General features: G+C 37.0%; 6 protein-coding genes across 18 annotated transcripts; 4 read left to right on the top strand and 2 right to left on the bottom strand.

Annotated features, from left to right (window-relative positions):
* Positions 1-33,087: 33,087 nt before the first annotated feature.
* On the top strand, positions 33,088-34,664 carry trim63a (tripartite motif containing 63a). Its single transcript, XM_047813068.1, has one exon. It carries the CDS (start codon positions 33,191-33,193, stop codon positions 34,238-34,240), a length of 1,050 nt encoding a protein of 349 aa, XP_047669024.1. The 5' UTR covers positions 33,088-33,190; the 3' UTR covers positions 34,241-34,664.
* A 5,412-nt stretch (positions 34,665-40,076) lies between these two features.
* mlpha (melanophilin a) lies at positions 40,077-50,820 on the top strand. Its single transcript, XM_027133399.2, has 13 exons — positions 40,077-40,235; positions 41,019-41,240; positions 41,331-41,443; positions 42,275-42,316; positions 42,457-42,518; positions 43,698-43,787; positions 43,882-43,993; positions 45,490-45,683; positions 46,683-46,766; positions 47,228-47,452; positions 49,191-49,355; positions 49,508-49,579; positions 49,766-50,820. Exons 1-13 carry the CDS (start codon positions 40,126-40,128, stop codon positions 49,826-49,828), a joined length of 1,554 nt encoding a protein of 517 aa, XP_026989200.2. The 5' UTR covers positions 40,077-40,125; the 3' UTR covers positions 49,829-50,820.
* Positions 50,821-53,955: 3,135 nt separating this feature from the next.
* lrrfip1b (leucine rich repeat (in FLII) interacting protein 1b) lies at positions 53,956-99,706 on the top strand. Of its 8 annotated transcripts, XM_047813573.1 has the most exons (19): positions 53,960-54,577; positions 74,644-74,730; positions 76,675-76,692; positions 77,214-77,261; positions 78,175-78,219; positions 79,269-79,319; positions 83,471-83,548; positions 83,835-83,864; positions 83,963-84,088; positions 84,634-84,804; positions 86,041-86,133; positions 87,494-87,586; positions 88,932-89,024; positions 89,110-89,236; positions 94,115-94,164; positions 94,335-94,452; positions 95,604-95,683; positions 95,774-95,878; positions 96,648-99,706. In XM_047813573.1, the coding sequence occupies exons 1-19, from the start codon at positions 54,488-54,490 to the stop codon at positions 96,756-96,758; spliced, it is 1,614 nt and encodes a 537-aa protein (XP_047669529.1). In that variant the 5' UTR covers positions 53,960-54,487; the 3' UTR covers positions 96,759-99,706. The 8 variants fall into 8 exon arrangements, with proteins under 8 accessions (XP_026989264.2, XP_026989265.2, XP_047669527.1 ...); XM_027133463.2 differs by lacking the exons at positions 94,115-94,164; positions 94,335-94,452; positions 95,604-95,683; positions 95,774-95,878; positions 96,648-99,706 and adding an exon at positions 89,714-92,788 and having other exon boundaries at positions 53,956-54,577; XM_027133464.2 differs by lacking the exons at positions 83,471-83,548; positions 94,115-94,164; positions 94,335-94,452; ... (1 more) ...; positions 95,774-95,878; positions 96,648-99,706 and adding an exon at positions 89,714-92,788 and having other exon boundaries at positions 53,956-54,577.
* Positions 99,707-103,368: 3,662 nt separating this feature from the next.
* st6gal2b (ST6 beta-galactosamide alpha-2,6-sialyltranferase 2b) lies at positions 103,369-111,055 on the top strand. Of its 5 annotated transcripts, XM_027133647.2 has the most exons (8): positions 103,384-103,589; positions 105,383-105,452; positions 105,533-105,745; positions 105,836-106,495; positions 107,327-107,424; positions 107,546-107,647; positions 108,024-108,198; positions 109,700-111,055. In XM_027133647.2, the coding sequence occupies exons 3-8, from the start codon at positions 105,715-105,717 to the stop codon at positions 109,957-109,959; spliced, it is 1,326 nt and encodes a 441-aa protein (XP_026989448.2). In that variant the 5' UTR covers positions 103,384-103,589; positions 105,383-105,452; positions 105,533-105,714; the 3' UTR covers positions 109,960-111,055. The 5 variants fall into 5 exon arrangements, with proteins under 5 accessions (XP_026989451.2, XP_026989448.2, XP_026989443.2 ...); XM_027133650.2 differs by lacking the exon at positions 105,383-105,452 and having other exon boundaries at positions 103,369-103,483; XM_027133642.2 differs by having other exon boundaries at positions 105,383-105,745.
* Positions 111,056-111,112: 57 nt separating this feature from the next.
* On the bottom strand, positions 111,113-114,327 carry ecrg4b (ECRG4 augurin precursor b). The gene is made up of 4 exons (XM_047814272.1): positions 114,156-114,327; positions 112,979-113,017; positions 111,669-111,826; positions 111,113-111,399 (listed from the first exon to the last, which is right to left on the bottom strand). Exons 1-4 carry the CDS (start codon positions 114,223-114,225, stop codon positions 111,250-111,252), a joined length of 417 nt encoding a protein of 138 aa, XP_047670228.1. The 5' UTR covers positions 114,226-114,327; the 3' UTR covers positions 111,113-111,249.
* Positions 114,328-115,119: 792 nt separating this feature from the next.
* On the bottom strand, positions 115,120-118,548 carry otos2 (otospiralin 2). 2 transcript variants are annotated; one of them, XM_047814097.1, is made up of 3 exons: positions 117,655-118,548; positions 115,930-115,947; positions 115,120-115,526 (listed from the first exon to the last, which is right to left on the bottom strand). In XM_047814097.1, the coding sequence occupies exons 1-3, from the start codon at positions 117,710-117,712 to the stop codon at positions 115,342-115,344; spliced, it is 261 nt and encodes an 86-aa protein (XP_047670053.1). In that variant the 5' UTR covers positions 117,713-118,548; the 3' UTR covers positions 115,120-115,341. The 2 variants fall into 2 exon arrangements, 1 of the variants encoding a protein (XP_047670053.1); XR_007140639.1 differs by lacking the exon at positions 117,655-118,548 and adding an exon at positions 116,632-116,912 and having other exon boundaries at positions 115,406-115,526.
* Positions 118,549-121,121: the final 2,573 nt, after the last annotated feature.

Consider the following 121,121-nt stretch of genomic DNA (forward strand, 5'->3'; position numbering starts at 1 on the left):
TTTGTAGAGCACTTTACAAAGGACCTATCTGCTTTACAGGAGGATAAAAATTCAGGATAAAAATGTTAAAGTTAAAAATGTATATTTATCCTTATGAGCAAGCCAAGCCACTGCCATGTCTCAGAGTGTCACTATCCAAAGCAATCCCAAGTAGTACCTCCAGGCTGCCCAGGTGGGTCCATCCTCAGCAACAGCAGCAGAGAGAAAAAAGAGAGAGAGTATTAGATATGCTCGAGATAGCATAATGATTACGGACAATGGACATTTTTTGGAGAGTGCAAGCAGGGACTCCGGCAAGACTAGGTATGACAGTGTAACTAAAACAAGTACTTTACTGTGTCAGTATGTAAGTATTCTACTGTGATTTATTTAATAAATGACAGCATGATACTAGTTTTCAGTCCAAAGCTGAATCTATAATCCATTCCATATATATCGCATTGTACAGTATATATAGCATCAGAGTGTATAACCTGTACTCAGGAGAGTGGCTCAGCAGCTAGTGTTGTTGCTCCAAAACTCCAGGGTCCCCAGTTTGATTCTAAGCTCAGGTTACTGTCTGTGTGGAGTTTCAGATGTTCCAACTGTGTCTGTCTTTCAGTTTGCCTCAATTTCCTCTCAGTTTCTTTCCATTTCCCAAAAACTCCCAGGTGTTAATATGTGTGCATGTTTTCCTGCAGTGGGCTGGCAATAGACTATGAATACATCCAGGATATTTACACATAGTGATCACTCATATTCTTATTGTAGTTCAAAATAATTTTGGTTATGTACACTGGGCACTAATCTATTTGAATGCTATCGATACAGTTTTGTGCTATATAACTGTGCTATATATACACTGTTTCTTTTCTCTCTCTTTTAAATAGCATTTTACATTGAAGAATCCTACATTGTCAGAAAGACGAATACGATATTTGCATTTGATTAGTCCATGAACAGGACAGGTCTAGTCACTGAAACCCATGCTCGCTATCATGACAGTTGTGGTATGCAGATTTATGTAGGTACTGATGGAGCTTTGGACTTGAGCTTGTGTGACCATGCACTAGAGACCAGTCCTATGCAGGGCTTCTATTCACTGTCCACAGTGAGAACAGATCAGGTGCTGAAACTTTGCAATAAAAAACCTGAGTGCCTCCAAGCAGTTAGTGGATACCTAACACCAAACCCCCACACCTGTCAACAGATCACCTAGTGCACCTATCCCCCTACTCGTTTTCTTAACGTTTTTTACTAACGGTGGCACAATGCAAAATATTTTCCCAAATATTTCAATAGTCTTTTTGCTGTATCATCTGTTTAAATGTATTTTCCACTGTCTTTATTCAAGTGCAACAACCCTGCCAAATGTCTTTAGCCCATTAGAAAATGTTTACCAATGAAAGTAGCAGCTATCAGTAACCAAATAATCCTTTCTCTAGTATAAGAAAAGTACAAAGTACTTTAAGTAAGGAGGCAAGTTACACCAGTCATGTTACTCTGAATGTGGTGTTAAATAGCTTCTAAACACCATGTGAAACAAACTGTATGCTTCTGGGCTTGACAGAACTTTCAGCAAGCATAAACATACCATGGTCCTAGTCAGAGCATCGTATCTGAGGTCCCATGAGGACCTATCTGCATAGAACCTCTGAATAGGCATCCTGCAATGTGATGTAACACGTTGTTTTTAGTGATTGGTTGTTGGAACACATTGGTGTTCAGTGAATCAAATGTTGGGAACAATGGTGTTCCCAACATTTGAATCACTGATTCACTGAACACCAATGTGTTCCAAAAACCAATCACTAAAAACAACGTGTTCCCAACAACTAATCACTAAAAACAATGTGTTCCCAACAACTAATCACTAACAACCAATGTGTTCCCAACAACTAATCACTAAAAACCAATGTGTTCCCAAAAACCAATCACCAAAAACCAATGTTCCCAATGACCAATCACTGATCAACAATGAATCAACAATGATCCTATTGACCAATCACTGATCACCAATGATCCCATTGACCAATCACTACTCACCAAAGTTCCCAATGACCAATCACTGCTCACCAATGTTTCCAACATCCAATTACTGAATTCCATTGGTCCCAACATCCAATCACTGATCACTGTTGGGCCAAAAGATGAGTCACTGATGTGTTTTTTGGAACTAATTTTTAGGAATATATTGGCCTTAGGTAAAAACAGAAATACTCATGTCACCCCCAAAAACAGGCCTTTTTGGCCTCTCCTAATCAGAGTTAATAAAGTACACTTTTCCTATACAATCTGCGGTTCTACTCAACTTCTATTTTGTCCAATTTAGCTTAAAAATTTGTTTGTTGTGTACTGTTGTAATGTCTTTCCTCAGCGGTCAGGTTCGAAAGCATTATGGGAGCTGAATTATCTTTTTTAAGCAGGGTTCTGTAAGCCAGATAGAATGCAGTTTAACAATTTGTGGTAATGTCCATAATACTTTTTTATTTGCTACATAAACTGTGTGTAATGTTCGTACACAACATTTTGTAATTAGTCCCAGCTCAGTGCAGTTAAAACATCTGGAGATACATAACCTACTTTTATCTTGCTTTGTCTGACAGGCTGTGGAAGTCTATTAGTTTATTAAATAACATTTAGTAATACCTACAGGAATCTGGTTGTTACTCAGTTTTATGAGTTGTGCTAACTTTGTGTTTGTACTGAACCCAATAAGAACTAGACTGGGGTAGTTTCATAAGCATCACTGTGGCTCCGTAAGGGATGTGGAAACACAATCTCATAAGTAATTGGCTTAATATAACCAGGACTTCAAGATGTAACCCAAAAACTCTGCAGGAGATGGGACGCCCTACAAATAAGTTAATCATGGCTGCACATAACTCAGAATAATGAATGCAAGTCCACAAATATTGGCTAGGATAACATTTGGTTAAACTTTGTCCAAAGGTAATTCAAACAATTCTTGCTGTTCTACTAAATCTTTAAAGAACCTGAAAAAGCTGCCAGGGGACACAGCAGGTATTGCACTAATGCCACACCGATCAAGCTGCACCAAAGCAACAAAAACACGAGCCCAGAGTTGGTATATGTTACCAAAACAGGCATAAATGTTGAAGAAAAACATGTGTTATATGATATGTTTGCTTTAATTTGGAATTTACAGCTTTTAGAACATTTGCTTATAATAAATAACATTAATACATGATTGATATCTTTTAATCCTTAAAGCATATTTTCAAATAATTTTCGAGTTGTAGCACAGACCACAGAACCAACCCCCAAAATAATGTTAACACATGAAACACAGTTTAAAGCATGTTATCTTAGCTTCAGGTCAACAATAATGGACTAACAAGATTTGATCATCACTAAAGCTGTAAATGGGTTGATTGACAATTAAAAAAAACATTTTTTAAGAACTGTCACTCACATTTTGCAACATTGTGGTGAGAGACAGAATACGTGTGTCTTTACTCAGCTTGATTATTATTTTATTGTTTATTTTCTAATTATTTCTAATGCTCATGGAAAAGTTCATGAAACGGGGAAAAAAACCATTAAGGTGTGAGTCAAAAGCAGGAAGTGCAACATGAAAGCTGGCACGAGAAACACAGGATACAACGGCTCAGAATTGATTAAAAAAAAAATCATGATAAGACTTAACAATGAGAGAAAGAAACCACGAGGATTAAATAGAAAAACTTATCAAAGGCTGATCTCAGTTCTGCTAAACGAGCACTTTTCCAAAAGAGTAATTTTCCAAAAACCATTTAAGAATCTTTTAATATAAGCAAACTTCTCTCTCAGTTAAACTGAAATGAATCTGATAAAAAAAGTCACTATTTGCATTTATATAAGTTTAAAAAAGTGAAGAACTAAAACAACAGTTGTTAGGATTCGGAAGTATGCATTTAATAGTTAATCCCTTGGTATGCCAGTGCAGAGAGAGCACACAGAGGTAAGATTTATTTGTCCCTCACTGGCTTTAAGAGAAGCTTAAAAGCTAACCAGAGGGTTAGGAGTTACTCTGGAGAGCTGTGGTCAGGTTCAGACTGTGTTTAGTGAAAGCAGGTGTAGAAGCCATGCTGTGAATACAGGCATCCCTCCAGCCAGAATGAGCCCATGATTTATCAGCCTCTGCTCTCCTTCAGACTAAACGTCTCCATGAAGTGGGTTTTAAGATGTCTGTCTCGCTCACACATGGACACAAACACCTACAAATACAGCATCAATGAATATTGTCTTTCAGTCTTCTCATAAATTCTCATGAATGCTGCTCTTCCAGTGCTTCCTTGCTGCCTCTGCTGTTCAAACATACCATGCTTCCTGTTTCTTTTATTGTATCCCGTGGCAAGCCCTCCATCACTCATGCCAAGGTTAATAGCGCTAAAGAAAGTTTAAAAGCGTACAAGTGGGACAGTGTTTGTGTTATATTTACGTAATAACGCATCAGCTCACCATAAATTGCATGTAAAACTTTGCCAGCCTTTATCCCTAAGCCTAATTCCACATGATATATCATTAAAGTGAAAAGGAAAAGCCCATGTTATGTACACAGAGATGTGAGTCAGCCATGATGGATGATGGAATCGGGAGGAGTGAGAGTGTAGCTAACTGCTGGCAAACACACACCCTGCAGCAGTGTGACAGCTACACAAAAGATCCGGCCAGAGGTGACGATGTGGCTCGCCGCTTCCCTTTTAGTCTTTCCCCCTCGAGTGTGAGGCTCCAGTGTAGCACAAGCTCATCTATCATGATAAAAGTACAGGAAGAAAATGGGGAACTCTCTCCCGGGGCTCTAACTCTGCAACAGAGTGTGAAAAGACCTTTATGAGAGAATCTACATAAATGCCAGATACCTGTTTCCTCATTGAACTTATCACAGGAATGTATTACGGGTAAACGTTTTTTGCACCAAAATTGTGCAAAAAAAAAAAATTGTTTGCACGAGGTATTTTATTTTGAGTAAGACCAACGGCAAAAATCAGTGCCAAAGAGAAGCTGATTGAGAAAATTGTGGGATTTTCTTTTTCATGTCAAGCACAAAAACAGGTTTTCAGACTTCTGAGCGATGAACATCACGTTTTCAGTGTTTCAGGGTTATGTTTCACTTTTATTAGTACTAAAAGTGGAACAAGAACATTTCTCTAAGGAGCATGACAAAAAACAATATAAAACTGAAAATACAGTGAATAGAAAAAGTCAAAAAATTAAAACCAAGATCAGAACTTTTTCATCCTTTAATGTAACATAAGAAGCAAGAAAATTCCATTGAAAAAACAAAAGCCAAAGGAAAAAAAAAAACCTTGTTAATATAAAACACCCTTATAAATGGAGCATGTGACATATATAGCATGTTGGGGAAAAAATCGGGCATGCTTTATCTTGGTTTTATTGTTTCACTTCAATAGCATAGTTTCATAGCATTTAATAGCAAAGTGTAGATTTTTGAATATACAGTATAATCGAGATTATTTCCACCAAAAAAATGGAATTCAAACATTTGAAAAAACAAAAACAATTTCACTGAAATTGAAAACACTGTTGATTTTAGTCTTGAGACATTACCTCCTTTTCATGTGTGTACATCTATTATCACAAGAGAGTTGTGCAAGTGTTGAAAAGCTGTTGCAGTGTGGAACAAAAGTGCCACTATCTAGAAACTGCATCATGTGTGACATATCACATTTCAGCCTAAAGTCAGGAAAAAGCCGTAACAAGTTGTGGCATGTACGACGCTAGAAATTGGGTTAGGACTGCATGCGTAAGACTACGCAATTACACAGAATGTTTCCATCTAGAATACTGAAGCGTTTCGTAATTTGTTAATCTGAGAAATGAACAGTCTAATTTGTCTTGTTCCACTGTCTGAGTCTCACGTTGTCATTCCACAGATATAACACATGTACTGTATACGTGTATATAAATACACGTATACATGTACTGTATACAGTACATGTATATAAATACACCTCTAGCATACAGTATGTACATTTTATCTTCTATTATTTTTATTCATTCTTTTTTTTATTCATTCTTTTTTTTAAAGATTGTATAGGTTTTTTTTTGTTGTTACTTCTGTTGCTGTGTCACTTCTTTCATCTCAATGCTGCAGAAAGTTTAAGTTGCAAATTAAAAGTAAAAATTAAAAATGTAAATGAACCTTTAGAGACCCGTTCCACATTTTTTTAAATGTGTATAAAGGAGACTTTCCTTCCCGAGAATTCCCAGCGTTATTGACTTTTCTGTCTATTTTCTGCCAAAAGGAGGCTTGGTCTGTCGTTTGTGCAGCAGGGTCTCTGAAGTTGGTCACAGATGGCAGACTGACGGTCTCTGAGGCAAACAGTTTCATCAGCTGCCATCATCCTGGCCATTTTTCTCAGTGTGTGTTTGTGAACGGCTATTTCTGGGAGACACGGGTGCAGGAGCAGACATACGCACACACACATTTGACAGATAGAGAAAGAGAAAAAAGGGTAATAAATGTCTGGGTGTTTGTGCCTGTGTGTGATGAGAGAAAGAGATTGATGCATGGGAGGTCTGAAGCTTGTCACTCTTCACTCGTCTCTAACAGGGATCTGTACGCTGGGACTTAACCCCGGGCCTTAGGCTTTTGAGCCGCTGTCACACACAAACAAACGCTCAAATGTGATGTGCAATCACAGACACCACCGGCAAACAAAATGCGTGTTTACTAAGCTGACTCCGTGTTGTTCGTGCACCTTTAGGATCTGCAGTTTACTTATATGAATGAAAGCAGGTTTCTGGCTACACTACATTCCAGTATTCCGAGTTTGACAAACAAATGACAACAGGAAGCCTTGTTAACACACACACACACACACACACACACACACACACACACACACACACACACACACACACACACACACACACACACACACACACACACACACATACACACACACACACACACACAGACAGACAAACGTCTTATTACACTCACACATTCATGCATGCACTATTTTTTTGCTTTGTGTATCAAGCCCATATTCACAAACCCATATAAGTTTGCCTAAACATTTTAATAAACTGTCATTTCATAGTACAGGTACATGTCATTACATACATTATCCAAAGCACAAGTGTGGGTGCAGATTTTCAATCCAATCTGTTTAATCAGTTGATTAGTCGGACAATGGACAATGTATGTAATATTGTGGATATATACGTATGTAATGTTGAATAAAGCTCTAGTTCTGTGCTGAAAGAAATTACCTGATAACTTATAACGCGTTTTAATGCAAATGTCGGTGTAACGTCACGTCACAACAAGTCAAGAAGTTTTTATTGTCATTTCAACAACATATAGGTGGTAAAATACTCTAAGTACACTAAATACAAAGTAGACTAAACAATACTTGATAAAGTGCATGTGTCCAAAGGTGTGCAAGACATTGCAAGACAGAAGACAGGGCAAGACACAGTACAGTACAGTACAATACAATACCATACAGTACACCCGTACATTTTCTGTAGTTGAGAAAAATGCAAATATATATGCTATGGATGTAAATACAAAGGACAATTAATAGCAGGTTGTAGTAGTATTAAAAATGAATGCCAGTTAATGTCAGTTCTTTGTCTGGAAATTAAGGAGTCTGTTGGCTTGAAGGCCTGAATGCTTCAGTCCCTTTATCCAGACGGCAGAAGGCTGAACAACTTGTGTGAGTGTTGTGTAGGGTCATGCACAATGCTGTTGGCTTTCTAGATACAATGTGTGGAGTAAATATCTGTCCTGTACATGTGTATATACGTGTAACTAACTAACTAACTAACTAACTAACTAACTAACTAACTAACTAACTAACTAACTAACTAACTATGACATGTGATTATAAAATTATATGTTATAACCCAACTGCTTACAAAAACATCATAAACATTTAAAATGTCATCATTGAGTGCTTTATGTGAAGTGCATATATTTACTTAATCTTCTGTATAGGAAGTTGTAAGGAAAATATATTTTTTAATGTATTAGAGAAACATTTACATTTTCAGAATTTACAATGTTGCCAAACATTCATATATGTAGTACTTATGTAAACTTGGAAGGACAAAAAGGTCAAATTTTCAGTAACATGCCTCTATGTGTCTTTATTATTGTTCTGGTATAATGCATTTCTATTGTAGTTTAATGTTTATAATTGTTTAAAACAGGGGTGTCTAATTTTATCTGGAAAGAGACGGTTTTCATTTCAACCAAGCAGAAGCCACAGCTGAGTCCATTGTCCGACTGATCAACTGATTAAACAGATGGAATCAGGTGTGACTCCTGCTTGATTGGATTGAAAACCTGCACCCACACTTGTGCTTTGGGGATAAGATTGGAAACTGGTTTTAAATATAATGTTTAAAGTAGTTTTTAAACTAATTGATATCATGGATTTCAAGGATGTAGTACAGAAAATGGCACTATTATTAAGCAATATTTCACAGGCAAGTGTGAGTTTATACTGAATGTTGGCATGGTTGTGAACCCACCCATATTCACTAAGTAAAAGTTCTGACAAAATATTGTCAAATGCTCTGTTTATTTTTTGCTAGCAGAAACAGATCCCAAAGAGGCCACACTCACTTTATAGCTCATCGGCTAGCTCACCACCAAGCTCACATGGATCTCTATTTTTATTTTAAATATTGGCATCCTTTCATACTTTTCATCTTCATCTGAGGTGCTTTCATATTTTAAGTCAGTTATAATCCAAGCTATATAAAAGCATTTTGTTTGCACATCTGCCGATGATGTCATTAACTTAATTGATGAAATTTTATGTGGCAAACACAGAGCAACACAGTGATATCACAGTGAAACACCCTGGTGTGGTTATAGGAAATAGAGGTGCTCTTGAAATGCCACTCACCGGAACAAACTCTTGCATAATATACAATATTAATATACTGTATGTTCATGATGATAATAATAATAATAATAATAATAATAATAATAATAATAATAATAATAATAATAATAATAATAATATATGTGTACAATACAGATGCTTGTGTTACAGCATGATTATAAGTTTCAACTAATTACTTATAGTATATTTTTAGAGCTGTATTTGGCATTATTAGAGTTTCTTAAAAAGAATTATTAGTTACAATTAAATTGTTTCATGAACAGACAGTGTTACTGTATATTTTTTCTCAAGGAAGTAATTTCTGCACATCAGGAATTTTCCTATGTCATTCATCTCCAAAAGAGAATCTGAATACACACACACACACACACACACACACACACACACACACACACACACACACACACACACACACACACACACACACACACACACACCTAGCAAAGAATGTCTTTGCCAGCTACACCCTGCCAAAACATCATATGCATGATTAGCTCTCTGCCTTGCTGTTCCTTTATGCCCCCGAGTGCTAATCCATTACTGCCTTTCACGGTCTAAATATATTACTCCATTTAGATAGGCCAGATTAAATGTGATTAGAATAGCCTCCCACATGCCCCTATTCAGGCTAAAGCTTATAGACACTAGGAGATCAAAGTTATGATGGATTCAGAAAGCCAAGAAAGTGCCAAAAATGAGATGAGAGAAAGCCCCAAGTCTGCACTGAACTGACAGAGAGAGCATGACCTGCCTTTAGTCTCCGTCTGGACCCTGAATGCACAGAAAGGCGGCGAGTCATGGACTGATTGGTTAAAAACAGAGGCAGCCTATATCTAGCAGGAAAAATCAGTTCTTTTTAACTTTTTTGTTCAAAAAGGGTCGCGGATGAACTGGGCTTTGATTTTGTGTCACTCCTCCCACAGTAAATCAACAGTTTTCATATGACCACAAAGAGCTTGAAAGTATTTAAGCTTTCAGCATGTGGGTTACACTTGGCTCATCAATCAGTATAATAAATAACTTTATAAAACAACCCGATTTTAGGAAAATAGGAAAATATCCTCATTTGGATAATTTATTAAAAAGTTCCAAGAATGACTTAGATGAAGGAAAACCCCTTTTCTTCCTTTGTCTCAGACTTCAGAAAGTGAGACACTCGGCACAACACTGATCTCATACACAGCAACAGAGACGTAAAAGCTAGATTTGAAGTAAAGCCCTGTTTGCAGTGTAACCAAACACCACAATAGATATAGTCTCAGCCTAATCCTGCTAAGAGTCTTACATTTGTACAGTGAAGAGCATGATTGGCTTTTTCATCACTGCAACTTTCATTTCAATTATTCATGCAGAAGAACAACGTAACTAATGTTAGTAACTAACAATGTAATTAGGCTCAGGCGATCGATCAACTGGCAGAATACAACCTACAGTATTACTGCAGTATTGTGTACAGTATGTTAGCAGAAACATTAAAATTTTGAGTTTCAAAATGTTATTTTATATAAATTATGAAAGAAAGAAAAAAGAAAGAAAGAAAGAAAGAAAGAAAGAAAGAAAGAAAGAAAGAAAGAAAGAGTTTGTTCTTGGTTGGTTCACATTACATTTACTGTTTATTGTATTTATATTGAAAGGCATATACATCTACAAAAGACGTGAAAACTGTGGTTCATGCCCTAATTACAACCCAGTTGGTCTACTGTAATACTGTATTCTGGCCTTCCTCCTGCTGTCTCATCAGACTTCATCAGCTTGTGCAAAATACAGGAGCTAGATTTTAAGAGGGACCAAAATGAAGGATCATATTTCTCCTTTTTTGAAGAAAAAAAAACAACAAATCCAGAAAAATTCCAGAACTGATTTTAAAATCTTTATTTATGTATATAATAAAGTTCTTTCTGGCATTGCTCCACCCTGTAAGAATGCAGAGATCTTCCAACTCACCAAATTCTTCTAGACAAAAAAAAGAGAAAGAGAAAAAACAAACTCTCATTTCCAAGCTGTCTTTAGCCATATTTAATCTTTGTCTTATGATGTTTTTGATCTAATGTGATATTATATAATGTTATGTACAGTTATTTGGATCAGCCATTGCTGGCTTTATATGTGAAATCAAATGATCAGTTTTGAATGTTTATTCAGTTCCTTTGCAACACTTTCCTGGCACACCACCAGAACTGACAACCAGTACAAGCAAATTAAATAACAATAAACATACCAAGTAAAATTCACAGTATACAGAAATAATGTGTAACAATACTTGTTGACTGAAATATAAAATTTGGCAGGAAAAGTGGCAGTGCTCTTGTCCAATTAAACTACACTACTTTATACCCAATATAGATATAGTGTTGTGTAATTTCTTGGGCAGTAAGGTGTTGCATGTTGTTATTGGCACACAGTTCCAGGATACTTGGTTCCACCCAAAAATACACCGGGAGGTGAACTGCCAACTCGCAATTGCCCCAGGTGAGAATATGTTTGTGCACTGTGTGTTGTGATGGATTGGCATCCCATTCAAATCCCATTCAAATATTAAGATTTGCCCAAAAAGGATTCTTAAAATTTTTCATTGCATCACTGGTACATTTATTTTAGTGGACATGAAGTATATACCGAAATATATAATAAAAACTTATGAATTATGAGTCAGCACAAATCTTTTGTTCTCACTTCTACATGGAAGAAAAGTAAATATCATTGCTTTGTAGGTCTGAAGGTATGAGAAATTGTGAAAAATTGTGAATATGTGAAATTGTGAAAATGTCAGACGTCTAATGTCAAAGTCTAATGTCATATTATGACATTAGACTTTGACATTAGACGTCTGACATTTTCAATCAGTACAAACAAATTCATTATTTTATTTACACCAAGTCAGGGCACTGCTAGGTTAACCTTACACAGAATTTTAGTGACTGTATGTAATCAAGTTTTATATGCTTATAAACAAGTACTTAAGGCATCTCAGCCAACAGGAATGGGTTTGATATTTACTTACTGTAGATATAAACATGTGCGAAATCTTTTGTGTGGGATCTTGTCTATGAATATATTTTCCCAAGTGTCTGCTTTTATATGAGCCACTAACCACTACTGTGGAGTGTTACATGACAAAAATGTATTGCTAAAAATTGGCACCTCCAAAACAGGTGGAAATTCCATACCTCTGGTAAAAAAAATGACTTTACAAACATTTACATTTAGAGACAAATTTAATCGGAGTGACTTTGTATTAGTTATTTAAAAAAATATCCTCATGCTAGCACTGTACAAATAGGTCTGGATGCAAGAGCAGGTTTGAACGATAACCCTATGTATGTGGAGTTGATAGTTTAAATATGAAAAACATTTTTTTTTCTTAAAAATCAAATTAAAGATAATTTAAATGGTTGATGAAAAGCAGATTTTCAGTTATTTGTGTTTTTTTTGAAGACAGATAGTGACTCAGCTGTTCCGACAGCGAGGGGAAGTTCATCAACTGAGGAGCAGAGGAATCTTGATACACATTTTCCTGGTTCTTGGAGAGACAGCTAGTCTGTGAATAACCAGGTGTGAGCAACCAGACAGCCTGAGTAAAACAAAACCCTCTGTTGTTAAGTCTAATAGACCAGGGCTGAATACTTTGGTGCAACTTGCCAGATGGTTTATGAGACACACAATTATTTCACACAAGCAAATACAATCCACGGAATTAAGGACCAATGATCATTGAAAAGTCTCAGCATTGCATCTCATTTGAGCTGTAATACATACTTCTTGAATATTATTTCATGGTAATTATATAGGCTGTAAAGTCCAGATGTGCAATCACAATTCAAACACTGAATTACTGCAATGATTTATTAATTCCTCCTCATGTTTGTGGAAAGAAAGTGAGAGCAAAGACAACATCTGAGCTGTGACTGGTGTAATTGTGTACACATCATTCATCCCACTGAATCATTCACCAAGAACTTTCCCAAATCCCTAAACATGAGAAACTCAACCTTCTGGTATGTAGGGGAGAAACACCAGAATTAATTCTGTAAATATTATTTGCCTCAGCTTGAAAGAGACAAGAAATATCGATTTAATCTTCGTTTTAGAGGGTTCGTGTCGTTATTTTAATGCTTTTGTATTTTAATCGATTGTAGCATGTCACAGGGAGCATGTGAATCAAATTACAGTCTTATCAGGGACTGATGAGATCTTAATGCATTACATTCCTCGGTGACAACTTCAGTTAGGTTTTTGTTCAATTCCCTTGTGCAGTCTGGCAGTCAGACTGGAAAACAGAATGATAACAGATCACGAGGTACTGAATCAGAAAGTCTCCGCTTTTGTTTTTACTTTATTGAAAAAGTCTAGTTTCTAGCTCTCAATGTTTAGTAGATCATGTATTACAATAACTATTACATATTTATTGTCTCTTTTCTCTTCACTTCAGATTAATGATTAATATAAATTTATAATTGTATAATTATTATGCAGTATTTTTCAATGTAAAAAATGTAACTTCTCATGATACATATGAATACAGTTTGAGCAAACTGCATTGTTTTTTTTTTTATCTATCACATGCTGTTTGGACTCTACCGAAAACATATCTGAAACAAGCTGCTTTGGTTTATACATATTCTTAAATTTTCTCACTGCCTAACCTGTGGTTCAAACATTTTCTGGTCGAGAAGAAGAAGAAACATGGTTATTTTTCTCCAGCTCTATGCTAAATGAGCCTTGCTCATCTGTTATCGTTAAACATAATGAATAACTTGACTCTAATAGGGTTTTGTTCATCCTCATTCATAACTGTCATGGCACACAGCACCTATTAAAAGCCCCCAACTCTGAGCCATGCAAACTCCATTAATCTTTGCACACACCTACACACAGATTCCTCATTACTCAAACCCTCGAAACTAAGAAATAAACCTGATCCAGTGACGCCAACCCTGCACTGACATACTACCCAAGTGTGAGAGCTCTGCTCATTCCATGAGGCCTAACCACACTCTTATTCAGGTGACAGGTTTTTTTTTTTTTTTAAGTGTCACCTTAATGCAAAACCCATATTTTTCACACACATTCATCCATCAGTTTCAGGAAGAACCGGTTTAGTTTGACTATTTGAATTTGGTTTTGGGAACCAAATGTGGTGCATTTTATTTGAATATCATTATGAAAGCATTATGCACCATTTTAATTCCATGAGCTAAAACAATTTTTCCTGGTTTCTGTGCTTATGTTTAGTATCGTAAACTTTGAGCCTGCTACCAAGAACCATTTTCACTTAATCTTCATGACAACAAAGTAATATTTTATTCAGCTGATGCTTTTTTATTAAACCAATCCAAACCTGGTTGCTCAAATTGGTGAAGATGTCGACAGACATTTCTATAACCGCAGCTCTGACAGTTCTGCCTGCAAGGTTTATATATATTTATGCAATTAAATTCTGATACGTTATCATTTAAGGACAAGGACACAGTAACTTGTGTGGCCACATCAAGGTTTAAAACATGTATAATCGCTGATAATGTGAAGCTTTGAGGAAATGTTTATTCAGTGTCACTGCTTTATAACAGTCAGTGGTTTAAATCTGTAACTTTAAGGGTACTGACACAGGAAAGGGGTTTGCATTTCACAGTTTCTGGGTAAGATGACAAGTTGTTCCCTTTCTTATAAATTTTTTTTGTATTTCAATGCGTTGAATGTAACTGATAAAAAGAATAAACCACTTTCTGACATGCAAATAAAGAAAAATGTAATCTTCTTATCTCTTAACGACAAACACAAATGCATGTCCAGTAGTGTATTTCTCTACCTATAATTCACCTCTGGTTTCTTATTGAAGAACAAGGGAATCTTATTTTTACAGAATTTTTGGACCCTGTTGTACCCTAATATGAAAAGAAAATACTAATATAAGACTGTGTGTTTGTATTTCAGGTCAAAAAATAGTTGTGACATTTATGAAGCTTGCTAGGCTTCCAAAGTAACTTTCATTTGAGCCACCCCTTCTTTGTCTTTTGTTCGGAAACTCTGGGTAAATATTAGATTGCTAGGATAAGGTGAGCCAGGGGCCATAGTCCTGCACAAAGAGAGAAACCACAGCTGTCAGTCTACTGTATTTAATCCGGACCAGACCTCAGGCTGCGTGTCGATAGTGGGGTCCATTTCAATTCTGCTCTATAGGTGCTCTCTTATATCAAACGGACCGGAGACACTAAATTGTCAATCACTGTCATTCACTGCTTTATCTTGAGTCTTGCTAAAGACCATGTACACACCGACCAACTTTTGAGATTCTCCCAGGAGCTTCTTGATTTTCCCAGAGGGACATCAGAGAAATTTTAGCAGCTCTGTCAACAAAAGAAACCTGCTTTATGTTGCACGTTCATGTTTAAACTCAACATACTATATTTAATATGTAGGTGACAAGGCTTTTTCTTTGACAGTGACCAAGGCAATAAAGTCAACAAGAGACTTTTAGACCGATTGAAATTATATCTTGATGATACCTTGCTCAATATTAAAATGTTTAAAACACAAAAACCGTTTATTACTGTGTGATTCTAATGAATAAACTTATTTACTTTAAATTATTATTTGACTTTTAAAAAATAAAACTAATGCACATGTTACTGCATTATGTTAGTTACCATTTGTCATTATGATCCCATGTAACCTAAACATCAACCTGCAGCACTTTAGAGCTTTTACTTTACTGATGATTAGCTAATAAATGTACAATTTGTTCACTCTTGTTTAAATAAATGCATTTAGGATCCTGTAGGATCCCAAGGCTTCCCACCTGGCTTTTGAACATATCTCAATTTTTGGCAAGGATCTCCTCGTTCAGGTTCAGCTGCAGAGCATCAACATTAGCTAAGACGCTAAAAAAAACATGCAGCAGTGTGTTTGTTTTCTTCTTCATGATCTGACTCGATTGAAATCCAAAATATTTGTACAGGTAAGCTCCTGATGAGCATGACTCAAATCCACACCCAACTAAAATCAGAGAGGGAGATAATTACATTTAATCTAAATTAGCTTATGGGGTTGTTACAGAGTGAATAGATTTAACACTACTTGTATAATCACCTGTATTAAATACCTATTTTGGGTAGCAACAATAATGTTTGCTTTGGTATAAAGCATGAATGTTTCTGACAAATTCAAACCATGTGAGAGTAGAATCTGGGACAGTTCTGTTACTAGTTCAACCGGTCCTTTAAATCACACAATAGTTTTTGTCTATGGTAAAGCACATTATTCTGATGAATAAAAAACAGCAGATATCAAATCTGTAAATGATTACAGAAACATTCTTTAGTCTTCTGGATTTTGTAAATATTGTATCGTGTTATTTTATAAGTCACAAATAGTGTAAATAGACAGTTCCAGTTCTGCACTGTTTATTATCTCAGCTACTATCTGTATCATTAAACTGCTTGGGATTAAAATGTCAAGGGCTTTTATGGCCAAATCTGGTGCTGTGGCTAAAACCGCAAAAGTAAATGTGAGCATTTTTGACACCTCACATATAAAAAAAAATAAATTTTTAAACCAAATCTGTCACTGTGTTATTTATCAGCAGTCTATCATTGAGCTCAGTGAAATTTGAGCCATACAATGATGAGATGTGATGAGTATTGTAACACATAATGCTCATTCTTGAATGTCTTGCTCCATGTTTCTACATCCTTTACATCCCTTTTGATTTGCAGGAATTTAGAGTAAAGACATGATTTAATCCTGCAGGACTACTGAAGTGCATACAGGATACACGGCACTATATTCCATATCTATAATCTTTGATTGTATCTTGGCTTTAAGCCTATGGAGGATTATATACAAGCTAGAATATACTCTTGAGAGCATTAAAGATGTAGTGATGTATGGACACACAAGGTTTCATGCACATGACCCTTCTAAAGATTGAACTTAAATTAATGACAAATTATTATTCACTAGTCAATTTAGTGGCACTATTTTTATATTTCTCTCACTGAGTACTCCTAATACACTTAATTTGGCATTCCTATATTGTAGAAACATGTTGCCAAGTGACCAGATCATGCTTGAGGGCTCGATAAATGAATAGAAGGTCACTGCTCTTATTTCCTCCAATTCATTAAGCGCTTGATTGCGTTCTAACGTACGTGACTGCAGACTGCACTTAAAATTAACACTGAATGACCTGGCTTTGTTTCAGTCCCAGCATGAATCCCTCACCTGGTAATAAATCCCACCCGTTTAACTGCTGCTTTGTTTGTCAAAGATCATTATCCATGGGACCCAGATCCATAATTTAGATTTAATTAACCGGATGACTGAAGCTGTGTCAGTATATGTTGCAAGAATTTCCTTGCCATATTCAGGAAATAACCAGCGATTTGTGTGTAAAAAACTGCCTTAATTAAATTCTTTAATTTGTTGTGAGAGCATAGTTCAAGGTGAAACAAATAAAAAAGTCAAAGGAAAACATTCCTTTCTCCAAGAAAATGTCCAGTGGTGTCCAGTGTCTCTATAGTCCTCTAAACAGTAATGTCCTGCATAAATCTCAGGCTCTCAGGGTATTTAAGTAAAGCCTGCATACCATTAGTGCTATAAACCAGCAACACAAGTAAATATCAAAACAAAATTTCACATTTAAATCTGTTGTTGTAGTTTGTAAATCTACCAAAAGTTGCAAACAAGCAAATTCAGACATGACAGTTAAACTGCAGTTAGGTGTTTGGGATGCGAATTGATGCTCTGGCATCAGGAGAGGAAACTCTGTGTGCTCCTCCTGTGGTGTGTATGCTGAGCCAAACTGCAGGCCTCAAAGACCAGGAAGGGAGAGGACAGTGAAAACACACGCCTGTCTCACTCCCCTGCCGCCCAGACAACCTGACCTGCATTGTGGATGAGATTGCAATCAGCAAACAAGCAACCTCCAAGTCAATCAGAGACAATAAAGCTTTTCCTCCCTATTACATTTTTGCCTTCGTTTTTAGCTCACTTCAAAGCAAAGCTTTGTAACACAAGTAAATGCTTCTAAGAAAAGCGTTTTTAAGGAACAATTATGAGGGGTCACATAGCAGCAATATATCCTTAAAGTAAGCTTTTTCTCTTCCATTTCCAACATTCTGCCCAACTAAAAGATTTAATTGCAGTGCTGTTGACCTGGCAATGACCTGCAATCCCACACAGGATGAAACAGACCCCAATTAAAAGCACTTCAGCTCTGAACTAATCTAGGGTATTGGCTAAGAACCAAATTTGTAGCTTTGGCTCATGAATCTGCTTGTTTGCTCAAAAAAAAAAAAATTATTTTTCATGATTTTGTTACAAGGATTTCCCACTAATATGGTTATATTTTAATTGACAAAATATTTTCTTGAATTTCTTGATTTAGCATTTGCATTTTTTGAATTTCTCCACAGACAGAGCATGTTTCATCGTTCTGAATTTGTCTATTAATTGTGGGGAGCATTTCCCCCAGATCGTTTTCCATACACCATCAATAAACTCAAGCCAGGTCAAGGAAATGCTGCAGATATTTTTAGTCACTCATTCAGGCAGTAAGTCTGGTGGCCTTCCACTCACGCCCTTTGATCTCTTGACTTTGCTAATGAAAATTCCTTGTGAGCGGCTCAATGAACACAAGCCAACCGAGCTGGTAGATCTTATCGTCCCGATGAGGTCATCCTTGGCACAGACATTCCATAAAACAATATCTTGCCGACATGAGATCGGAGACAGGAGTCCTGGAAAAGCATAGCAGGCAAGCATGAAGAAACATAAAGCAAATAGATGTGGAGATAAAGAAGCAGGAATAACGAAGGAATAACCGTCGCATGCATGTTTTGACCTGCATTGTAGCAAGCTGGATACGCTCCAGATTTAATTAGAAAGTTGCTGGGATCTCTGGTTCTCAGTCTGAGAGAGTGAAATGACCAGGGTAAAGCAACACAAGGAGCTGGGTACCACTTGGGGTAATTTCATGGGTATTTCCAGAATCTCTGACTCCCCAGCTGTTCTGTCAGAGCACAGTCTGAGGCATGACACTCATGGGATAGCCTTGGGAAAAACGTGCAATTGCAAATCTGATTCACATAATGCATTTGGCTCACAAATAGGTGTCAAAAGAAGAGAAAAGGTACTCTGGGACAACATATTGGAGAAAACGTTTTTTGGAACAGAAAGAGTTTCTGATCTTATGCATAGTTAAAGCGATACCAGCACCTGCTAATGTGTTACCCATATGGCTATATCCACATGAGCTACAGTAATAATATCCTCACAGGTGTAGATGAAATGTTGGAAGGGGGGGAGCTGGGGGATTTAATTGCTTTTGGTTTTAAATTTACCAACCGTAAAATGACAATTAATGCATACATTCACAAGTCACATAAGGCACAGAACCTTAAGGTACAGGATTCAGTACTAACTGCATGCATGCTGTAAAAATTCTGAAACTGTGAAATCGCACAGTGACTAACGTAGTTCCAGCTACTCAGGCTAGTTGACATGCACATTAACACTCCTAGGTAATATTACTTAAGGTTAATAATTGACTGAAAAACACAAACTAATAAGATTTGGGTTTTTGTGTGTGTATGTCATAGCTTAGTGGCTATGGCATTGACTTACCCAGCAAATGGTTGTGAGTTTGAATCCCATGTCCACCAAGTTAAAACTGCTGGGCCCCTGAGCAAGGCCCTTAACCTTCAATTGTACAAAATGAAATAAAAATGTAAGTCACTCTGAATAAGGACGTCTGCCAAATGCTGTAAACCCAGCACTTAATTTTTTTTTACTGCAGTGTATTATGCATTTTATTTATGGATTTTTTGTTGTTTTATTTATTTAAAATGATCTTTGTGTTTTACAATTGCACTATGAGGAGCCAGTGTATGTGTCCTCTTTTCAGATGCAGGTACTTCAGAGATAGGGGAAAGTGTTTGCTATGGTTGCTATGGAAGTTCCAGTATCTCTTGCAGACTACAAGTGACCTTGAACACTCAGTAGAAGGGAAAGTTTTTACATTAAATGTGAGAAGTCACAGTCAGTTAGACTCAGAGCTTTAATAAAAGCCATATACAATTCTGCTCTTTATTGTAGTCGATTTTCATTTACTGACCTTACTACAGTAACTGATCTATCCTGATGGACACAGAGCTTGTTCCAAGAGTGCATTATACTGTATGTATAAATAATGTACAAATGCCAGGCATAACACTTTTTATGCATACATTTGATCATCAACAGAGCATCATCTCTTCCTGCAGCCCATCCATCACTTCTAATGAGGGTTAATATGACATAAAGTATCATTCAATTTCATTAGTTTAAAGGAAGGCAAAATGTTTGAGTTTAACATGTTTGAATACACATGTGGGTAAGCTTAATATAGTATATTTATAGTAGATATAATTGTTTACTCTGAGTATTTGGAAAGCTCTAATACCAAATATTTATTGTAGGTCATGTGACCCAAGAGAGCAAGAAAATAGAATTGGCTTTGAACTGCTGTTACTGTGGTGGGTTTGCTCTCGAGACTCCATCATTGAACATTTGATGGCTTCAGCAAGAAGGAATTTATCTTCAATCTATCATGAATTAATAAATTGTGCTAATGCTCATATGTTGCTCAAAAGTGCCTGGTGAAACAAATTGTGCTTGACTATAGTGTACTGTAGGTAATTATTTATAATCACACTCTCCAGTGTTACCCAGATGAGGATGAGTTGCTTTATTGAGTCTGATTCCCCTCAAGGTTTAATCCTAATATCATCTCATGGAGTTTTTCCTTTCCACTTGCTTATTCATGATAAATATAGAATAAAATTTAAACTTTTTTTTAATTTTTTTTACCATTTTTATTCAGAATTTTTATATTCCTGTAAAGCTCTTTTGGGACATTGTCTGTTGTTAAAAATACTATACGCATAAAATTCAAATGAAATGAATTGAATGTTATCATATTATTCATGTTTAATTTACTTTTTAACTACATATTTAAATGGCTTGTAAATAGAATATGGAAACTGATCTGAGATCTGTGGTCATTTTTCTGACAACAGGTTCTGGACTATCCTGACCAACCCCTGAGAGAACAAAGTTAAAGACCTCACATTCATTCTGTGATGACCCCCAGCCACTTTTAAAGTGACACCATAAAACAACCATGGAGGCTGTCACTTTTAGCTACCATGCTGGCTTAACAATAGATCTAAACATGCAAAAGAAAAAAAAACATAAATAACTATGTGGCACCAGCACTTAAATGTCAACCGGAACTTCAGCCGCAACTTTACGAGCTGCAACTGGACCTGAAAACCCCTGCAAGGTTTCTGTAATCCTTCCACCAAATAAATCTTGAATGACAATACTGAAATTCAAAGAGCCAAGCAGATAGTATACAAGATCCTTCTGTATAACCCTGAGAACCCACTTTAGGCCTAACATAGGCAAACAGCACTATTATTTACAGGTCTATCCTGCTGAGTGACTAATACCCGTAACCCAGAATATACTTGGCCAGTAATCGGTTTATTCTACTCCAGAATTCTTTAGATGAGAAGAGTGCAGATATTTTGTTAAACTCCTTTTAATCTGCCAGGCTTTATGCTTATGCTTGATCCATTACTCTCAGTGAATAAGATGCTGATGGATATGATCTCCTTCCCACCATGTAAGTTTATCTTCCTCCAGAACTCAAAGCAATGTTTGGGATGTGGTCATTGAGGATATTGTGCAGATAAAATTCCAGGACCACACCATTATGAAAACCGTGAAGCAGAAAGATACCCAGTCACATTTTTTCAACTCCTTTAAAGGCTAGGATTAAAATTGAGGAACCCATAACAAATTAGAATTTAATAATTTATCACTTCAGAGGTAACCATCATTACAATCTGGTAGACCATCATTTCTTAGAAAGTGATATATTTGTTGGAATGTCTGACTTGGTACTGTATACACTTTGGTTTAATGGAGTATTGTTTCACGTTGATTGTTTATGCTATGTTCCAGTTGCATTTGCTTGCTTTCCCTAGAGTATTATTTCACGCATTGGACAGAAATGGTACCCCATGCTTAGAAATGGAGTAGCAACAAGAAAATTACAAACCGATGTGCCACATTCAGACTGTTAAATATATTTGGCAGCTTCCTAGATTATAACAAACAATTGGCATAAAATATAATATATTTCAATGCTTAAAAGGGGCATGAGAGAACAATGGCATATTAGGCATGCCAATAGACTATTGTAAAGTATATCATCATATTGATTATTCATTCGTTCATTCATACGTTCATTCATTTATTTTCTGTGCTGCTTATTCTACACAGGACTGAAGGGGCTGCTGTCGATGGGGTGCAAGCCACAGGGCACGATTGTGCTCACACTCACACACATTTTAGAAGTCCTCGGACTGGGGAGGAAACTTTGCCACTGTGCCCCCTGTATGCAGTTGAAGTAAATACAAAGATGACGTAGAAAGAGAAACATTACACTTGAAAGCATTCTGGATGTAATTCATGTCTGGATTATCATATTAAAGCAGCCAGTACTATTCTTTTTTCACAAGGTTAAAAGTTATCTTACTGGTAGCAAAGTATGTTACAGATATGGTTAGAAATCACAACACATCATTAAACATGTCAGTTTGAGTATCTACATGTATTGATTTTTTTCTATTTACTTATGGAGCTGCCTGAATTTTCATTTTAAGGCAAAGTTTTCACAAAAAAGGAACTGTGCATGTTGTACGTGCAAACTGAGTTCACACAAGTGCATTAAAATTCTCTAGAGATAATTGTGTTTTCAGTGAAATAGTTTTGCTGGTCATCAAAATAAGTAAAAATTTCATTGGTCTGTTGGTTGATTTGTTTCCCCTCAAAATGATGCCTTACAGCCACTCTTTGTTGAAGAATAGCTTTAACACTGAATGAATACAAATTTATCCTTTATACTTTGTGTTCCATCATAAACCAAGCACAGCTAGTAAATATATAATTTTATAAAGTATGTTGAAAGTACCAGATAGATATTTACTCTCTGATATAGAAAGACTAAGAAAAGAGTGTTGCCGGGTTCTACACAGCCTTGAGTGTTGTAAATATAACCCTTTTGAAAAGATTCTTTGTATTGTTGGAAAAGAATAATAACATACTGTCATCAAGTATAATCCAAAACACCCCTGAATTAAAGCTAACATTCTGTTTTTTAACCTCAGACAATTCTCCCTACATATCTACATATGGGTGCCAAATTAAAAACAGGTGGTTGTGTTGTGCTATAGGGAGCATTTTGCTTTTGTGCCTTGAGTCCACTTATTTTTTGATATTTTAAAGAGAAAGGGCATTGCTTTATTTCATTTGCCGTTTAGACTGGTAATCCTATCCTAAAAGTACTGATAACACTTTACATTAATGGTACATGAATAATCCTGCACTAATACCTGATATAATATTTACTTAAGTATGAACTAATGATGATCACTAACAAATGAAGAGCTCACCTTGACTATGATGTGAGTATACCTTAAATATGCCCGTGCAGTTAGTAAGTTTATGTTTTAATTAACATATAGGGGGAACTAAATCAATTCTGATGAAACTATTTGTGTATCATTCTACATTCAATAAGGATGATAAGTGTAAATTTTGGAAGCAGCCACAATGTCCAGTGATGTTTGTGCTTACAACTGCATAAGGAAGATTATATAAACAATTTGAAATGATGCATGTTTGATTCATATTTACTGAGCACATTTGATTTATTTTACCCCTTGATGTTAATTAATGTACTGAATTTATGTAAGGTGGTCATTATTCATGCATGAATTAACACCGCTAATTAAAGCTAGCTCTTCATTATCAGTGATTACTGTAGTACATGCCTTAACTCATTATTAATTCATATTTAAGTAAGGATTAATTCAGGTATCAATATATGATTATTAATATACTATTATTGTAGAGTGTTACCAAACATTCCTGTCTTGAAGGGACTGGTCTCTAAGATGACTCAATGGTTAGATGAGTATAAATATGGCATACGTATGATGAGTATGTCATAAATCACAAGCTATGGCCTTCATAATCCCAAATTTCAAGCCAATTGAACACATATGGCAGATTTTGGAGCAAAAGTGCTCTGTGTTCCCTACCACCAGCATCAAAGCAACAATCGAAGGAATATATCATTTGGATATATGGCCTTTGAGAACCTATGCCAAGCCATATGGAAGATATTCTGCCAATTTGCTGTGGCATGGCACCTTAGTATATTTTTTTGTCTCCCTTCTGTGTAAATCCAGAGGTACAGAACAGTAACAACAAGAAAAAAATGAGTCACCAATAACTGCTTTCTGTATACAAATAAAATGTTGATTCAGTGTTTAATAAAAAACAGTAACCTCCGACTTTATGCTTTTGGATATTTGTGCCGGATGGCTGTTTTTTTCACAAAGGGTTACAGCATTTGTACTGACGCCAGCCCTTATTCAAACCCATGGGTGCCACCCATCTGCCCTTTGTGGGCAATGCCATATCTAAAGGGGCATTGGGAGTTTCAAAAGCGGAGGTGAAAGATCAAACGCTGAGCGCCATGGGAGGGAACAATACCATACAACTCCCACATTTTCTCACACATTCAACTGTGTCACGCAATGGCTCAAGTTGCCAGATTCCTGCCTCATTGTCCCTAGTGATCCATTCAGTCTCGAGACCTATCACATAAATAAACACATAAGCTCTATCCAGATCAACATTTGTCAAGAATATGAACAGAAATGTATGCAACATGGTTCTTTGTTGCATTCTTTACTCGGTTATGTTGTTCCTCTGTAAACCAATCATTGGCATCTGTTAACTGTTGTAACCATAATGATCTGATAGAGTTCTTTAAACCATTTGCTTTTGAACCACATATTTCCTGTTATATACTATGGTTGTCAGAAAATTTTAAATAATAATGGCATGACTCCACTGGGATAGCTTCTTTTTTGTTAGATGATGTGCTGACAGTAAAGTGGATAAAATATTCAGTTTGAATCATGGGACTTCAGAAAAATGGTTAATACTGACAAAGATAATGCTGATTTGATGCATTTGAGAAGGCCTTGCAGAGAAGAAGATTTTTTTTCCTTTTATATATATATATATATATATATATATATATATATATATATATATATATATATATATATATATATATATATATAAAAATTTTGCTAACTAAAAATTGTGGGCTTCTGAGATGACTTTTCAGTTTTGGATGAAACTCTTATATACCTTTTTGACTGTGTTGTTGTTCAAGATCAAAAGCACAAATGTTTATGATATGAGCAATTGAGAGCTTCTAGAAATGTCTTTTTATGAAATTCTAGTGCCATAGTGCCACATACAGAGGTGGAACAAACACAAATCCAAAACTAATACAGCTTGATTGTTTTGTCTTGGTATTTCATTGTGTCTTTCATTAGGTACAGATAAATTCAAACAACATGATTTCACTGGGACAGATTTATTTCATGGCCAGATGTTAGATGAGAGGAGAGTGGAAAGTAAATCTTCAGTTTGCCTCATGGGGCTTTAAGAACAATGATTTGCCCTGACAGAGATGTATATAATATGAGGCCATGGTTATTTTTAAAAGTCTCCCCCTATACTTTTTTCTGCTGGATGTATATGATGCTGAACTTATGTGAAAAGGACAGACTCCTTCATTAATTTTTTGACATATTCATCCTCAAGAGGATAAATGGAGATGGTGGCGAGTGGTCCGACTGTGCAGCTTGACATGGGGCGTAATTTACTCACCACTTAACTCTGGGGGAAACACTTCCAGTTCTGCAAGCTTTGTGATGACTTTTATCTTAGAAAATTTGTAGTCTTAACTGACCTCCATGTCAAAGAGTACAATTTAGCATGGCCCATATATTTTCATGGCTACCTTGACATTTAAAACATATTGAATCAAATGAAACAGGCTTCATTCATGACATGAATGTAAACAATACAGCTATTAATGTCACATGAGCTAATCCACATAACCTTAGTCTGATTTCCAGGATTGTTTTTTTTTTGTGTGTGATTTTTGATTTTTCACTACACGTCCATGTGCTAGCTAACGTTACTAACACCTTCAACTCTATTTGTCATTAAAAGTTTGATTCTCTTAAATCTAAAGGGCATCCTAAAACCACAATCTTGAAAGAAATGTTACAGAAATTGCATAATAAAGCTTGTAGCCATCATATTATTATTTATTTCTTTGTGAGTTAACACTAAGCTTAGCAAGGCTGCTATTAGTTTAGATTTCATAGCTGTTTGTATGCCTTGTGATAACAGGAGATAGCTAATATGGTTATTTGATTCAGAAGCACTGTTAGCTTTTTGAGTTTGCAACAAGCTTTGTGTCAAGCACAGTTAGCTATTTTAGCTAGCAATACATTCTTTATAAGTTTTGTTGGCAGGATTAACTAAACAAGTTCCGCAAACATGGTAAAGCCCATATTAAACCAGTCGTGGTTGTCACGCAGGTAAGATTTTTTTTGATTCCTCATGTATATTTTGCTTGTCATTTCTGACCTGAAATCCTCTCATCAGATAGAAAGAATTCATTTGATTGAATAGAGCAGTAATGTATGTTTATCCACCATTATACTGCTGTCACTTAGCATTGCAAACAGCCCATGACGTGAAGCCAGAGATGTCATCATCTACATGCCTTTACATGTCACATTTTTTGTGATACAGGATATAGACACAAAAAAATACAAAGTACACTTTTATGCTATTTAAGTTTAATCAGACCAAATGTGAGTCTTTGTGGTGCAAAAGTCAATACTCTAACAAAGAAAATATTTCTTTTTCTAGATTTATTTGACATTATTTAACCATTTCCTTTCAGTATGTTGCTTATCATAATAGTTCATATTTGGACAGTGTTTGATATTTTCTTTTCATGTCAATGATAAAAGTGTAAATTAAAAAGTTAAAAGAATATACTGAATTGATGCAAAGCTCTACAAATAAATCACAAAGTTGTTTTCTTTCTTTATTTACAAATTAATATATTTATTAATTAGTGGGCAGCTTATAATTACATCTAACCTATTATGGACTTACTAACTGACATCTGTTTATAATTTTGTACCTGGTTATTATATATTTTTAATAGCAGTTTGATCAACAATATTTAGATTATTATTATGCTCTTAGCATTAAACACTTTTCTCCATCAACATATTCTAGGTCTTTTTTAATATATAAGATATATATTTTTCTGTATGTCTTTTTTGTAACAGTATGCTGATCTTTATTCAATGAACACAACAGTTCAAAAATGTACCTGTAATTTGGCAGCCAGCAGAAGTATCTGGTAAAAGTATTCGGTGACATTAGAAATTTAGCAATGTATTGCACCATGTATTTGTTCTTCTGAGCACTAAATATAGGATGGAGTGAAAAGTGAGTGCCTGAGGGCATGTGCATGGAAAGACTGACAGGAGGGACATAGAAAAACACAACCGATGAGGCTGTAACAAATCTCCACTTTTTCCAGGTGTTTTCCTCAGGCATGCGATGCACTTGCTTTGATCACACATATAACTTCAAAATATATTTTCACACTTTAAAATAGTAAAACAAAAATATGAAGTATTTCTAATTAGCAACTTTCCAGCATGCTTCAACCTGAAACTGAAATAGACTGAATTGGGATAACACCCTTATCAGCCACAATTATAGGACCTGTACCACTGTTCGTTCATACAATTCTCCAATTTAACAAACATTCAATTCAATTCAAATATATTTTGTACGGTGATTTTGTTGGCATGGACAGCTTTACAGGACATGAGAAACATAATACAAATATTATATTATATATATACAAAGATTTATACAAAATCTCAAGATTAATATATTAATATCAGACATATTAAATGTGTTTGTATTTATCCCCAATGATCAAGCCTGAGGTAACTGTGGCAAGGAGAAACTACTTTTAATGGAAGAAATCTTGAGAGGAACCAGACTAGAATAATGTTCTTTCTACAGTCTGGCAATTGTGTATTGATTAGAAGGTTCTTGTCCTTGAAGACCACATGTAGTTGGTATCTCCTCTTTGAATGTTTGAAATCTTCATGAAGCAGAAACAAATATATAGAGGTTTAGTGGAAGCTGATATTAAGAGGAGAAAAAGACCAGGCAGTGTTTGAGTTTAGGAGAGTTTGTGCCCAATGTAGACTCAGATTCCTGTTCCTGGCTGAAAGAACCCGATGTGGTCTCCTGCTGTTGGAGCTCATCGACTTCAATGTGCCCATTCTGATATACTTTTCACCTCACCACAGCTGTATAGAGTGGGTGTAAAGATAGCTGATATTCAGTTAGCTTAAACTAAGCTGTCCCTTATCCTCTGATACTCTTTCCTTTGCAAGGCATTTCAACACAGTCTTACAGCTTACTGGATGTTTTTGCATCATTATATGCAAACTCTAGAGACTGTTACAGTATGTCTCAACCATGGTCAGAGTCACTGAGATCATATTTTTCATCCATTCTAATATATATTATTTGAACTTAAGGTTTTAAACATGAATAATTTTATGCACTGAGCTGCTCCCATATGATTGGTGTAATGTGTAATTGCATTAATGAAAGCAAGTAAATTGTCTATTTTGTGTAGATTTATGATATAGAAGTTCATTTCATTTCCAGGTTCCAACAATACAGAATGAAAACAGAACAAAAAAGAAATAGATTCATAATAATTTATATTTATTTACATTGCTTAAATATAGAGGGGCAGGGTGGCTCACACCTCCAGGTTTGGGGGTTCGATTCCCGCCTCCGCCTTGTGTGTGTGGAGTTTGCATGTTCTCCCCGTGCCTCGGGGGTTTCCTCCAGGTACTCCGGTTTCCTCCCCTGGTCCAAAGACATGCGTGGTAGGTTGATTGGCATCTCTGGAACATTGTCCGTAGTGCGTGAGTGAATGAGAGTGTGTGTGCCCTGCGATGGGTTGGCACTCCGTCCAGGATGTATCCTGCCTGATGTCCGAATGACGCCTGAGATAGGCACAGGCTCCCCGTGACCCGCGAAGTTCGGATAAGCAGTAGAAAATGAATGAATGCTTAAATATATGGGAAAATTCAGATGAATAGTGCAATGGTGTTATCTTTATATTCATCAGTGTTGTTATGCCTGATTTATTCAGGCCTGTTTTCTTTCCATTTTAGTGTTTTATAATAAATTATTTTCTAAATTTCATATTTCCTGTTGAAAACGGTTCCATATACGCATCATCACAGAGTTCACCGCCGGACAAGCTATAATGTGCCAGGAAGTTTTAGTAAATATAATCTAGTAACCGGAATCTTGTCTGCACAGCCTGCTAAGTCTGTCACAAGAAACAAAACCAGCTCCTTGTACTATTTCTGCTTAATGCAGTCACACCATTGTGCCTCATTCACTTAAGCATAATAAACTGGTATTGTAGGCGCACTTGGGAGCTGAGATCTTTCTGCTGATAGTAACTTGACTTCCAACAGACAGGAAGCACATTCATGAGTGTGTTAAGAACACAAATCAGATTGTCACCCTGATGAAAGGCCACTGGGTATTTCAATAAATTAGTTTTGCAAACAAAGCCAGGCGATCTTTCTCTAGAACAGACCAAAATGACTGCAAGATTGTTTCAGATCTGAATGATGTAATTTAACACAAAACTGAGAAGTTTTTACTTTTTTCTATGTTTGAATCTATAGCCCTTTAACTATTTGCATTTCAGCCCATAGTTGCATTGTTTTCTTATGCATTTTGTATTCTATACACAAGACATCCACACTAACACCTTGGTAATTACATGATTATAGTTTGTTTGAATGACATTGCTGAAAGTCTGTAGAACTGCTTTATATCTGATTGTATTATAATGCAATATATACACATCAGTATACAATCCAATAATCAAGCCATTTCACCTATGAGCAATCTTGTATATTTTTACAGCATACTCTGTTCTTTTATTCTTAGTCCATTCATAGTTTTATGTTAAAATGAACTTCTTGCTGTCTGCAAGTTGCCAAACAAAGTTTTTTGTATTGTATACAATGACAATAACATACTTTTTTCAGTTCTTGGACAACTATGATCTCTAATTTCTGTGCCATTTTCATTTCAGGCACTTTTGTACCTTAAAATTGTATATTGATCTACTAAGCCCATACTATGAAAGCAGCATGTGTTTGGATGATGGTAGATTTTCTAAAATAGGCTCTGATACGCCATCTGGTGGTCTTTTTTCATTGTTACACTTTTCAGTCATCTTTGTGCAAGAAGTTAAACATAAAGAAGTAAATAACTGGATTATTGACGTACTTCAAATAAATTAAAAAAACAGTAAGAAGGCTTGTTGGAATTCCTTTTAGATACAGAAAAGGGGGGAGGTGAAGTAATTTTAGTTACCTTAATTGTTAAATGTAGATTTTAAAAAAGAGATTTAACGCTGACGTAGCAAATCAAGTATAAAATAATTTGGTTATATGCACTACTAGAGATTATCTTTACAAATATACTTTTAAATGGTTTGTGCTTTAGTTTTAATAGCTTAGTAGTTTTTTAGTTTGTCTGTCTTGTACTTCTTCCCCCTTCTGAATCTATAAATAATTATAATAATATTTCTCAATGAATTTCCAAGCAACACCTTTACAACATAAAATAAACAAATTCAACATTAGAACAACAGAAAAATCAGATTAGCCAATTCCTGGCCCTAGCATATCCCTGGTGCTTAGAAGATTGGTGCTGGTTCTGTTTATCATCTTGAGTCTGAAATGTGTGCCCCAAAATAGAACGCCAGTATTTGTATGTTTTCAGGGTTTCTTAGTAAGTGTGCTGATGCGATTTGATCTATACTCTGACATTTAATCTCACCTCATGACCAGACAACATGCCCCCAGAACACAGTGCAGCGTGAAAAAACAGCGATTCTGACACCAGGAGACACACAGGTGTTTGATGTCATATATTCATACACCACTATCTAGCAACCAGATGAAAGGTCAGAAGCCTTGGCAGATGATTGCATTCTTAGGATCTTTTGAGCAGCATGTGATCTCAGAGTCCTTGGAACCAGCTTCACCTTCACCTTTTTAAGGCACTGCTTTTTATCTATCCTGCTCTAAATTTTAGATTTATTCAAAACCTCAGCACTGAAATGTAGTGTTGATTAAACCAAGCTTAAGGCAAAGAGGATTTTTTTTTGCTTATAAAATAAAAGATACCAAACTAATACTCTGGACAGTGACATCATGGTCATGGTTACACTGGAAAGTGTTTCATAATCAAAGTGTCATGTACCAGTTGGATCACATGCTTGTTTATGTTTACATGGATGAAGAAGGAGGGAGTGTTCTGTCTCTCTGTGTGTTTCTGTGGAAACTGACTGTCTGTATTAGAATTACATAATAAATGACTTCTAAGGAAATACATTGTAGACCAAGAATTGATTATTTAGAAATCACAGCTAACTAGGATATGGAGATACCTAAAAAAACAAAATCAAAAGTGTGAGCTGGGATCTTAAAAAAACATAGAAATTAATTTTTACTTAAGACATAAAAAGGTTGAACTATAAAAGTTAAATAGATGTTGTTGAATAGAATCCATCGATGCAACAAACCTTTGATTACAGATGAACAAGTCAAGGAAATGATCATAAGAATGACTAGTGATAGCAGCTGTTTCTAAATCCTTCTTAATACTTATTTTAAAATATTGTCTGTCAAGAATGTATTGATTTTAGTTATAGATGTACATTTATCTATTACTGTTCTGTACTAATCCTGCAAAAGGTTGAGGGGAGCCTGGAGCCTATACCAGGGTACTCAGGGCACAAGATGGTGGACACTCAGGATGGGATGTCAAGCACATCACAGAGCGCAATCACTCTCACACTAGTACAGTACACACATACATTCACAAACTACAGACAATTTAAAGACAACAATCAGCCTACAAAGTACTATACAAATAAAATAAATTGAAATAAATCAATGCATGTCTTTGGAACCAGAGTATCTGGAGGAAACCCCTAAAGCACAGAGATAAAATGCTAACCACACATATGCACACACACGCACACACACATGCACACACACTCAAAAGATACAAAAGAGCCAATCTGCGAGACGAGCGCATCACATATACAAATATACATTCACTGTCTCATTCACAACCAGGGCAATTTGGCATAGCCATTCCACACACTGGCATGTTTTTGGAATATTGTAGGAAATGCAGGAATCTGAAGGTCATACACAAAAACCACACAGCTTAATATCCTTTATAAAGAAAAAAATGTAACATCATATAATTTAACAAACATTTTTCATGATAGATAAACAGAGCAATGAAAAGTAGACTAAATAAAAATACATATTGATGATACATATACTGCATGAAAAAATGTCTCTCCATGAAGTATTTTCATCTTGCAGAAAGGTGTGACATCCAGAAGCATGTTCCAGCCTGTTAGCTTGATGCCATCGTGGACAACACCTGTTATTTTGAAAGTCTTTACAATGAGTGCTTTCCGTTCAGAGGAAAATTGCACAAGCCGTTTCCAGGGGCAGTTAGGTGTAAGTGGTACACGTCTGTTTACAAAGAGGCAGTGGTGATATTGTGCAATAGTTTTTTCACAACAGAGGGATATCTAGAAGCATTACTAGAATCATCCAAAGAAACGTTATAAAAGTAGAAACCAATTGTGAGAACATTTGAAGCTCATTTTTGGATACAGATTTGGACAGGACTGTACGTTTCATCCTGTCATTCATAAGTTTTGGAACAGTATGTGATCATTTGATATGATGAAGCAATAATAGAGCTTTATGAAACAGTGCATGATAAGTAGTAAACAAACATTGAGGTATGTACAGCTTCACCTGACATGTTGTTGAGCAACCATTGGAGCTCTGTATGAGTGTCTCATCGGTCACATGGGGCTTGTTTGGCCAGAGCTGTTTCAGTGGTCCCACAGATGGAGTGTGCTTGGGGGGGTTGAGCTGCTAAGTTTAGCATGTGACTACCCAAGCGGGTTATGTCAAGAGGCTGCATGTCTTCTCCGAATCAAGCTTCACAAACAAGTAGAGGATGGAATCTTAAAACAGCCATCCCTGGATCAAATTACACAACGGCTGGCTGGTATATAAGTGAAGAGGGTTGCCTATTGGACCAGTAGATCAAAATAAACCTTGACAAGAACAGAAACACTCAGGAGAGCTTTTCAACATACAGAAGCAAGGAACCAGTGAAAATCTATACACATGGACATTCAGAAAGGCCAACTGGTAATGCCCGTAGGTCCTATGGAGAGCCTGGAGAAGCAGCTGAGCTGCCCCATCTGCCTGGAAATGTTCACCAAGCCGGTGGTCATCCTGCCCTGCCAGCATAATCTCTGCCGTGGCTGTGCTAATGACCTCTATGACTCTCGCAATCCCTACCACTACTCCGGAGGAATCTTCCGCTGCCCAACCTGCCGTTTTGAGGTGGTGCTGGACCGCCATGGTGTCTATGGGCTTCAGAGGAATCTCCTTGTGGAAAACATAATTGACATCTATAAGCAACAACTGGAGAACAGTGGTGGTGGTGGTGGTCTGGAGCCTCCTTTGAAGGCCAAGGATACAAAGGAGCCAATGTGTGAAGAGCATGCAGATGAGCGCATCAACATTTATTGTATTTCCTGCCAGGTCCCTACATGCTCCATGTGCAAGGTTTTTGGCCAGCACAAGGACTGCAAAGTATCCACCCTGAAGAGCGTTTATGAAACCCAGAAAGCTGAGCTCCAAAATGCAACTGAGTTGCTTGCAACTAGCAACAGCTGCGTGCAGGCTATGCTAGTGCAACTAGAAGAGACCAGCAAGACTGTGGAGGAGAACAGTCAACTACAGAAGCAGAGACTGGGAGAGAAGTTTGACTTACTCTATGCAATTCTGGAAGATCGTAAGGCCCACCTGCTGGAGCAGATCACACAGGAGCAGGATGAGAAGGTAGCAGTGGTGCGATCGCTAATTCAGCAGTACAAAGAACGATTGGAGGCTAACAGTAAGCTGATGGACCAAGCCACGCAGAGTTTGGACAACAGCAACATTGCTGACTTTCTTATCAATGCCAAGAAGCTCATTGCAGAAGCCAAAGACACAGCCAAAAACTCCCAATTACAAAGGCCAGAGCCTTTCTTTGAGAAGATGGACCACCTCAGCCTGTTTACTGAAGAAGTAGAAGACATCCTCGCAAAAATGGACTTTGGTGCAAATGATGATGATGAGGAGGAAGAGGAGGAATATGAAGAGGCAGAAGAGGAAGAAGAGGAGTAATCAATGAAAATCTTTGTTTGATACAGAGACTTTTTATGGAGTAAGAATAGATGAAGAAATTATAACAGCTTTGGTTAGCACAGGAACACAAAATAGCTGCTTTTGAAAACTGTGATGTGTGTGTGCAATCTTAAAAGCAGTTTTTTACATGACAAATTGCACCATTTCCACTTTCCACTTGACTTTTATACTTTTTTTCTATTTATACAAATGTTCATATTTAAATATTTCTGTTAATATTCGGGTTTACACCTAAATATTACATTTGTTAAGATTGTTAACTGAAAATATTTTTTAGCTGTAGAATACAGCTGTTAGAATTTAGTTGTAGTGTGTCTGTCAAAATTGTTGAATACTTGAAATGATGCAGTTAACTCATGAACTACTGTAAAAGTTTATTGTCATTGGATAATTCAATGGGAATAAAGTGTTTACAAAAAAACATGTTTTGAAGCTTAAAATAAATCTCTTATACTCAAATATCCACACACAGTATTTCATGTAGTTGTTGGTACAGTATGAACAAATGCAACAGCAATAACAAATTTTCCTAACTTTGGTGAGGCAGACTATTCAAAAGGCAGACTATTCAATAGGGCAGACTATTTTTGCAGGGTGAGAATGAGAGAAGCCATGTAAGTCCAGGAATAGACGACAGCACGCCTCATGTTTCCATCCACGACAATTACAGCTGCCGACTCACATGCCTGCCAGTGCTATGTGGCCAGGGGTCAACACTGATTCCATCAGCTACAGATAGTTGCTAGGGTACAGATTTAAAACAATAGCTGTACAGTACAGCACAAAAAAAGAAAAGAACATAATAGTAAAGACAATGAATTTGTAGTGAAAAATGTGTTGATTTGTAATTTTTATTTTATGTTAATTTATTTTATTTTCATTTACAACCTGATACAGTACATTACGATATTGACTCTACAAGACCAGTAAGGAGCAAAGGTCCTTGTGTTTTCAGCATGTCCCTCAGATGCTCTATTGGATTGAGATCTACGGAATTTGGAGGCCCCTTATTTTTTGTCATGTTTTGTCAACTATTTCTGAACAATTTTTGCAGCACAGCAGGGAGTATTATCCTTTTAGAAAGATGGCACTTCCTCTGTACTTGGCATACAACGATGTTGAAGTATGCGTCAAATAAAATGAATATGAATTCAGGACCCCGGATTTCCAAGCAGAACATTGCCCCGAACATCACACTGCCTCCATTGGTGACTTACATGTAACCAGCAATCCTCATGATGTAAAATGAATATGATTTGCCAGAACAGGTGACCTTCTTCCAGTTTTGATGCGCACATGCCCATTGAATATGCTTTTGGTGGTGTACAGGAGTCAGCATGGTCACTGTGACTGGTTTGCCTCTATGCAGCCACATGCACAGAAAACTATGATGCACTGTATGTTCGAACACCTTACTATCACAGCCAGCATGAACATTTTCAGCGATTTGTTTTACTATAGCTCTTCTGTAGGCTAGTCTTCCTTATGTGCACCAATGAGAATTTGGCACCCATGAAACTTTTGCTGGTTCACCAATTGTCTTCCTTCCTAAAAAAAAAACAGTAAACAAACAAACAAACAAACAAACAAATAAAATAAATAACAATTTATTATTAATAATATAATAATAATTTATTAATAACAAACTATTAAAATGATCATACAAAAAATTTCTAAAAATACCACTGATTAAAAAAATCCAAAGACACACAAGAAAGAAAGTCTGTTATATGAAATTTTTCTTAAAAGCCATGTCACTTTGTTGTGTTGCATAGCAGAACATTCCTTTTTCTCTCTGTGACAGCTAACCATTCATGCTCCAAGGTTCTTAACTTACTCAGTAACTTGGTGCCTCATGGATCAAATGCCCATAACCAGGCAGCTACAGTATGAAGCTATAAGATTTCCTACTCTATCAGTGACTGTTTAAATGGAAACGGACATACCGTGGTGAATTTATACAAATGATACAGACCCCTGAAAATGCTTCTACTAGACACCCAAAGTTTAGTTTGGGGTTAAAAGATGAATAAATGACATATAAGAATTTCAGCTTGCATTTCCTGATATTTCCCCCTAGATGTGGTTTAACAGCTTAGAACATGACCTCTTTTGTTTGAAACAAAATACTCTTCGAGTGATCAAAAACATTGGAAAAGATTGTTTAAACTTTTAATAGCTCTCAATGTCTACTCTTGGTTTGAGCCCTTTGTTTTATCATCGAATACTGCATTTGTTATTAAAACTGATACACCCACATGAAGACCAGAGAGCTGTCTTTTAGAGAAAAGCAAAAAGAAAATTCTGATCTATGGAATCACATTTATCTTTTGATCTCAAACCTAATTGTCTTCATAGCAAGAGTTTAGCAAAAACAAAATAAATGAGCCTTTAAGAAACTTAATGGTCCAATATTTTCGGAGGGAATTGAAGGATAGAAGTCATATTTTCAGCCTTAAAGCCAAAGCAAATAACTTTAAAATTGTTTATAACATTTCCTATTAAGATGATTCTTAATGTTGAATTCTACAATTGCTATACAATTATATCTGGTTAAACAATACATCCATTACAGATTTATTCATGCAAAGTAGTTTTTTACTTCAGCTGCTGTCTCAATGGCTGACTTGATGAAAACCCTGAAACTCCACACCTCTGTAAAGCCCAGATGCTTGGAATAGTATTTTACATTCTGGTGGTATATGTATACTGTGTGGCATAAACAGCAGGTATCATGTTTCCAACATGTTGATGATGCTTTAGTACCAAGTACATTTGGCCAAGTCATGCAATCAGTGTTAAAGTGTATCAAAAATAGTGGCTCACACATAGTTTTGGTGTTGTCATGATAGATTTATTTGTATATTAACCTAACCTGATCTCTATTTGTGGGTGATCACCCAATGGAATAACCCTATAACTCATGCTAACACATTCACCAGCACTTAACAAACTGTTCATTTGTGTATAGTTACACCAGAAAGTGGGAAAAAATGGGGGAAGAATTTAGGGGACTTGACACAGTTCACTGGACAGTTTTATTTAGGGTGTGATAAACTTCATTACTTTTGTGCCACTAGAGATGATTAATTATTATTGGTTTAAATGGTTGATACCAATAAGCCAAACATGATTATATATTCAGGGTTACTAAGAAATTACGTTCTCCTTTTATTGAACAACAAGTCTCTGATGTCTACAGTACCAAATAAAGTATTAATGTCATTTTAATGGATGGATCTTTGAAGTCTTTCTTCTGTAAAGGCTGTAATTTTCCTTTGAGTCAAGGTCACACCAATTCCCCATGAACAAACTACTGATTCTCATCCACTCTGTTTTCAATAATTTTGAAAAGATGTCTAGCTTTTTCCTTTATTACTTAGCTGCAGTTCTAATCAGCATATCTAGTCTGCTCCAGAAACGGCACATTGCAAAATAGGGCTTGAAGCTCAAAGCTGCTTCTCTAAATAAGAACAGGACTTCCCCTGGATGGCGAACATGGACCAGTATATTGCAACTAAATTTAGACTTGTGAATCAGCTCGCCTTTAGCCTCTGCTGTATCTCACTGAAGGACAACTCAGATAGCTTACAAAAAGCAGAATCAGAACTCCTACTCCTGCTATAACCAGCAAAATAGGATTGTGTGTCAGAAATAGTATCAAAATGCAACAGTATTATATTTCATTAACTTCTCATGCATTGGCCTTTGTTCTTTGTTTAATAAACTATTTGAATGGATGACAAATTTCATTTGAGAAAGATGGTATATCTTTTTATATGCAAGTATTTTCCATACTCATACTTTTATGAGGTGTTAGATATGGGTGCAAAACAAGGACACAATGAACAAGGTGACCTGAAAAACATGACCTGGGTTTCTGCAGAGTGTGCATCTAAGAGCCTTGCTGTGTAAAAATATCCACAGTTCATTTTCAGACACGGCAATCGCTGCCTGTACATGGTCGCACAGTAAAGAGACTCTTTCTCTCTGTCACCTTGCCATGTGTCTTGCTGGCAGAAAGTGTACAATCAGGTCCAGACAACCGTGCTTGTGCCCAATACAAAGACACTAATGCAAATAGTTATCTTTGGTGGGGGAAAAATGAATCAGTTAAAGCCTGGGAAAGCCTTGCTCTAAGTAAGGAATTAAACAAGACAGGACATAAAGTTATGGTAAAATAATTAATAACAAGATGGTGCCATGAAATGATGTGCCATGGTTTCCAAGGGGTACTATCCACAGCAGTCCCTTATATCTCCAGGTAGTCCACATGGGGCCATCCTCAACAGCTGTGATCACTTCTAAGTGCTGTCTATTTGAAATGTCTATATATTTGGAAAATGCTTCTTTCTATTTTTGGGTTTTCCAAATGTAAAAATAATTGGAACTGCTTTAGAAAGTGGAAGTCACATTTTGAAGTATGTATAATATATTATATCACAGAAAGGGTCTGGATTTGGTTATTTGCTCTTCAGCCATGTACTAGGTCCAACGGAACCATACTCTGGGTTCAATATTATAGTTTTATAAACAATAGTTAGCAATGGCCAGTGATAACATTATGGTTATATACATTTGACTGCAGGCGGCTTTTGTTCTGGATTCATGAGCAGAGGTTTTTTTTTCATAAATGTTGGAACCAATTTATTGCACTATTGCATTATTGTCTGTGTTTCCTTTGGGTTCTCCAGTTTCATTTCAACACCCAAAAAATGCCACAGGGTGGACTGGATGTTCTAAATTGCCCTTAAGTGTGAATGTGTGTATGCATGGTGCCTTGTGATGGACAGGTTTCACACTGACCCTGTTCAGAATAAAATTATTTTTGAAATCAAATGAAAGCATGACCTTAAAATTAGATTAGTCTAAGTATTTGTATCCACATGAAGAAGCTGACACACAAGGCATACTTTTCTTTTACATTTATATTTATAAATGCAGCAGGATACAGGATTTTATAAGTAAAGTTTTGAAAATCAGTATGTATCACAATAGCTTCTTGTCTATAGACGGTAGAGGAATGATGCTTTCCTTGAGCTATTTTAAATGAAAAAGCACTCCATTCACTGGAAACACTAAGCCTGTCTGTCTCTCCTTTTTTTATTTGAAAATGTAAGCATGTGATCAGCACAGGAGAAATATTTCAGCCTGCTTTAGTTCACTTCATTTTCAGTGGCGTCAACAACAGCAGCTGATCTGTGTTTAACACGAGGGCGAGAGAGGTAAATACTCTCAGATCTACTTTAAATATTGTAATATTGATTTTGCAATGTATTATTAAAGTGATAGTATAGCAATAGAACATGCAAAAATTAATGTCTCTTTAAATGCCTTAGATGCCTGCCATGCATGATTAATCCGCCTGAGCTCAGTTAGTCCAGTTCTAATCTTTAAATCATCACCATATGCACAGGTCTACAGATGGACATCAGATCAATACAATACAGATTAGGATTCAAAGCATTGACATGCCCCCTAGACTGTAGTTTTGCAGTTCTTCTTCTTCATCGTCAGTTCAATTTATACATTATGTTAATCAATAATTAATACTGAACACATCATCACTGCAAACTGTAAATGATTAAACTATGATGCCTAAGTTCAACTTAAGAAGAAGAAGAAGAAGACTAGCTGCTTTCAATCCCAATCAATATTGTATTGAATTTATGTTCTTATTTATGCTGTGAGAAATTCATGTTTAGGAAAATATTACAAATTTGATTTTAAAAACTGTTATAGATATTTAACTTAATTTGGAATAAATTCCTTACAGACTCACTGTTTTAATTCTATGCAAAATCCAGGTCTTTTTTTTCTAAGGCTACAGTAAAAAACAACAACAACAACAACAACGTTGTAGCATGGATAAGAAACTGGACCTATCCAGACTCACAGATGAGGAGGCCAAGCATGTGTGGGAGGTGATCCAGAGAGACTTAGAACTTAGGAAGAAAGAGGAGACGAGACTCGGGTGCGTTCGTCAATTTGTAAATTTGTATTTAGTATTTAATTCCTCAGACATTCCTTCCCTTTATCTTGATATTTTGATATCTTTATATTGTTATCTTGATTGATGCAGTTATGTTCACTTATCAACGGGCTTTAGAGCATTTCAGGGTAAGGCAGTAAAGCTCATGTACAAGCAGGTCACTCCTTTCTGTGAAATAGTGTGAGCAGCTCTGTGCTGAACCCATTCCCATGATGATAATCACAGCAAAGTCACAAGGTCAGATTGCTCCACAACTCTGCCTGGGAAAACAAGGTGGTTTGAGAACTTGTCTTTTCTGTCAATTTAATACAAAGAGTTTTTCAACCAGAGATTTTTTGAGAAATGTGTTATCCTACTCATTAGAGATAGAATCCAAATTTAGTTTAACCCAGACTAGAAAGGTTGTATAGAGAAATAGAGTTATTTCTATATTCAGCTTAGGCCTGTGATTGGAATATACTGGTAGGCATTGTTGTATACCAGTATATTCCAATCACAGGATATATATATATATATATAATACTAATACGAATACAAAGTGCACTATTGTTTTTTTTGTTTGTTTATCTGTTTAAGTCTAGAGAGCCCATGGGCATGTTTGAAGCAGTAATTAGATACATTTACATTTCATTAGTAAATGTCTGTTTATTTCCGGGAAACAATGCTGTTTCATATTTTAATTAAAAAAAACACAATTTTCAGTTAAGGCCTTGCCCATGTTAGAAATATCTGACACCCCTACTCTGTTGTTTCTGTGTTCACCAGTGGTTTAAGGACAATAATTGAGAAAGAGGCCACAAAGCGAGAGCTCCTGACCTCTCAGTCCAACCTCACTGATTCCCACTGCATTCGCTGCCTGCAGCCCTTCAAGTTCCTGGTGAACAGCAAACGGCAATGTCTGGACTGCTGTCTCTACACCTGCAAGACTTGCAGCCGCTACAGTACGAAGGATCATGGATGGGTGTGCGATCCATGCCGAATGTCCCGGTCAGATTCATCCCTTTAGGGGAGAAAAGCTGGCATGTTTGAAATGAGTAAGGACTTTTGACATTTACTATTGACTTTTTACTCATACAGGATCCTAAATATTGGAACTCTGGGCTGGTATCACGACAACATACGCTCTCGCTTCAAGCGTTTCGGCAGCGCCAAAGTGATGAGGTCCCTTTACAAGAGATTAAACGAAGAGGGTGAGTGCTAAAAAAAGCATACTGATAGCCTGGGATGTGTTAAAATGACCTCTCACATTACTGTACTGCATTATCATACTTTTCCATGCATGCCCTAAGCCTATTGTATTGAGGGGCCTCAAGTGTTTTGTTACACAATGTTAGAGTAAAGGATATTTCAAACACACACGTGTCATTGCCATGAGAGTCATATGACATGGGGAAAGTCTTGTGAATTCCTATGCATTCACCTTCAGAATAATGTCCTACTCATTAAGCCAGACAGCTCCGACAGTTCATCATAAGCATTCATTGTCAGTGTGTGTATGAAGTAGATCAGTGACTTGTTGTTTAGTGTCAGAGCCAGAGGGTGTATCCAACAAAGATCACATGTTGTGCTGGTGTCTGAGCACGTTCTGTTGAGGTTATTTATGACTATCCTGCATGATCAGACAAGGTAAATAGAGAAATGGAAAACATACCTAGAATGCATAGCAGGCAGGAGGATTACTGAGCATGACCCGAGCTGGTTTAAATCACTGGGCTTTGAAATGTTTGAGATCTTTACAAGCATATATCTCTCTATTTTTTTAGGTTTAAAATTTCTTTTTTAAATTGAAACACTTCATTAGCACACCCTATACTTTAGATTTTTTCACAATCATGATACTGATAGTCGATATAATTAACTGCCATTTAGGAATAACCGATTTAATAAACTGCATGGAAAAAACACAAAGTTTATTCTTCAGATCATTAATGTCATATAAATGAGTAATACGACCAGCTGGGTTCCATAAAAAGCCTAAACTAATGTTGATATTCCAGCATTAATCCTCTTTGTTTGTCCAGGTCGCCGTGACGATGACGTGCAATCCGTGCCTGACGTCCACAGTGAGTGGTGCTTGAACAATGCATTGCTTGGAACAAGAGCAGCTGTTCATCCCTTATAGTCACACAAGTAGAAAGGAATGAATCCAATGTATCATTTTATTTAACATGATGATTGACTGATTGTATAATATTTAATTTAGATGTATACAATGGACATGATGATGAGCATATGGATGCAATGGAAGCACAGCGTTATAAACAGGTAAACCATTTCCACTGAAACCATTTTCTCCACGTTAATTAATAACATGTCATTTAATTGTTCTTTTAAACAATTTTAAGCCCAATTACATCTCAAAAATTACATTCTTGAATTACAAGTCTTGAATTTAGCCCCAAAAAAACACCAATAGTAAAAGCAGACTCACGTTTCTTTTCACGTCTTTAGATGGTGAAGCAAGACCACTGTAGCGCACACACATCTCTGATATACTGATATACAAATATTCTCCACTCTCTTATCCCCTTTAACCCTTTCCCAATCTTTTCAATATACTCTGTATTCATGTTAGAAACACTGTTGTCCTGTCCACACTTAAACTTTACTTTTACTTGTTTGTTTATAATAGTGTAATGTATATAGATTTACTTCTGATCATTTACTACTGTATCAAAGAAGATCGTAATGGCCACATAATATTTATATCCAATTTGCAAAAAAAGAAAAAATGTGACTCTGGCAACCCTCTTATTTAAAGTCCTATCTGCTGCTGTTCCTACACTGAAAATATTTATAGAGCGAGCATGAGGCAGTATGATGCCTGCCTCACTGGGCCTCCATATTTGACCACTAGGTTCAGTTATAACTCTATGGAGCCAAATGGGGAAGTGAGCACACAGGCCCATGATTACAACTAAAAATCTTGAAAGTTTAGGAAACATTGTCTTACATCTGTAAAAAAAAAAAAAAGAAAAATAATTTTTTAAAAAGCATTGTTTAAATCATTCAAATGAGATTTAAACAATGAGATTATTCAAATGAGATCATTTGTATTTCAACGTGATAAAAAATAAAGTACAATTTGTAAATTATACCGTATATATAACAGGATTATAGTAAACGTATAGATTTATCTCTTTTTATGTTTTCTTCTGTTTTTCATTTTACAAATGAGGACATATAGTTTCATAGTACTTTGTTGGTGACAATGTGTCATAGTGAAGCTGGATTGAATGTTGAAGAATGTTTTTTTACACTCTATTTTGGAAGGCTTTATGCTTGGACTTATCTTTTCTATCATCTTGTAGGATTAGATAAACTCTCTGTTTCATTCCATCTCAGTTGTTGTGATTTTATAACAGTGATTTCTAAAGTGCATCTTTTTTATTGCCCAAATACTGTACATTAAATACTTTGTGCTTCATTCCCCAACCCAATGAGATACGAAAGACAAAACGTTTACTCTCTGTCCACCCTATGGACCTGGAAATAGATGACTATGGCAGCCATTCCCGCCGACATTCTGTGCAGGCAAGAGTGCTCTTTAATTCATACTTACTTCAAACTTCAAACATGGACATTTCCATAATTTATTTTTTCAAACATTTATTTTTTGATCTTTCAGTATGTACAAGATGAACGTGGAATACCGAGGAATGATTTGGAATACAACGCTGACCATCACCATCATCACCGCATAAATCGGAGGAAGAGCCTGGATCGTGTCTCACGACCAGGTCTATAAGAAGTCTCACACACACACACACACACACACACACACACACACACACACACACACACACACACACACACACACACACACACACACACACACACACACACACACACACAAACACACACACTCATCAATTCTCAAATAATTATAAAATAATGAATGATAAGCAGTTCTTATATAACAAATTAGGTCAGTAATAAAACATGATTGGGAATAATTATTTGTCATTACCAGCCTGAAGTTTGGTATTTTTTATATGATTATTTTACAGAAAATGTCCATTATACCACACCACTTTCCCACTATTTTCCATTTGATATTAACTAAACAACGATTCAACTATACGTAACTTTTTCTCTCTTTCTATCAAAATGATCAAATTAAGTACTTGTTATTTAAGAGTATTTAATGTTAGCAGCTTTAAGAATTCTACAAATACCAAACCTATAAAAGAGCCATTGTTGGGCCCCATGATAAGGCCCTTAAAATACTCCTAACTTGTATATATAATTGTAGCCAATGACATATTATATGAAGGACACTCATAAAACTGTTTAATTATTTATAGGCCAATGACCAACCTGCCATCCCAAACAGTTAGTCAGCAAACAGCTTAAATTGGCCATGAGACGGATCACAGTATCAGAGAGTAGATTGCATTATTTCAGTGCTTATTTTAACAATATTATATCTTCTGAAAAATATGTTAGTGAAAACTACTACACTGTCCTCTAATGAACAGTCATATTGAGTCCTGTTGGTCACTGCTACAGGATTTTTTATGGGACCCATTTGGGTTCCTGTTCAGGTCTATATTAGAATTCAGTGTGATATCTGTAAGAATCCTATAGTTTAATATAAAACATATTCCTATACACTTTATTAGTAATAGGATAAAATACAAATTAAAATCAATTAAAATATACTCATTTTATACCAAATAATTTTACATTTAATAATCAGAAAGCATTATTTCCAATTAAAATAAAGTAATAATAAGAGTAAAGAAAATAGAGTTTACTTAATAACCTAAATATCAGAGAAAATTCTAATAAGACAAACAGAAACCTGTTTAGAAAAATAGCAAAATCCAGTAAGATTCGAAAAATCAAATAAGATCCTAGATGATCATCTGAAAAGTGTACATTTAACCAGAAATCCATCCATTCAGCCATCCATGAAGAGTTTAAAAAACAATAACAACCAGGTTTAATAGCTACATCCTTGAAGGAACTTTGGCTTAGATTATTTTCAGTGCACTGCCTTGTACTAACATATTTGTCGAATGATTAGAAATAAATCTACATCTAGATTTCTCTAAAACTGCTTTGTGATCGTGCCTACTAGTAAAATGCTCTACAGATCAATGCAATTGAACTGAATAAAGGAACTCAGCTTGCAAAATAGTGAAAAGTCTTTTTCTAACATTGTTCCTCCATTAGTAGAACATAAGAAGCATAAACAATAATTAACATCTATCACTTTACCCCTGTTTAGATGATGGCTTGTACTCTGAGCACAAGATGGTCCGTGCTCGCTCTCTATCCAAGATCCCTGCCTTACCACAGCGCTCTTACTATCTGGACACCTCAGAGGAGGAGGAGGCTTATTGTTTCCCAGTCTATCAACTCCCATCACGCCGACGCAGTCGTGCCTCCTCTCAGGAAAACATCACTCACAGCACTCCTCCAGTATGCATCTGTATAAAAAAAGAATTACGTTCATAATTTAGAGAATAGTAGTAGTAGCCTTTATTGTCACTGGACTGTACCGTGAAATTAGCCGTCAACCTGTCCATACATACAATACATACAATATGACAAGGGGGGGAACTGGACAGGAAGACAGGGAATTTGAAAAAGAATACAGCATAACAGGGAATACGACTTGAATCCTGAGGACACATTTAACAGAATGAAGCTTTATACAGCACAGTTTATGCTAATTATCATGCTATCAGCAGGATAACAGCACCACCAGAGGCACCATATTCATTGTCAAGCTACTTATAGATCTTTTAAATACCATTAGCTAGCTACCATTAGCAATTAGCCTTGCTGCCTAACCAGTTATGTAGCTACTGAAATGAATGATAGACTAAGCTACCATTAGAGAAAAAGTAAATAAATGTAGCTAAATCCACTGTAGCCAGTTAATGTTAGCAGATTATCTAAATTTACCTCAACATGCTTTTTCAAACTAGACGCCATCTAGTGGGTTAAGAAGAAACTTCATTTTATAGCTTCTTTGCTTAATCCAGCACATTTTAATTTAATTAATTCATTCATTCATTTTATGAAGGCGTTCAATGGTGAAGTCTTGTGCTTATCCATATTCAGGTTCACACAGCTACCTATAGCACTTGCTACAAAGTGTAGCATAAGAAGATCACCATAGGTAAAGAACTGGTAGGATTACTGATAAGGTGTATTCTTCATTGATGAATTTGTAATTGGAATGAATGGGTTCTAAATTAAAATGCTTAAAGGCTAATCTGAAATAATTGGATGCTAGATCATAGTTAATTAAGTCTCAATTTGACCATGACCCTGACCGCTAAATGTGATATCACTAAACTCCCAAGCTTGCAGATTTCTGTTATCAGACATGAGCATGGCTTGTATTTTTGACACTTATTTGCATCTCTCTTTCTTTTTCTCCCACCACCAACAACCAATACTTGAATGCAGATTAATGAACTGAACAAGAGAATGTTTGCCATTGAGAGTCTCCTGAATCGACTGGAGGTGAAGATGGCTTTGCCTAATGATCAGGTAGAAATAATGGGAAGAAAAGAATACTTTCTAACAGTCTAAACAGAATTCCATGCTATGTGATTGCTTGTAAAAACATTTTTTTTATAATACACTACACGACCAAAGGTATTTGTATTTTTGGGAAATGCTCAGTGAAAGTCAAAATCAGATATTCTTTATACCAAATCAAGATATCAAGCACAGTGTGTGGTTACATGTAATTAATTCTGCCTTTAGCCATTTTTAATTATTTGAACTAGATATATCCAGCAGAAATAAATCAAGGCAAGTGAGCCTGAGTCAGTTATTAGGTAATCAGTTCCGGCAACAAGTTTTATTAGTTTTACTGAACCAATAGAAGACCCAGTGAGAGGGGGCTTCATCCATTTGAAATAATAAGTTCCTTTACTTGCCTTGACGTACTTCTCTGCAATCAATTGTTGAAGGCAGAAAAGTGAACAGTTTATGTGTCCCTGTAGCAGGCGCAAGTCTCAGCAAGCCAGCTGGAGGAGGAGAAGCTGAAAAAGAAGTTGGATGAGCTGATGAGTGACAGAGCACTGTCTTCAGAAGAGGATGAACCTAAGAAACCCACTCAATTCAAGGGGTCTGGTGTGAAAGGTGTCCAACACACTGAACAAGCATCAACAAGACAGGAAGCAGCCTTGAGCTCGTCTAGTGATGAGATGCCTACTGAGACTCAGAAGGTGAATATAGTACACGCACATGTCTTGGTATAAACAAAGAAGTATTAATACTGAGTAACACACCATACTTTTAATAAGATTCATTGTATGAGTTTATCAGATGATATCTAGCTATTAAAGGAAAAACAAATCCTGATCATGTTACTTTGTGATTGTTAAAGTAATGAAATTCAGAGTTGATGTCTTTTAGTTGAAACTTCATTAATTTACAGCACTATGTCACACGTCCTTGTCCAGAGCGACTTTCGTTTATCTAATTTATATAACTGGGCAGCCGAAGCTTAGGGGCCTCGCTCAGGGGCCCAGCAGTGGCAGCTTGGTGGTTTTGGAATTCAAGCTCAGAACCTTCTGATCAGCAGTCCAACGTCTTAGCTACCTCTGAACTGTTTATTGACATGCTGCTCTATATTCCGTGGTGTCCCACGTCCACACAGTGCCACTGAACACCCATATGATTATTTATCTGTAACTAAAAATAGTGATGCAGCAGTGTTTTAACCAACTAACAAAATAGCACCACAATTGTAGATATATTTACATAGTCTCCTCTCAGCTAATTGCTATTCCCTCTACATGGCTTTCAGAGATCCACCGCTGCGGCTCTGTGCGACATCACAACTGAGGTTCTAAGAACTATTAATGCCACAGAAAATGCTATGAGTGAGTTGGCCCCCTCAAACCCTAATGACAGACCTCAGTTAGAGGTCACAGACGTAAAGCAAGCTGATGCTGCTTTCAGGGAACTTGAGAAAAATGTAAGCCCACAGATATTTTGCATACATACAGTCATGGCATAAAATGGCATCATGCAGTCTGTATTCATCTATATTCTGGCATTTATAATCAATATCATTCACTGTCACATAGCTAGCTAGTGAATGATTCATTGATTCGGTGAGTGAACATTAGTTAAAAGGTCCATGGAGAACAATTCTAAACTTCGGTTTGTGCTGAGTTTTGTACCCTGGGGTGAAAAAATATTTTGAGTAATTATACTTCAATTATATAAGAAAAAGTATTGATAACATGACAAAAATCTGAACAGAAAATTTCAACTGTTGTCAGGTGAAAGAAAAAAATAGTATTTTAATAGTATCATAAATATACGAAAATATCCCATAACTTACCAATATTTACAGTAAGCTAGCTTTTATTAGCATCTTGTTATTGGTCTTGTTGCCTAGCCAGTTGTGTTAGCTTCTGGAATAAATGCTAGGCTAATATGGCATTAGAGAAAAGGAAAGCAAATTAGCAGATCATGCTTTTTCTAAACCAATGTCCTCTAGTGGGTAAAGAAGACAATGTATTTTATACGAGTCTTTGATTAATCCAGCATATTGAATTATTTTTGTTATTCTAAATTTCGAAGTTTGAAAGTGAAACCTTTATACAGGTGCACAAGGCGAGCATTAGCACTAGCTATAGTGTGTAGCATGAGATGGTCTTCACTAATGAGGAACTAGTATTATTCTTGATAGGTTTTTTTTACATTGATGAATTTAAATTGAATTGATTGGGTGCTAAACTAAATGCTCGAAATCAAACCTGCTTAGGAATTTGCTTGCTTTATAGTATAGTGATTGCTATACAGCCAAGGCTAAATAAAATATGTCCTTTATTATTTCTACCAAGTATTTTTAAGGTCTCAGCAAAAAACATAAGGAATAAGAGATTTTATTGTCTCTAATTACTCAACCATTTTTCACGCCAGTCCGCAACACTGTCTGCTCTCTCTTAGGTATATCTGACAGCCGGGAATTCATTTGACATGGAGAGGAAGCTGAGGCAGATTGAACGGAGTGCTATGAACCAATATACAGGCCCTCTCACTGACTCTGAACTCTCTGAGCTGGAGGATCAGCTTGCAGCAGCTGCTGCTAAAGTGCACAACACAGAGAGCGAGGTAAAACGTTTAAAATAAACACTTATACACTATAACACTTACACACCTGACACTTATACACTATATGTGATCTATTCCACTCTGCATTGTTGACATACTGTCAGTTATTGTCTAATATACTATTATGTAATGAAGTACATTTTTCTTATCAGGTGTCAGACATCGAGAATAAAATTGCTGTTCTTAATGCGTCAGGATTATCAATAGATAAAGCCAAGAAAAAGGTAAATTGTTCAGTTTAGTCAGCAAATTGTAAAATGCAACTTTATTCAATTGGATTGCTGTAATTGAATGAATTAAATACCCACAAATGAAATTCACTCGTCTAATGTGAGGGAGCTTTTCTTTAATGTGTCATCATGTTTTCTTCTAAAAGATTTAACCTAAATGTTTTTTTTCTTTATATGTAGGCATCAAGCATGCAAAAAAGAAGAAAGTCCCAAGACATCCCTATAAATAGAGTACATTTTTGAACCTGAACATGAAGGAAGCGCTGATTTAACAATAATTTTCTACAGCTTTAATTCACACTACTGATTTAACAACATTACTTTACTTTGTTCTGTTGCTCTACTTTTCTTTATACCCAGAGGAAGTATTGTAATCTAGCACAAGGACCTTTTTCCTGTCCTTTCCACAAATTTGCTGTGACATATAAAAATACATGAGACATGCTTCTATAAATCTTTCCTCTAGCTATGACTTATCAGTTATGAACTGTTATGAATGCTTAAATGTTTCTTTCTTTGGAGTAAAAGAAACATGTAAAAACAAATTCCCATGAAAACCTTATTTGGCCCTTTTTCAATTACTGGTTAGATATGATCTAATATTCAACACTGTGGCATTATTAGCAGCATGCAGTGTTCAATTTGCTTTAGCATGTTAAATATTATGATTAAATGTATATATAAAAGACCTCTCAGTGGACTGCTGCTCCAAAGCACATGTTCCTTGCTTAAGGACTACACAAATAACATCATGTCCCTTCACCCAACCCAGATTACACCCTCTTTCACTCAGTAAATGTAGCTTCACCGACAAAACACACAGTAGTTTATTATTTTATCAGTTTTATTAGTTTAATAGTTTATTGATCATTTTAGGACTTATTAGACAGACAGACAGCCAGACAGACAGACAGGCAGGCAGACAGACAGACAGATAGATAGATAGATAGATAGATAGATAGATAGATAGATAGATAGATAGATAGATAGATAGATAGATAGATAGATAGATAGATAGATAGATAGATAGATAGATAGATAGATGATTTTGATTCCAAAGGTAATTCGAGCAAACAGTAGCAACATATAAAGGAATAAGATGATCACAAACATCCACCATATATACTGTACATGTCATATACAAATGTAAATGTCCAGCAACAGCAAGTAAAGACAAATAAATACAGATTAAAAACTAAGAAACTGAGTCACTCCACAGTTTGTATGTTTCCACCCTGACATACCTGAGAGATGTTGTACAGTACAGTCTAATGGGCAGGGAGACAGAAGGTTTTCTCAGTCTTGTACTGGTGCATGACTGAGACAGCAGTCTGCCACTGCTAATATTTACAGTTATTCAAAAGTGTTAGTTGTCCCCTGGTTGTCCAGTGGCAGGATCCTGTGCACTCATCGCTACAGCCTGTGTTGATTCCTGAGCAAGGAACTAAACCAGCTACTGAAGGGTAAACTCTCAGTACCAGTCCCGAGACTGAAATATATAGGAGGGGTGTGTCAGGAAGTACATCTGGCATATAACCTGTGCCAAATCAAATATGTGGACCAGATGATTTGCTGTGGTGACCCTGAACAGGGAGCAGCTGAATGAACAACAACATTCAAAGGTGCTAGTTGTTTGCTGGTAGCATTCCATTTTACAAAATAGAAACTAACCAATATTTAAGGTACAATTAATTACAAATATGTACTGTATGCATACTGAATGCATAGTGTAGGATATTAATTATATCCATGTATGAATACATTGTGACCTAATGTAAAATATATTAATCAATCAAAAATGGAGGACACGTAAAAAAATTTCATTGCAAACTTATAGCAACTTGTAAAATTATTCAGCATACAAATGCTAATAAATTCTGGTTAATACATACAACAGGACCTGGGATGTGCATATCTGAGATTTGTGTATAATCATCTTTCTGTACCGCTTAGCCTATAAAGGGTCATGGGGAACCCAACCTATCCCACTGGCCAACTCTCTCTTTCACACGCACACAAACACACACACACACACACACACACACACACACACACACACACACACACACACACACACACACACACACACACACACACACACACACACACACACAGATCCATATATGAGCTAATTGTTATCTTGTACATTAGGTTGTTATCTTGTACATTAGGTTATTTATTGCATTATATTTCCTTTATTATTGGCTGGCTGATTTAACTACATTGAACTACACTATGATCAGATAAAATTTTTTTCTTTAACACACAAGACTCTGCATAAGGTTCCTATTAATGAGTCAAATTGAGAGGAACTAGTATTATTAATTGTTATAGGCAATAATTAATGACTAAATGACTAACTAGGAATGTGTAACAGTAAGCTGCTTAGCACATTGAGACTGATATACAGTAAACCAGAAGCTCTTTATAAATATATAAAGGTAGGGTTACATAAAGGTAGCAGGGGATGGCTGGAAAGTGTTTATTTTAAACAAGCTTATAAAATACTCCCCCTACTGGCGACATGATATAACAAAATAAACGCTGATTTGGAAAAAAGTATATATAGTCACCAGGTGTACTGCTGATTAGATATCTGCCAAGAACAAATACAAAAAAGATACATTTTTTATTTTTACCATTTTACCTTAAGACCCGCTGAAGTAAACTATTCCAGTGGTCACTTTACACAACACAATACTCCACTTGTTGTAGTTGTCCAATAAAAACACAAGAGGGCGCCAAAGCACCATTTAGACATCCAGGCGTTTTAAAGCTTCAAATGTGACTGCTAATTCATTTAAGTAAATATTAAATTATAAATTCTATATAAAATCCTGTTTTTTTTAACCTCTACTATTACTGAACAATTATGTTCTGGCCTTAATATTGAAAGCTTAGTAACTAAAGCCTATTCTTTTCCTAGTGCTTAATAGAAATGACCTAATATTATATGCTAATATTTATTCAGGGTTATAACATTGGGAAGTGTAGTCCAACTACTTAACATGCAGATATTTTTATTCACTGCATTGCGATCATTTCATTTTAGATGCTGATGGTGATGTTTATTATTTAAAAACCTGTGTTATGCTGCTACAGCAAGAAATAAAATGTAAAATCTTACTTGTGTTTAAAGCCATTTGATCTATTACTATTACATAAGATGTCAATGGTCAGTTTTAGAAATGATTGTTTTGAATAGGAGAGCCACAAGGATGTTGCCAGTGATGCTCTTTGCAGTCCATAAGAGTTCTTACACTTGTCCTGGACCTCATATTGATGCACTTCTTCATGCTGGAATAGATCACTAGTGCTAGGGATCTTGTTGTAAGCCAGATTAGTGCTCACTTTGGTTCCTTGTACCTTCGGGAGAGCTAATGATTTTTAAAACAGAAAGTCAAATTTATGTACAAAATGAGGTAAGTAATGCCAGAAGATCACAAACAATCTGTGTTCATGAAGCCATCTATCCAAAACAATAAACACAATAAAGGTTAATTTATTAAATGTAGTCAGTTTGTATGATGCTGATGTATGGTGCTGAAGTATTTAGCTAGGATTTAAGTAAGAATTGTTAGGCTAACAAAAGGTGTAGGTGTATGGGCTGTTTTTATGGCGCTATAAGGAAGTAATTGAACATATCTTGACATTAGATAAGTAACATTTCTCTTCAGATCTCTATCAGATTTTTTTTTTACTTAATGAAAGTCAGCAGTTTCTTCATACTGAGTTTTTCAAAAATTTGGCTATGAATTTGAAAATGATAAACTCTGTGATAGTTGTGATTGTAGTAAGAAATTGATTATAGGATGTTGCTCAGTCTAGCATCTTAATCTAGTCAATGTATTCTACTCTGTTTTCACATCTTACTATTAATAATTAATCTACTGATGCTATGAATAATTTATTCGTTCATCTAGTTTTATCAAGTTCAGCTCTTTTTTTTTCGATTGCATATTAAAATGTATTCCCTCTTCTAAATCACTCTGTATTCATTCTGCTCATTGTTTCCTATAAAATAATATGATGAGGTGAATAAGTTGTGGTTTAGTGAATGGACTTGGGATCCAGTTTGAGTCCCTTCTGTAAAGTGAAGGGAAATTTTAATGATACAACATACAAAGTCATGCTAGACAATTCTGTGCTTCAGTTTCACATATTTGTTGTGATACTCAGGTGTCCACAAACACAACATTTGGCTTTGATTTATTTGCATTGTCATATTTCACTGCTATGAGTTTTGGTTTTATAGATCAGCAAATTATCCAAAGGAAAGCCATTGGTTATGTTCTGTGTATCCCCGCCCACACCCAGGAGCACAGGCTGAAACGCCATTGGTTCAGAAACATCCAGCAGCTGGAACTGAAACCCGATTGGTTCCGAATCCCGGAACGAGCAGATCACCTCCTTCGGCTCTGATGTCCTTCGGGCTTTTGGCGTGTCGTAAAAATAAATGCAAACTTTTTTTTTCATTTGCAGTTTCTAGTTATTTGTTTGCATTTGGACGCCGTCGAACGGATGCACGTTTACGTCGTGTTCCAGGACATTTGCACGGTTGTGATGTTATATTCTGAGCTGTCATCAGTGTGTTGTCTGTTATCGCAGTGGATTAAGGAATTGTCATGATCCTATGTGAATTTTCTGACACAACCGAGGCGTAGTTGAAGGAGCAACAAGCTCCTGTAGGATCTGTACACGTGCTGTGGGGCTGCTATGTGGGATCCACTGGGAGATCCGTCACTCTGTTGTCATCGCATGGGAACGGATCCAGTTCAGCTGGACACTTCTGTTTAAATAGAGATCCAGTTGATTACATCCGACAGCGCGTTTTGTGTTTGTATTCGCTGGACACTTGTTTGTTTAATCTTTAGCTGGACGTGATATCATATCGTAGCATCGATGGGAACTCAGGTGACTGGGAGGAAAAGAATCCCGAATCGGGAGAAAGTGTCGGCGGAGGATGATGCTCTGAGCCAAATAGCTCGAGAGGTAAGTGTTGATCGTGTATAGAAACGACACGTAGGCTGATCTGATACTGGGATCTGATGGGATCTGCTGTGCTGGGATGTTGAGCAGCGTCATACTGCGCAAAAACCTCCGAAGCTCGCTGAGATGTTCAGTACTATCGGCTCTACTAAACACATTGCTGATGAAGACACGATTTATTAGAAGCCCAGAGCATTTTGTTCGCTCTCAGCCTCCGTAGTGCACAGAGAATCATCTCAAAGCGTCTTTACGCCTTCTTTTTTCTTTTAAATAGCCCTTTGATGAGTGAGTATGAAGATCTATATGGTGCCGGATGACAAAAGACGCTCTTATTCGCAATAGGAATCAAAGGGCGCTGTTGTTGCCGTGACCCACATGACACGACGCGCGCGCGCATGGGAGATTTCCCTATTAAATCCCATGAAGCGGTTCAGCTGTCAGTCTGTTTGAGTCAACAAATCAAAATGTACATATAAGGTTACTGAAGCTGTTTGAAAACGTCTGGAATTGAAACGATTCCAGCCAAATTGAAAGCCAAGAGAAGCTGCGAGACTGCTGACGTCAGACGCCTGTGCGTCACACCCGGTCCGTGACGTCAGCAGTTCACTAATGTGTTCATGTGGGCTAATCAACACGGCTATGTTGTGCAATTGCTACTGTGGAAATGGAAGCTGGAAAAAAGATTTCGTGTACTGTTACGTAAATTAAATATGACATCCCTTTAGAAACATGGATTCATATCCCCAAATATTCAGTTCTTAAATCAGCGGTGTCCAATCTTATCAACAAAGGGCTGGTGAGGGTGCAGGTTTTCATTCCAACCAAGCAGAAGCCACAACTGATTCCACCTGTTTAATCAGTTGTCCTTGGCTTTTAGTAGACTCTGGTGTGGCTTCTGCTTGGTTGGAATGAAAACCTGCACCCACACCGGCCCTTTCCAGATAAGATTGGACACCGCTGTCTTAAACATATGACTAAATTACAGTATGTGTGTAATAGCTGCTCCCTGTAGCTTTCTTTCTGTACACTACATATAAGTGGTGTGATCACATTTCATATCAGTATTATACAGATAACGCTGACATCCTGTTAGTTATGGTGGCACAGTAAGTAACATTTCCACGTCATAGCTCTAGAGTTTTCCGGCCAAAGTCAAATCCTCCTATGTCTAAGAGATCTCTACAGCTTCCCATTTTCGGTGATCCTGTACCCACTGTGGCCTTAGGTTCCTGTTCTTGGCTTACAGAGGTGAAGTAAGATGTAGTTGAAGAGCTGTTGTAGCCTCAAGGTTTGACATGCATTCTGAGATGCCTTTTTGCTGACCACGGTTGTAAAGAGTGATCACTTGAGTTACTGTACCTTAGTACTCTTGTCAGCTGGAACCACTGTGGCCGTTTTCCTCTGACCATCCTCATCAACGAGGCATTTCCGCCTGCAGGGCTGCTGCTGAACGCTTTGAAGTTTTAGCACCGTTCTATGTAGATGTAAGATTCCCAAGAGATCAGTATGATCTGAAATACTCAAACAAGCCCATCTGGCAAAAACAACCATGCTACCACCTGACTAGCTGAATGGATAATTGCATAAATAAGCAGTGCTAGTGATTCAATAAAGTGACTCGTGACTATGGTATTGTAACATCGCTCAATTCCATAAAGTGTAAGCATCTCTGTTTTTATAGAACATATCAAATGGAACGTACTACAATACAAGTGCATGGTATGAATTAAAATATTTTTAAATTACTGGCTTCTTTCATGTATGTTATCTCAAACCTACTCTAATATGGGAAAATGCTGATGTTGCCCATGGTCCTCTTGACATGCTGTGACCTTTAAAGTTAATGCTCTACATCTGGAAATCATTTCCTCAGTGCCAAACCAACACAGGGATTTTTTCACCCAAGACAACACTCTCTTGAAACTTGTCTGCTACACTATGACTTAAATTTATGTTCACTTAGCTTTAACAGGCTACATGGAGAAAAAAATATCTCAACATAGAAGAAAGTTTAAGAACATTATAAAAAGAATTAACAGTGACTTCAGGGCCTCTGGTGTTGTGTGTCCTCATAAAACTCTAAATCCCTGCTTCTCATGGCCGTTCTCAGAGGAAACGTTTGAATGAAGAATGCTTTAAGGTATTCACTGAAGTTGTGCAAAAATCTGTGTTGCTTTCTTCACTTGTGTTTCAGGACAGTATTTAAAGTCCTGAGCTGTACTACAGGTTCAACTATGAATTTCTGGAATTCAGGCTATGACTGATTAACAGAGAATGTTTTTGTCTCAACAACACACAACATGATGATAACTAGAAAAACAGGAAAAATGATGACAGTGTTAATAACTGGTTGAACTGGAAACATGACCAATGATGAGAACATACAAATTAATATCAGTTAATATATTACTCATCATATTTTCAACTGTTATCTTTCGTTCAACTGTCATCACTCTGTGGAGATCTTTACACAAACCTCTTTGAGTTACTTTGAATTACATTTATTAATCACTTTGAATTTCTTCATTCCTTCATTACAATTCCACTCAACTACCTGCTGTCCATAGCTGTAACTCTATATCTACCAAAAACTGTAACGAAGGAGATTTTTATTTATTTATTTTTCCAGATCTCTCACCTCTCGCTCCTCATTTTGCAGATTACTGACTTTCTGAGACGATTCTTTGCTATAATCATATAATAGAAATAATAATAGAATTTTTCCACATGAATTTCTGATTAATATGGTGTTGAACATGAGGGGGGGAGTGAAAACCTGAAGGTTATGCAGTATTTATCTCAGTAAACATCATTGTAAATGTGCTAGTGACTCAGCACACAGACACGAACACACAACACACAGACACTGACCTCTCTCACAATAAGGAAAATTCAGCACCAGCCCACATTTTTACACCTTAATTACTAAGCACATCATTAACACTTAAATAGGGTGGAGTTTCTCTGTGTAAGTAGTGACACAAAACAAAACCATGAATCTATAGCTGAATGTTGTAGCTTTTTCTTTCTTTCTTTCTTTCTTTCTTTCTTTCTTTCTTTCTTTCTTTCTTTCTTTCTTTCTTTCTTTCTTTCTTTCTTTCTTTCTTTCTTCATGCCTTTATTTAACCATGGAAAAGCAAATTTACATTAAAAATCTCTGTTACAAGAGCATCCTGGCCAGAATATGCACAACATCCAAACAAACATCACACAAATGACTAAAATTACAATATAATAAAATGTATAATGAGAAGAGACCAACAGATCACTTAAATCACTTAAAAAGCATCCAAAGAGATCAGCTTCTTTATGAGCAAGCAAAAACTCTCTGACATGATATGTGGAAGAGACATTGAGAGAACCCAGACTCAGAAGGGAACCTCATCCTCATTTGGGTGACACTGAAAAATAAATAATATAAATGAAAATAATGTGATTTCTACAACAGTTTATAATTGTGCAATCAAAAGGCTCCCAAGAAAAAGTTCAGCGTTCAATACAGGGGGAAGTCGTGGCCTAATGGTTGGAGAGTCTGACTCCTCACCCTAAGGTTGTGGGTTCGAGTCTCGGGTCGGCCACGACTGAGGTGCTCTTGAGCAAGGAACCGAACCCCCCCAACTGCTCCCTGGGCGCCGCAGCATAAATGGCACAAATTATGAGTATGGGTCGCCGTACGTCACGTCACGTCACTTACTTACTTAACACTAATTCCTTTATCCTTCAATCGTTTGCTGATGAAGACCCGAGCACAAAGCTGATCTATACAATAGCAGTTCAGAGATGGTGTGATATTCTCCAAATTGTTCTTTCGACAGCAATCCCATGGGTCATGGGATGTCTAAGCAAATCTATCCCAGCAGAGTGCACCACCAAAATTATTATCATAGCTTATTGCAGGACTAGAATCACTTCTTTCCTTGGAAGTCATTTCCAGTCTCCTAAAGATTTAATGCAGAACTTTACCTTGTATTAAAAAAAAATAAGATGAATCATATACTGGGCTATGTGATTGTGACATGCATCTTTATATCACACTGAGGGCAGCTAAGGGACTCGGGCATCAACTGTTACAAAAGATGGAATAATTTATGATACATGGGTGTGTAAACTTTTGAACAGAGTTATCAGTGTAAATTGTTATTATTTTGTCAGTTGCGAAACATGTACATGTCTAATATGGCTTCTGAAAGGCAGTACTAAATGAAAAAAAAAAATAACAGTTTAAACTAACATCCTGTTCAAAAGTTTACACCCCCTTAGATCTCATATTGTCATCAGTGAATGTTTGCAGCTTTCATAATTGTTCCGCATGAGTCCCTAGTTGTGCAATTATGTAGCTTCTGTTGAAAAAAGGCTGTAAATGATCTCAGCTGTATTCACATGACATGCCTTTTAACGTACATTATATAAAAAGTCACTGGCAGTCATATCCCCAAAACGTAATAGTAGTATTAAGTATGTGCAGTGTAGCTACTCTCTGGAGCTTTCTATCTTCTTTCTGTATACATGCTCTGTGCTATACATCAGAGTGGTGTGGTGGCATTTCTTTTTAGTGTTATTCAGATGACTCTTGAATCTTTGCATTGCTGAAACAAGTCAGACTCAATTGTACAGCAACATCAAAAGTAAGTATAAATGGATGACAATAAAGTTCTATCTATCTATCTATCTATCTATCTATCTATCTATCTATCTATCTATCTATCTATCTATCTATCTATCTATCTATCTATCTATCTATCTATCGTACTTTATATTATAAAAATGACAAACACTTTAGCATGGACTCTTTTAAGAAAATAATGCCTGACCCATGGGGGTGTAATGCAGTCTGACAGGAAGCTTGGTGTGTTTGGTGTCCTTGAGTCACATCTGGTTGCATTACTGTTATCTTTAGTTCTTTCATTACCCCAACTATGTAAAAATTGATTTATTTTTATTTCAAGTGAAAGGATTCCAAGATGTGTATGCTAGGCATACTATATGTCTCGGTTAGGCTCGCAGCTGCTTGGGTTTGCAGTTCTTTATAATGTCATACACTATTTATTCAATTCCATATTATTTGTACTTTTATCAAAACTTTAGTTTTTGTTTTAAAATTTATTTTTAGTTTTTGAATACAATTTCTAAATCATATTTATCCCTAATGAGCAAGCCTAAAAGTTAACAAGGAAAAACTCCCTGAGATGATATAAGGATGAAACCTTAAGATGAACCAGACTCAAGAGTGTGTAATAATAATAATCATTTCTTTATAAAATGCTCATACTTATAAGAAAATAATTGTTTTCTATAGCTGTACATAGTCAAGTGCAATTGTGTAACAGTGAGCTTTTTAGCAACTCGAATGAGCATTAGCATAAGCACTGCCACTGATGGGCCCTTGAGCAAGGCCCTTAACCCTCTCTGCTCCAGTGGTGCTGTATCATGGCCGACCCTGCTCTCTGACCATAAAAGGTAGGATATGTGAAGAAAGAATTTCACTCTGCTGTAATGTATATGTGAAAAATAAAGGCTTCTATTCTGTCGCAGTCCCATATATCTCCAGGTAGTCCATGTGAGGCCGTCCCCAGTATTTCTCCCATATATTTCTTCTCCTCTGTTCTATTGTCGCTGCCTCTTGAGCGCAGTCTGGTCATTCAGAATTGGTCTGAGGTGTAAACAGAGAGACTTTCACTGTACTTTGTTTATACTGGACTTGGCTCCTTGGCATATGCAGCAGATCCAAAACATGGCTGGAGCTAGTTGGAAATTTTCAGTAGTTTATAACCCCCTTCAGCCATGTTTACTGCATCGCAGACAGATGAGACAAGCTGTAGGATTTCTTCCAAAAGTTTGTATTTAGTTTCAAGAGATGAGCCATGTATGTGGAAACAGTTTACAAGTGACCAGATATTTCTTTCCATATTTATACATCTATAGATATTGATTTATAGGCAACCTTTGTCATAAGAACATTTTAACATTGGAGTACAACATTGCAGATCTGTTGAAAGCTGCATAGATATTAACTGACAAACTGAAAGCCACTCCTCCTTGTCTAATGTTAGGAATTTTTATGGCATTTGACAGAAACACTTATCCAATGTGACTTACATCGTATCTCCTTTTATACAACTGAGCAATTGAGGGTTAAGAGACTTGCTTAGTCAGTTTGGTGGACCTAAGATTCAAACTCACAGCCTTCTGATCACTAGTTCAAGACGTTAACTACTAGGCTATCACATGGCCACACAGTACTGTTTAGTCTTATTGAATTTCCTGCTTTAAATATGCTCTGATGTGGCCCCTGAGTTGTGATTCAAACATGTTAACCACTAAACCACCATGCCTCCTAATTTAGAAATGGCGAATTTTGTACAATTCACATGATATTCTTTACCAACTCTGACTTGATTTTGCTGTAACAAATACAAAATATTTGTTTTTTACCAAAACCTCTGGTTCATACAACATTCTGCCAGTGCCACATAGAGTTTTGAGTATGATCTTATATGGCTTATAATGTGCAATGCATGGGACCGATGAATATACTTTTATCGAGCATTTGAACAAATAGTGAAAATATTATTACCTCAAGATCACATTTTTTGTGGCCCTAAATCTTAAACCGAACCCAGATTGTGCTGGCTAATGACGTAAGCGCAATAAGTTAATTGTTGTAGGTTTGTCTTCGTTGTATTAGCTGACGCAGAGAACATTGAATTCAGCGAGGATCATCTTGGCACAAGTAATAAAATTAAAAGTTTGCCGAAATTACACAGTGAAAAAAATTGGTGCCTTTTTTCCTCTTTGACATATTTATTACCATAGCTGCACATACAGCAAGGCTAAAGAAGAAATTGAGACGACTCTCCTGTTAAATTTGATGCGTCTGAATTAAGGGCATTGTGAACTGGTTAAATGAACCCACTTAAACACACTGCTTATACAGTGTCCCTGTAAACCTGATAAATACAAATGACCTCTACTCTCTATTCTGATTAACTGTTCTCTTTACATGTAAAATGAGACACAGCAAAAGCTCTGACTGGTTTATGTGTGGCATGGTAAAGAATAATATCTCCACAATTAGACCCAGATGAACAGTATTCTAACCATGTGTATTTCATTCTCCTGTCCCTTAAGTGACACTCATTACTAAATTAAAGACCTCCTAACTATAGTAATGCAGATATAATGGCATCTTCTGAGGTGCAGTGGAACCGCACCAATGCCTGGTGTCCCTTCAGAATGGGAAAAGTATGGTGATTAGAATGGTTTTTAGGGAACATCAGGTTTAGGAAACGTACATCGCAACTGTACATAATTATATGTTTGGAGAACTGTAATTAAACGTGAATTTTTCATTAATTAACATTTATGTTAATGTTGCCATAACAACAAAATAAAACAACAACAAAAAAGGATTTGACGGCAAATGCCGGTCTTCTCAAAGACAATTGAACACAGCTGTGTGCCGTTTTATTTGACCTTGCAGACGTTGAGTGAATATGATTTTTAACCGATTTCAAAAATTGAAAGCCTCTGGTCAGCAGAAAAATAGATACTGAGATTTGTAGCAAGTAGTTTCAGGTCAAAGTTGGTCAGAATGAAGATGTAAGGAGTGAAAAGTATGTGTTTCTTCCTCTCATAAATTTATTTTAGTATTTCAATTCAAGATTTAAGTCACAAACAAATCTTCCAAAATAGTACTTCATACTATAGATGACATACTAAAGTCATGTACAGTATGTACTAGTAATAATAGTACATCATACTTCATACTATGCAAGTACAAGTGTTTTTCAGCTTCTTTTAAAATAAAAGGTTTTTTTTATGTTAAATGTTAAATGTTAAAAACAGCACCATGTTTCACTGACGCTATGCCTTTAACAATAGATGATTAGTCAGAGTTACTGTTCACCACGAAGATCCTGTGTGAATGTATTTAAAAATTTCTCTAGGAATTATAAATGAAGTGCCTGAGAATGTACATTTCCCAGCAAACTGGCTCATGCGAATTACAACTTTGCAGTTGTTTGACCACACCGTGGCTGTACAGGAACAGAAAAGGGAGTGTGTCATTTTCTAAATTTAACATTTGTCTTAGTCACACATGTTGAGCTCAGTGGAACATTTGACCAAATTCACATTCATTACTTGTTCCACCTCATGGCTCTCTCATTTTATGACTCGTGTGGCAGAAAACACACAGCCAAAATAGAGCAAGGCATTATGGGATATAGTATGGTAGAGACATGCTGAGAAATAGGCGTGGTGGTTTTGGCTGGCAAATGGGAAAAGGTCAGACAGGTCAACACTGGGCACAGAATAAATGCCAGAGGGAGGGAAAGAAAATACACATAATCCTGGCTTCACTGCAGCAGAAGAAGACTGCCAAGTCTCTACTTACTGACCTGGATCATTAAGCCTCTAGACAGCGTTAACATCCGATGATGACAGTCCAGTAAACATTTTAACGTCCAGTGGGTAAATGGCAGGGCGGTCTTTTATCTGACGCATTATATATATCCTAATGTATTTCTCCTTGAGGGTGTTACAGATAGAACAGTGTAACCTATAATGAAATATTTTTGAACAGTGTTTTCTGTATAGTCTTATATGGTCATGCATCCATCTGAATGTTCTCATAGAGTAATTTGTTGTGTGTGTGTGTGTGTGTGTGTGAGTAAGAATGGGGGCTGGTAGGATAAGCTTTAATCTGCTGCTTAGTACTTGGTACATGGAGGTGGAAAGGAGGAAGTGAAGCATTATGGGACATTACGACATTACAAGTGGATTACACTGGATCTTTCAGATGGGTGGGGTTTAGGATGTGTGTGTCTCAATGTGTGTGTGATCTAGTATACCCAGATCTCCCTAATAAACAGGAAACTTTAGTCTTAGTGTATAGGATATTTGTTCTGAACTAATGATACTACACATGCAGTTTATTAAGTACAACTATATTATACTAACATGATCACTGTTGATTGAATATGCTGATTGAATACTGTTGACTAAAAATATTCCTTAGCACAGCAAAATGCTGTCACTGCATTCCCTACATCACCTATTGACAGTCATAGAGCATTGAACTAATACTGTCAGCAAAATTACACCATCTCTCATTGAATGTATTTTTGAATATCGCCAAACAAGCAAGATTAGCTGCTATTTTTACTCCACTGAAGATTAATGACAGTGAATCATGGTGAATCTGATTTCCCCCCATTTTTCCCCCTTTTTTGCTGCAAACATGTGTCTAGCACATGAGCCATCTTACAGGTCCAAGCTCTGCAGATTGATCCTGAACTTGTGTTACTATTTGTACATGGAGAGTCATATCATCTCAATGTGTCCACTTGTTCTTTCTTCAGGATTCTCTGGTTTCTTTTTTCCTCTCAAAACAGGATGGTACTGTATGAGGACTGACTGTGCTAAATTGCCCCTAGGTGTGAATGAGTGTGTTAATGTGTTATGCTACTGTATACAGGGTACTATCCTGCATCACAACCAGTGTTCCCTGTACAGGCTCTGGAATTATCTGACGAGGATGAAACCATTATTGAATATAGATTTATGTATGGTTGGATGAAAATTACTTTGCATTTAGTGTGCTAAAGGAGTGCATCTAGACTGCAACAGCAAAAAAAAGCACAGTTAAAAGTTTTTACTGTATTGCGTTGGAGTAGCAGTCTGATATAAAGCTCAGAGAATAACTATGTAGATTAACTTGGGAGAATGTTGGATGTGTCACAGTTGCTCTGGTTTAATCATTTGTTTATATAAAGTTTGGCAAATAAGTATTTGGCACATTTAGTGAGCAAAGGCTCACCCCAGAAGGCTTTTATTGAAGAAAATGCATGTTGAAGCTTGTTTAAAGTTTGCTACAAGACATTTGGAAAAGTCTGTGAGTTACAGGGGGATTGGAGCCTATTGGGGTGAGCGTGCATTGAGGCCTACTGTAGCTGGTGGAGTGGATTGCCTATTATTTTCACTGTACTGTAATCTGCTTGCTTCAAGTATTTCTTGAGCTCTTTCAGAGTGGTCCTTGGCTCTTTGGCTACTCTTTTGACTAACCTTCTGACACCCAATCAGAAATCTTGTTGAGAATGTCTTGGGAGGCTTCTAATCTAATAACATGAACTACCCCAGCTGATTCTCAGTTGCACAGGTAAGCAGGTAGAACTCCGTGACATCAGCTGCTGCCTTGCCTTGCCTTGGTGTTCTGCTTTTTCTTAGTGGGTTCAATGACTTTTTTCCTGTGTCATATTATTTTAATAAAAATAACTTTAGATTTGTATTATGTGTGTAGATTAATACCAATATCTGGTCAAAATCTTCATGTGAATTGCTGCATTGGAACTGTGTTTAATTTTAAAAAATTGTTGATGTATCGAATACAGTTTTCCCCAACGGTATTTTGGGGACGCTAATTCAACCACATTATACCATTAATATATCGATGGCGGTCACAAACACAAATAATAACTGTGGGAGCTGGAAGAATTGGTCAAAGTTTCTGTGGGAATGGGCAAGATTTGGCAAAAACAGACCCAAGCAGAAATCCTAGTGCGAAACCTTGATGGCGTCATTATTATGCTTTGGTCTCTTTGGTTTCTCGGCTGCTAGGCTGTATTGCACCTGTTCAGATCGCTGACCTCCATTCTGTGAGCCCTGAAAAAGATCCACATTGCATGAGGAATTTATCAGTGTTGAATGAAGGAATTGGATTTTGTTTCCAGCCATGTGCTTATGTTTAGTTCTAACTATCCTGGATATAATGTACTGCTGTTTAAAAGGAAATGATAAAAAAATGATCGAGTTTGCCCTGAAAATTGTGATGAACTATCTTTTTGTGCAATAAATTGTCTTCTGCAGGCTTGGCAAAACATCAGCTTATGTTATCTGTGTTGCTGGAGAATGACAGAACTCATTATTTGTACTGTATGGCTGATAATAATAAAGGTATTATTATATAGTGGGGGACGTATCCTTCAGAGTAACCTAGCTATCAATGGCAGCAGGGACCATTGCTGGCTTACAGATACCGGGTTTGTGGTTCAGTCTTGAGTTTGTCTGTATGACCGTTTGTGTTTGCATTGGTTTCATCCAGATTCTCCAGTTTCCTCTCACCTCTAGAAAACACAGGGTGTCTTCTGCCCAATTTTCTCCAAAGGTGATTTCTTTAAGACTGCACAGGAAGCCTGGCTTCACCTTAAATTTTATCAATTCTAATCACCATTGGGCTTGGGGGTTTGATTCTTACCTCCGTCCTGCATGAGCAGAGTTTGCATGTTCTCCCAGTGCTTCAGGGGATTTAATCTTGGTACTCTGGTTTCCTCCAAGAGTCAAAGAAATGCACCATAGGCATCTCTAAATTGTCCAATGTGCAGAAAGGGGTGGGTCTTGTCAATATGAGGCGGAGAGAGTGTTCAGTGCGCATGTGTGACATTAGCAGAAATCAGTTTTAAGAAAGCAAAGAAAGGCTTATGATAAGGCAAGAAGCATGACCCTTGTTAATATAGGATCAGCTTTCCAGCGCTGGAGAGAACTGAACGTCTTCCACGTGAAACGGAGATAAACCTTTCACGGTACAACACACAATACTACAAAAACACATTTGTATTACCATAGTATACCATACCATACCATAGTTCATTTATTGATAAAAAATATACCCTCGGTCAGCTGCCCCAACAGGTTCTGCCATAATACTTGTCTGGGTTATACTTGGGTTATATAGTGATCCCGTGGTCTCATTGCTGTGGCCTGGGTTTGATTCTTGGGCAGGGAGCAAACCCAGCCAGCCACCAAAGAGTTAACTCTCAGTGCTGATCTCAAGCCCGGGTAAAAATGGGCTACCTCAGAAAAGGCATCTGTCATAAAAACATGCACCAGATCAAATATGCAAACCAGGTGATCTGCTGTGGTGACCCCACACAAGGAGCAGCCAGAACAACTGAAGTTTGTCGTTAATAAGTCTTGCTAGATAGATATCAGTTTCTTCTTGACCTGATTTTAGAAAAATCTTTTGATGCTCATACTTAGGAAGAGAGACTGAAAATTAAACAAGTGAGCAGACCAACAGCAAAAAGCTAAACAGGTCCTTTTATGGTACAGTAAAAGTGATGTATTGGAGTATATTAGGCTGCAAAAAATGATATGGCTAGTTATATTATTTGATTTAGGTCAGATTAATCTACTATTTCTTACTGTAATTATACAATAAACTGAATATAATGTATAATGTTTATTTATCTATCAACACTATGCTGTGACACTAGCATTTATGAGAGGCTGTACACAGCTGTGCAGTGAGTGTTTGCTTTACCCCTCTGAATGCATGGTTTACTGTGTCACGCTGGTATAACCATCAGGTTACAATGCATGGCTAAAATTCGTTCACTTGCATTTACAAAATTCTATCGGTGGACGAACAGTGATCTCTTATTAGCTACCAGCTGGCTGTGCTTTTTTAGGTAAGACTTATAAAATAAGCTAACTGGATTCAACAACGACTACAGACTTGTTTTCTTTGGAATGTTTCAAAGCTCTGAATTTGCTCGGAGAGTTTCCAGAGTCACCCTTGAGCACAGAGAGCTACTAAAAACAAGCACTTCCTGCAATCACTCACTCACTTTTACCTTAATTTGTCTCTGTGGAAAAAGGAGTGTGGGGCTTATTTCTATGACAAAAAAAATTGCAGAAAGAGATGACATCAAGGCTATTTGAAGGGAGAAATGTGGCCTCATTACTAAATCTCCTAATTAGGAGGAGTGTATTTTAAGCCATGGCACAGGCTTAACAAGAACAGAGGAAAGGAAAGAGAATGTGTGCCTTGCTTGTAGAGTAACCTGCCCAAAGAGTGTGTTGAGCTTCAGAGTTATGCTTTCGAGTTGTCTAAACACCTCAAGCACCTAGAATTCTGCTAGCATGTTGATACATGCACAGTATTATCCTTATCACTCACTAATCTTTACCAGGCAGGAGATAAAAATGTAAATGCTTTGCTGGCTGTTTATGAAAGAGATCACACCAGCCACCCATGTCAAAATTAATATAAATTTTTTCTTAACATGTTCTTTTTGAAGAACATGTTTTGTAGAACAAAAGTATATACAGTAAGCTTTGTTATACTGGATGTGCCATTTTGCATATGGGACTAGATTTAGTTTCATGTTTCAGAACAAAGTGCACATGCAAAAAAATACTACTTTATGTACTAGTTCCTCTGCTGTCTTAGTAAATGCTGTGATTATTTGTAGGCCATATGCACATACATTTGAAATTTGAATGAAATTTAATGCCTTAGTACATTATTTGATGTTGATATGTTTATATTTCACCAACACACTCCGAGAGTGGATGCATATTCAGGTTGTTTATACATATATAATAAATAGGAACCGATCACAAAAATAGGAACAGTTCAATATAATAAATAGGAACCAATCACAAAAATAGGAACAGTTACCAAAACGGTCCAGCAGACATCAAGTTCAAAAACAGACACAGGTCGATGAGGACAGTAACTGGTTCCAAACTATATAATACAAAATTGATGTCAACTGAAGGAAATATACTACAAAAAAGAGGTAAACGAGCAGAATTGTGGTAGAGAACTGAATGTACTGTACAGTATACGTTAATCACAGGTGACATTATAAGATGGATGCTGACAGGGAACATGGGAGTGCAGTTTGTGGAGTCATGTGATGATGTGAATGATATGTCATTCAGCTCATACATGAAATATTCCTTGTACATTGTATGTAAAAATCTCTGTAAAATCTCTGTAAATTTGAATGCTAACTGTTAAAGTTGCAATGCCTAAACTGTGTTCTAGCTAAATTGAAACACTGTTTAGTTATTTTGGGTAAACAACTCTGCTTAATAAACTCCATAACACCTATCAGATTCTCTGATGATCAGTTCACAGTGAGGTTCATGAACACAGTGAGGTTCAGCCTGTAAAACTTTAGAAAACAAGAAAACCAAAATATAGCTTATGTTGCTAAAAATGCTACCACAGGGTAACCCAGTGAAAAGGAATGATCTACTACAGCTTAAAGCATATGTGTGGTCTGGATCCCATTACATGCATGGACATAAAAATATGGAAGTATAATTTGCAGCCGTTCTTTTTTGTGGTTTTGTTAAGTCTACAGGGATGGAGTCAAAGCAGTAAATATCAAAGTACACATCTTGTTGCTTATATTTTAAACACACACACACACACACACACACACACACACACACACACACACACACACACACACACACACACATGTGTAACATACACACACACACACCTATTTCTATTTCTATTTCTATTAGTCTGAGTCTGGTTCCTCTCAAGGTTTCTTCCTCATATCATCTCGGGGAGTTTTTTCTTACAAATAAATTGAATTGAATTATAAAAAAGACGAAAAACAAGCAAAATAATAACAATAACAATAAGAAGAAGAATTTCTGTAGTACTTAAATGTCCTCCTGTGGTCATCAGGCAAATGTCTACAAATGTTCTATGTCTGCACCATGCTAACTATTTTTAACTTTTTTTTCTGTAATAAATAAATAAATAAATACTACCAAAAAAGTCCTCTTTCTGAGAACAAATTGTCCTTACAAATGTTCTTGTGCACATTTGGTCCCCATAAACAACACAGACACACAGATGCCCTGGTACATTCTGATAGTTTTGCTACACACTCATGTCATGTGGTTGTGTTTAGATTGTAATAGGGCTTCACTACATGGAGTCTCTTGCAATTATCACATTTCTTCTAACCTTGTGATTATGCTGTGACCTTATTTACCCTTTTGGGGTTGATATTTGTAAGGTCTTCTAAGTATTTAACACTTTTCCTCTGGCTCAGTTCCCAAAAAATTGTTTCAAGTCTTTGCTAAAACAGTGGGCTTCTTTGAGCCAAAAGGCGTATAAAGCCTTCCGTGGAAAAACAAGGGATCAATCATTTAAGCCATAAATAGGCTGTTCTGGCATTCACATGCTTTTGTCTTATGATTTATAGACTGCTTTCCTACTTGTGGGCTTGTTTTTCTGCCTCAGTCAAGCACAAAGGTCTTGCTGCATGAGGGACTGCCACTGGTACAGTGACTACAGGAAAAAGCAGGTTTATATTGATATACAGGATGATCAGCAGATGTGACAGAATGATGATTCCAGTCCTGCATGTCTTATACTGTTTTTATTCCACAGTTATCACACTTCTCTTTCACTTTCTCTTTAACATACAGTAAGCTCCATCACCACAGTAGGCAGATTGCAATGCTTAATTTTTAGAAATGCACTGCATCACCTCATATAACCCTGATGAGTTAAAGTAGAAATACAGTCAAGAGCAAATCTTACCCAGAAGGCATTGCATTTTGATTCAGTTTTTTGATGTCAGAGAAAATGTGAATAAGAATGTTTGCATTCTATAAAGACCTAAACAATGCATTATAGTTAATGTAATAATAGTAACACAATACACACATATATATAAGCTTATAAAAATCCCCTGATGTGGTCATTCAACACAATGACCCAGGTGACCTTAGCAGACCTCCACTCTTCTAGCCCACCAGTCCTTTTCTTCTGGCCCACCAATGTGATTTCCTTATGTTTTCCCTACGGACCTTTGTGTATCAAAGTCCAGAAGAGTTTATAACACGTCTTGATGCCACAACCCTCCACACAATAACAGATCGCACTCATTTTTAAAGTGAAGCTGACATCTTTTCAGCAATAGGGACAAATCTGTCTTTATGCTGTTCGCCAAAGCACAGAAACAGTGTCAGTCCAACACCAGCAGCCAGTTGTTTCAGTCAGACATTTCAAGAGCTGATAGATGAATAGATTTATTGACACACAGCAGCATCATCATATTTGACTTCTGGAGTTGTCTACGTTTTTAAACCCAATACGGTGTAAGTTATTATTTATCATCTTCCTCTTCTAAGTTACACAAGTAGCTTAGGACTACTTGCGTCTCACCATGGAAGAGAAATCTTTCACACCTTCAAGAAGAGATTTGACAAGCTTATGCACAAAAATATTGAATCTGTCCCCTGTATGAAGCCAGTGATTCCATGTACACTTTTAGGGTAAGCCAGAACTCTGTGAAACCTTTTCAAACAGAACCCTAAACCTAAGACTATTGTTTACATCCCAGTAAGCTGTGGGATGCTGTAGGCAGGCAGAGTTATGTTTGATCCTCGGCTCGGGTAACCGTGTCCCATGTACCCATGGGTTTTGTCCAGGTTCTGCTGTTTCCTTCCACCTTCTTCCATGTTGGTAGGTGTACAGTATGGTATATTCTACATGACCCCAGGTTGTGAATGTTTGTGTACACAGTTCTCCATGAACCTGACCGAGACGAAGAGTTTATTGAAGAAGGTATAAAAAAGCCTTTGTGAAAAAATTGGAGATCCTTGTCTTAGACAATAAGTCTGGTCACTTCTAAAGTACTGCAGAGCATGCTTGGGGGAAAAGATATTGCAGCCCTAATCTGAAACAGAATCACTGGTAGAATCTTTTAGCACAATGCTGGTTTTGTTTGCTGTCAACAGACTGCATGAATGTTTAGGGAACCCGAACATCTGTGATTTGTCCAGTTTTGTAAGCTCAAGCTGGATGTTACAAGACAGGGAGTGATTGTAACTTGAACAGTGTTTTAAACTCATGGTATCTTAAGTATGTAACCTAGTGAACCAGCATTAATGTATCCAATGATAGAGATTTAAGTACTTCTGTACTTTGCTCTGGATAAGGGCATCTGCCAAATGCTGTAAATGTAAATGTAAATGTTGTAGTGATATGTGATTTGAATAAGTCAGCTCTTTGCTCTGCTTTGTTTAGAATGACACTTCTCATACATGAGCCATTGTCATGTTGCTTTAATCTACGCTGTTGGTCTGTAAGTGTAATTTAATCAGTATGCTTCCATAGAAATCTCTTTTCAACATCATAGCTGTTTGTTAGAGTCAGGGGTCAATTCTACTGTACTGTAAGTGATCATTTGGAAAGAATTTAAAAATGAATGGATTCGTGTATGGTAAATATATGACGTTTAGTGCCTGAGGTCTGTCCAGCCATTGTAGTTTGTAAACGTTTGCCTCATTGTATTCTGAGGTTACACAAGGCCTCATAAATTAGGGCCCTGGTCCAGAACTGTTCAGTACACCGCTGACTTCCCCTGAACATTTACAATGAAAGTTCATAACGCACGCTTAATCATGTGCATAACAAGGAAGCCAATAGAATCGCACCAGAAATCACAAACATTATGCAACATAAAAAATGTAGAATACAGGATGAATACAAACTAAGCAAAAGTCTTAAAATAGCTATAGTGGTTAAGTGAATTTATACAGACATTCAGGAAGCACTGATCACATGTATCTTAGTACATTTCACTGTATGACTGTAGAGAAGGTTTAATGATCAGAACGCCTCCATGTGGTGGCACCCAGAAGAGGAGCGGCTCCCTGTTGAGACGGTTTTGTTTCGTTATTCCGTCTCAGGGAACTTTTCTTAACTGTCGTATTTGCCTTGCAATTTAGGGACTGCATTTCTTTCTGTTTTCTATCTACTGTTTAAAAAAAAAACTATACAATTTTTTAAAAAAGAAGTTAATTTACTTCTGACTGGACAGAAGTTCTTGATTTATTTTCATTTAACAGGAGCGCTGACAGTCAGAATGCATTATTTTCTGAAGACTGGTAGATCAGCTGCATCAGGATCTAAGCTTAATAATAAAAAAAAATTTATTACCATAATCAATCCATTATCCATTGTAAGTACTTTCTATAGTCAGGAACAAAGCAGTAGCTTTCAATTTTTGCAACTTAACTTAATAAACTGCATTATTAATTTTAACAGAAAGAACAAAAAACTAATTTTGGTGACTGTTTATGCTGAAATAAACTAATCAAATGAACTAAATGAATAAACCATGGCATGTACTGCTGCTTTACATCTGGCTGCAACACACAACCCTGTCAATGATTATTTGACTCTAACGCCTCCAGGTTGTGTTGTATTCCTTATACACTGTACCATTATAGGGCTCTGGGTATGAGCTGATACTAGACATTGATCAAAACAGACATCTGTTCAGAAACAAGCCAACTCTCTGTAAGCATCTGCTGCCAAGCTGCCAAAACTATCTCCATCTGGATTTCTGTAAAGCTGCCTTGTGATAATGTCTGTTGTTAAAGCGGTATACAAATAACAATGGATCAAATCTGATTTGATTCCTAATCTGATCCTATATGATCTGATATCAGTCCAGTCTTTTAAGCTGTTAAATACAGGAAAAATGAGGAAATGGCTTTGCAGGCAAGCATCAGTGTTTTGGATCTGGTGTGTACAGCTACCGGAAAGCCAGTGGAGGGATCTCAGAAGTTGGGTGGTGTGTGAGAATTTAGGGAGGTTGAAATCAAGTCATTTTGCAGACGAGAAATTGCATTCATAGGTAGACCTGCCAGTAGTCCAGTCTTAAAATGACAAGAGACTGAACTACCTGACAAGAGACTGAAGTACCTGACAAGAGACTGAAGTACCTGTGTGGACAAAAATGGCTGAATCCTTCTGATGTTGTAGAGAAGAAACTGACATGAGCATGTCACATTAGCAACATGCGAGGAAAAGGATAGTTTATTGTCCATGATTACCCCAAGGTTTAGAGCTGTGACTGAAGGGGAGATCAGATCTTTGTGTAGGGATATTTCAAAATGAAACCATATATCTACACAGAGGAATAATTTGGTGATTTTCACACTAGGCATGTTTGCAACAGTCGGAACAAGAGTACAATTGTTCCCAGAATCCCCTGCAGCACTGATCTGGTTTAAGACTCACTCGGTTGTATCAAACCCTAGTGCATTTGTATTCATACTACATCATCACAAACGTGCGGGGAGAACACAACATGGAGTCACTTTAATTTTTTTGTTGCTATTATAAACAGGAAGGCGTCCACGTCCCACAAGTTTCCCTAACAGCTTACTGTGCTTCCTGAACAAGTGCAGACCCAGGTTGTGTGTGTGTACTGTGTGAGAGTTCTAGTGCAACCGCACTCACACCACATCCTGCAAGTCTCGGGTTCAGTATCGTGCTTTGCTTTCTGATCCGTAATGAAAGCTTTCACAACACCAGTTTTTTATGGGAAACGTTCACTGAACGTCAGAATAAACTGCCAGCGTGAAAAGGCTTCTCAAAACATCTAATAGTAGGGTTTGGGTTGTGGTGGATCTGACAAACAATAGATGTGAAGCGCGAAAACACCCGACAGTAAACGGGACACTGTTCCACTGTTGTTCTAACTCTGCTTATTAAATCAGTCCATTACCTGATGCTCTACCTGTATCTACTATATCACTCTGTCACTGCTGGTTTTAATCTGATTTCTGGATGAGATGAAGAAAGTGCTGGGCTTCACCACTTTGTGTTATCTATCAGATTGGCATTTATGCAACACAATGAGCACCGTGATGAGATTAAGTAAATGATTAATCACTGAAAACCTGCGAATGGTCTGAGGATTGGATTTAAGGGATAAAAAACATCTAAAACCAAGAGTTAATTTTCAGCTGAAAAAAATCAGAACCGCTTTCAGACTGGCTGGATATGTTCTAGCATTGCCACTGTTTTTTCATCGACCATGGTAAATACCGGGATGGTTTATTTATTTATTTATTTTAATTTATTTTTTCATCGTGAAGCATATGATTTACGTAACTGCTAGGAACAATTTCGTATCTTGGTTGAAACATTTAATATGAAATGGTATGCAGTTATGAGAGTCAGGATTGTACATCAAGAACCAGTGGCTTTGATTTTTTTCTTTTCTTCCTAATTGTTGATGGTTGTAATGTTGATGGTCTGTTAACATGCACAAAGTCAAATTCCTCAAAAATGAATCATTTTTGGGCAATAAAGCAGACTCTGGTTCTGATTTTCTTTTGTTTTAGTTCTTAATTCTCTAAGGGATACTTGTGGTACATTTTGTTTTATAGGATTGATTTTCAACTGGTCCTGATTTAGCACTTTCTTTTTTCTGTTCTTTCGCCAGGCGGAGGCAAGACTGGCGGCCAAGCGGGCGGCCCGGGCAGAAGCTCGAGAGATCCGATTAAAGGAACTGGAGAGGCAACAGAAAGAGGTGAGACCCTACTGGTTAAGTTCATAAAATGAAATAAGAAGCATTACAACACTAAGAAACGAACCGACGATCATCTTAAAGTGAAAGTTTTGAGTATACAGTAGTTTAGCATCACTTCTACTGACTTCCTGACATCCTAAAGGCTTCTGTCTGAAACCTTCGCTGCTAGGACACCTTATTTGTAGAATTCAACATAATTAGATCTTTTAAAAATTTTCCCAGAGGGTCAAACTGAAGATATTGAATTTTTTTTTCTTTATGGAGCATGTGCTTTTAAAGTAGAACGTCCAACTATAAGGCATGTGCAACCCTGTTATATACTTTACAAACAGCCTCAGGATTACACGAACATAAGCACGTACCATGTACAGTCACGCCTGCTTTAAAGCCTTGTTAAAAGGTCCTAAAGTAGATTAGTAGGTTGTGGTACACAGGAGAGCGAGCGGGAACTTTCCCCAGTTAGTGTTACAGATTTGTGAATAAGGGGCTCTGTGTGTGGAGAGGGTTTAAGAGAAGATTTCTTCAGCAGGATCAGTGTATGTGCATGAGGTAAGTTAGAGAATGACTCGACATTGTGCTGTCTTACTGTATCTCCTCTGTAGGTCTGTGGGAAGAAAAAGATCGTTCAAAATCATTAAGATGTTACTTTGGTTAATTTGTTAATGACAATTAATACAGATAGACATAAGCTGATACTGATATTAGATAAAAGGTTAATATTTGTTATCAACGCCTTCATAATTCAAATGTTATTTATCACATACAGAACATAACCATAGTACCACAGTATGATGTAGTGAAATGCTTATTAGACTTCATTCCCATCAGAGAGCGTTTAAAAAGAGTTCAATGAATTTGTAACTTGCAATAAAACCTTGACAATCAATGAAGCTATTCATGATGTTCAGTAATGTATTGTATCAAAAGCTCTTATCAATAAGAGCCTATTAGCCTAATAAGATGCATTCATGCAGTGTATCCGTGTTATAATAGAGGCATTACTTTAACTGTCTGTCTGCATTTTTTTTTGGGGTAACAGTTTAGCAGTTAGCTGGTTTGCCTTGCACCTCTGGGCTTGGGGGTTCAATTCCCACCTCCACCCTGTAGGTGGGAAGTTTGCATGTTCTCCCTCTGGGTACTTCAGTTTCCTCAGAATGTTCAAAGACATGCATTATTGTCCATAGTGTGTGAATGGGTTTGTTCACTGGGTTAGACTCCAGGTTCCCCTTGACCCTGTGTATGATATGAAGTAGTACAGAAAACTGTACCATGGCTGCTGGCTTCATGCCATGTTTACGCGTTTTATTCAAACTAGCAAAAAAAAAATCACACCTGGCTTTTGATTAGACAATTTGTGCTTTAGTTTCTCATTTTGGAGAACCACCAATGTCCTCGTACATCGTTTCATTACGCCTGGTCTATCTACAGCTGTATTTCACACCTTCTGAATCAATGCTAACAACATGTTATACATAAGTAAGGTGTGTTTCACTCTCTGGAATCAGCTGACACTGTCCCAGTCTGCATGACTCTATAGTCTGCAATAAGAAATCAGCCCCAGCCTCGCTTTTATTTTTCATTCCATTCTGTGGATCGATTTTTATGCCTAATGGCAGTGATGTTGTTGTGGTCCCACAAATCTTGTTAACAGCAAATAATGTGGATGTCTTATTTTGATGTCACTTTACCTTTTGATTGAGAGGAAAAGCTTTGCCCATCTAGCTCATTTATAGCAGGTGCTCCTGCCTATGTCTGAGACATACTGTAGAGTGTATAATTATTTGTTTGTTCCAGCTGAGCGATTTCCATTCTAAGCTTTAAAACGGACAAAAGCTAATAGGTTTACAGCAGGAACAAAACCCTGCCAATGGATTATTCTTAAGGGCTAAAGATAACACAGCTCTTCTTTTTCTCTCTGTTTCTGCTTCATGGCTTTCCTTCTAGATTTATCAGGCTCAAAGGGTAAGTTGTGTTCTTCACCTCACTGTCTCCTGTCCTTATCTTACAGTACGTCCTAGGATTAACGAAGGTTTTTGACGATTCAAAAGGAAACAGTTTTAGGTAACATCATCAGTCCCTATAGGGTCACGTGATTTTGAGATCGCACAATTTAACGCAAAGTCGAGCAGACTTTTGTTTCTATGTCTCATCACAAGACACGGAAATAATTACGCGTCTTCACTAAGTAGGAGTTTAAAAGAAGAATCCTGTGCTTGCAATTTTACCAATTCAAGTAGGCTTCCTTAGAAAAAAAAAAAAAGCAGTTTGGACTGTACCAAAAAAAAACCCTGGAAGGTCTGAGGAATGGAAAAAAGGCAGCTTATTTAATATTATATACATGATAAATACATAAAGGAAAGAGGATTAAACATTGTGTTTCACTTTCCAAAGTTTTGTACGATAATTTCACACCCCTGATGCTTCATCTTTCACCATCTTCTGTATTCTCTTCTGATTTCTCTTCTCTTCCTGTGTGCAAACAGAAATATTATGGGCTGGACAGCAAATGGGGCCATATTGAGCAGTGGATGGTACGGCATGTAAAAAGCGTCACGCAACATCATCTTTAGTTGTAGCAGAAATATCTGATAGTAAACACAGCTTCTTCTTTATGAAATGCAACTCTGCATGATTCGAATCGAATTAGATGAATTTTGCTAATGCTGTGTGTGTTTAATAACCTGTTTAATATCTGAATCTCAGAGGAGGAAGTCCGAAACACTTTTATATCATGTTTAACTGAGATGCCATTAACAAACAGCAGTCATTTGACTTATTATAATGCTACGGTATGTTCACACATACAGTGACAAAGCGAGCAGGAAGCTTATTTTTCAGTGAATGAAGGTCATCGGCTGAGATGAGTGACAGCGAGCAGTGAATCAAAATGATCAGAATTAGAATACTTTATTAATCCCCATGGGGAAATTGGTTTTGTTCTTTCAGCTCCATTGGTGACTGAATTTGGGCATGTCCAGAGATGCAAAAGAGTTGATATGGTGCAGCAGCTAGCAATAGGAGTGAAGGCAGTAGAGTGCACATGATCCGTGGAAGAAACCTTCATCTCTTATAAGACGATGGAGATGCTGCTGAAGACTGCTGAATTTTATATACAAATGCCAAATATCTCCAGAATGTTTGATTTTAGAAGCAAGAAATCTGGTTTGTTGTCAAGTTTGAATGAGAGTTGCGCCACACGCGGCATTATTGCTATTGCAACCATTTGTGTCGGTACTACATATTTATAACTTAATGAAGACTTGCAGAGAAAATAACTGTATGTGTGAACGCAGCTCTCGCATGTGATGTGTGACAGATTAAGAGCTTAGGGCATGCCCAGTATTGTGACCATGAATTTGAAAGTTCATCCACCTTTACCTTTGACCCACAAGTTTGCTGCAGCCTTTATTTTTTTTCTCTTTTCCCGCTCCACTTTCACTGCAGGAGGACAGCGAGCGTTACTCACGCCACTCACGGAGACACACGTCGGTCTGTACTTCTTCTCTCTGCTTCCCTCTGCTTTGCTTTCACTTGCAATTCCAGAGCAAAAAACAAAAACAAACGACAAACACAGTAACCTCTGGTTTATTTTAAAGTGACCATATAAAAATAATATGACTTGAGGTTTAAAACTGTACTCTGTGAATTAATAAAACACGACATGGCATGCAGTTACAGTAAAACATGCAGGCTGATACAGTATCACAACCAATATGTCATATATATTTATTATTCTGTATCTTCATATTCTTTCATTCTTCTTATATCACAGCAATTTGCCAGGAATAACATAAGTGATGATCATTTCTTAAATAGTGACACATTCTTTTTGTTCATCATTTTTTTAGTTGTGAAACTTCCATGAAACAAGTGCATTCCTGTTATTATTTACATTATAGTAGCTTTAACCGCCATCCCTTCACTAGACTACTTTTTCTCTTCCTTTGAATTACTAAGACAAAAAAAATATAGTCTGTCATGTTACAGAAATGTTAAATTGATAATCGAGCTTTTTGTGGTTTTAAACAAATTGGTATATTTCTTATTATATCATACTATTGATTTTAATTATACTTAAATCTGTCTTATACTTATGCATACTTGTATCTGTCTGTTAAATAAACACTTTTTAACCATAGCACCAATAATAATAATAATAATAATAATAATAATAATAATAATAATAATAATAATAATAATAATAACTAGTAATATTATTAGCTCAGGATTAGTGTAGTTACTGCAGCTTGCCTTTGTAAGATGGCAGATTTGTCTTTCTTTTTTGTTTTTGCACTGTTTCTCATCCTATTCCTAAAAACTCTTAAACTTCCATAAAAGTTTAGACTTTTTATTAATATTTGGTATTTTACAGAACTGTTTCTGACAAACAGACAGTCAGACAGTCCCACACGTTACCTCTGGCTCCAAACAGACATGAAGACGAAGTCATGTAGCTGTTTAGTGCTGCTTGTTCACAAAGCTAAGGTTTTACACTAACAAAGCATCAATGACCCGTGTTTCTTGTCCCCCTTGCTTAGATCTCGGATGACGAGGAGCGGATGTCTGTTGGAAGTCGGGGCAGTTTGAGGGTTAGTATCAGTGCAACCTCTGCATATTACAGATCTTATATCACAATAATATGCTATATGCAACATTACTTTTGTTTCATGATCATGCCGTTGCTTTGTAGTCCCAAAGTACGAAAATCATGTATTTTAAAACAAAACCCATATCCAGTAATCCAATCAAAGTAAAATGTCAGTGTTGAAAGCATCTTTTATATCACGCTTCACATACAGAAATATTCAAAATCAAGCACAATATTTGGAAGAGCTTGCACTTTTCCATAATGTTCAGATTTTCTGCAAATTCTTCCTAGAGGTGTAACATGACGTGTTTACAACGAACGTTCAGTCAAAATCCTCTTCGATTCTCAGCTAGGATAGAAAGTCATTAAAGGAGGAAATGGCACAGATATGAATTATGTCATAGACTGAATCTTATATGAATAAAATAAACGAAACTATGCCTATTCACAAAGAGCTAGAAATATTCATTACCTTATGTAATAAATCGAAAAATGAAAGTGATTCATCGATTCTTAATTACAAATAAAATGTATCTTTCTAATACATTTGAGTAAATATTTTGATTGAAATAAAATAAATGTTGATATTGAATGCAGCATAAAGTAAATTAAGATTAGTAGCTTTACAAACCAACAAAAGATAGGTGCAGTGTTACTGAATGACCAGTAGTTATCGATACAGGAAGTTGTAGGGATCTGGTGACTAATTTAGTGATCATAGCCACTAGAATGCCTATAACTGATTTTAAGACTTAACCCATGTGTAAACTGGACATTTTCATCTGATGTGTTTTGAAATGTGTTTCTTATTTAGTAGCTAAAGGTTGTTCATGTGTATATACCAAGGGAGGACTTATAAAATATTTATTAGCAAGACCACTGAACAAGTCAAAGATCTGTTGCCAGGTTCCAAATGATGGTGGCTCAATAACTGACTAGGCTAAAAAAACTGGTAACAGTATGGAAAAACATATTAGCAAGATGGTTTGCTGATTAAGTGCAGACTAAGGGAAACATTCAAATCTGGCTAGTATCTTTATTGTCACTTGATATGTCACTTGTAAGGTGATGTATCGGACACCAATTTGTCAATGTGTTCACATACTGTACCTGGGATTCTGAAATGATCCTCTGTTGTTTGTTCTTGCTAACCAGACTAGAAAAATAGTATACAGTAAGCAGACAGTAAAAATCACTCTTTGTTCAAGCAGATCATGCAGATGGATGTAGTACAGCAGGCATTTGAAGCGTGTAGTTTGCTTTATAGTTAAAGCATTAAAGTGCCATAAACACCATGATTAAGTTTAAACATACGGTCTCTCACAGCTGCTGCCATCACTGAAGATCTGGACATCTTAGCAACTTTTATTGGCCTAGGCTCACACAAGAAGGCGTCTGAATGATCAAGCACAGTTTGTTTTGTTCAGTGTCATGTTTAGGGATGTGAAAATGTAAAGCCTCTACAAAAACAATAGATTGTTCATTTAATGTACTGTGAACTTTACATCATTTGGAAAATCCAGCATTTTGCTGATCCTCATAAGTTCTTATTGTCACAATTACCTGTATAAAAACCATGGTTTTCTTTTTCCATGATGGATGTAAAGTGGTTTTGTTTCCAAGTGGATCATCAAAAAAACGCAACACACACGTCTCCTGGAAATCCTGTAGAATCCAAACAATCAGATGACTTTGAAACTTGTGAAGTGTTTGCAGTTTTGCATGCCATATGCATCTGACATTCAGCCAACAGTTCATGAGACTAAAAATACATTCGGAAACACTTTTTATGTGATAGTCAATAGGAAGCAAGATGCATTGTTTCTGCTTAAACAAACTATCACAAAATCAGCTTGTCCTGCTTTCCTGGCCTTTCGATTTGGCCACCCCTGTACTATAAGCAATTCATCCTTGTCTCTTATTGTTTGTCTACCTGTATCTGCTTCAAACTGAGTTACATTATTTATTTAACACTCTAACCCATGTCTTAGGGGGTTTTTACACCTGGTCACTTCATGCGTTTTCTGTGATCCGATAGCTATCCGATCGTAAAAAGACCAGGTGTAAATGCCCTCCGAAATGGTTTCGAGACGGATATAAATCCGATCGCTCAAACCACTTCAGGAGGTGGTCTGGGACGCATTTCAGATGAAACTGGACAGGTGAAAATGAATGTGGTTGTTCAAGCCACATAAGTCTGTGCTATACTCCTCCCAAAGAGAAGTACGTGACTCGCGAGTCGTGCATTGCGCCAGAAACAAATATGTTTTCCCACCAGTGCTGGCTCCGATCTTTCACCCAACTTTTTTTGTAGCAACCGCATACACCAAAGCGTGGTCCATTTCAATTACCCCTGAAATGAGGTAAAATATATTTGCATATTGGGCGGGAGTAAAAAGATACGCCAAGACACATTTATGTGGCCTAATGTAAATGGAACAGTTTTAACAAATCAGATACCTATCGGATCAGAGAAAACACATGAAGTGACCAGGTGTAAAAAGGCCCTTAGACAGCATAAAACAGTATACAGATCCTGTGCTTGGATTATTGGACTACCAGAGACTTCAGTGTAAAGACTGGTGTGAAGCATCCAGACCATTTATCCATTTATTTAATAATCCTTGCTTTTTATCCTTGAGTATGAGTCACATGCAAGATTATCTTAGCTTAACACATTTGCAGATTTGCAAAACCAAAGACCCTCGCTGATGTTATGTTATTGCTTCCAGATGTGTCATAACAGCCTCTGCACTGCATTAGTCGCTATTAATATTGAGCGTAACGGATCAAAAAGCAATTTCTTGTGTATGTGTGATTTTGATTTGTGAGTTTGGAGATTTTTTTTTAATTATACAAAATCTTTCTTGTGCTTTCAATCTTAAAACGTAGTCACTTCCTATGGGCATATATCAATAATCTATGTTGATGCTGTGTTTTACCAACATTTTTTGCAAGATTAGTGACTAAACTGTGCCATCCTTGGAGATATGTGGCAGTATGTCCAGAGGGCAGAGCTCAACCATATACATTGATCAGCCATAACATTAAAACCACTGACAGGTGACATGAATAGTGTTGATTATCTCATTACACGGGCCAACGGGTGGGATTTATGAAACAGCAAGCATCTTCATGACATGGTGTTTACGAGTGCAGTGGTTAGTATTTACCGAAAGAGGTTCAAGGAAGAACAACCAGTGACCCAGCCACAGAGTCAGGATCACCCAAGGCTATCTGATGCATGTGGTGAGCATAGACTAGTCAGCATAGTCTAGATGTTGCACAACAGTGGGACGTTTCATTACGATTTTTAGATACAGTAAGTATGGTGTGTTGCACAGATTTGGGGAGGGAAAAGGCTGTGCAGTGATTATGCAGTGGTTAATGTGGATCTCTATCAGAAAAGCATGCACACAATGGTGACCTTGTCTCCCATGCAAAGGTTTTGATGAAGGGAAATGTGTGTTCCTTTTCTGGGTTGGTGTGTGCTAGGTTTTCAAGATGTAACCTTGGAAATTAGGTTAATATTAGCTCATCTCTGGCCACCTCAAAGGGTTCAAACCTCAAACTGGTGAAAAAAGGTATGATTAAAACCAATCAAGATGAGCTGCTAGACTGAATGCTAGATGTGTGTGATATGGTAGCCAAGTGCTTAAGGTGTTGGACTACTGATTAGAAGGTCATGAGTTTAAATTCCAGGTCCACCAAGCTGCCACTGCTGGGTCCACGATCAAGGCCCTTAACCCTCAATTTCTCAGCTGTATAAATAATACAAATGTACGTCGCTCTGGTGTCTGCCAGATGCTGTAAAGGAAGTGTGTGACAATTCTCAGCTCAATTCTGCTTGAGGCTCTGTCATTATTAATGTTGTCCTGCCCCATTATAATCCAGGGTCATAAGATGCTGCTGGTTTGTAGATTGTTAACTGTTTTAAAATCAACAACCCTGGTGTTGCATGCTTTTTATATGATAATATATTCTCTTTCAATGATCACAGCTTCCTTCCTTGTAATATATGTATCTCTCTCTGGCCATAATATCTCTTTGCTAAAAGAGTCATTCTTCCTTGCTAAGGTCTTTTGTTACCTTCTGGTGACATCTGTTTTTTGTTCCACTTCTGTATCTGCTTTCTCTTTTCTGGCTGTTCAGCCTACGGACTATGGGGGGGTTTTGGGCTCCGGTTCCAGAGCCTCGTCACGGGCCAGCTCAGCTCGTGCCAGCCCAGTGGTGAGCTTCTATCTTCAGTTACGGTTCTTAATGTTGGCTTCAGTTACAGTCTCTATACTAACAAACAAAGAATATATATATATACTGTATATGACCAGAAATGCAAGAGAAAAGAGAATGAGTGGCAAATTTTGTATAAATGCTAAAAAATATAAGGGAATTTGGCAGCACATGGAGATCTTCCACAGCTCCATTTTGCTACAGTCCCACATGTATTGTAGCTGGAAACAGCCTTCTGTATTTAATCTTTAAATCTAATGATCTTCTACTCTGATTTTCCTTGTAGGTGGAAGAAAGGTCAGACTTCCAGGAAAAGGTTAGTCATCTTTAGAAAAGCTACGTTTACGTAACTGTGAATTTCCGCAGACCGTAATGTATTGTTTCTTGATATTTATTGGTTAATATCTTCTCTAGGGATCAAGGACAGCATCTACTCTCTCTGCTGCAACTTTGGCCTCACTAGGTGGCGGCTTTTCTCGGAGAGGGAGCTGTGATACCTCCATATCTGTTGACACAGAAGCCTCCATGCGAGAGATAAAGGTCATTTTTAAGACTATTCTTCCTCTGCCTAGAATTTTGAGCACATTTTCCAGACTGGTGACTAGAGATCCCAAAATCCTCTAAATACCTCTTCATGGATCCTTTTTCCTTTGTACATGTCCCTGAACTTTTCAACCCTGTTTGCATGGCTGATTAATATATTTTTTTAATGAAATCTTTTGTGCGCCAACTGCAAACGGCATGGCTAGGGAGCCTGTGGTGGCCTATGGGTTAAGGTGTTGGCTACCAATTGTAAGGATGTGAGTTCAAATCCTGGGTCCACCAAACTGCCACTGCTGGGCCCCTGTGCAAGGCCCTTAGCCTTCAATTGTATAAAAAAATTAGATGAACTGTAAGTTGCTCTGCGTTAGGGTGTCTTCCAGTTTCTGTAAATGGATACCTCTGTCGATTATTTTGTTTCTTGATAAGTTACAGCTTAAGGACATTTCATTCATTGCACACACTACCTCTAAATTATTTTGAGGTGCCTGTATATGTGTCCCAAAGTTAACAAAGCCAGAAATTTTTGGTTGATAAAATTACAGGACTCTCTGGCTGAAGCTGAGGAGAAATACCGGAAGGCCATGGTGTCCAATGCTCAGCTGGATAATGAGAAGTCCAACTTGATGTACCAGGTGGACACACTGCGAGACACGCTGATGGAGCTGGAGGAGCTGCTATACGAGGCACGCAGGGAGTGTGACGAGAAAACAAAGGTACGTCACAATGAGCAGTTTAAGAAACGTTCACAGCCAGTGATTCAGCACAGAGGTCTGGGCTCGTTTTGCATTACATTTGGTCAGTCATTAAATTCATTAATTACAACACTGGGCAAGAGTTGTCTGTTCTTTTGCTCAGCAACAAAAGTGGCAGACAACACACACACACACACACACACACACACACACACACACACACACACACACACACACACACACACACACACACACATATATATATATATATATACAGTATATATAAAATTCTTAAAGGCAATTATTTCTTGACATAAGGTAAACTTTAACTTTTTTATATATTTTTTCTTATTGTTATTTTATATATTTATGTTGGCTTTGTAGAAGCCAACATTCTGTTTTCCTATTTAAGCTTAGACAAAAATTTATCAAGAGTAACTCCTCCTAGGGCTTTCGAGCCACATGCACCAAATTCGGATATGTTGTAAACCCCGTTCTGAAGTTTGTTTCTATTACTTTTCTAAGCGATCCGAGTTCTGGTACTTCCGGTACCGAATCTCAAATTGGCCTTTTTTCCCATAGACTCCCATTATAAACTTTGGAGGTTTATAGCTCTGCAAGCTTTCGAACTATCTACACCAAACTCGGCCAGCTCCTTTAGGATGAAACTCTGAACAAAGTTTTAAATTGGTGTACCGACTGGCCTTTTGGTTGTCTCGCAGCCCCGCTCTCAAAACATGCAAAATCAAAAAACTTTTTACAACATGGACATGTGACATATAAAAACACTCAGCCCAATGTGGGGAACTTCCTCAAGAGTATTCGGATGACGTCACATGCTCGTTTCCAATTGCCTCCAAATGTTTTGGCACCCTAGCTTTCTGTCCACTTGCCTCCAAAGGTAACACTGATCCTTATGCAAATACTTGCTTTGTCAAAGCCAACATCAAAGTTTGTCATGACAAACTTTACAAATCTAGTTTTAATTACTGTGTTAGCAAACATGTTAGTTGACAACTTTATGATGCACTTTATTTCTAGTGAACTTTTAAAAATAAACAAACAAACAAACAAACAAACAAATAAATAAATAAATAAAAACATTGACTGATTTAATAAATTATACTCATTGCCTTTCTCAGGATACTACTGTACACCTTGCCTCGGGTGCTCTGCTTACTCATTTTTTCCTTTTCTACAGTGACCACTGCAGATGTTATCATTAATGTTTAGGTGTGAACTTCTCTTTTGTGTTAGGAGTGTGATCGAGAGCGGCATGCTCACAATGTCCTGCAGTTCCAGTTCAACGAAATGAAAGAGACGTTAAAACAGAGTGAGGAATTACTAAAGGTAAATCATTTTCTTAGCTAAGAATTTAGTAGTTATTGTCTTTCTTATAAATCAGTTAAAATGTTGTCTTCTCAAAGTACTTAGATTTTTTCTATTTTTGCCACATTAAATTCTCAGACGAAATGGAATATAAGACAAAAATATATAGTTATGCAAAGTAATTAAAGTTATTTAAAGTTTTTTAATTTTATTTATTGAATCACAGAGGTTCTACAGCACCTTTCACCTTCTGTGTGAAAAAGTAATAATAACCAAATAATGGGTTGTGCCACTTTTTGAAGCAACATCTGCAAGCAAACACTTCTGATAACTAGAGATCAGTCTTTTACATCACTGTGGAGGAATGCTGGCCCACTCTTAACAGATTTGCTATAATTCAGCCACATTGTAATGCTTTCCAGGATAAACTGCCTGTTTCTGGTCCTGCCACAGCATCTCAATGGGGTTCAAGTCGGGACTTTGACTAGGCCACTCAAAAACCTTCATTTTGTTTCTATAAAGGCAATCAGACTTGGTCTAGTGCATCAGATAGATGTCTTGCTGCACAACCCAATTACACGTCAGTTAACAGCCTGATGACTGGACATTCTCCTACAGGATTTTATGAAAGACAGCCAAATTAATGGTTCCATTCATTTTATAGATCAAGTCACCCAGAGTTTTGAAGCAGTAAAGCGTCCCATCACTTACAGTAGATTAACTGTTGGTGTGATGTTTGTATTGTGGAAATCTGTGTTAAATTTACACCCGATATAACAGGGCCCATGTCTTCCTGTTGGGCTCCACAGAATACCTTCTGCTGACCATATCCCATAAGGCTTTGCAATGTTTTCTTTATGTTCATCTATGTTAGAGTTGTCCTTTCCCCCTTGCAGCTCTTGCATGGATGCTGTATTTTCCCAGTTTCTTTGTAATTGTGGAATTATGAAAGCCGTATTTAGCTGAGGTGAGGCCTCTGGTTCCTTAGATGTTTCTGTGGGTTCTTTTGCGGCATTCTAAATGAGTCATCGATGCACTCTGAAGGGATTTTTGTAAGCCAGCCACTGAAAATTCATTACAGGCCCATGTTTTATTCTGTTTAGACATGATTGTTCTCACTGAAGTCCAAAAAAGTGACAAGTATTCACAAATAGAAATTCACAAATGCTTTTTCACAGCACTGTAGCACCAGTTTAGATGTTAAAGTGAGCCAAATTGTGCTTAGAGTCTCTCATCTTTACAACTTAACTGTTTCAGTTAGATACTGTATGGTCTGTGTTTATTTTCTTATTCTGCACTTGTTGTTTTGCTTTTTCCTTGCTTTTCTCTTTTCCTCTATCTCATTTTTCTCTTTTCACCTTTTTTCCTGGCTGCTGTTCAGGATGCACAACAGTTGCGCTCAAAGCAACAGAGCTATATTAGCGAGATCACTGATCTACAGGAAACTCTGGAATGGAAGGAGAAAAAAATGAGGGTACTCTCATCTTACAGACATTTCTGACTACAATGTAACTTTGACATAAAAATGTTTTTTTTTTTTTTTAAGTTTTTTGTTAGTGTACAACCCGAATTCCGGAAATGTCGGGACATTATTTCAATTTGAATAAAATGAAAACTAAAAGACTTTCAAATCACACGAGCCAATATTTTATTCACAATAGAACAGATAACCTAACATATGTTTTAAAAGGAGACATTTTACACTTTTATCCACTAAATGAGCTAATTCCAAATTTTATGCCCGCTACAGGTCTCAAAAAATGCACAGGGGAAATAAATGACTGAAAAGCAAGAAATTTTGAAAAGATTCGCCTGGAAGAACATCTAGCAACTAATTAAGTTGGTTGATAACATGATTAGCTATAAAAGGGATGTCTTAGAGAGGCAGAGTCTCATAGAAGTAAAGATGGGCAGAGGCTCATAGACTCTCCAATCTGTGAAAGAGTGCGTAAAAAGATTGTGGAATACTAAAAACAATGTTCCATTATTTAAAATTGCAAAGGCTTTGCAAATCTAATAATGTACAGTGCATAACATCATCAAAAGATTCAGAGATACTGGAAAAATCTCTGTGCATAATGGACAAGGTTGAAGACCTTTATTGGCTGCCTGTGGTCTTTGGGCCCCCGTATGACACTGTCAATGACATTACTACTGTAAATGGGCCCAGGAATAATACCAGAAACTTGTGTTGGTAAACACAATCCACCGTACCATCTGCAGATGCCAACTAAAGCTCTATTATGCAAAAAGGAAGTCATATGGGATCATGGTCCAAAAGCACCATCGTGTCCTGATGGCCAAAACTCAGTAAAAATGGACTATTTCAAAGTGAAAAAGACATGTTAAGAGGAGATGCTACACCATGGTAAAGCTGCCCCATCACAACTATTTGAGACCTGTAGCAGTCATCAAATTTGAAATGAGCTCATTTACTGGATAAAAAAGTGAAATTTCTCTGTTTAAACATTTATGTTATCTAGGTTCCATTGTGAATAAAATTTAGCCTCATGTGTTTTGGAAGTCTTTTAGTATTCATGTTTAAAAACGTCCCAACATTTCTGGAATTCAGGTTGTAGAGTTGCTAGGACATATTTTTGTAATCTGTGCTAAAGAGAGCAGTTTGAATAGTTAATTTTTTCCCCCAAATAACAATTATATGGAAGCAGAAAGGAAAACTGATACTTGAACAATGCGATCCAGCCACAAATCAAAGTTGTTTTACTTAACTTTCTGTGCTCTCAGTATTTCTTACTCCTACTTCACCTTGCGTTCTTTTCTTCTCTTCTTTCTCACTTCCTGTTGCTGGCCTTGTACAGGCCTTAGAGAGGCAGAAGGAATATTCAGACTTAATCCAAGATGAACGTGATGCACTGAGGGATGAGGTTTTCCGGCTCAGGGATGCTCTTAAGGTAGAGCAGATCTGAATATGGGAACAGCTGTTAGGCCTGTGGCTGAGTAAGTGATTAGGAAAAAAAAATCTTTCTGCTTTCGCAGAAACATGGCATATCCCTTGGATCTGAGGTGACAACAAATGGCGAGACAGGGATCAACATGACTAATGGACCTGAACGTGTGGAATCGGCTCAAAACACACCAGCTATGAGTGCCGACAGTATTTTAGGTAAGAAACTATTGGTTGCAATAGATTCACTAGTAATTGTATTTAAACTAACTGCATTGCAATAAACCAAATCCTTCTAATGGTTAAAATGATTTTAATGTCACTTAATTTCTTTTTGGGCCTAAGCATCTTGCAAAATTAAATGTTACCTAATGTCATCTCAGTCAACTAATTTTTGTCGACAGAGTATGAATCCTGCACTGAGTTTAATCAGTTACTTCCTGTTTGTCCTGTTTGACCAAATAAATGTGTGTCTTGTTCAGCTTTTCTTGCTGTATTTCATCTAAAATTTTTTCCAAATTCCTCCAAACTGATTCATTTATGTGAAGAAAGATGACGTTTCTACCTTTCCTTTTTTGTACCTCGTCCCCTCATCCAGTGATTTTCTTCATTCTTTATCTACTCCAATCAGTCCTTCCAGTCTAAAAAAATACTAGTGTTTGTGCACTCCTTCATATTTTGCTAATGATGTTCCAGAGAGATCTCCAGAGGACCAAGTGCCTGAAATGAACATCACATCATACATGGAAGAAATGTCCAAGATTAATGCAGAAGTAAAAAGAGCTGAAGATATGGATTCAGGGTCAAGAGCATCATGCAGTGTTGTAAAAATCCCAAAGGACCGCAGAGTTGCTAAAACAAATGAAGGGGCTCAGTTAGTTTGTGTTGCAAATGTACCAGATGAAAACAAGAAGATGGAAAAACCTTGGATGGAGGAGAAGACAAGAGCCACAGAAGTCCCAGAAAGACCTTTGACTCAAAATCTAAATGAAGCACTTGCACCATATCAGTTTATTACAACTTATGATCAGCTCAATCCTACAACTAGTCTTTCAAACCAAGCAGATGAAGAAACATTGGAGAAAATGCAGCTACCTGGAACCACTAAAAGTTATCAAGATCCCAGAAAAACAATTTCCAGCATAGACGTAGAGATGTCCAGCACCACAAGAGGAGATCTTTCTTCAAGCAGTGAGCAGGACTCTGAAGCAATGTTGGAACTTGAATCAGGGGATGTTCAAAGTTGCTTGTTTACCATCCCTGTGGAAGAGAAAGGCATTGCTTCATTTTTAGACAGTTGCCAGGAAGCTTCTGTGTTTGACTTTGAAGTCATAAGTCTACATGGAACAGATGAGTCCAGAGTTGAGCATCAGGATGAGACAACCCGTCCAGGAGACAACACCATGCACAACAGGATGAGGCTTAGGAACAAGAGAGGACAGGATTGTAGTGTGTCCTAATTTTACTTTTAATCAGCAAAGTCAAGTTAAGTCTGGCAATGTAGACAGTATTAGCATTAATCCTTTTAATAAAACATGCCTAATTAATTAATTTTTAAATATGTAAAGTCTTCTCTAGAATTATTGAAACAGCAAGGCTGTTTTTTTGTTTTTTTGTCCTTCCCAATTCTCTGAAGACATTTGGGTTTTGATTTCAAAGGATGAATATGAGATGATACTGTAGATCAGTTCAGCTGAATTTCAGCTTTCATTTCTTGATATTTACATCTATATGAGTTAAACAATTTAGAACATGGCACCTTTTGTTTGAACCCACCTATTTTTCAAATGATAAAAATATTGGAGCATGTGCCCGTGTGCCCTGTCAGATTGATTTAAACAATTGTTTAAACAATGAATAACTCTGATTGTCTGCTCTTTGTTTAAGCCATGGTTTTTGACTTTGAAGACTGCATTTGTTGTTAATAAGGATAAACCAAAATGAAGACCCGGGAGCTGTCTATGGGAGTTAAGCATGACATTTTGAAGCTGAGAAAAAGAGGGAAAATCAAGAGCAGATATATTGTGAGAACAGTGAAGATAAACCCAATAACAGTAGTCAGTGTCATCACCGACAACCTCAGCAGGAAAGTGAAGGTATCAAAATCCAGCAGGACTTTAATTGTAGAAATATAGCGGCTACACCATAAGATGTACATAAAGGTATATCTTATCTTATCTCTTATCACTAATCAGCAGTAAGAATCATTAGCCAGACTGAAATTTGTAAAGAAATACAGTACAGTGATGACCCTCAAAGTTTCTGGGACCATGATGAACCAGAATGATGTTAAGCCACAGTTTGGAGAAAGAAAGGATCTGCTCCAAAACATACAAGCTCATTGGTAAAGCATGGTGGTGGTAGTGTGTTGGTGCTTGCATGGCAGCATCTTTATGTTGGTGTAACTCATGCCAACAAAACCTCACCAGGGGAAGAAGTGGAAGCATGTATTGAGCAGTGTATCACATCCTAAATAGGAGACTAAAAGGAGAAATCCCTCAAAACATTCAACAACTGATAGAAGTTGTGGTACAAGCTGAAAAAGCATCAGAAAAGAAGAACACAACAGTTTGGTGATGTCAGTGTGCCACCGGTTGGATGCAGTTATTGCAAGCTGTATATATATATTTTTGCTCTTCTAGAAACTGGGTGGTCTACCAACCAAGGTTGCCATGTTCAAATTCATATTTTATTTGTTACACATGCACGGCTACACAACATGCAGTGAAATGGATTTTATGACTGTGTAAAAATGACATTTGCAAAAAAATGAGTTAACATTGTTTAAATATACATCTTAATATAATTAACAGGAAATGAAAACTGAAATTCAGGTCTATTGTCTCATATTCGTCATTTGATTTCAAACCCACATCATTGGGGTTTTGTACATCTTACTACTTTTGGAGGAAACCGTATAAATGCTTAAATACTAAAATAAATGCTCAGCTCACTTATACCGCAACTTATTCTAGCTTTGAGTTTCTAATTCTAGAGCATGTAAATTTTTTTAGTGTGTTATTTTTTACTATTATAGGCTGTCTGATATTGAGTAAGAAATTCCAAAACTTATCAGTCTGTCTGTCTAGAATGGTTTGTAAAGATGAATTTGTATCATTTCACTATGAATCCATGGAGTGTCAAAATCAGTGTTTTGAAGAATAAAAACACGCTCTGAAGGATCTTGTAACACAAAAATGAAATGATTTCCTAAGATCAAATTTCTGTTTTATTTATCTTTCATTCCTTTATGTAACGCAAGAACACCCTTAAATATTTCCTACGGTAATCCTGAGTCACAAGTATTGGCACTCTATGAGCCAACAGGAAATCTTCACGAGTTCAGATAGAAACCACCCTGACATTCACCCTTCATTAAACATATTTCCAAAGATGTTTCACTAGAAATACACCGACCATTAAAAAATGATAAATAATTGCATAATAACGGCACAACAAACATCTTGCTTCTAAACACTGATTCTCTATATTGTAGTTAGCTATTCAAAATGTGAATTTATTTCTTTAACAGTTTTTTACCTGTTTATTTTAAAATACAGCTGAATGATGTGAACAGACATCTTAATAACAGTAGTTATAAATAGATCACACTGAATATATCCTCAAAGCATTTTCAATGCTGTGGTGAGGAATTTAAGAAACCAGAGTTAAGGTGATTATTCAGGATTTTTTATTTTATTTAGGATAATTCAAATAAATCAATTGTAAATTGTATATTTTGTGTAATATAATAAAATGGTAAATTTTCTACATTTGCTATACACTTCTATTAGAATCATTCTGCTAATACTGGCTAATATTAATATTTCATGCCATGGATTCCACAGGGTGTTTTAAAATTCTGGAATGTGTTCATGTGGTCCGTTTGTCTGATACCATGCACGATTGGTATCAAAGAGCCCAGTGTGTGCCAAGAAAACATTTCTCACAACATTACACCACCACCAGCTGTTACGGTTCAGCCCGGACTTTTGGGCATGTGCTTCTGTTTATGTTCTGTGTCATGTGTCTGCCCCGCCTTTGTTTACTCCTCCCCGTCTCCGCACACCTGTTCCCTATGTGTTCATTTTTATGTCTATTTAACTGTGCCGCGCTGCCATCAGCATCATCTGCCATCGGACTCATCGTCGGTGTTCGTCAGTGCATGTTGTTCTTCCTCATCCTTTGTCCTGTGTAGATTTCGTCTTTGTTCCTGTTCTTTGTATATAAGTTTATTTGAAGCTTCCTGTATCTGTGTCTGTCTTCATCCTCCCCGTTGTGACAGAATGATTCCGCGCAAACTCAGACCCAGCAGGATAGCTTCCAATCTGGACCGGATTTTTGGGAGCATATTTTTACGGTTCAGCCCAGACTGTTCCTCCCCGTCTCTGCACACCTGTTACCTATGTGTTCGTTGTCATGTCTATTTAACCATGCTGCTTTGTCGATGGCAGCTCAGAATCATCGTCAGTGATCGTCAGTGTATGTTGTTCTTCCTCGTCCTTTGTCCTGTGTAGTTTCCGTCTTTGTTCCTGCTCTTTGTATTTAAGTTATTAAACCTTGTTTATATAAGCTTCTTCTTCCTGTCTCCAGGGGTTCATGCTGTTGACTAGTCTTACACTACAATCTGCATGTCACAGCAGCAATCAAGATTCATTAGACCGGGCAAAATCTTTCCAATCTGTGCAATTTTTTTGGTGCCAGTTCGCATCAGTTTTTTTCTCAGCACATTTATAAAGAGCTACAGATCTGATGCTGACTAAATGTTTTTTTTTTTAATCATTTTGTCTAAATAGTGTGTAAAAACAGTCATTTCTGAACATAGATAATGCATAGATAATTAAGTTGAAAGTGTGTATTGTAGGGTGCAGTATTTCTTCTTGGTACATTTGGCTACACAATTTAAAATTTCTTTCTGCAACTGTTGCTATACTGTACTGTGTATACATGTTAAAGGATAATATGTACGGTCTTGATGGATATGAATGCTTTAATGAAAATGTAGCTGTTACGCACATATTGTCACACATGTTATGCATTAATTTTACCCATTGTGTATCATGGTTCAGACTGTTGTGTATATCTGTCATTTTCTAGAGATCAGACTGAGGAAGCTGGTTGATGAGAGGGAGAGTTTGCTTGAACAGGCAAGTTTCATCACTACCCACAAATACAGGGTCCTATTGTTGACATTTAGTTAATCATTGATGTGTGCATGTGTGTGTGTGTGTGTGTGTGTGCATGTGTGTGTGTGCATGTGTGTGTGTGTGCGCGTGTGTGTGCGTGCGCGTGTGTGTGCGTGCGCGTGTGCGTGTAGGTAAGAAAGCTGAAAGCAGTCGTGGATCAAAATCAGAGGAACGGCACCAAGGAAGCAGTAAGTCCACATGAAGATGGCCTTCAGAACAACCTAGACTCACATATCATCGACTTGCAGAGTAAGACGTGTTTATTATCCCTGCTTTCAGTTTTCTTCTATTCTTTTGATGTGTATGTTTGTTTTAAATGCATCCAGTGAAGTTTTTTGCATGTTGCTTGGACTGGTAAAGTGATTATATTGTATGTAGAGGGAACACGAGACTTTGTATATAAATCACTTCGAATCATTAAACAGTCTAATACGAACAAACAACTCTCTCTCTGAAGTCTGAGATTCTCCACACTGGCTGCAGGGCAATAAGGAGATCTTTGTCAATGTGTAAATATCAAATTTATTAAATAGCCCAGGGGTGTTCAAATCTTTTTTGAGGGTCCAACTACAAGGAACTAACATGACTGAATAAAGAAAGCAGTTAAGTTTGAAAACTTAATCATTTGATCATGGCTATCAGTAAGACATCAGTTTCCAGTAGTTACATTTTATTTGACTGTGGCACCTTTTTATTATGATTAAACTTCTTGTGAAATGTTAGAGAATAAACACATATTTTCAGTTTAGTCATTCTGCTTCTGTTGCAGAGTTATTCATGTAATCACTTAACTAATCAGACATTCACACATGCCTCACACCACCAGGGTTGGGGATCAGTTCCCATCTCCACCCTGTGTGCACAGAATTTGCATGTTTTCCCTGTGTTTTGGGAGTTTCCTCTGGGCACTCCGATTTCCTTCCCCAATAAAGTGATACTGTAAGTGTTGCAGGGTGATTGGCATTTCTAAATTGTCCATAGTGTTGTGTGTTCAGTTGTGCCCTGTGATGAGTTGGCACCCCTTCCAGGGTGTCCTCTACCTTGAGCTTCAAGTTGTGGGATAGATTCCAGGTTTCCACGACTTATTGTTGGATAAGAGGTACAGAAAATGGATGGGTGGAACAATTCAAATTTGACTACAATATTGTCAGAGTGCTTTGCTAATTCTGTGTTAAGACCAAAGTCTACCAGTTGAACACCCATGCTGTAGCCTATAACAAAAAAGCAAATTTGTACTCTCTAAATATAAACTCAATAGATATGGACCTGTGTTTTGGATATTTTACATGTTAGTCTAAAGATATAAGGCTAGACCAAGGGCTAGTACTTTGCTATATTGACTATTCAGTTATGCTTCTGTATTGTTCATAATATTGTATTGTATTTCTTTATCAATGCAGGAGACGCTAACAGGCAAATCAGCGACTTTAAATTTAAGCTGGTGAAGTCCGAGCAGGAGGTTGCAGCACTTGAACAAAATGTGGGTAGCAGAAATGCATAGAAGACCTCAGCAATCACTGATTGCTAGCTAAATATTCATTTCACAATTCAATTTCTTTCTTCTACTCAGATCATTCGTCTGGAGGGGCAGGTGACTCGCTACAAAACAGCCTCTGAAGCATCTGAGAAAGTAGAGGACGAGCTGAAAGTGGAGAAACGTAAATTGCAGCGAGAGGTAAGTGAAAGTGAAAGTGACATGACATAGAGCTAAGTATGGTGACCCATACTCAGAATTTGTTCTCTGCATTTACCCATCCAAAGTGCACACACAGAGCAGTGAACACACACCTGGAGCAGTGCGGCGCCCAGGGAGTTCGGTGTCTTGCTCAAGGGCACCTCAGTCGTGGCCGGCCAGAGACTCAAACCCACAACCTTAGGATTACGAGTCAGACTCTCTAACCACGACTTAGGCCGCGACTTCCCCCGATGTACTGTGTGAACAGGAGCATACTACTAATCAATAGACCCATTACTAAATTGCCAGCATGGCACTTCGGTCACTTTAGTCATGCGTTGATATTTTACGATAATGTGTACAGGTAAACTGTTCATTCAGTCTTTTGTCAAGGACAGAAGACATGTTTTCCGACTTGGAATAATGCAAACTCAATATTATTCATCAGAGCAGGAGTGACCAAAATCAGAAAAGCTAGGAGAGATATCTTGGTATCGTCAGAGTTACAGTATTCAAAAGAAGTTCAAACCCAAGAGTTCAAACCTAGACTGTCCCATAGGTATCTGTGTCGAGGATCCAAGAGAACAAGAAATGTTAGTGTTAGTAACAGCGACAGTAGTCAGTCGTATAAATCTGAGCTCATGTATGTTGAAGAGCAAAGAGGTGTTGAAATGTATGTTGTGGTCAAATGTCTTTTAGATTAAATAATATCTTCCTAATTTAATCATAGTTAGATATAATTATTTTTTTGCTTAATTCCCATTCCCAGCTGAGATCTGCTCTGGACCGTATCAGCGAATTAGAGGCCAGTAATTGCCACCTGTCCAAAAGAGTGGAGAAGATGAAAGCCAACCGGAATGCGATGCTTGCCCAGCAGTGATGGCTGCTAAGCTTCACTGACAATCTGGAAACCTGCTTTTATTGGCATCAGTAGCATCTGCACTTGTTATCTGCATATCAAGTTCCACATCAAACAGAATTTGTCCCCACTACATCACACACGACGCTGCATTAAACAGTCTACGAACCATGAGAAAAGGGAAAATGATATACAAATAATACTGACATCCTAGGAATTGGACATTTATTTGGAGTCTAACTTTTGGCTATGGTGAAGTGTCCCCAGTGTATACCAGAGAGGTTGGATCATAATGCAGTTTCCTGAGATCAGTATATTAAATTTTGGCGCCACCTACTGGAACATGCACTTTATCACCTATGCGCCATCTGGTGGTGTCGAGAATTCATTGTGAGGAAAGAACTGATTTGGGTTATCATTGAGGAGAATTACAGTTATCTGGATTAACTCTCTGTTCTGTTTATTATACACCAAGTATTATATGCTGTTAGGGTTTTTTTTCCCACTTTCACTAGAAAGAAAACTGCCTGTTGTATGAAGCAGTGCATCGAACGTCACAGGGCTCCCCAGAGGGACAAAACCAAGTGTTTTTTTATTGACCCTCTTTTAAATTTAGAAACATTTAAAATTTAGAAAATTGTAAAATATGATTCACAAAACTGTTATATACATTTACTGGCCTCATTATTAGGAATACCGGAACACCTGATCATTCATGCTATTATCAAATTACCAATTGTGTGACAGCAGAACAATTCATCAAATCGCAGAAAATTGGCAGTTGAAGATCGGAGGGAAAAAACATAATTTCCCAAAATTTTTACATGAACAGTACAGTTTGAGTGGCTTGTGCCCATGTAGCCTCAGATTATTTTTCTTGGTTTATAGGAGTGGAACATTGTGGTCTTCTGCTGCTGTAGCACATCCACCTCAATCTGTGACATAGTCTGTGTTCTGAGATACTTTTTTGCTCACCATGGTTGTAAAGAGTATTTACTTGAGTTACTGTAGGTCTCTGAATTTACTTGGCCTGAGTCGAAAACAGCAAAAAAAAAAAAAAACACCCCCACCCCCGAAGTTATGACTAACAGTTGCATTATTATTACCTCACCATCTCTCACTGTCCAATTCCTGGATACTAACAATAGTGGCACGTGCTGAACGGAATAGTAACTGTTCAGTTTTCAGCTTGACACACGAGTTTTAAATCTGCGTATAGCTGAATGATGAACGTATAAAACAGGAAGTAATGGACAGACAGGTTTTTTTTTTGTACTGGTAAGTCTAGTACTTTAAATGTTTTCAGTCTTCAAAAGACCACTGGCTTTTGACAGTACATCAGCAGCTGAAGCCCCGAAGCCACATCTTTGCAAAGCCGCTGATAATATTTAAATTTTTTGTGAAAACAGGCAGACAGATGCCCTGCACAGGCATGGATATCATCCTAAATAAAAGATTGAAGAATTTTAATGAATGTTATTTTGCACATTCCTTATTTACTATATTGAACATAATCTCCGCATTTATTCTTTTTTTTCTTAGTGTTCAATTGTTTTAACAAGCACAAAGTTTTTAGCTAAACAGAACAGTACGAGTTAATCACAGACTGTTCCACTGAACTAGCTTCAGATCAAAAGGGCCTTTGTAGAGTGTGTTGGCTAATGTGGCTTTAAGGCCTGTGTCTTCATATGTAATGCACAAGTGGATTATTCCTTATGTTTGTTGTTTTTTTTTTGTGTGTGTGTGTTTTTTTTACAACTCAGTACACATTACCTGTGATTCAGATACTGGTGTGCAAGCAACATGTCTGGGTAAAAAAGTCTGGGTCTGCTACAAAGAATAAAATATATTGTATCAGGAATTCTATCAGGCAATATTTCTCGAAGATTTTAGGGAAAAGCAATGGACTGGTATCCCATCCTCTATGTATTCTTTGGATAATTGTGTGGACAAAACTAACTTATTGCAGTTCATTCATTTCATCGTCTGTAACTACTTTCCTGGTCAGAGTTACAGTGACTTCAGACCACTAGACTGCAGTTGACTTGCAGTACAGTATGTTCAATTCCATTTAGGCTTCACCAGACTTTGCATTTCCCATTTAACAACTACATTGTGCACTTCTGCTTTAACAGTGTGTGTGTGTGTGTTGACTTATAAATAGTACATTTGCATACATTTATAGCTGAATACCCTGTTCGTTTTTTTTTTTAACAAGTAATGATTACACTTCTTCCTAGTGGACTCAGGCTTATGGACTCCAACTGCACACCAGTTACTGTAAGATGCAGATAAATTCTAACTTGTAACTTATGTCCGTAAAAGTATTTCTGAAATGTCTTTCTGCCTTCTAGCTTTGCATTCGCATTACATATCCTTCATGACATTCCATTATCACAGAACAGCAGAGGGAAAGCAGTATAAGGTCTAATAAGACCAAGAAGGGACACTAACTAACATTAATTAAGTTAAGGCAGGGACTCGTCTTAAGTTTCCACTAGTAACTAGAAGGTTCAATGCACTTAAATATCAAGCATCCAGTGTGATTTGGTTTCAAATTAAATAAATCAAAACATACAAATAAAATCCATCTCAGTAAGGCAGAGTGAGATGTATTTGACAACATTCTGATGCATACTTTCATAAACACCATAAATGTAAAACACACCAATGCCAATGCTACTTTATTTAGGGTTTTTTGTTGTTGTTGTTGTTGTTGTTGTTGCCATTGTTGTTCATATGTTTTCTTTAATATGTCTAAGTGTGTCAAAAAACAGAAAAGCAATTAGACCTGCTCAGTAGTAAGAAGGACTGCCAAAACAAGATGTAGACAGGCACAGAACTTTCACTTGGATATCACCAGCTTATAACATCAGTGGAATTTGGAATGAATGAATGTTTTTTTTTTAAGTGATCAAAAATATATTGCAATAATGCTTAGAATTCCTGAATTAAACTTCTTGTTGTAACATTGTCTATGAAGCCTGCATTCATAATGCTCAGTTTATGTCTATAATTCTTTGGAATCATGGTTAGCACGTTCGCCTCACACCTCCAAGGTTGGGGGTTCGATTCCCGCCTCCGCCTTGTGTGTGTGGAGTTTGCATGTTCTCCCCGTGCCTCGGGGGTTTCCTCCGGGTACTCCGGTTTCCTCCCCCGGTCCAAAGACATGCAGGGTAGGTTGATTGGCATCTCTGGAACATTGTCCGTAGTGTGTGAGTGCGTGAGTGAATGAGAGCGTGTGTGTGCCCTGCGATGGGTTGGCACTCCATCCAGGGTGTATCCTGCCTTGATGCCCAATGACGCTTGAGATCCCCGTGACACGAGTTGAATGAATGAATGAATGCCCTACATGTTCACTCTTTTCCTTACATTTTCTCAACCACTGTATCGTTTTGTTGTATTAGTGTATTCGGATTGCTACTGTAATTTGTTGGAAAAAAAATATTCATGCTGGTTCCTGAATTTTTTTGGGCACCCTGTTGGAAAAAAGTAATTAAAAAGTACATAATATAATATAATCCATTGTGGGTGAGCACAAACACACAGGACAACAGAGACTTGGTGAAAATCTGTGTGAATTTATTTACAGTGAAGGAGAGGGGGGGAAAAATTAGAGAAGGAAGGCAAACAAACTATGTAATTTAGGCAGGTGATGGGGTGGTGCTGGTGCACTGGATGTGGCTGCTTCCATGGAGCAGGCAGGTGTTGTCTGGTTCACTTGGTGAACAGAATGAACACGTTAGTCCAGCTGTAAGCCACCCTAATGCTGCTGCGTTGCCCGACCTCACTTACAGTAGCTCTCTCTTCTTGGTGAGGGTGAGTGAAGACAGCAGGAGTTGTGTGAGGAACACTTGCTGGTCCATTGGCAGTTGTAAACAGACTTGCTGCCACACATATTACAAACTTTTAAAACCACAGATTTATGTGTATAGGTTTTGTAGAAAGTCTATCTGGTTCTTTGGATAGAATTTATAGACAAATATTTTCTTCATCAGAAAAATTTACGTATGCTTAACTTGCATATGTCAAAGTCAGGACCTTGGTGCTTTGCTAGATTTACAATAGCTGCTCAGAAGTACAATAAAACAGATTTAATCAACATTTTTGTATTTAAATTGTTTTATATTTATTTTCTGTCACACTTGAAAATTTCAATCATTCTTCAAGCTACAAAGAAATTTTAACAATTCACTTTCTCTTTGGATGAAGCCGTTTCACAAGTCACTTGACTAACATAAGAGTCGTGAGTAAGTGCACATATCAATATCATAATTCCTGTTTCTATATTCCAAAATGTCTAAAGCTTGCAGATCTACAGACAAAGGAAACAATAGACCTTTAATGGATCAAGTCAATGCAGTTACAATTGTTTCCAATAAATATTAACTTGCTGCAGAAATCAAAGTGTGTTTGGGGTAAAAACATTAAACTGTTTTGTTTACTCTTGGTCATTTAAAATGTTGCACTATGCAAAATGCCTCAATGCTTTTCCCACTAGATAAATACCTAGATATTACATATATGTTTAAAATTGATGTAACAGAAATTGTTCCAATCTAACCTAGTTCAAATATACAGTCATATGATGCATCTCTTTTAGCATAATGCTAAGGTTTACAAGGCTTCATCATCTTATCATAATATTAAATTCCAATTTGTATTTTAAAAGCTACAACACAAAGGCATAATTAGAAAGAACCATGTCTATTAAGACAAACTATTAAAGCTACCCCACTAGACCCCAAACCTGGTATTTTCACCTGAACAATAGTACACAGAAAGCAAATTTAATATTGGACTGATCTATGAGCACTGGCCACAAACAGAAAATGTTTGCACCAGTCTTTGCACCAGTCTATTCTAGTATATGGCCTTTGAGCTGTAATAGTCACTGAGTTTTTGAGGGGTTATCTATGCCATTTTTGCACCCTCCTTCCATGTGTGTTAGTGCTACTTTGGCACAAATGGTATCTGGCTCACTGAAACAACACTACCTTGTTTTCAATAGCAGGAAGAATTAGAGGACACTTGTACTGTATACATCTGACCATTGGTCTATGAGATCTGAGAAGGTCCAGATGTTGCCAGGCTGACAGTGGCAGGTAGAATAAGAGCCAAAGTAAGGGACAAGGACTTTGACTGCTGACCTCTCTGGAAGGTCCAGAAGATCAAGAAGGATGCACTGGGCTTGTGATGGAAGGCACTGGAAACGTTTGATGGATAACTAGACAGTTGGTGGTAGGTGGCACAAGGCAGGACAAGTGAAGTTTCAAAACTAGTCCTTTTGTCTTTTCCCAGCATATAAAAGATGACCTTGAAATGGATATGTCAAATCAATTATCTTCTTTTTCCATTTCTTTACTATAGTCTCTAGTTAATTGATTGACTCACCTTTGCAGGTGCACTTTAGACAGATGAGAGGTAATCTGACTCACATGTGCCTCAATATGCATTTACTGGTACCATTTTAAAGAGTCATTCTTCTTTACTTCCTCTCAATATTGAGGCATTTTCAACACACAGCACATTGAAAAAATCAAAAGAGGTCATGCTTCTATAGAAGAGCTGCAAAAACTTCAGCTAAATATGAGGGCTGGTCTCAGTTAGGCATTAAAACAAGGTGTGAATAGTTGCATTTACATACAAATGTTTATGTAAAGCAGGATTATGTAAATTTGGTAAGCGGCACACCTTTTAGACAATAAGGACCTTTGGCGGTTCCAAAAGAGAGCAAGAACGTAATAGATGGAACTCCAAATACAGTCTTTCAAAAAAAAAAAAAAACTTATAATGTCTTTTAGTCAAAAAATAAACAAAAAAATATCAGTGACATCAAGTCTGGAAATTGATGTGTTTAAACCTTGAGGAATATAAATGTTTCTAGACAAAATAACTCCTCACATTTGCAGCAGGAATGTTGAATAATTGTAAAAAAAAAAAAAAAAAAAGGTATGTCTATCTTTAACTCAGCTAAGATACAGCTATACTATCTAATCAAATGAGTTTTATGGGTTAAATGATGACTATCAGATGTTATAACCATGTCTTAGCTGAATTAATAATTAACATTTTACAGTCAACACAGTGCAGGAGGTCGTACTGGTGCGTCACAGCTCCAGAATACAGCTTTGAGTCTTTATATGGTCTTCTGTTGTCATAGGCCACCTGTCTCAAGATTTGGTGTGTAGTAAGTTCTGAGATGCTTTTCTACTCATCATAGTTGTAAAGTGTGGCTATTGAGGTACCGAACTCAAAGAGTTTGACCATCCTGCCTGCTTTTTCCACTTACAGAACACTGAAAATTTGATGTGAACATTACCGGAGCATATTTTTTCTTTCTTTTCTTTTTTTATATTAGGCCATAAAAGAAAACATGGTATCATCAGATCTCGACATCACTCAGACGATCTACATTTTAACAACATCATTTTATGGTATGGTGGTTTTTTAACTGTAAACATACTTGAAAGTGGTTTGACTGGTGAGCTAACTTATGACCTGACAAAGTGTTCTCTGTGTAATAATGCACCATAATACACAATGAAATGACCTGGGCTGCCTTGCATTTCTCTGCGATAGGTGGAGCCCTGCGTCATTCTAATTTATATCGACAAATAGACGCTCAACTTGTCCTAATAAGACCCGCCCAGATTAACAGTCTCGAACTGTACATAGGTCAAGAAACTTGTAGAGAAGCTGGCAAATGTGAAAGCGCACAGCTATTTTACTTCCTCTTATTATATGTATGTATTTATTTGTTTATTTATTTATTATTATTTTTTTAAATTTCGCTACTTTTGCCATAAATCGCAAAACACGACGCCATTAAATAAATATGCAACGGCTAAGGTGAGTGATTGACTAAATACAGCGAAATACAAAAATATTACTATTTTATTCGATCAAATTAATGTTTCGTTTTATATAATTATCTTCAAGAACTAAGCAAAACAACTGTATAATACGTAAAGACTAACGGGATTAACTACTTTTCAAACTTTTTGACATGTTTATGAGCACGTGCCCATTACCTCAGATTATCTCAAACACACTGGACACCTTACTGTAGTAGATACTGCCTTCTTACAAATAAATAAAGTCTGACAGACACGATATGAGATAAAAAAAACAAAAAAAAAACAAACTCGTATTGCTTTAATATCTGGCCAAAATAAACCAATATAAACTTCTACTGCAAAAAACATGTACGAAGATAACACTACCAAAATACTATATAAAAACCTTCGTTACATTCTGTATTAAAAACAACTATTTTGCTATTCTGTGTTATTTGTATTTAATTGAGTTCTGTATTGCTTAAGGCAGTTTGTTTTAGATGGGATTTGTTTAGACAGGATTAGAGGCATTTAAAGAAGTCAAACAAAACACTTCTTCAGTTATTCATATTGTGTTCAGCTAGAGGGAAATATATATTTTATTTGTTTAGGTTTTTATTGTTGAATATTCTTTCACTGCGCATATCAACTCACACAATATATCCTCTTTGTCATCCTTCGTCTTTGTTCTTATAAATGAACGAACAAGTATGTATTCATGATCATTAATAATGAAGTGTTTTGCAGTTGATGACCGTATAATTGAGAAATAAATAAAACAAACAAAAAAATAAGTATGTATTTGTGTGCAAAGGTTCACTCCACTGCATCCAGCTATTAAAAACACATTTTCTCATGTTAATGCATAAAATATGAAGACACAGTGAAAATGGCAGAAAGTACTTGAAATCTACCACACAAGAGTTATTTCCTGTAGCATACAACCACAACATACCCATACCCACACATATTGCCAAAGCTGTTAATAAACCCACATTTAAGGAAGTTTGATACTCTACAGACTTAATACGAACACAGCAAAATGGCTGTTGCAGAATATGCTTTAGCTATACAGTCAAGCTCTGTAAAAAAGACATCACTCACTTTAAGCAGCTTTCCCAATCAACACTGACTTAATGTATACATAGAAAAAAGGGTTGTCCTGCCTTTCAGCATAATTGTAACATTAATCTGCATATTCTTGGTGTGCAATAACAGAAATAGTGATGAACATTGGCTCATTGGAAATGAGAAATGTGTAGACTTATTAGTAAAATAGTTTATTTATCATATTTGACTGTAGTGGTGTTTCAAATAAGAAGCCTACTGCCTCTATAAATAGTTTCCATTACGCACAAAACTACATAAAATGTCTTCAGATGTTTGACTGTTTCTAAAAAGAAACCAGATGTAATGTCTATGATTAATTGACGTGTACAGTACAGATCTTTCATTTTGTTGAACAGGAAATACTGCACAGGTACATGAACAGATGGATTCCAGTCATTTTTAGCAAAGATAAAAATCTGCAGTTAAGAAACTGAAGCTTAAAAGAGACAGCAGGGCAATAATCCAAACCATTTACAGCATTTGTAAGTGTTCTGCAAGGAATAGTGTTTGAAAATGCATTAAACAAAAATAGAAATGCTCCTAGATTATCTTTACTGTATGTCTGCTAAAAAAAAGCATGTTATGTGTCTAAAAGTATTTAGACAGAACTCTTGTTGAATAATATTTTCTGGTCAAATTTGTTTATTTAGCAGTTTGTTAAGTTTGTGATGTTGGAAGGGTTTTGCCTACCCACAGTGAACACCATATCCATGCAGAAGTGGGAGCATCATGATACAGTATATGGCTGCTTCTCTTCAGAAGCTGGGTATTGAGACCATCCCATCAGACATGAAGGAACTTCAGACAGACAAAATGGTTTGGAATTTTTTTTTCTTTTCTGTACAGATTTGGAGCACAAATCCAGAAATATAAATCTTACATAATGGAGAAAAACATGTATGTCCATGCGGGAAGAAATCCTCTACAGCATGTGTAGAGTTGAAGATGTTTTATAAATGCAAGCGGAGGTGTACAGCACAGCTTTGAGAGCATCTGCGACAATATTGGCAGCAGTTTTATAAGCAGTTATGATGGCATTCATCCACAACTTCAAAAGAGGTAAATCCTACCAAATGAGATCTAATATCTTTGTTTTCATATTTACTCTATAACTGTAAGTCATTACATCCTCTCTGTTTCTCATCTCAGGATTGAACCCCGAGCTGAGCCTAGCTTGGCAGTACAGGATGAAGAAGAAGAAACATCAGAATCTGTTATTTGTGGGTGTAGTAGCCTGGGTGTTGCTATCCTTTGTTTTTTTCTGGCAAAACACCTACTCTGACATGATCGTCGTCCGCTTGTCTGTACTGCTAAGTTCCACCCAGGGCAGCATGAGGCTCATCACTGCTTCCCATGTGGAAAACAACATCAGTGCTGAACAGCTGAATGACAAATATCGCCGTCATGGCAGAAATTTCCAACCTCCTGTAATTCAACAGAATTGGAGTTTAGATGAGTCCTGGGTAGATAAAGTGGTAAGAGGACTGTGGATGGGCTGGGCAACTTCTGACATGCTGAGTTTGCGGCTTCAGAAAGCCAAGAAGAAATATACTGCTATCAATCTGTACAAGGTGAATTATAAAAGACACTTGAAGGAGCAGAGGGACAAGAAGAAGCTCCTGTGCCAGCTAAAGCAGCAGGAACCGCTCCGTACTCTGAATGGGTCGGAGGAGCCCTTCGCCAGCCTAGGGTGGCAGAAACTGGTGCCCCACCAACCTCTGGAGCAGACCATTAGAGGCCCCTACAGGACATGCGCTGTGGTTTGCTCTGCTGGTGCCATTCTCAACTCATCCCTGGGTCTTGAGATTGGTGAGTGGCTATGTTTACAGTAGGATGTAAACAAGTTTGAAAGAATGCATGACATTTTCCTGTTAAACAATTTGTTTCCTGTGGTGTTGAATATCTAAAAATACATTCATTTTATTTCAGTTATGAAAAACTAAAATTTATCTGGCTTATGTAACTTATCCTTATCAAATACTCCATTTGGCAGTTTGTTCTCTGTAGTTGTTCTTTGAAGAGAAATAAGTCTGTTAGACATTTCTGTCAATTCTTCTTCTTCTTCTTCTTCTTTCTTCTACCGCTCAATTATTTGTGTTTAAATGATGTTACTTTATGTTCCCCATGTTGTGTTTTTTCTTCACCCTCTCTTACCTCCTTGAATGACGGTCTGCTTAGCTCATAGCGTTCATTTATGGCCTTTCATAGTTTGTTTCATGCAACTTTCATTTGATCAGACATTATATTCTGCAGTACTGGAAGTTATTTAGTTGTTTAGTCATTTGCTTACTTATATAGGACGCTGGCTAATTTACTTCCTTTCAGAAACAGTTTACACTTCATCAACTCTGTATACACAGCACCATCAAAACTGGAAAGTTGTTATTTACTGTACATGTGATGGGTCTATTTTGTGGGAATTTTGTGTTAGAATGTATTGCCAGTTTATTAGATACAGTATATATCGACCTATGTGTGCACCATGGATTTACTTTGTCTGTTTACTGTGAATTTTAAATTCCAGGAACTTGTTTTCTGTATTCACATTCTTCAGTTTATACAGTTTATCACTCCAAGTGACCATGATAACTAGGTTAGTCAAGATGAATGAATGAATGAATACTGTTATTGTGTCAACAGATTCTCATGATGCAGTGCTTCGGTTCAATGCTGCTCCAACTGAGGGCTATGAGAACGATGTGGGCAGCAAGACCACCATTCGCATCATCAACTCTCAGGTAGACCTCTTTTCAACCCCACTTGTCAATCTCTTACACACATGCACTTGCTTTTTGAATGATATGACAGAGATGGATTCATGTTACTAAACAAAACCCATTTATGTCCATCTGTGAACAGATTATGGCTGATCCACAGTATATGTTTGCCTACAGTCCTCTGTACAGGAATATTACACTTGTTGCATGGGATCCTGGTCCATATTCTGGCAACCTTGAAAAGGTAAGTAATAACCGAAAATTCAATTGTGTTTGAGCACTATGTCAACAACAACAACCAACCTTTTCCCTGATAAGTCCATCTTAATCTAAATTTTATGTCCTGTAGATTCATTTCTAATTCATTGGTATACACATCACTAGCATTAAAAATAGTTAACAGCAGTGATTTAATACTGAAATATGTTTGCAGTTAAAATCTGTGGATTTCACAATATGCACATCAGAACTGCGGAAAAGGAAGCCAGCTGGTTCTCCCACCATAACCCCCCACACCCCAACCCTCATTTCCACTGAGCTCTGAATGAGTACTTTATTAGCAGTATACACATCAGGTTCCAGATCTGTCATCATTTGCACATCTCTTGGGTCTTTCACAGTGGTTCAAGAGCCCAGATCATGACCTGTTCACAGCATATATTGAACACAGGATGAGATCTCCATCACAGCCCTTCTACATCCTGCACCCAGACTTCCTCTGGAACCTGTGGGACATTCTTCAGAGCAACACAGAAGAGACCGTCCATCCCAATCCACCCTCATCAGGGTTTATAGGTTAGACTAACATCCACGCAAAATAAATGTTTGCACAGGTTATTCCAAGAGCCATTTTGGAACTGAGTAATATATGGCACACTAATGAGCTTTTAAATGAGCTCATCAGAATGAACTGTAAGCAATATTAGTGAACACGAAATAGGAGTTAGATAGGATATACCTTTATTCGTCCCACAATTTCTCTGTTACACCAGCAAAGAAAAAGAAATACATGTACATATATATATACGTGTATATATATATATATATATATAAGACATATGAGCATTTGTAAGAATTTAAAAATTTCTGTTATTGCACGTGTTGTTTGAAATACTTTGTTATTGTTATTATAGCAGTTAAACAGTAATCCAGTGTGTAATTATGGTGACTGGTTCACTGGGAGCAGTTTGATTGTAAAGTCTAATAGTATAGCATTGTTATACCAGTGTTAATGATATAGCAATGAAAAGTGGAAAATTTCTATATGTACACATCAATAAATATATTGATATTGCATATTGTGAAATCCACAGATATATTATAATTTTGAGATAAATACTCATTACATGGAAAAATGTATAGGTTTTAGATAATTTTGTATGTAATTATCTAAAACCTATACATTTTTCCATGTAATGAGTATTTATCTCAAAATTCATTCATGCAGCTTTCTTCTAGTGGTATAATCCTTCACATTATTATTGATAGCTAATTAGAAATGAAGCTGCGGGTGTCACTGTCTGTGAACCTGCCACGCCTCCCGAACACCAACACAGAGAAGCGGTTCCAGAATACTAGTTACTTCCAGACTACACTTTCCAGAAGACACCTGTTACTCATCAGCCACACCCTATATATATGAACCTGAAACATGACCCAAGGGCAAAGTCTTCTGTTAAGAAGGGTCATAAGGCTGATGATCCATTTGCAGCTTTCTTTAATGGCAAACTCGTAATCAAAACAGGCAAGGTCAGAGCAGGCAAACACAACATCGTACGGCAGGCAGAAATCAGAAACGGTAAACAGGCGGTCAGGGCAGGCAGCAAACAATCAGAAACCGGAATACAAAAACAGGATCAGAAAATCGGAACTAGGAAATACAAAGGAGACGCTCAGAATGATTGCCAAAACAGAGACTTCGCCCTGGGGTCATGTTTCAAGTTCATATATATATAGGGTGTGGTTGATGAGTAACAGGTGTCGGTGTAATCAGTCTTAGTGCTGGATTCTGGGAAGTGTAGTCCGGAAGTAACTAGTATTATGGAGGCGCTTCTCTGTGTTGGCGTTCAGGAGGTGTGGCAGGTACACCAACCGTCACAGCGAGTCTCTGATAAGATTGCGTGTTAGGCATTGTTGCCCGACAGCTAGAGGGTCATGGGTAAAATCCTGTTTGTTCCTCCTTGGTTTTCATATGTTCTTGCTATTTTCCCTGGTTTCCTCTCATTGCTTGTGATGCTGATCTGATCTGGCATGTTGTTCACAAAGTAGTAACCTTTTTTATTTTGTTTTGTTTCAGGTATCTTTCTGATGATGAGCATTTGTAAGACTGTTGATATCTACGAGTTCATCCCATCTAAAAAACACACAACTCTGTGCCACTACTATGAGCAGTACCATGACTTTGCCTGCACACTGGGAGCATATCACCCACTGTTTTATGAGAAGCTCCTCGTCAGAAGAATGACCACTGTCTCTTTGGACGAACTTATGAAAAAGGGCAAGGTCACTGTCCCAGGGTTTAGTCAGATCACCTGCTCAGGGCAAAATAAAGTATAATAAAGATGGTGGCATAAACAGAAATGATTGAATTAAAATATGAGATAAATCAGAGTTTTTTACACTGCATTACTACTATGGGGAAAGGGGAGGGGTGAAAGGTATGAATAGTTGTACTTTCTTACTATATTTAAAGATAAGACCGAATACCTGACAAATCTTGAAAGTTTCTTCTCATCTAGCCAATGACTGTGTGCTAATGTATCGGTCGAGCGTGCTCAGTTTAGAATCCAATCATTTGCGTTTAGAATCCATTCACTTCCATTTAGAAACCTTAATGTTCTGTTCATCAGTGTTGAAAAACACGAATTATGCCAGTTCATCACAATAAGTTAACGTTATAGGTATCTGTACATCTGAATATGGATAAACCACTGGACTGCAGTTTGAATCCTGAGTACTCCTGTAAACAGCAGTTTTTCCTGCTGAAAAACAAAGACTTGAACTTTAGCATACAGTACATGGAGACTGGAAGCTAAGGATAACAATGTTGGAATATTGTAATGGAGAACTGGCATCAGAAAATGTCTGCTACAACATGCAAAACAATCTGAGCCAAACAGACCTAGAGAACAGCAGTTTTAGTACATACACAATTAGATTAAGCACTGATCGAGACACTGGTACCTATGACGGGATGTTTGGAGTGTGGGACAAAAGGGGACAATATTTTGGACGAAAGCCTTTCATATCTTTATCATTGTTAGGAGTAAACCACTATACTTATGTTCATATTGAGAATGCACATTCGTTTATTCGAAATTGGTTTCATAATTTCAAAAGTGTATTCATTTTTAAAGGTAACTCTTACTCAGGATTGTAAATTTTAACCACTTTTGACATTTCGATAAGATAAAAAATTAAATGCAAATAAAAACCATTTAAGAACTTATTGTCCACCCTTCTAAATGTCTTGAAGTTTAACTAATGTCTAATTCAATTTGTTCAAAAATACTTGGCAGTATGTTGTTTTTAAGGATTAATGGTTTTCCTTCTCTTTTGTGGGGCAACACAACAATGGTTTCATAATGTGTCTTAAAATGGACAGATTATATTTTCATTATATTTATTTTTTGTTTACACAAAACACAAATGTGGTCACAGTTTCTTTTGCCATGTCTTTCTTTTTTTTTAATTAATTAAAAAAAGTGCCACTACCAAAACGGACTCAACTGTAATGTGCATCATTAAACAGTGACTTATATAAAAAGGCATAGATTTATTTGCTGTGCCTATTAGTAAGACAAAAATGTAAAGAAAGTTGCTCATTTCCTAATCAGGAGATTATGATTAATAATAATCATAGTTGACATTGGCTCCATGTCTAAAGGCACTGGCATCCCGGGGACCCATTGCAGCGTTCTCATCATAGTGATGCTGCCGTCCCTGATCGTTAGCTTTGGCATGGTCCATCCAGTAAGCAAGATCCGTCTCAAGTCTCTGTAAGTAACATAAAATAATGATTCATTAGTAACTCATAGACCTTTATTAACAGAAATGAGAATTTATCAGCAGTGTGGTATCCAGCAGAAGAGAAGAGCATGTCTGTGGATTGACAGGACCTGAAATCAGAGTTTTGTGGTGGGACCCCAAGAGGTACAGTTTCTACCGTGAGAATGAAAATGGGGTTGATTTTCTGGAATATGCATTAGATTTGAAACAGTTTTAAATATACTGAAGTCTTAAATATAGTGAATAATTACACTCACCGCCTCGTCATAGCCCATTTGCATGAACTGCTGGATCCACTGTTGCACATCTGGACGGCTGCGGTCCCATAGGTTTCTCCGAGGTCTCCGTGGAGCTGACAGGAATTCCTTAGCTTTCACCTGAGGGACCACAAGTTCGTCGACAGATCTGCTCCGGGCTGTGAAGTGGAGGTTGAGAGCTGCACTCATAGGGTTTGTTTCACATTCTGATTGCTAGATCAGTTTAACAACATTGATTGAACATCGTTCAAATAACTGAGAGGAAATATGTTCCACAATCTACGCATTAAGTTTAGTCTTTGGTTTGTGGAAACACAATGTAAAATCCATTCACACTTTCTGAGGTTGACAGAGCATAAAGGAAAAATCCACCCTTCATGATTTGCATATAATGTTTCATAATTAACATAATTTCTAATGGCATTACATGCCATTTACCCTATCAAATTCTGATTTTTAAGTACATTACCCACAAAGCTGGTCAACTACATGGTGATAGTGGTTTCCTGGATGGAATGGAATGGGAATAAGACCTGGCTAATCAAGTAGCGGCCTGCGGTCTGAACCTGGCCTGAAGGTAATTTGCTTCGGGGCTTCAGGTAGCCTAGCGTGAAAAAGACATCGCAAATTTAATTCAGTTAGACAACAGATCCTCCATTTCTCCTGGTGTTTCTCCTGTGAGACGTTATGATGACAGATGAGAATTTTGTTAGTATCGTTTCTTCTGTTTATTTCTTCCGTAACTTTTTTCATCAAAAAGTAAATAAAATCAGCATCTTCAACAACATTAACCTTATTCTACATCCCTGGCTCTACTTACATGTGTGAATAATCATTCTCACACATGGATGCCATTAAAATGAGTAATCACACAGCCCTCATAGTACAGCACCTACAGTACACCACTGTGCAAACTTTCATGCTATCTCTTACATTGCTAATTATCCAGGGCTTAGTGTATCAATGTATAGCTCAACTTCTTAAATAGATGCACTGCATTGTAGGAGTATAAACCTAATGTTTTCTCCACTAACTCTCTATTGGATTTATGCTTGAAATTTATGAATGATAAAAGAAGCTCTTGCACGGTTGTTTTTGGCAGCTAAATCTGCTCTCAAAAAACAGTACAGTTACCAACCAACACAAGAAATGATCAAAAGTATGTTAACGCAAGCATATTTTATACCCAGGGTGGAATTTTCCTTTATTTCAAGCCCAACCATAACCATATTACTCTGATATAACTATGAACAGTAGTGGAGCTTTATATTTGAGAAGCTGTAATGCATAAAACAAGTAGCTGACATTACCATTTCTTTTCTTCAAGATCTTGCTCAGGGTACTTCCACCTGGAACAGACCAGCACAATGCTCTTCATTCATGGCATTAAAGCTACAACATTAAAGTTTTGTACCATAATATTAGAGTTTCAAATCGCCTTCCATCCAGCAAGGACATTTGGACAAATTATTGTTTTTCCATTGTTTATTTCAGGGATCAGTGGATGCAACACCATATTTTAAGCCTTGGACCATGAGTGTACAATCTTAACCAGAATGGTCTGGTGTGGGTTCAGAGGTTACAGAGTTTTCATTCCAACCATGCAGAAGCCACAGCTGAGTCTATTGAAAGCAAAAATTAGCTGTTTAAACAGGTGGAATCATGGTGGCATCTGAAATCTGCACCCCCACTGGTCCTTTGTTTATACGATTGGACACAGCCTTCTCAGACAGATGCATTGAGGTGTGGATGGAAATATCTTTTACTTGGTATAATTCAGGTCAGAAGTTAGAACAGTTGAATTATTTATATATAGAGAATGAAATGAGCTGAACATTTTAAATATCCTTGTTGTCCTCTTACATTTTTCATGTCATACTGTACATGACTTTCTACACAGTGCCAACCCACAGCAGGGAAAAAATGGGGATTAATAAAGTAGGCTTTCTACTCTACTATCTCATACACATACACTACTGCCAATGTCTTTGCACTGGAGATCGAAACCTTTGAAGCTCAGGTAGAAAATGCAAGCTAAACCTCCCCTTTTTCTTACTTTTCTTAGTTTATTTCATCTTAATTATCTATAGTCAGCTGGCAAAACTTCACTTAAGTCCCAGAAAATGTAAACAGATCTAAAAATATAACTTAATTTTATGTACCGATCAACCTTTAATCTGAGAGTTTAAGTCTTAAGTCATCATATGTTTTATAATTACATTATTATGGTCTAGAAGCATTTTTCTAATATTAGAGCTGAAAGAATTATTCTGTAAAGAATGCTATATTAAAATACAGAAGGTCAATCCAATTCCAAATCAGTGACAATGTACTAGTCTGTATCGACTTGTCTAACTGGATTTTCTTTTATGTTCATCTTAATACAATTGCAATAAAAATCACATTTTTAGTAGTAAACCACCTTCTCTTTTCCGGAAAAGAGGAACTGAAGTTAAGAAAAGGATTATCTTAGAGATATTAACATACCTGAGCTGTTGCAAAGGATGAGGAAGGTGAGGAAGAACAGAGCTTTTATACAAACACTGTAGAGCTTCATGTCTTTAGTCTTCGAGATTAGCTGGGGCTTTGTGGTATGAGCTAATGGAAACAATTTTAGGTACCATAGGCAAGGAAGAACAGCCCTCAGGACATGGGCTAACATTCCGGCTAAAAAAAAGACTTGCCACTGCCCGTGAAGGAATGTATTCAAAAGTAGAGCAAATGAAGCTAATGTTTCTGTTTATGCATCTAACCTGCTAATCATATGTCTGAAGCACAATGCAAATATCATGAAGTTAACAGTTCTAACATCAGAATAGAGAAAAAGTCTGATGTCAGTGACTAAAAACAGTACAGTTGTTTCTGTGGTGAAGGATTCTCCAGTCTCAAGTGTTCTGACATTTCTGACATCTTGAGCACACCACAATCTTTTGTTTATCTTATTCAGGAGAGAGAGAGAGAGAGAGAGAGAGAGAGAGAGAGAGAGAGAGAGAGAGAGAGAGAGAGAGAGAGAAGGCAGCTGCTTATAGCTGCTATAATAAGGGTATAATGTGTGTGGTGGACATCTGAAATAGTTACCCAATACACCAACTTGATCTGAAATGTACCAGTGTGGATGTGTGTTTACAAACTATCTTTGATTATTGCATATTTGGTATTGAATTAGCATCTCGTCCCCACATTACACATGGCTCAGTGGCAGCAATGGGTGGAGCTACAGTATGAACAGATCAACACATGTGGACATCCTGAGGCTGAAAGACAGAAGCATCTCTGCAATGTTATCTTAGCCTTCAGGCTACATTTATCGTACTGTTTACACTCTACCTTTTCAACACTTTTTACATGCATAGTATCCATAGCGATAGCAGTCTCGAACTTTGTTTAAACAGACCATAAGCTTTCTTAATATTTACAATGTCAGATGGAGACATGCAGCACGTTTCTCACATATTTATTGTGTTTAACAAAGTAGGTTATGTTTATTTAAAAAGGAAAAACAATGAACCACTTTTTATAATTTGCCTCCACTTTCTAATGTTGGTAAAAGTGACTGGACATGTTCTGTACTGTCAGACATTTTGACAATCTTTAATGGCCCTTTAACGTATGCAGGAAATTATGAACAGTTCAGACAGAGTAAGTTTTACACAGAAAAACAGCACATATGCCATCATTCTTCAGGAGCTGGGGAATCATAGCCCAGACGACTAGCCGAGGGGAAATGAGCCCAGAAGGTTCTGGCCAGCTCATCGATTTTATCATAGCCAGCGTGATTGCGCAGCTCTTCGATCCAGCCGAAAAAGTCAGAGGAGGTCAGAGCCCAGTTTGGTACATCCCGCTTTTCTCTGGACTCTTCTAAGAACCAATCAAACAGTTAAACACTAAATTAGAAATGATTAAAAGAATGAACAAAACTTAATTCTTGTATTTCTGAAATCTCTATTGAAAAATATGTTACTATATTATGCTGGTGCTGATATTGAGTTTATATAATTGAATAAACTTTATCATCTTTAGCTTTTGTTTTAAAGGCTATTCAAGAAAAGTAAGCAGAATATTAAATGAAGGCCAGTTAGAATTGTGGTGAGTTAATCAGAGAACTATAATCTCATTTTTATTAGGTGAGTCATTGGGTTATAGTATTTAATCTTGATGGTTAAACAACTGTCTTATGAATATTGTGCTGATTGAATTTGGTGATATGTTCTATACTGTACATTAGCAATGCCTACACAAAATATATTGAGTGAATGCCCACCTTGGCTCTCTTCAGCACCTGCAATGGAGATTTAAAGCAGAGTGAGTTAAAGCTTCGAATGGCAGTAAGAGTTGTCTAAGGTCAGATAAAAACACATTACTCTGTTAGCTAGGTTGTTGATAATAGAATTTTGGTCAATTATGTTATTTTTACTGTGTAAAAAATGTACAGCGTTGCTGATCTACATAAATGATTACAACACAAAGTGCTTACAATTAGCTGCGTTCAGTACAGAAGCCGAACTGTCCTCCACCATGTTGGATGTTTAGAGATAAGATAACATAGAACTTTATTAATACGGAATGGAATTCTTTTGAGGGTTTTCTGTGGTGTTACTGTCACTAGTGTTGTAGCCTGTGCTATTTCCAAATAGAATGTGAATACAGAATTTGAACGTTTTTCTGGACTAGATTTTGAAAATGGAAAGAAAGAGATATTCACTGTGATACAATTGCCAAGACTTTGAACAAACATGGCTGCACTGGACTCCACCTCCACAGTGAGCAATCACTCTCTCATTCACAGTCACGGTACATCTGATTTCTGACACACACACACACACACACACACACACACACACACTTGAGCCCTCTCATACCCGCTTAAATCGTCTTTTCCACACATACTCGCTTTCTCACACCCACTGTCACACACACTCACATGACACACACACTCACACACTGAAGAATACATTCAGTTTACCTTGTGTTCTGACTATACGGTACCAAGCCTTTGTTTATGTTTCTGGGTGTAGTTTCTGTCCTGGACTAAATTTTCCTGTTTGACAACTATTGCCTATTTCACTGTTTTTAGGTTTGCCTAGTGCTTTTCGATTGTTTGCTACTTCTTCATAAAACTGCTCCCTCCTGCATTTGCATCGATCTCATGACACTGTCTGATACAACTGCTGTGTATAACAGTTCCACTGCAAAATGATGCAACATAGTGAAACAATGAACAGAAATCTTAAAATGCCCAGTATAGGTTTAATGAATATAACTTTATCAGTAATATCAGGCATAATATCCCTACTGTAGTAACAGTGATCATGTATGTTTATAACAATCTGATGGTCAGTGCAGAGATAACGAAAACATAGAAATACATGTGCCATGATTGTAGCGTCCTAGTGAGGGGGGAAAAACCTTCTGTGAATACCCTTTCATCCGGTGTAAAAAGGGCTAATCTCCTTTCTTCTCTTCTGCCTGTCATATCTGACCACTCGTTCCCTGCTGCACGAGAGGAAAAAGCCACAACTTCTTTCAGCACACCACACTATAACCAAGTGAGGTTTTATTGCTTTATTTTTTTTTTATCTTACACTATCTCTCATCTTCATCATAATCATCATCATCCAGTATTTTAGGAGCAGAAAAAAGCAGTGAGTGAATGAGAAACTCACTCTTGTTTTTCTAGATTATTTAATCTGAAACCCTCTTTACCAAAATACTCAAAATAATGAGACAACTACCACAGAAATTCTGTAAAAACACAAAGATGATTTGAACAACCTCATCTTAATAGATCATCAATCATTTATTCAGTGAGGTAAGAATTTCCCATAAAAAAAAACAAATACAAGATAAGCCTGAGGAGTGCAGTAAATATAGAAGAAATGTCTTTCCTGTTTTCGCAGATGAACCGGCACTGACTATTCTATCAAACAGCAGGCATATGCTTTATTATTTAAATAATAATAATAAAAAATGTAGCTGGGTTTCTTACCCGACAGGCAGAAGAGCCCGAGCACAAGCACACACATGGCTAGCGAGAAGCGAGGCATGGTCACTTTTCTGAAAAGAAAGAGCTTCTTGATGACAATTTCTTTTCCTTCGGTTAAATGAATGAAATATTAGCCCTACACAGCTAGGAGACAATTATGTGACATACATGCTTCTAAAATGCTGCTGTGTCCAGATACATTTTCCCCCAATTATTAAATATTGTGTCAATTTTCTTCATTACATCAATATTAATAGAAAGATTTGCATTGTAGAAAACCAATCAATAAATGAAATGAAACCCGGTCAGCTTCATATACAGTAATATTCTAACCAGCAAAGAAACAAAGCAATAGTATTAATTGCAGCTGTGTGTGAGATTACCTGCAGCACCTTCTTCCACTCCTGTAGCTCTTGTTGTGTTTCTGGAGATGTTTCAGTTCTTTAAGCCAAGTCACTTACAGAGAGCAGATTGAGGGCTGGAATGCTCTGTTTGTATTTCACATGTCCTCTCTATATGTAGTACCTCCACAAGCAGCAAATATTCAAGGAACCAGGCCCTGGAAACTTCTAAATCTTGATGTTTATAAATGTCTTTAACACAGTAAACCATTAAATATTAGCGAAAATATGTGTTTTCTTCTATTAGTCTCCAACTTTCACCGGTTTTCATTCATCATCTATAACATTTAAACCACGGACAGGTGAGTGAGTAATGTTGATCATCTCAACTAGTTCTTGAAGTGAGGGCATGTACATGGTGAGATGGAAGGAGGACAAATGGGCAAATGTAAGGATCTGAGCCTCTTTGACTAGAGCTGAATAGTGAACACTATACGACCGAGTCGGAGTGTCTCCAACACAGCAGGTCTTGTGTGGTGTTTACAGTATGCAGTGGTTAGTATCTAACAAAAGTGGCTCAGGGAAGAACAACCAGTGACCCAGAGACAGGGTTATGGTCACCCAAAGCTCACTGATGCATGTGGGGAGTGAAGACTAGCCCGTCTGATCCGAACCTACAGAAGAGCTACTGTAGCACAAACTGTTGTAAAAGTTCATGCTGACTATGATAGTAAGGTGTCAGAACACACAGTGCATCGTAGTTTGCTGTGCATGAGGCTGTGTAGGTTAAACCGGTCAGAGTGACCATGCTGACTCCTGTACACCACCAAAAACATCTACAATGAGCATGTGAGCATCAGAACTGGGGCATGGAGCAATGGAAGAAGGTGGCCTGGTCTGATGAATCACGTTTTCTTTTACATCATGTGGTCGGCCGGTGTGTGAGAGTCACTTTCCTGGGGAAGAGCTGGCACCAGGATGCACTATGGGAAGAAGGCAAGCCAGTAGAGGCAGTGTGATGTTCTGGGTAATGTTCGGCTGGGAAACTTTGGGTCCTGACATTCATGTGGATGTTACTTTGACACGTAGCAGCTACCTAAACATTGTTGCAGACCAAGTTCACTCCTTCATGGCAACAGTGTTCACTAATGTCAGTGGTCTCTTTCAGCAGGATAATGTTTACTGACACTCTGCAAAATCCATTCAGGAACAGTTTGAGGAACATGACAAACAGTCCAGGGTGTTGACTTGGCCTCCACATTCCCCAGATCTCAGTCTGATTGAGTGTTTATGGGATGTGCTGGAAACACAAATCCATGGAGCTTCCACTGCATAACTTACAGGACTTTAGGGATCTGCTGTTAATGTCTTGGTGTCAGATACCACAGAACAACTTCAGAGCTTTTGTCAAGTCTAAGGTTCGAAGGGTCAGAGCTGTTGTAGCAGCACAAGGTAGATCAACTCAGTGAATCCAGTGTCAACATTTTGTAAAGTTTTCTTTGGAAAAAAAAAATCTAAATCTAGAGAGTTTTGCAGTTTCTCTGTAATCTGCATTGTTTTTTTTTTTTTTGAACAAAAGAAAAAAAAGAGGCTGCTGAGGGAGAAACTGATTAGATCTGTTCTAACAGACAAGATTAAACCTGTTTGTCTTTGACAAACTGCTGAGCTAGAGGGAAAAACACTTGGATGCATGATGGAAAAGACTGTTAAAGGCACCATCACACCATCCAGTTATCAGTTATTGTCCTATAACCGCATGCCCCAACAGGTTTTATTGTTTAGTTGAGCCATCTACAAGCTTCAGAAATCACCTGAAGCCATTCAAATCAACACATCTCCACTGTAAGGAATCAGTCCTTCCATTGATTAGTTTCACTTTTGGACTTTTATGGCTATTGATATCCATCTTGTGGATACTACAGATCTTTTATTAATAATAATAATAATAATAGTAATAATAATAATAATAATAATAATAATAATAATACCTTAAAATAACAACAGTCAGACATTGTACATTTAGGCTGATTACAACTGATCTGGGACATTGCTACATGATGGAACATGCAGTTTTAACAGATTACTAACTTTTGTTTGGTTTATAATATTCCTGTTAGAAACTTGTATTTTCTAGTTTTTTAAATAAATTGTTAATCACAGTCAGTAATCACACTATAATACAGCTGCCCTGATTCAAAACAGTGTGACACTAAACTAGCAAAATGAATCTTTATGCTCCCGTTAGATAAGACACAAAAAAACAAATCCCTTGTGTTTGCACACACTTGGGGAATAAAGCTGATTCTGATGTTATTGATTACTATTGAACTATTCCTTACTCACACATTATTTACATTTACATTATTTACTGTCCAGTGTCATCCAAATGAGGATGAGGTTTTCTTCTGAGTCAGTCACCTCATTATCACCCAAATATTGATGAGGTCAAGGTTTCTTCCTCATATCTTCTCAGGGGGTTTTTCCTTGTCGCCTCCATCTTGCCCATAAGCAATAAATGTTAGAGACAAATAGAAACTTAATTTTTTTTATTCTGTTTCTAGATTTCTGTAAAGCTGCTTCAAGACAATGTGAATTGTTAAAAGCTCTATACAAATGATTTGATCTGGATTAAAAATAGCAAAATCCTGTGTGAACGAAGTCTTATCTTAATCTCTTAACCTTAATCATTCATTGTGAAATCATCATTATTTAAGTCTCCAAATACAAAATCCTTTTGTTTCAGACAGTAAAATGTGGATTAAAGCATGATGAGCTCTGTGTCAGTACTGTAAGATTCCTGACAAACAAATCCTGTACACAAAGCTTTAAAAACTACAATAATAAGACACTGCACTAGTCAAGGGGAGATTAGTGGTGGATCCAATCGTGTAAATACTGTACAATAAACGATAAACTAGCTGTAGGTCAGCGACTGTCATTTTCTAAACATGAGCCAGAGCAGCTTCTGTAGCAAATCCTTTATTGCCGTATTGTTGCCAGTCACATGCTTTTACACTATGAGGACACCTTAGCATCACACCCATATGTGTGTCTTCCTCAAACTGTTTCCACAAAGTTGGATGTACACAATTGTTTAGAAGGCTTTCTCGTCCATCAGCATCCAACCTC

Source organism: Tachysurus fulvidraco, chromosome 5, assembly GCF_022655615.1.
Source record: "Tachysurus fulvidraco isolate hzauxx_2018 chromosome 5, HZAU_PFXX_2.0, whole genome shotgun sequence".
In the NCBI taxonomy this organism is placed as follows: domain Eukaryota; kingdom Metazoa; phylum Chordata; class Actinopteri; order Siluriformes; family Bagridae; genus Tachysurus; species Tachysurus fulvidraco.

Excerpts from the sequence above, each read along its gene's own strand:
- trim63a (XM_047813068.1), top strand. The coding sequence starts at position 33,191 with ATGGACATTCAGAAAGGCCAACTGGTAATGCCCGTAGGTCCTATGGAG.
- mlpha (XM_027133399.2), top strand. The coding sequence starts at position 40,126 with ATGGATAAGAAACTGGACCTATCCAGACTCACAGATGAGGAGGCCAAG. Across the intron at positions 46,767-47,227 it reads TGGCTTTGCCTAATGATCAG|CAGGCGCAAGTCTCAGCAAG; the intron begins GTAGAAATAATG and ends GTGTCCCTGTAG. Across the intron at positions 49,580-49,765 it reads TAGATAAAGCCAAGAAAAAG|GCATCAAGCATGCAAAAAAG; the intron begins GTAAATTGTTCA and ends CTTTATATGTAG.
- lrrfip1b (XM_027133463.2), top strand. The coding sequence starts at position 54,488 with ATGGGAACTCAGGTGACTGGGAGGAAAAGAATCCCGAATCGGGAGAAA. Across the intron at positions 87,587-88,931 it reads GGAAGGAGAAAAAAATGAGG|GCCTTAGAGAGGCAGAAGGA; the intron begins GTACTCTCATCT and ends GGCCTTGTACAG. Across the intron at positions 89,025-89,109 it reads GGCTCAGGGATGCTCTTAAG|AAACATGGCATATCCCTTGG; the intron begins GTAGAGCAGATC and ends CTGCTTTCGCAG.
- st6gal2b (XM_027133650.2), top strand. The coding sequence starts at position 105,715 with ATGATGGCATTCATCCACAACTTCAAAAGAG. Across the intron at positions 105,746-105,835 it reads CATCCACAACTTCAAAAGAG|GATTGAACCCCGAGCTGAGC; the intron begins GTAAATCCTACC and ends TTCTCATCTCAG. Across the intron at positions 107,425-107,545 it reads TTCGCATCATCAACTCTCAG|ATTATGGCTGATCCACAGTA; the intron begins GTAGACCTCTTT and ends ATCTGTGAACAG.
- ecrg4b (XM_047814272.1), bottom strand. The coding sequence starts at position 114,225 with ATGAAGCTCTACAGTGTTTGTATAAAAGCTCTGTTCTTCCTCACCTTC. Across the intron at positions 113,018-114,155 it reads CATCCTTTGCAACAGCTCAG|GTGGAAGTACCCTGAGCAAG; the intron begins GTATGTTAATAT and ends GGTCTGTTCCAG. Across the intron at positions 111,400-111,668 it reads AAATGGGCTATGACGAGGCG|AGACTTGAGACGGATCTTGC; the intron begins GTGAGTGTAATT and ends TGTTACTTACAG.
- otos2 (XM_047814097.1), bottom strand. The coding sequence starts at position 117,712 with ATGCCTCGCTTCTCGCTAGCCATGTGTGTGCTTGTGCTCGGGCTCTTC.